Source organism: Erythrolamprus reginae, chromosome 5 (assembly GCF_031021105.1).
Source record: "Erythrolamprus reginae isolate rEryReg1 chromosome 5, rEryReg1.hap1, whole genome shotgun sequence".
Classification (NCBI taxonomy): Eukaryota; Metazoa; Chordata; class Lepidosauria; order Squamata; family Dipsadidae; genus Erythrolamprus; species Erythrolamprus reginae.
The window spans coordinates 109,803,759-109,917,230 of record NC_091954.1 but is presented as its reverse complement, the minus strand read 5'-3'; the positions used below and the strand labels follow the sequence as shown (position 1 = coordinate 109,917,230).

Sequence of the window (113,472 nt, the reverse complement as noted above, 5' to 3'; positions counted from 1 at the left end):
ACATCTGCTTAAAAAATTCTAGTGTTGAGGCATTCACAACTTCTGGGGCAAGGTGTTCCACTGATTAACTGCTCTGTCTGTCAGGAAATTTATCCTTAGTGCTAAGTTACTTCTCTCCTTGTTTAGTTTCCATCCATTGCTTCTTGTTCTACCCTCAGGTGCTTTGGAGAATAGGTTGACTCTTTCTTTGTGGCAATTCATGAGATACTGGAACACTGCAATCATGTCTCCCCTGGTCCTTCTTTTCATTAAACTAGACATTCATTAAAATAGACATAGGGGTAGGGATTTCTGACAGTCTCAAAATGGGTGAACGGGTGCAGTCAGGCAGTAGGGAAAGCAAGTAGGATGCTTGGCTGCATAGCTAGAGGTATAACAAGCAGGAAGAGGGAGATTATGATCCCGCTATATAGAGTGCTGGTGAGACCACATTTGGAATACTGTGTCCAGTTCTGGAGACCTCACCTACAGAAAGATATTGACAAGATTGAACGGGTCCAAAGACGGGCTACAAGAATGGTGGAAGGTCTTAAGCATAAAACGTATCAGGAAAGACTTCATGAACTCAATCTGTATAGTCTGGAGGACAGAAGGAAAAGGGGGGACATGATCGAAACATTTAAATATGTTAAAGGGTTAAATAAGGTCCAGGAGGGAAGTGTTTTTAATAGGAAAGTGAACCCAAGAACAAGGGGACACAATCTGAAGTTAGTTGGGGGAAAGATCAAAAGCAACATGAGAAAATATTATTTTACTAAAGAGTAGTAGATCCTTGGAACAAACTTCCAGCAGACGTGGTAGATAAATCCACAGTAACTGAATTTAAACATGCCTGGGATAAACATATATCCATCCTAAGATAAAATACAGAAAATAGTATAAGGGCAGACTAGATGGACCATGAGGTCTTTTTCTGCCGTCAGACTTCTATGTTTCTATGTTTCTATGCCCAGTTCCTGCAAGCGTTCTTCATATGTTTTAACCTCCAGTCCCCTAATCATCTTTGTTGCTCTTCTCTGTACTTTTTCTAGAGTCTCAATATCTTTTTTGCATCGTGGCGACCAAAACTGAATGCAGTATTCCATGTGTGGCCTTACCAAGGCCTTATAAAGTGGTATAGGTCTTCTAGTCCCACTCCCTGCTCAGGCAGGAAACCTTCTACTATTTGAAACAAATGGTTGTCTGTATAAACCAGCAGGATATGGTCAGAAGGCCAAAATCTATGGGACAGATGATATAAGGTAGCAATTGAAATCTACCATCTTCCAAACTTTGATCTTCCACAGAGGCCCTTATGGCAATAACCAAAGGTGGGTGGGCTCACACCACACACTAAAGCATGAAATATGGACTCAAAGTTCAACATATTAAGCTGGAGAGAATCAATATGGCTTACGTCAGAATGTGTACTCAATCATTCCTTGGTGGTCTCATGTGTGAACTCACTGATGTGCAAGTGTTTTGGGCCATTGAACTGAAAGAAATTTAATCTGGTCTCTGCCCGTTTGCAGCATGGATAAGAAGCCTTAAGACACGGATAAGTGTCCCTTTCTAGCTGTCATTATCATTACCCTTTGCAATGCTGGAGTTTTACTGTATTTTACCCCTTGATTCACAATCTCCTGTGGCCTAGAGGTTAAGGGGACTAGATGTCCCGCTTTCCGCGGGACCGTCCCGCTTTTGACCAATTTGTCCCACGCCCACAGTGTGGTAGTAAAAATTGTGGTAGCCCTTCACTGAGCAGGGGTCATGTAAAATTTCTACCGGTGGTTCCCCAGCAGCAGGATCCCAGCCCCTTCCCTGAGAGCAAGAGAGCAAGTGAGAGAGAGAGAAAATGAGAGAGAGCAAGAGAGAGAGAGAGAAAGAGAGAGAGAGCAAGAGAGAGAGATTGGAGGGTTGGAGAAGAGACTGCACACCTCTCCAGCATTCCAGAGATTTTTCAATTGTGCCGCCCCCCGCCCCCCCCCCCCCCATTGTCTCCCGCTTTACTGAAATTATAATCCAGTCACTTTACTAGAGGTGGAATTCTTGCCTTACAATCAGGAAGTTGTGAGTTTGATCCTAGGTAGAGGAAAATGTAGGGTCTCCTGCTTGGGCGGTGGGGTTGGAATATATGATCTGCAAGTTCGCTTCCAACTCTTTTAATTTGTTAAACTTAACAGCCAGATTCACTTAACAACCATGTTCCTACCTTAACAACTCCCATGATTCCAGCGGTGAAAGGCTCCCTGTTCCCTCGTGGCTATTGGTCATCAGAGAGCCGGTCATGAAGGGAGTGTGAGGCTCCACCCAACCACCTCAGGCACCGCCATTAGGGTTCTTTTATCCTCTGTGCATGCACAGAATGCTTTGCACATGTGCAGAGAGTAACAGAACCCAAGTGGTGGTATCCGGGCATGGGGGCGAAGCTTCAAACTCCCTTCATAACAATAACAATAACAACAATAATAATAATGACAACAACAACAACAACAACAATAACATAGAAGACTGATGGCAGAAAAAGACCTCACGGTCCATCTAGTCTGCCCTTATACTATTTCCTGTATTTTATCTTACAATGGATATATGTTTATCCCAGGCATGTTTAAATTCAGTTACTGTGGATTTGGCAACCATGTCTGCTGGAAGTTTGTTCCAAGGATCTACTACTCTTTCGGTAAAATAATATTTTCTCATGTTGCTTTTGATCTTTCCCCCAACTAACTTCAGATTGTGCCCCCTTATTCTTGTGTTCACTTTCCTATTAAAAACACTTCCCTCCTGAACCTTATTTAACCCTTTAACATATTTAAATGTTTCGATCATGTCCCCCCTTTTCCTTCTGTCCTCCAGACTATACAGATTGAGTTCATTAAGTCTTTCCTGATACGTTTTATGCTTAAGACCTTCCACCATTCTTGTAGCCCGTCTTTGGATCTGTTCAATTTTGTAAATATCTTTTTGTAGGTGAGGTCTCCAGAACTGAACACAGTATTCCAAATGTGGTCTCACCAGCGCTCTATATAAGGGGATCACAATCTCCCTCTTCCTGCTTGTTATACCAATAATAATAATAATAATAATAATAATAATAATAATAATAATAATAATAATAATATAATTTATTAGATTTGTATGCCGCCCCTCTCCGAATAACTGGCTCTCCCTTCACGACTCGCTCTACAACAACCGACAGGCACAAGCGAACAGGTAGCATTTCACCCAGTGAAGGGCTACCAAGAATTTTACTACCACACTGTGGCCGTGGTTTATGCAGGACGCCCTACATTTTCTTTCAACATCTTTTAGTGCAAATTGGGTAGAGCTCCATTTTCACTACCTCACTGCGTTCCCCCCGGTCTGGGCAGTAGCCCACCCCTGATTTTCCCCCTGCATGATTCACTTAACAAGTGTGGCAATAAAGGTCGTAAAATGAGGCAAAACTCACTTCACAAATGTTTCACTTAGCTTTTTAAAAAAATATTTGTATTGATTTTTTAAAAACATAAACACACAGACAACATAAAACACAGCAACAAAAAAGTTTATGTTCAATTGTGGTCATAGGTTTCTCTTTTTGGATCATCTTTCTCATCTAATTTCTCCATTAATCATTCATTTTCTATTTGCTTTTCTTTGCCAGGAATCATGGCAACTGGTTCCAAAATTCCAGACCTACCAAAACAAATATCCCTTTGAACTTCTGGAATTTACTTTTTCTATCAGAGAATTTGTAGTTGCACAAACCATGTCAACACTCTGTTTATTGTGTCATGCACAAGCCGAGGAACGATAGTTCTGGAAGATTGCAATAATGCAAGAAGAAAGAAGGATGAGCGGGGTGACACTGGATCTAATCAATAAACTTTGCAAAGGAGGCTATGTTTTGCCATGTTTCATGTTGCTGATTCTCATGTGCAACAGCTGTTTGTTTACTGACTGTTCAAAGTTACAAGAGCACTGGGGGGGAAAGGTAATTTATAATCGTTTTTCACAAGATTGTTGGAGCATCACCATTGTTGAGTTCGAGCACTGAAGATTCAGGATGCAACTTTATTTCAAGATAGTGTGACTCCAGCAAAAGCCCCAGTTGGCAGCTCCTGTTTCAATAGGAAGCTCCAGCTGAGCGAACCAATCAATGATGAGCAGCCTCTGATCAATAGAGCAGACCCTTTTTGACAATTTGTCAACTTATACGTAAATCCCAGGACACAACAACCATGGTCTCGTGAACAAAATTTTGATGCTTGTTCATATTCATAAGTAAGGAGTTGCTGATGCCGTTCTACAGAGGTATTATTGAGTCTGTCATCTGCACCTCTATAACTGTCTGGTTTGGTTCTGCAACCCAACCAGACCGACACAGACCTCCGAGTATAATCAGAACTGCAAAAATAAATACTGCCCACCTGCCTTCCATTCAGGACCTGTGTACTGCATGAGTCAAAAAAAGGCTGTGAATATATTTACTGACCCCTCGCATCCTGGTTATAAATTGTTTCAACTCCTACCCTTAAAATGACACTATAGAGCAGTGTTTCCCAACCTTGGCAACTTGAAGATATTTGGACTTCAACTCCCAGAATTCCCCAGCCAGTGAATGCTGGCTGGGGAATTCTGGGAGTTGAAGTCCAGATATCTTCTAGTTGCCAAGGTTGGGAAACACTGCTATAGAGCACTGCACATCAAGAAAACTAGATACAAGCATATTTTTTTTCTTAACGCCATCACTCTGATAAAGAAGTAATTCCCTCAGCACTGTCAAACTATTCACTAAGGCTGCATTACTATTACTACTAGTCTTCTCATCATTCCTATCACCAATCTCCTCTCACTTAGTACTGTAAATTGTTGCTTGTATCCTTCTGATGTATATTAATATTAATTGTTTCCTCATTGCTTATTTGACCTGATTGTACCCTATGTCAATCATTAAGTGTTGTACCTCATTTTTCTTGACAAATGTTTCTTTTCTTTTATGTACACTGAGAACAGATGTACCAAATATAGATTCCTTATATGTCCAATCACACTTGGCCAATAAAGAATTCTATTCCATTCCATTCCATTCCATTCTATTGCAGTGTCCTGAGGTCATGTGATCATATTTTGTGACCTTCTGATAAGCAAAGACAATGGAGAATCCAGATTTATTTAAACAACCAGCTGTCAACATATTACTTCCCATAGCCTGTTGCAGTATTTCTTTTAACCAGCAGATCGCTTCCCAAGACTTCTCTTTGCCTTTTTTCTCCCATCTTTTTTCTTCTTTAATACGAAACTCTCTATTTTAAATCCACTTGTAAATTATATAATGTTTTCTTCTAATTCTTATTCTTTTATTTTTCATTCACTTTAACTCCTATCAAATCCATTTATAAAAATCTGATGCGGTATCCCAGAGGGAAGTTGAACTTTCAAAATTACGACCAAGCCCCAAATCTACTGTACTTATTGTTCTGCTGGGCTCTATGGTAAGAGTCTCCCGAAAATTCAAGGGTATAAGTTTCAGACACACACACACTTGAAAGTTCAAAAACAATGTTCACAAAAATTCAAAAGAAACAAAGCACCCTTTTTGTATTGCAAAGAGCACTCGTCCCAAAACAACCTGGTAGTCTGTACAATCCCCTTAATCAGTCCTTAAGTACTTAGCTAGCAGCTGTGAAGGAACGTCACAGCCCTCCTTCTTCCACGAAGTGAAACACACACACTTTGCTCTGCTTTGGTTTCAAAGTCATGAAAAATCAACAAACAAAGTCCAGAAACCGCAAGGCACGGTCCTGAGGAACAACAATCAGATAATCTTCCACAATGGCCAAGCCAGCACACTGCTATTTATATCAGCAGCTGTAATTACTGGAGCCCCACCCAAACACAGGTGGCCTCTCTTATCTCCTGTAATATTTCTTCAATTGGTCTCTTCTATGCATAATTCTGCGCATGCGTGGGTCTAACACTTCCTCATCCGAATCGACCAAAGATAATGGAGATTGGCTTCCTGGGCTGTATGCCAAGCCCCCCTCTTTCAAGTCACTCCCACCTTCTTCTTCGTCTGAGGAAACTGCACTACCTGACTCTGTCGGCAATAAAACAGACCTATGACATGTTGATGTTTTCCCTGCATCCACCTCCACATTCCTTGGGGCAGGAGCTGGGCCAGAGCCAACCACAACACTTATTACCTGATTACGAGGTTTACATCATCCTACATTCATCTGACCACAATTTTTTAAACCATTTTTCTGCATTTCTGGCCAAAAAATCAAGGTGGGTGAAAACAATGCCTCCAAAGTTATCATGGTTAATCCTCAGCTTACAACTATAAAGTAATGGCTTAATGCCTAACCACAAAGAAGTCATAAAATCAGGTCTAGTCACATGGTGATTCACTTAATGACTCAACAATTTACAACCATAACTCCAGGCTCAATTGTGGTTCTAAGCTGAGGACTAACTGTGATAACTTTGGAGGCATACACTTTGATTTCACAATTGTATCCAACCCTTTCCCTCTGAAAACTCATGACTGTCCATTAAGGCACCCCATAATTTTAACCTAAATTTAAACAATACTGTAAATATAGATTGAATTGAGAAATCATGGCAAGACCACGGTCATCCATTGCCTCTCAATTCAGTACCACAAACTGGATTGTACTAATTCATGATAAGCTAGTCATCTGGAAAATACAGAACTTGGGTGTTTGGGAGCGGAGAGATAAAGACATATGTTTAGTTTGCCATTGATGGATGTCTTATAAGAACATAAGAAGAGCCATGCTGAATCAGGCCAAAGCCCAGAGAGTCCAGCATTCTGTGTCACACAGTGGCCCACCAATTGTACATGGGGATCTTGAGCAGAAAGAGAAGGCAAGACCCTCCCTTTCCCTTGACCCCCAACAAATGGTACCCAAGGGAACCCTGCCTGCCTCAACCAACATAGAGGCGGCATATGAACATCCGTTTCAATAACCACCGATACCCTTGGCATCCATGAATCTGTCTAATCCTGCCTTGAAGCTATCAAGGCTGACAGCTGTCACGACCTCTTCTGGAAGTGAATTCCATAAACCAATGACCCTCTGGGTGAATAAATATTTCCCTTTATTTGTCCTCACTTTCTTACCTATGAGCTTTAGGGAGTGCCCCCTCATCCTAGTATTGTGTGATAGAGAAAATATTTTTTCTCTATCCACCTTTTCTATCCCATGCATGATTTTATACACTTCGATCAAGTCACCCCTTAACCGCTGTCTTTCAAAGCTGAAGAGACCAAGGCATTGCATAATTGGCCACACTTACAGTCCCACATTTTGCACTGAACATATCAAGCATTTTCTGATCAGACCATGTCATTTTATTGCTAATAATATGCACAATATCATAAAATATGTTCTCGTCATACGGTTAAGTAAGCAATTTAAGTAAACTCCTTAAAATCCACCTCTGTCTTTTATACTTTTATACTTTTATAGGAGGAACGGCAAGACGAAGGGAGGTCTTATATAAATTGAAAAACATTAGATGAACATTCCCCTGCTATATATTATGCAATCATCACCTCAGAGGTTGAAGTTTAAAAGTGAGGCACACCATGCAATGGAAGAACAAACATTAGCTATTGATTTCAAAGTATATATAGAAAGACAAATCTCTGTCAGAGCCTTGCTCCCGAAGTGTAGCTGTAGTTGCTGTCTTCTCTGATTCTGCAAAAAATTTCCAAAATGGCCCTTTTCATTTCATTCTTTATTGGGATACAGCTGCTTCACTCCGTGGTTTCTGTTCCACTCACTACATTTCTTCCCGTAGCATGCAACTCTTCAGAGGTAAAGGCTGCTGCAGAAGCGGTCCTCAAAGCACACAATGAAATTCAGGAAGACAGTTACATTCTTGGTCTGCATCGCATTTTTGATGTCCAACAACTATCTGAGGTAAGATCTCCTCCTTCTATTGCCTGTTTTTTTTAATTTTGTCCAATACACAATGAGGGTTTTAGTGATACATACATTATGAAGGTTATAGAGGAGATACTCATAGTAAAATATATTTAAGAAAGAATAGAAAAGAAGATATAGTAATAGAACATATCAATGAAAGAATAGAGGAAGAGATATAGGAATAGAAGAAAGATATAGGAGAGCAATAGGACAGGGGACGGAAGGCACTCTAGTGCACTTGTACTCGCCCCTTACTGACCTCTTAGGAATCTGGATAGGTCAACCATAGATAATCTAAGGGTAAAGTGTTGGGGGTTTGGGGATGACACTATGGAGTCCAATAGTTCTATTGTCTGTTTTCTTTCCTTGTATTTAGCACCCGCCATTCTGGTGTCCAGTCATGGTAGCACTAATGTATTTGAGCAGGAAAAAATCTACGCAATCAATAGGACAATGTACTCTCTCTGTCCAAGACATTCTAAGATAATAATTTGAAATCAGTTTTGGGATAATAGATATTCACTCTTGCTAGGATTAAAATTAATGTTTTGCCACATGTAACAAACCATCAGGATTAAACAACCTCCTGTCTTTATTTAAAAGTTATTTTAACTTCTAATGTGCTGACAGTGAGTTTCTTTTGTCCCTGGCAGGATGATTATTCTATTTTCTTCCTCATTTTCGATGTGTTAGAAACCAAATGCCACGGCTGGAGTAAGAAATCGTGGAAAGAGTGCGAGTTTAGACGTCCATACGAGACTGTAAGAAATGGATCTCCTTATTTAAATAACTAGCAGCAGGATTTGGAAAGAAGTAAAATCTGAGTTTTTAAACTTGTTTGCAAAGGAGGCTGAGGGAGTCACTCTACCACTTGCTATGTGGTAACAACAAACCTCTCTTTTGAGAACATATATGTCTTCACAACAGTTCCCTGCACTTAGTTGCCATTTCAGTGGCATTGTACATGTGAATCATAACATTGGAAGGGAGGGGTGCGAACCTCAACTCGGAGAGGGGCGGCATACAAATCAACCAACCAACCAAACAAACAAACAAATAAATAAACTCACTGCAGGCGTTTATAGCTCATAGTTTCTCTTAGCAAGCCAGTCTCACTGTCCTACAGCTCTTACACCCAGGAAAGGTTCTCCGAATATTTTATTCTGTAAATTAAACTGATTCTTCCATGTTTACACCCTGAAAGGAAAAGACGCAGTTCTTGGACTGCTTCTTAATAACCCCCTTTTTGGAACCATGAGTGGCCGCCTCTCCCCCTACTCCCAGTCCAGTGGTGGGTTCCTCGCGGTGCAGTCCAGAGTGCCGCACAGGTAAGAAACCACTGATGGCACAATTTTTGGCGATTTTTTCCTGGCACCTCCTGAGAAGGAGCTTCTCAGCTGTGCTTCGGAGGAATAATAATTATTATTATTATTATTATTATTATTATTATTATTATTATTATTTATTATTCTGAAGCATAACACACCAGACATTGTGATCATGGAGAAAAAGAAAGTATGGATCATCGACATCACAATCCCAGGAGACAGCCGAATTGAGGAGAACCAGCTAGAGAAATTAGTGAAATACGAAGATCTAAAAATCGAGCTGCAACGACTCTGGTATAAGCCCGTGAAAGGGGTCCCAGTGGTACTTGGCACGCTGGGCGCAGTACCAAAGGATCTCAGCGGAAATTTGAAAACCATAGGAATTGACAAAATCTTCATCTGTCAATTGCAAAAGGCCGCTTTACTGGAATCGGCAAACATAATTCGCCGCTACATCACGCAGTCCTAGGTGCTTGGGAAGCACCCGACTGGTGATGAAATACGAAATCCAGCATAATGATCTCGTTTGCTGAGTTGTGCTGACATAATAATAATAATAATAATAATAATAATAATAATAATAATAACAACAACAACAACAACAATAATAATAATAATTTATTAGATTTGTATGCTGCCCCTCTCCGAGAACTCGGAGCGGCTCACAACAGTAATACAATATACAAATCCAATGTTAAAAGCAAAACAGTTTTTAAACCCTTAATTAAAAACAATCATATAACCCAAACAAACCATACATAAAACGGAGCAGCCGAGGGGAATCAATTTCTCCATGCCTGGCAACAAAGGTGGGTTTTCAAGAGTTTGCGAAAGGCAAGGAGGATGGAGGCAGTCCTGATCTCTGCGGGGGAGTTGATTCCAGAGGGTCGAGGCTGCCACAGAGAAGGCTCTTCCCCAGGTCCCGCCAAATGGCATTGTTTTGTCGACGGAACCCAGAGAAGGCCAACTCTGTGGGACCTAATTAGTCGCTGGGATTCATGCGGCCCCGCACGAATAAAGATTGGCATTAAGATGACAGTGGGCAGGAAGGCTTCTTCTGACACAGAGACGCCAGAAAAAAATCGCCAAAAAGTTTGTCATCATCCTACCGATGTGGTGCTCTGGACCAGTCCTTTGTCAAACAAAACATTCACCGGTCACCGCACCTTCATGGAAAAAATCCAGGGCTGTTCACAGGGGTTCAGGAAAATCACTAGCAAAGATTCTGCGCAGTTCGGAGAACCCCCAAATTCCACTCCTGCTTGGCCCCACCCATCCCACCCTGCCCCACCCAGGAGTCCCCATGCGGTCCATTTTGGATGCAGGTAAGTGCAGGGCATGCACGGAGGCTTGGGGATGCCAAAAATGGGCCTACCGGAAGTTAAGGAAAAGGGTCTTCGGAGCCTGGGGAAGCCATTTTCGCCTTCCTGGAGCCTCAAGGAAAGCCTCCAGAGCCCAAGGGGGGCAAAAATGAACACACATCCTCACTGTCATGGTTCAGGAGGCCAACTAGGCCAGCCCCACCGTGTCCATGTCCACCCAGCAACCAGGCAAGGAACCCCTTGCTAAAAACTGCCTCACCTACAAAAAGATATTGACAAAATTGAATGGGTCCAAAGACGGTCTACAAGAATGGTGGACGGTCTTAAGCATAAAACGTATCAGGAAAGATTTAATGAACTCAATCTGTATAGTCTGGAGGACAGAAGGAAAAGGGGGGACATGATCGAAACATTTAAATTTAAATATGTTAAAGGGTTAAATAAGGTCCAGGAGGGAAAAGTTTTTAATAGGAAAGTGAACACAAGAACAAGGGGACACAATCTGAAGTTAGTTGGGGGAAAGATCAAAAGCAACATGAGAAAATATTATTTTACTGAAAGAGTAGTAGATCCTTGGAACAAACTTCCAGCAGACGTGGTTGGTAAATCCACAGTAACTGGATTAAAACATGCCTGGGATAAACATATATCCATTGTAAGATAAAATACAGGAAATAGTATAAGGGCAGACTAGATGGACCATGAGGTCTTTTTCTGCCGTCGGTCTTCTATGTTTCTATGTTTCTAAAACTTGTTTAATATCAGGACTCCTAGGCTTTTTCCCCCTCCTTTATTGAATCTTCTCTGAATCCTCCTAATTTTTCTGAGAGAATACTTTTGGCCTTTGGTCTTTCAAGTTTGGTCTAAAACTGGAAGTAGATCAAGGGGGATTGAGATCACGTCTGCTGGATCGATCATCTCTGCTGCACGAATGAGCGCTCCCTAGTAATACCTAATGCATTCTGCAGTGCAATAAAAAGACAGTGAGTTTGTACAAAATCACAGGAAGAAATGTAGGTGCTGCAGAGGTGCTGCAAACATTATGGAAGGACAATGTAATTCTGAATCTAAGATGTGGGGAAAATGCACCTTTTGATTACCTTTCATGGAACCATTGGTAAAAGAAATGGATGACACTAATGCAAGCTACTTTCTCTTGTTTTAGGTTTCTGGCCGATGCCAGTCATTAATTAAGGTCTATAAAAATTCAAATGAGACACACATCTACGACAATAACTGCATCTTACATCCTTGTACGTATATCTTCATATGTATTTTCCATGTTTTCTGCATATAGATTTGCAGAAAAAATATCTACCTGAGCATATATAACTTGCAATTACAGTTTCACTGTGAATTTGCATTTTTTGTGTGTGTCCATTTGTACCACTTTGTCCAGGTTGAATAATAATCTGAGTCCTTTTGATGGTTTAACTCCATAATTAATCAGTCCATTTCTGCACATTCATATATGTTTTTGATTATCTCCTTATCGCTAGGTATCTGTGGGTTCTTTCCATTTTTGTGCGTAGGCAATTCTTGCCTAATAAAAAGAATTCCGGCATAAATTCAGTTACTTGCCCTTCTTGGGTAAGGTTGCAGAGAAGGTGGTGGTGCTCAAACTCCTGTGGTCCTTGGATGAAGCTTGACCCTTTTCAGTCTGGTTTCAGGATCAGTCACAGCACAGAAACTGCTTTGGTCACGCTGATGGATGTTCTACAGTGGGCCCAAGATAGGGCCCAAGATATCCTAGTGCTTCTGGACTTCTCAGCAGCCTTCAATACCATACTGGAGGGGTTGGGAGTGGGAGGCACTGTTTTACAGTGGTTCTCCTCCTACCTCTCTGGTCATTTGCAGCCGGTGTTGTGGCGGGGCAGAGGTCCACCCCTTGGCCTATACTTTTTGGGGTGCCACAGGAGTCTGTCCTATTTCCACTACTATTTAATATTTACATGAAACCACTGAGATCATCTGACAACATGGGGTGAGGTATCATCAGTACCTCCACCCATGCCAATTCAGTGAAGTGGTTGATGTGATGTGCCAGTGCCTGGAAGCTGTAAGGGTGGATGGGAACCAGACCCTTACAGCTCTAGCTCAACACCGACAAGGCCAAGTGGCTCTGGGCATTTCCTCCGAAGGACCATTCCCTCTGTCCATTCATTGTTCTGAGTGGGGGGACTTTAACCCCCTCAGAAAAAGTCCACAACTTGGGACTCCTGGATCCACAGCTGAGCCTTGAACACCATCTCTTGGCTGTGGCCAAGAAGACCTTTCCCAAAGTTCACCTGATTTACCAGTTGTGGCCCTATTTGGACCAGGAAACTCTGCACATGATCACTCAGGCCCTCCTTACCTCCTGTCTTGATTATTGCAACACACTCTACACGGGGCTACCCTTGAAGAGTGTTCGGAGACTTCAGATCAGCGGCGGGCTACCATTCCCGGTGCTACCAGAACAGGCCAGGAGCATGGGAGCGTGTGCGTGCCCAGAATGTGCATGCACCTGGCACAGGATTCGGCTTCTGCACTTGCACAGAAGCTGAATCTCACACGATGACATGCATGCACACAATTTCCAGGGTTTTATTTGCTTCTGCATATGCACAGAAGCAAAAAGGCCCAGAAACTGGCAAGTAAGAAAGCTGCTACTCATCCACTGCGCCGCTCGCGGCACCTCTGCAGCAAGCGGCTCATCCACTCACCTGCTTCTCCTAGCCACTCATGGCGGCTCTGTCACGAACGGCAGCACAGCTCTGCCTGCTTGCATGGTTTTCCTTGCCACCATTTGTTCCGCCGCTTGTCCTGCCACATGCCCCACCGCTAGTGCTGCCACTTGCCCCACTGCTTGCCCCAGTGCTCATCCTGTTTTTTTTAATTATTTTTTTTATTCATTCGATTTTTATGCCGCCCTTCTCCTTAAACTCAGGGCAGCTTACAACATGTTAGCAATAGCACTTTTGAACAGAGCCAGCCTATTGCCCCCCCAATTTGGGTCCTCATTTTACCCACCTTGGAAGGATGGAAGGCTGAATCAACCTTGAGCCGGTGATGAGATTTGAACTTCTGACCTGTTGCTCGCCACCGCATGCGGCCCTCCCCGCCGCTCCACTGTGCAGCTCGTGGTGGCTGTCTGGCTAGCCCTTACTCACTCAGGTGCTCACCTCCTGCAGGGGCACTGAGCGGATGGGCAGGGAGCAGGCTGGGTAGCCCCAAGTGCTGGCCACATGGCCTGCTGTGTGCTCTCCCACACCGCAGGCATCTCTCCTGCATCCTGGGAGATCAAGGAGGAGGCCACGTGGCCAGAGCTCAGGCAGGCCACTTATTCTGCTGGCCCAAGCTGCTGCTCTAGGTGTTCCCAGCATTTCAGTTAGATGTCCATCCCTGCTGCAGATAGTCCAGAATGTAGCCGTCCTAGCTGTCGTGTGTACCTGGATACAGTCATATAACACCTACACTCCGCGCACTGTACTGGCTGCCAATTAGACTCTGGTCAAAATTCAAGGTGTTGGTTATTACCTATAAAGACCTACACAGCTTAGAACCAGACTATCTTCAGGGCCATTTCCTACCACATACCTCCCAGAGACCAATTAGATCACACAGAGTTGGCTTCCTACAGGTCCCGTCAACTAAGCAATGCAGGTTGGTGGGCCCGTGGGGAAAAGTCTTATCTGTGGCTGCCCCGGCCCTATGGAACCAACTACTTCCCCATGTTCATACTGCTCCCACCCTACCAGCCTTCCAAAAGACCTTGAAGACCTAGCTTTGCCAGCAGGCCTGGAGGTGTGAACATTAACACTTAGGCACAGCCGAACGATGGTTGACTGGTGTACATGTGTGTTTGATTAGATTATTTTAAGGGTTTTTATTATAGGGATTTTACTGTTTTTATTATCTATATTTGACTTTTTTATTTTTGTATCATATTATTAATTATTGTAAGCTACCCTGAGTCCCACGGGATTGGATGGCATAGAAGTCAAATAAATTAAATTATTTCTCACTATAAATTATTTTACTTTCTTGTGTCATATTGTAACTTTCTAAAACCAACCTCCATTAAAAATTTAGGAGTAGAAATGTTTGGAAGAGGCACGAACGTTGAGAAATGAGCAGAAATTGCTAAATAGCTGTTATATATTCTAGTTTCTTAGTTAAATTTAAAAATGGTTACTTATGTCTCAGCCTATTTTACAAAACAGCCTGCTTTGATTCATTTGCAATTCAGTACATGAGAACCTTGCCTGGTTCAAGTTTTACCAACATGGCTTTGTCAGCGAGAAATTGAATTGTGTGATCTAGAAGTTGTTGCAAATGTATTCTGAACTTTTGATAAAGGAGCACCTCCTTCATCCAATCTTAATCTATCACAGAATAAAAGTTACCTTAGCATTGGCATATTCATTATCAAATGTTATTATGTTCTACCCCAACCATGCCAACTTTAAGCCTGGTAGACTTCAATTCCCAGAATTCCCCAGCCAGCAGAAGTTGAAGTCTCCCAGGTTTAAAGTTGCCATGGTTTGAGTCCCTATTCTAGAATGTCATTCTATCAGAAAAGAGAAAAGTATTCCAAATTGACAGCCAGTTTACTGTGGTGGTTATTGCATCCAGCTAGAAACTGGGAGAATGAAATATCTCTATGTAATCAGTAATAACATAAATATAATAATAACATAAAAATCCTAACTTTTCAATACTTTCTAACAATTATATAATTAAAATTAAAATTAATAAAATCAGTTAATAAAAGTGAGCTTATCTATCGAATATCATTATCAATATTTCATTGATAAGTTTATCTTTCTGTATAGATCTAAACTAGAATTAGTCTTTTTTTTCTGTATTAAGACTTCTATACTTAGCGGAGCAATTGTAGCTCCTTTACATGTTAAATGTTGTATGTCTTGTTTCGTCCTACATTTTAAAAAATCAATAAAAATATTTAAAAAGAAAAAAAGAAACTGGGAGAATGGGAATTCTAGTCCCACATCCCATAAAGCCAGCAGGGGCTTGAACCAGTCACTTTCTCTCAGCCTTAGGAAGATGATAATGGGAAGCCACTTCTGAAAAACCTTTGATAAGAAAATTTTAGGGGCTTATCCAGGAATAAGACTCAATTAAACAGAAGGGGGACAAAATCTGAACGGAGTTTGCTTTTGGAGTGTCTGTTCTGATGCTGATTGGCACAAGGAGGCAGAGATGGTCTTAGGTAACAACATTTACAAGCAAAGCCACCAACTGAGAAAGGACCAAGGACTCCACAGTCCAGCCCTAAGCTACAGATATTTTATTCTGTTGGTTCCTGCCTCTAGATTTGTACCTTTCTCCAGTGGTGGGATCCAGCCAGTTTAACAACCGTTTTGGTTGTTTGCAGGCTTGCATGCTTGATGCAATCAGTTACAGAGAGCAAAGAACAGTTAAGTATCATTTCAGCAGAGTTCAGAGTGGAAAAATACAGAGGAGAGATTGGAGCCCCACCCAGCCTTGAGCTTCTCAGTTTCGATTCTCTGCACAGACTCAGTAGTGTTGGCTGACTCACTATTGGCTGAGTTGCTATGCCTATTCATTGGCTGACTTTGTTACCACTGGCTCTCCCAGTTATGAATATTCTAACAAAACTTACTTTCCAACGTACTGCTGGGGAGAAACAAAGCTGAGGCGCGGCAATCTGCTCTGCCGCATGAATCAGCTGAGAAGAGATAGATCAGTAAAGTGCAGGGATGGGTGGGCCCAGGTGATCGTCAGAGCATGGCTCTGATGAGATACAGGTCAATTTTCAAGCTGATCAAAGTTTTTTTATTTTAATATACAAGCTCATATTCAAATGCCTTGCCTCACCTTTTCAAATGATCATTTCTTTCCTTAAAGATTCACCACCTGGTTGCCCTGGCTGTCCCATTCGCCAAAATCCATCTGAAGAAAGATTTCAAGAAATAGCAAGACAAAGCCTGGCCAAATTCAATGCCGAAAATGGCCATGGTCATTATTTTGCCATTTTGGAGGTCACCAAAGCAAGTTCACAGGTAAAGCTGAGGTGCAGTATTTTTCAGCAAGAAAGTTGATCCCTGATTTGTATAGAGACTGCTACAGAACCCAGGGTTTCTGCAAAAGGTAGAAATGAAAAATAATAGAAATAATTCCAGCAGAGGGGAGTTGATTTCTACATTATTGCCAAAGTAGTAGACAGATTCTCAAAATCTGCAGAAATCTGACTTAAAGAAAATGTTCGTCTGCCAGAGGGCTTCCCAGGCACTTCCAATTTACCAGATGGATGGGACTCTGGTCTTTCCACAATGTTTTATGTTTTATGCTTCAGACCTTCCACCATTCTTGTGGCCCGCCTGACTGCACTGTTCACCCATTTTGAGACTGTCAGAAATCACTACCCCTAAATCCTTTTCTTCTGTGTTAGCAAAAACTTCAGACGAAAAGGATTTAGGGGTAGTGATTTCTGACAGTCTCAAAATGGGTGAACAGTGCAGTCAGGCAGTAGGGAAAGCAAGTAGGATGCTTGGCTGCATAGCTAAAGGTATAACAAGCAGGAAGAGGGAGATTATGATCCCGCTATATAGAGTGCTGGTGAGACCACATTTGGAATACTGTGTTCAGTTCTGGAGACCTCACCTACAAAAAGATATTGACAAAATTGAACGGGTCCAAAGACGGGCTACAAGAATGGTGGAAGGTCTTAAACATAAAACGTATCAGGAAAGACTTAATGAACTCAATCTGTATAGTCTGGAGGACAGAAGGAAAAGGGGGGACATGATCGAAACATTTAAATATGTTAAAGGGTTAAATAAGGTCCAGGAGGGAAGTGTTTTTAATAGGAAAGTGAACACAAGAACAAGGGGACACAATTTGAAGTTAGTTGGGGGAAAGATGAAAAGCAACATAAGAAAATATTATTTTACTGAAAGAGTAGTAGATCCTTGGAACAAACTTCCAGCAGATGTGGTAGATAAATCCACAGTAACTGAATTTAAACATGCCTGGGATAAACATATATCCATCCTAAGATAAAATACAGAAAATAGTGTAAGGGCAGACTAGATGGACCATGAGGTCTTTTTCTGCCGTCAGTCTTCTATGTTTCTATGTTTTTGTGTTCTCTTCTTGATAACATCATTTGACATCCTATCAATTTTCCTAGTGCTAAGAATCATGGGGATTCTCTGTAAGACTTCAGGGTTACTAAAGATTGACAGGGCACCCAAGATAATTAGAAACATTTCCTGCAGACAATGTGACCTACTCTAAATGTTTATGACTTTCTATAGGTGGTTTATGGTATTTTGTACACTGTCGAATTCACCGTCCAGGAGACTTCCTGTCCTAAAAGTACACCTGTTTCTAACATCACTGAATGCCCTCTCCTCCCAAAAGAAACTGCAGTAAGTATGCACAACGTTGCATAAAACCTAATCTTACATCAAGGTTCAATGAATGTCTTCTAAAGGACCAAATTTTAAACTCCTTATATCAGAACAGAACAGAACAATTGAGTTGGAAGATGTCTGTAGCCTAAGTCACTGCTCAGGCACGAAACCCTATAGCAGTGATGGCAAACGTTTGCCGTGGGTGCCACAGTTGGCACGCAGAACCATATCCGCTGACATGTGAGCTGTTGCCGTAGCTCAGCTCCAACGTGTACCATAGTTCCCTCTAAGCTGAGCAGTGAGCAATCGCTCACTTAAAAATCATCATCAACTCAGAGTTTTCCAAATCTGCCCAGAAGCCGAGAGGGAAAGAGTGAGAGGGAAGGAGAGAGAGAGAGGAAGAGAGGAAACAGATAGAAAAAAGAGGGGAAGGAAAAGAGAAAGAAAAAGAATGGGAGTAAGGAAGAGAGAAAGAAAATCAAAATCTAGTTTGAAACTAGCTCAACTATTTAAATGGCATTTTGATATTGATAGAGTTGCCCTATTATGAGCTCACTGTTATAGACACACAGTACAGTATTTTATTTTGATATTCTCTGAGGCAAAACAGGGTGGGTTTTTTGTTTGTTTGTTTGTTTGTTTGTTTGTTTGTTTATTTATTATTTCTGTGCCGCCCAGTCCCGAAGGGACTGCCGCTCAGACACTATACTTTTCCGCCCCCCCCCCCAAAAAAAAAAATTAGAGGGAACACTGACGTGTACGTGTATGCTGGCCAGCTGATTTTTGGCTCTGGAAGGGCATTTTTGGCGCTTTTATCCTGCCCAGGCTCCAAAGGCGCCTGGAGCCTGGGGAGGATGGAACATGAGCTTACTGTGCCCACCAGAAGTTGGGAAACAGGCCATTTCTGGTCTCCAGAGGGCCTCTGGGGTGTAGAGGAAGCTGTTTCACCCTTCCCAGGCATTGAATTATGGGAGTTGGCATTCATGCATGCACAAATGCTCTTTTGGCAGCCAAGGGAAAAAAGGTTCGCCATTACTGCCCTATCCCATTTCAGACAAATGATTGTTCAATCTCTTCGTAAAAACCTCCTGTGGTGGAGCACCCATAATTTCTGGGAAAAGTAGTTCTACTGAGCAATTATTCTAATTGTTGTTCTGTCTGGGTTCCCCCAGATGTCAACACCAACTAAAAAGGGTAGCCAGACACGCTGGTAAAAAGCAAAGTCATTTTATATCTTTGAAAACAAACACAGATAACAAAAACTGTTCTTACAAACTGGAATGCTATGAAGCTTCACAGAAGAGTCACAATGGCCAGACAATACAACAAGCTTCTTGCTGGCACACACACCACTGTAGATAATAAAACCCACGCCTCCCCCAAGTTTTCAGCCTTCGAGGCCACAAGCCAGAATCAGAAACGCCAGGGATCGAAGCAAGGTCACAGGACTCCCAAAAGATAACTCTCCACAATACAGGAAGGGCGGGCCTGCCTTTTCAACCTTTCTGAGGAGAACCACACCCAAACCCAGCTGTTGCCTATTAGGGATGGAAATACCTGGCTAATTGTCCCCTTCGTTGTGCTGCCCTTCTCTGCCTCATATCTATGATGGCTTGTGCGTTCTCATCTAATGACTCCAGGCTGCTTGCTGGGGAGAGCTCCCCCCCCGGGGGTCTCAGACTGTTCCCCCTGCTCCTCGTCCTGACATTCCTGTTCCCCGTCTGCCTGGTTCTCCTCCTCCTCCTGTTCCTCGTCCTCCCCCTCTGAGCATGGAGCTGGCAGAGTTCCAGCCGTTCCCTGAGGAGCCTCAGACCGAATCACAACAATTGTCAGGAAATTTCTCCTTAGTTTTAGGTTGCTTCTCTCCTTGAGTAGGTTTCTTTAGTTCTTTTATTCATCAATGTGTTTAGCATGTTAGCAAAGGAAGAACAACTGGGAGGCAGACGCTCATATTAGCTACGATAAATCTATCTAAACGTAGAAAGAATAAATATGGGCGCATATAAATGTAATAAACAAATAAATAATGAACCACACTGAAGCCTCAGGCTAATATCTACATCTACCTTTAGACTATTGATTTTACCATTCAATCTAACATTCTATTTATTTATTTGTCAAACAAGTATAGTATTATAGCACATATTAACATAACATAAGTAGAACGTAGTAATAGAAAGGATAATAAGAAAGTAGGACATGGACATTAGGCACAAAAGTGCACTTATGCATGCCCCTATTGTACATGTTCCCTTTCTATAAATGGAGAGCAGATTGGAATGGCCATTGGTGGTGTTCTGGTCCAAACAAGCTCCATTCCTAGCTGGAATAATCTTATCATCCCCCAAAATTGGCTCTCCAACCTTTAATAAACCCTTAACAGTCTGTTTTAGCTAGTCCATAATTTGCAGGAGAATTCTACAACAATCAAAGAGTATATAATTATAATTATCATTATTAAAATAACAAAATTAATATCTGGAACACCAAAATGCATTTCCTATTCTGAAAAAGTGACTTCAAGAAATCCATAGAATGGTTTGAATACTATTTTAAAATTCTAAAAAGCATAGCAGAAGAATTCAGCTTTCCCATGGGGGCTCCATCTACTCTAATGGGACCACAGAAATTGCCATTCTGATGAGAAATGGGATGACAACCACAGGGAGAAATGGAAACGGACCTTTGATAGAGAACATCTGATCCACCATATCCAGTGCTATAACACAGCATATAAGAAATTGTGGCAGATTAAATTTCTTGAATTTTGTTGATGAAAATTTTCTCCTTTGTTCTAGGAGAGAGGCTTGTGCAAAGGCTCTGTGATAGGCAGAGCGGATGAAGATTCCAAAATTGTCACTGCAACTTGTGAATTATTTCCGGTAAGTTCTTCAGACAGCTATCATTTGCAAAAAATATTTATTCCTGGGATGTTAAGCATAGTTTATCTTTTAAAACACATTGACTGGACTTCACCCAGCAAACCAACAGATTTCTCAGTTAAATAATAACTCAATAAATCAATACTTAAGACCTGAATTGATTAAGCAGGCAGATGAAAATCTCTTTTAAGATTTTTGTGCGATGTCATTATTTTAATAATGATCTTTATTATATTTTGATCTTAAATTCTGCCTAAAGCCTCTGGAGTGAGAAAGGTTATAACACTTAAAATACAGTAATGCAATGAAACGATTAGCAATAATCGAATGACATCCATCTCACAATTAAATAAGTAGAGAAAGAAGTTTATAGTAATTGTAAATGTATGTGGGGGGAAAACTGTTGTGTTCTTTAAAAATATTGTGAGAAATTCAGTGATTGGTTAAGACGCGATGATAAGGAGGCGTTGGCAGCTGTGGCAGGAGTCAAACGATTCCATTATTATCTTTGTGGTCGTTCTTTTACTTTGGTTACAGACCACAAGCCTCTCCTTGGTATTTTGGCGGGAAACAAACAAACTCCCGCCTTCCTTTCCCCTCGCATGACCAGATGGGCTATTTTTTTAGCTGGTTATAATTATACCTTAATCCACAGGGGGGGGGGGGAGGACATAGGGAACGCCGATGCACTGAGCAGGTGCCCACTAACAGACCTAGTAATTGACCCTGGTCCAGCCTCTAATATTTTATTAATTGAGACAAATAAGCAAGCCCTATTGACAGCATCAGAGATAGCTGAACAAACACAGACAGATCCTATCTTAAAACACATTAAACAATGGATATTGAAAGGTTGGCCATCTGAACAGCAAACAGAACAATTTCAGCCATATAAAAATAGACAACTTGAACTTAATGTATTAAAGGATTGTATTTTATGGGGGGACAGAGTTGTAATTCCAAAAACATTGCAGAAGCAAGCCTTGCAACTATTGCATTTAGGACACCCAGGAATAGTCAAAATGAAAACAATAGCTAGGAATCACCTCTGGTGGCCTGGATTGGACAAGGACATAGAGTTGTGGGTGGGTGGTTGTGTACCCTGCCAAAAATCAAGACCCAATCCACCAAAAGCCACACCATCAGAGTGGCCAACACCAAGAGGGCCCTGGTCCAGGATACATATTGACTTTGCAGGACCAATCAGGGGCCAATCCTTTTTATTAGTTGTAGATGCATAATCTAAATGGTTGGAGATTGAACTTATGGCATCTACTACTACCAGTGCAACCATAAAAGCCTTAAGAAAAATGTTTGCCACACATGGCATTCCGGATATTGTGGTTTCTGACAATGGGCCTCAACTGACAGCCCGACAAATGGAGTTATTTTTTGCAGACCAAGGCATAAAGCATGTGCTCACCCCCCCTCACTTTCCTCAAGCCAATGGACAAGCAGAACGAATGGTCAGGTTCACAAAGGAAGCACTAAACAAAGCACCACTAGGAGATTGGCAACAACAAATTGACGAACTTTTAGCCATTCAACACATAACACTATCAGCTTCAACACACAAGAGCCTGGCAGAACTATTAATGGGCAGGAACCTTCGCTCTAAACTTGACCGAATTCATTCAAATTACCAAAATGAAGAAAAAGAACTTAAAATACAAACCGATAGACAATTTAATAGCGGGGACTTAATTTATGCTAAAGACTATGATTCAAATGATAAATGGAAAGAAGGAACAGTATTACAAAAAACAGGTTTAAAAACATATTTAATTGTGTTAACCGATGGGCCGTCATATTGACCAACTACGCAAACGCATTAAACCTAATACAGACATTTTACCCACTATAGAAAAATCAACAGAGGACTTACCAGAACCAGTTCAGGGCTCCAACGATGGCTACCTGTTACCCCTGGAAGCCGGCAGAGTTCCGATTGCTATATCGCAACCTGGCCCTTCAGAAACTAGCCTTAGCGGAGCAATACCAGCGCCGGCCATCCAGGCAGGCAGCTCCCAGGAGAATGAACTGCGCAGGTCCCAGAGAGTGGTGAAACCACCAATCCGCTTGCAGGACTACGTGACGTGGATTAACACGTAGCCGTTGTTTTTTCTAAAAAGGGAGGGGTGTTGTGTTCTTTAAAAATATTGTGAGAAATTCAGTGATTGGTTAAGATGCAGCTATTTGGAAAATAGCCGTGAAAGTTAAATAACTGTCTGTTGGAAAAAGCCCGCCGTTTTTAAGAGTATAAATAGGGCAACGGGCTAGCCGTTGCCCTCAATTTCGGAAAGTACTTGCTGGTGACTGTTCTTGTTGTACTTGTTCAATAAATGCTACTATTTCACCAACCACTGGAGTCGTGATTTAACAAAAACCTTGAGAGATAGCAATAGCATTTGGGCTTATATATCAACCCAAAGCACTCTTAACGGTTTATAATGTAAACATTATTTGCATATCGCGCCCAACAATCTGCATCCGCATGTTACCAACCTTTGAAAGATTGAAGGCTGAGCCCTGTCGGCATCAAACTCCAGGCTATGGGCAGAATTTGCCTGCAATTCTGCACTCCAACTTGTGCCACTAGGGCAGATAGCCAACAGCTCCATAATGGATGCAGAAATATACTCAGAAGGGACCCTGCCTAGTTTTTTGGGCTGTAAAGAAGAGGGGACATTTCTACCATCAGATTTGTGGGATCTTCTTGATGTATTTATTTATTTATTTATTTATCTATTTATTTATTTATTTATTTATTTATTTATTCAATTTGTATGCCGCCACTCTCCGTAGACTCGAGGCGGCTCACAGCAATAATAAACAATATATAACAAATCTAATAATTTAAAAGAAACACTAAAAACCCCTTTATTAAAAACAAACATACACACAAGCATACTATATATAACTGTGTAGGCCCGGGGGAGATATTTCAATTCCCCCATGCCTGACGGCAAAAGTGGGTTTTAAGGAGTTTACGAAAGGCGAGGAGGGTGGGGGCAGTTCTAATCTCTGGGGGGAGCTTGTTCCAGAGGGTCGGGGCTGCCACAGAGAAGGCTCTTCCCCTGGGTCCCGTCAAACAGCATTGTTTAGTTGACGGGACCCAGAGAAGGCCAACTCTGTGGGACCTAATCGGTCGCTGGGATTCATGCGGCAGAAGGCGGTCCCGGAGATATTCTGGCCCGATGCCATGAAGGGCTTTATAGGTCATAACCAACACTTTGAATTGTGACCGGAAACTGATCGGCAACCAATGCAGACTGCGGAGTGTTGCTGTAACATGGGCATACCTAGGGAAGCCCATGATTGCTCTCGCAGCTGCATTCTGCACGATCTGAAGTTTCCGAACACTTTTCAAAGGTAGCTCCATGTAGAGAGCGTTACAGTAGTCGAACCTCGAGGTGATGAGGTATCCATACAGAAAGGTAAAACTGGCTCATCTAAACATGTTTCCTGTCCATTCTCCTAGCAAGACTGAGAATAATTAAGGTCTACCTATGTGGAAGTACAGCTGGAAAGTTTTCCTCTGTGTTGCATCTAGAGAGCAGAAATAATGAACATTGGCTATCTTGAACATTTCACAAAATAAGTTAGCATAATGTATAATCTAAATATGGCCAGCTGCCTAAACCGCTTTTTGGTATCTTTTGTCTAATCACAGTCCAAGTCTGAACACCAAGAACACCATCCTCATGCTACAGAAACACCAGAAAAACAGAAGGAAACAGTGACACAAGTGATCAACAAGCATGCTGTGCGCGAAGTTCAGGAGCCAAATCCAACCTTTATCCCGACTCTTGCTCCTCATTTAGCCATTCCAAGCATTCCTGCCTTCCCCAAACAGTTTTCACCATCAGATTCATGCCCAGGTGAGGTTGAAATAGAGATCCCTGGTCTTCATCTTCAGTCGTCATAGGTTGAAAATTCCCAGACAAAGAGTGATGTACAACACTGAAAACTTTTATTTGGGAATCTATATCCCTTCCCTCTCTTCCTCCCTCCCTTCCTTCCTATCACAAGAACAGCAACTGTTTTCTGCGCAAGGAAGTATTAAAAACATTCAATAAAAGAAATCGTACAACACAACTTTGTAGTGATTATTTCAAGAATCAGATTTTTTCCCCTCTCATTTATTCTTTTGCAACAAATGACCCTGGGAGAATGTCAGGCATTTTTCCTGTTGTAAGGAGCAGAAAAATTAAGATCATTAGTAGTATTCAACATTCTCACAAATATATTTATAGTATTTTTTCTTTTTTATTTCCTGCCATGTTTTTAGAAGTGATTTCCTAATTAGATATTGATTAAAGCTTGTTTGCATTTTTAAATCATCTTTCCATAAGTATGCATGCCATCCTCTTTGCAGTTCATGACTTTCTAGGGTTAGTATTCTTTTATTGGATAAATTTATCCATACCTTAATCCAGTTTAAGGAGGCTGCATTCTAATAGCTTTTCCACTCTGGGAGCTCTAGGTCGCCTCTGCTTTTACTGTCCTGCAAGTATGAAATTTTGATCCTTGATTTCTTATTTTGCCAAATGAATTTTGTTATATTTCTATTCAATTCCTTGAAAAAAATTGCTATTAAACTGTTTGAAATAAATATAGAAATTTGGGTGAAATGCTCATTTTTATTACGACTATCTGACCCAGTATAGAAAGTTGTAATTTCCCCCATTTTCCGAGATCCTGTTTTGTTTGTTGCATTAGCTTGTTCATTATAATTAAACCCAGGCATTTGAAAATTATGTAAAAATACTAAGATGGCTATCAACCATGGAGGCTATAATCTATCCTAATCTGATTGATCCTATCAAAAGTTTGAAATGAGCCTCACATCTCTGGTCATTTTGCAGATAATGTTTGTTTGTTTGTTTGTTTGTTTGTTTGTTTTTTGTTTGTCCTTCTCAACCGACTAATATTGCTAATATCATATAATATATATAATATTGAAGGTCTCAGATTGGAAGTTTGTTAAAGGAATTGCTGAAGCAGAAAGTTGAAGCTGTGATGAGGGTAACGTGACCAGTAACCAATGGTGGGACACTATTGGCTAACAACAGGAAAGTGACAAGAAAGTAGAAAGTTAGAAGGATCCTAACCAAGGCATGCAGACATAGACTTTGGTAATGAAATTACAGAACATGGAGACTTCCAAGTAGGGGTGGTTAGCAGTTGTAAATACTGGTGGAGAGGGGGTTCTCATGGGGCCAACCAAGCTTTGACCCTTTCCAGAAAGCCAAAGGATCGGGGGCTGTCTTCACTTCTGAGGGCAAGATATTCCACAATGCAAGGGGAGGGGCAGAGAAGGCCCTCTCCCTTGACGAAGAAGAAAAAGAAAAAGAAGAAGAAGAAGAGGAGGAGGAGGAGGAAGAGGAGGAGGAGGAGGAGGAGGAAAGTTGGAAGGGACCTTGGAGGTCTTCTAGTCGAACCCCCTGCTTAGGCAGGAAACCCTACACTATTTCAGACAAATGGTTATCCAACATCTTCTTAAAAACTTCTAGTGTTATAGCATTCACAACTTCTCGAGTCAAGGTGTTCCACAAATTAATTGATCTAATGGTATAGAACCCTATGAAAATCTTGACGAATGTATCTTTTCTTTTATGTACAATGAGAGCATTGGCACCAAACACAGATTCCTTGTATGTCGGATCACACTTGGCCAATAAAGAATTCTATTCTATTCTATTCTATTCTATTCTATTCCATTCTGTTGCAGTGTCCCGGGGTCATGTGATCATATTTTTGTCACCTTCTGATAAGCAAAGACAATGGAGAACCCAAATTTACTTAACAACCAGCAGTCAACATATTACTTTCCATAGCCTGTTGCAGTATTTCTTTTAATCAGCAGATCGCTTACCAAGACTTCTTTGTCTTTTTTCTCCCATCTTTTTTCTTCTTTAATAAGAAACTCTTTATTTTAAATCCTTGTAAATAATATAATGTTTTCTTCTAATTGTTATTCTTTTATTTTTCATTCTCTTTGACTCCCATCAAATCCGTTTATACAACTCTGATGAGGTATCCCAGAAGGAAGTTGAACTTGGAATGGTTCAAAATTACGACCAAGCCTCAAATCTACGGTACTTATGGCCTGATTCCGAGGTTTACCTCATCCCACACTCATCTGACCACAATTTATTTTACCATTTTTCTGCATTTCAGACCCTAAAAAAGCATCTGGGGTATAATTGGTTCAGTTAATACTCACAGCATTTGCTTAATAGCTACCCACAAAAAGGTCATAAAATAAGGTCTAGTCACAAGGTGATTCACTTAATGACTCAACAATTTACAACCATAACTCCAGGCTTGTTTTTAATTTATACAAAATATTTACTATATTTAAGGTAAATATTTTGCAAAGACTAAAAAAGAGAACCTGGAGTTATGGTTGTAAATTATTCAATCATTAAGTGAATCACCATGTGACTAGACCTGATTTTATGAGCTTTTTGTGGTCAGCCATTAAGCCATTACCTTATGGTTGTAAGCTGAGGACTAACCATGATAACTTTGGAGGCATTGTTCTCACCCACCTTGATTTTGCAATTGTATCCAACCCTTTCCCTCTGAGAACTCATGGCTGTCCATAAGGCACCACAAAATTTTAACTTAAATCTAACCAATACTGTAAATAGGTAAAAAAAAAACTGGACACACATACAGCCTGGGAGAAACCCCTCTCAGCAGTAGCGACAACGAAAGAGATTTCGGAGTCTTGGTGGATAATCAACTAAACATGAGCCAACAATGTGCAGCAGCAGCCAAAAAAGCCAATACAATCCTAAGCTGCATCAACAGGGGAATACACTCCAAGACCAGGGAAGTCTACTACGCCCTGGTCAGACCACACCTGGAGTACTGTGTTCAGTTCTGGTCACCACACTTCAAAAAAGACATTGAAACTCTGGAGAAAGTGCAGAAAAGAGCAACCAAAATGATCAGGGGTCTAGAAACCAAGACTTGCGAAGAGAGACTGTGGGAACTGGGCATGGATAGCCTAGAGAAAAGGAGGGCCAGAGAGGACATGATAGCAGTCTACAGGTATACGAGGAGTTGCCACAGAGAGGAGGGGATCTCTTTATTCTCCAGGGCACCGGAGGGCCGGACAAGGAACAACAGCTGGAAGCTGACCAAGGAGAGATTCAACCTGGAAATAAGGAAGAACTTCCTGACGGTCAGAACGATCAACCAGTGGAACAACCTACCAGCGGACGTTGTGAACTCCAATACTCTGGACATTTTTAAGAGGAAATTGGACTGCCATTTGGCTAGGATGCTATAGGGTTCCTGCTTAGGCAGGGGGTTGGACTTGATGACCCGCATGGTCCCTTTCAACTCTAACAATAAATAAAAATAAATAGATAAATATAGATTGAATTGAGAAATTATGGCAAGACCACAGTCATCCATTGCCTCAAACTGCACTGTACCAGTTCATGATAAACTAGTCATCTAGAAAATACAGAACTTGGGTATTTGGGAGCAGAGAGATAAAGACATACGTTTAGTTTGCCTTCATATCTATGGATGTGTTATAATTGGCGGCTCTTTCAGTCTCAGACATTTTGCAAGGAACATATCAAGCATTTTCTGATCAGACCATGTCATTTTATTGCTAATAATATGCACAGTATCAAAAAATATCTTCTGTCCATATGGTCAATTGAGCATACTTCAACTCTTTCAATATTTTGCTAATATTTATGGTCAGCCTAGGAACATCATCCAGGGTCCACTTAAATAAGGCAGCCAATACATGTAACATGTAAGTGCATCCAGTTAGGTATAAATTTGATATAAATGTCCACTTTTATAAGAGGAACGGAGGGATGAAGAGAGGTCTTATATAAATTGAAAAACCTTAGATGAACCTTAGATGAACATTCTCCTGCCAAACTATATATTATGCAATCTTCACCTCAGAGGTTGAAGTTTAAAAGTGAGGCACACCATGCAATGGAAGAACAAACATTAGCTATTGATTTCAAAGTATATATAGAAAGGCAAATCTCTGTCAGAGCCTTGCTCCCTCAGTGTAGCTGTAGTTGCTGTCTTCTCTGATTCTGCAAAAATTTCCAAAATGGCCCTTTTCATTTCATTCTTTATTGGGATACAGCTGCTTCACTCTGTGGTTTCTATTCCATTCACTCAATTTCTTCACCCATCATGCAACTCTTTGGAGGTAAAGGCTGCTGCAGAAGTGGCCCTCAACAAACACAATGAATATAATGCAAACAGGTACATCTATGGCCTGCAGCGCATTTTTAATGCCTTCGAAATATCCGAGGTAAGGTCTGCTCTTTCTATTGCCTTTTTTCTCTCCTTGCATTTAGCACTCGCCATTCTGGTGTCCAGTCATGGTAGCACTAATGTATTTGGGCAGGGGGGAAAATCGACAGAATCAATGGGGCAATGTACTCTCTGTCCAAGACATTTTAAGATAATCATTTGAAATCAGTTTCGTGATGATACATATTCAGACTTGCTAGGATTAAAATTAATGTTTTGCCACATGTGCAGTCAGGTGGTAGGGAAAGCAAGCAGGATGCTTGGCTGCATAGCTAGAGGTATAACAAGCAGGAAGAGGGAGATTATGATCCCGCTATACAGAGTGCTGGTGAGACCCCATTTGGAATACTGTGTTCAGTTCTGGAGACCTCACCTACAAAAAGATATTGACAAAATTGAACGGGTCCAAAGACGGGCTACAAGAATCTATATACTGTATAATTTGGAGGGCAGAAGGAAAAGGGGAAACATGATCTGGAGGACAGAAGGGAAAGGGGGGACATGATTGAAACATTTAAATGTGTTAAAGGGTTAAATAAGGTCCAGGAGGGAAGTGTTTTTAATAGGAAAGTGAACACAAGAACAAGGGGACACAATCTGAAGTTAGTTGGGGGAAAGATCAAAAGCAACATGAGAAAATATTATTTCACTGAAAGAGTAGTAGATCCTTGGAACAAACTTCCAGCAGACGTGGTTGGTAAATCCACAGTAACTGAATTAAAACATGCCTGGGATAAACATAGATCCATCCTAAGAGAAAATACAGAAAATAGTGTGAGGGCAGACTAGATGGACCATGCAGTCTTTTTCTGCCGTCAGACTTCTATGTTTCTATGTTTCTATGTTTCTATGTAACAAACCATCAGGAGTAAACAACCTCCTGTCTTTATTGAAGGTTACTTCCTTTACATCTAATGTGCTAATGGTGATTAACTTTAAGCCTTGCGTTTTCAAGTGTTTCTTTTGTCCCTGGCAGGATGATTATTCTATTTTCTACCTCGTTTTGGATGTGGTAGAAACCAAATGCCACAGCTGGAGTAAGAAATCGTGGAAAGAGTGCGAGTTTAGAGAGCTACACGAGCTTGTAAGTAATGGATCTCCTTATTTAAAGAACTATTTGCAGGATTTGGAAAGAAGTAAAATCTGAGTTTTTAAACTTGTTTGCAAAGGAGGCTAAGGGAGTCACTCTACCACTTGCCATGTGGTAACAACAACCCTCTCTTTTGAGAACACTTTCATACTTCTCCTTTGGCTTTTCTGTGTTCCCTGACAGTTTCCTGCACTTAGTTGTCATTTCAAATCAATGGAATTCCACATGTGAATCACAGCATTTGAAGGGAGGGAAGCGAACCCCGACTCACTGCAGGAACTCAAAAAATAGCTCATAGTTTCTCTTAGCAGGCCAGTCCCACCCTCCTACAGCTCTTACACCTAGGAAGGGTTCTCCAAATATTTTACTCTACAACTTAAACTGATTCTTCTGTGTCTATACCCTGAAAGGAGAAGAAGCAGTTGTTGGACAGCTTCTTAAACCTGCCACCCGCCCAAAAAGGAAGCAAGCACGCCTGAACCCCTAGGTTCAACTTCAAAAGGACTCACATCCGACAATCTCAGGTGCAGGGATTCCTCGAGGGCTGAGCGTCTTTCAGACAATAATCTCCACTCCTCCAACCCTTCCCTGGTTATGGCTGATATAATACCTGAAACCAATCTGGGCACATCTCTGAAAGGGAACACACCTCTCATAGCCCAGCCAGGTCTCAGTTAGGCATGCCAGGCCTCCCCCTCCTCCAAGAGCATGTCTGGGACCAGAGGGGCCTTGTTGACAATTGACCTGGCATTCAACAACAGCAGCCCGAAACCAGGGCCCTGACTTTCCGTGTTGCCAGCTCTACCGGATGAGCCCGAGGAAGTAGAACAAGTAATCACTTTTAAACAGTGAGCCCTTGTTCCCCGTGAGTGGCCTACCCCCTGGCTCCTGCCATGCCTGCCTCTCCCAGTCATTACTGTAATGCTCCAGCTCCCCCACCCCCCCAAGAATTCCACCCCACCCCACCAGTCTCCCCCATCCCTGGCAGGCTCGGCATCACATTCATACCAACCTAATGCAAGCTACTTTCTCTTGTTTTAGATGTTTGGCCAATGCAAAGCAATAATTAAGATGTACAAGAATTCAAATGAGACATCCTGGTATGAAATTTCCTGCATCACACGACTTCGTATGTATATTTTTATATGTATTTTCTGCATAAAAATTTGCATATATATGTATGTATGTATGTATGTATGTTTGTTTGTTTGTTTTTATATGTCGGATCACCCTGGTATATTAAAGGAACGTCACAGCTCCTTTTTGCCTCTAGATCCAACCCAGCACCATTTCAAGGCAGTTAATTTATTTATAGCCGACAACTATATTCTGTATGTGTCAAATGTTTTTTTAGCTGGAATTTTAAAATTAAGGGAGACTAGGATGGTCCCATTTCGGCCTTGTTCTGGCCTCATCAGCTAGCCACACCCTTCCTTACTGGGATTTGATCCGGTGGACTCTGCCTTGTAAGGCAGAGAATTAGCAGTTTGAGCTATCAGATCAGATCTCTTCCAGCTCTGTACCAGGGAGGGGCTATATGTTTGTTTGTTTCTTTCTTTCTTTCTTTCTTTCTTTATTTGTTTGTTTGTTTTTATATATATATATATGTCGGATCACCCTGGTATATTGAAGGAACATCACAGCTCCTTTTTGCCTCTAGGCGATCCGACATATTAAAAAAAAAAAAAAAAAACATATAGCCCCTCCCTGGTACAGAGCTGGAAGGGATCTGATCTGATAGCTCAAACTGCTAATTCTCTGCCTTACAAGGCAGAGTCCACCGGATCAAATCCCAGTAAGGAAGGGTGTGGCTAGCTGATGAGGCCAGAACAAGGCCGAAATGGGACCATCCTAGTCCTTGTTCTGGCCTCATCAGCTAGCCACACCCTTCCTTACTGGGATTTGATCTGGCAGCCTCTGCCTTGTAAGGCAGAGAATTAGCAGTTGAGCCAACAGACCTGATCCCTCCAGCTCTGTACCAGGGAGGGGCTATATGTTTTTGTTTTTGTTTTATGTTTTTATGTTTTTTCCTTCAATATACCAGGGTGATCCGACATTAAAAAAAACATATAGCCCCTCCCTGGTACAGAGCTGGAGGGACCATTTCAAGCCAGATCGAATCCCAGTAAGGAAGGGTGTGGCTAGCTGATGAGACCAGAACAAGGCCAAAATGGTTCCATCCTAGTCTCCCTTAATTTTAAAATTTCAGCTAAAAACATTTAATACATACAGAATATAGTTGTCGGCTATGAATAAATTAACTGCCTTGAAATGGTCCTAGGTTGGGCCTAGAGGCAAAAAGGAGCTGTGACGTTCCTTCAATATACCAGGGTGATCCGACATAAAAAAACATACAGCCCCTCCCTGGTACAGAGCTGGAGGGATCAAGGTCTGGTGGCTCAACTGCTAACTCTCTGCCTTACAAGGCAGAGGCTGCCAGATCCAGAACAAGTCCGAAATGGTTCCATCCTAGTAACCCGGTGTTTAAGATTTTTTTGCCTCTTCTTCCGAACTATTTTCACCTTACGAACCCAAGCCGCTGCTGCTGGGATGAAGGGGTTTCTTTTTTCCCCCTTTTTTGAAGAAAGAAAGGGGAGGGGCGGCTTGGAGGGGGAAAGACTACATTTTAAAAAGTAGGAGAACAGCGTGCTTGCAGGCACTGAAAGAGTGTCTTTTGAAGAAAGAAAAGGGAGGGGCGGCTTGGAGGGGGAAAGACTTTGCAGAGAACAGCGTGCTTGCAGAGGCACTGAAAGAGTGTGTTTTGAAGAAAGAAAAGGGAGGGGCGCCCCCCTTGCCTTTCTTCCTTCCCACTCACCCTTTAGCCTAGCCTTGCTTCTTCCACCCGCCCCCTTTAGCTGCTCCTCCCTGCCCTCTGTTCGCCTCTCTTCTAAAGTTTGGGATTTTCCTGAAGGATTTGCATGCATTATTTGCTTTTACATTGATTCCCATGGGAAATATTGTTTCATCTTTCGAACTTTTCACCTTACGAACCTCCTCCTGGAATCAATTAAGTTCGTATCATGAGGTACCACATATATATATATATACAGTGGAACCCCGACATAAGAGCTGCTCTACTTAAGAGCAACTCGAGATAAGAGCTGGGAGGGGAGAGATATTTTTGTTCTACTTACAAGCCCAAATTCGAGATACAAGCGCCAAGGAGCTGTCTCCTGAAGCCAAACGCTAACTTCCGCGTTCGGCTTCAGGAGACAGCTGCGAAGCGGCGCGCGTGTTTTAAAAGGTTGCAGCCGGCCTGGGGGGCTCGGGGGGGGTGCTTGCAGCTTTCTTTCTTGCTCTTTTTCTTTCTCTCTTTTACCTTCCCTTCCTCTATTTCTTTTCTTTCTCCTTCCCACCTTCTTCCCTCCCTCCCTCCCTTCACTCATTCCTCTCTTACTCTCCCCTTTCATAAGTTTCCTTGCTTCCTTCCTCTGTTCCTGTCCCTTCCCCCTTTCTTTCTTTCTTTCTTTCTTTCTTTCTTGCTCTTTTTCTTTCTCTCTTTTACCTTCCCTTCCTCTATTTCTTCTTTTCTTTCTCCTTCCCACCTTCTTCCCTCCCTCCCTCCCTTCACTCATTCCTCTCTTACTCTCCCCTTTCATAAGTTTCCTTGCTTCCTTCCTCTGTTCCTGTCCCTTCCCTCTTTCCTTCCTTCCTTCCCACCCTCCGTCCATTCATTCACCCATTCCTCTCTTGATCGCTTAAAGCCGGTCCCTGGTGCAAAAAGGGTTGGGGACCTCTGTCCTACAGGATTGGGTGGCAGAGAAGTTGAACATATGTAAATTTAAAAGTTTAAGAAAGTTTACAAGTTAAGTGAAAGAAACTTCATTATTCATTTATATGTACATGTACATTTCTTCATTAAAAACATGTCTTTCTGCATAATTTAGACTAACTTTGTGAGTTTTTTGAGGGCTGGAACCAATTAAAATTATTTACATTAATTCCTATGGGGAAAAGTCGTTCGAGATAAGAGCTGCTCGACTTAAGAGCCCAGGTCCGGAACGAATTAAACTCGTATCTCGAGGTACCACTGTATATATATAATATATATATATATATATATATATATATATATATGTGTGTGTGTGTGTGTGTGTGTGTGTGTGTGTGTGTGTGTGTGTTTGTGTCGGATACATATATATATATATCACATGTTTTTTGCTGAAATTTTTAAAATTAAGGGAGACTAGGATGGCATATATGAGCATATATAACTTGTAATCCCATTTTACTCTGTTTCTCATCCACAGATACAGTTTGGCCCATACTTTTCTTTTCTTTTTTATTAATTTTTATTCATTATAAAAAAGGGAAAAAACAAACATAACACATAGGACATAACAAAACATTAAATGAGCATTTCCAAAATGTGAGCTGCAGGTAGTATACATCACAAAAGTAAAAACTTAATGCTGTGACTATAAAAAGTGGTTTTCATGAATATATCAAGTTAATATATAGTAATTTATCACTAAGCAGGGATAATATATATAAGTTGAGATTAACATAATTTACATTTTCATTCTTATTTTGGCCCATACTTTTCTACAGTGAAGAGCTACCAAAGTTTTTACTACTATACTGTGGGCATGGTTTATGCAGGACGCCCTGCATTTTCTTTCAACATCTTTCAGTGCAAATTGGGTGCTCTTGGGTAGAACTCAGTAGCTAACCCTTGCTTTTCTATATATTTTTGTTGCAAACTTCTGCATCTTTCATACACTTTTTTGTGTGTGCACTTTCTACTAATATTTTTTTCTTAATGTATTATTCTCTAAAACTTAACAAGGTACCGTACATTAACTTTGACAAGTTATTTCTTACTATAGATTATTTTACTTTCTTGTTTCATATTGTAACTTTCTAACACCAACCTTCCATTAAAAATTTAGGAGTAGAAATGTTTGGGAGAAGCACAAACATTGAGAAATGAGCAGAAATTGCTAAGCAACTACTACATACTCTAGTTTCTTAGTTAGGTTTATTTATTTATTTATTAGTTGGATTTGTATGTATGTTTAAAAATGGTTACTTATGTCTCAGTCTGTTTTGCAAAACAACCTGCTTTGATTCTTATGCAATTCAGTACATGAGATCCTTAGCAATTAATGCATCGTTCAGGTTTTACCAATATGGTTTTGTCAACAAGAAAGTGAATTGTGTGAACTAGAAGTTGTTGCAAATGTATTCTGAAATTTATATGAAGCAGCATCTCCTTTATCTGATCTTAATCTATCATGGAATAAAAGTTACCTTAGCATTGGTATATTCATTATCAAATATTATGTTCTAGAACAGGGGTCACTATTCCTGCTAAGGTGCACAGTCCCCCTTGGCACACTTAGCACCAGCCTTCAGCGCAGAGGTTTTTTAACCCTGCCCAGGAGCCAATCACCTACCTTTTGCAAAAACAACCTTCTACATGGACTCAGACAGCAGGGCGGTGGGAGAGGAGGCGCTGGATGTGAGGGGTTTGCAAGTGGCCACCCCGCACACACACCGTGGCAGAAGGCAAGCATGGCGGTCAGGAGGTTGCTGTCAGGGCAACAGGGGCCCGCTGGTAGTAAAAATTTTGGTAGCCATTCACTGTGGGACCCTGCCAGTTTAACAACCCCTTCGGTTGTCTGCACGCTTGCATGTTTGATGCAATCAGTTACAGAGAGTAGAGAACAGTTAAGTTTCATTTCAGCAGAGTTCAGAGTGGAAGAATACAGAAAAGAGACAGGAACCAGAGCCAGCCTTGAGCTTCTCAGTTTCGATTCTCTGCACAGACTCAGAAGTACTGTTGGCTGACTCACTATTGGCTGACTGAGTTGCTATGCCTATTCATTGACTGACTTTATTTACCATTGGCTCTCCCGATTATGAATATTCTAAAAAAAAACTTACCTTCCACATTACTGCTGGGGAGCAGCTTTAATATTTTATTTTTATTTTATTTATTACATTTGTATGCCGCCCCTCTCCGTAAACTCGGGGCGGCTCACAACAATAACAAGAACAATGTAAAAAACAAATCTAATATTTTAAAAAACACTAAAAACCCCATTATTAAAAGCAACCACACACACAAACATTCCATGTATAAACTGTATAGGCCCGGGGGAGATGTGTCAGTTCCCCCATGCCTGATGACAGAGATGGGTCTTAAGAACTTTACGAAAGGCAAGGAGGGTGGGGGCAATTCTGATATCTGGGGGGAGTTGGTTCCAAAGGGTCGGGGCCGCCACAGAGAAGGCTCTTCCCCTGGGTCCCGCCAAACAACATTGTTTAGTTGACGGGACCCGGAGAAGGCCAACTCTGTGGGACCTAACTGGTCGCTTTGCCACATGAATCAGCTGAGAAGATATAGATCAGTAACGTGCAGGGATGGGTGGGCCCAGGTGATGGTCAGAGCATGGCTCTGATGAGATACAGGTCAATTTTCAAGCTGATCAAAGCTTTTTGATTCTAATGTACAAGTTCCTATTCAAATGCCTTGTCTCACTTTTTCAAATGATAGGTTTTTTCTATAGAGAGCCGAGACCTGGTTGTGCTGGCTGTCCAATTGTCCAAGATCCTTCTGAAGAAAGATTTCAGAAAATAGCAAGACAAAGCCTGGCCAAATTCAATGCCGAGAATGGCCATCATCATTATTTTGCCCTTTATAAGGTCACCAAAGCAAATTCACAGGTAAAGTTGAGGTGGAGTATTTTTGAGCAAGAAAGTTAATGCTGTCTCCTTGATTTGTATAGAGACTGCTACAGAACCCAGGGTGTCTGTGAAAGGTAGAAATGAAAAATAACAAATATAATTTCAGCAGAGGGCAATTGATTTCTACATTACTGCCAAACAAATAGACAGATTCTCAAAATCTGTAGATATCTGATTTAAATAAAATGTTCATGCGCCAGAGGGCTTCCCCAGCACTTCCAATTTCCCAGATGGATGGGACTCTGATCATTCTTCAATGTTGCCTTCCATTTGATTATTGAATGTGTTTGTGTCCTCTTCTTGATAACATTTGACATCCTACCAGTTTTCCTAGTGCTAAGAATCATAGGGATTCCCTGTAAGACTTCAGGCACCCAAGATAATGAGGAATATTTCCTGCAGACAATGTGACCTACTCTAAATGCTTATGATTTTCTATAGGTGGTTCATGGTATTTTGTACAATGTCGAATTCACCGTCCAGGAGACTTCCTGTCCTAAAAGTACACCTGTCTCTGACATCACTCAATGCCCTTTCCTCCCAGGGCAAACTTCAGTAAGTATGCACAATGTTGCATAAAACCTAATCTTACATCATGGCTCAATGCATGTCTTCTAAAGAACCAAATTTTACATACTCATATCCATTGATGGGCAGCAGCCGGAATGCCTGCAACCGTCGTTCCACTGGGGAAAACAGAGCACGTAGGGTCCCTCCAGTTGCAACAGGGTGTGAATGCGCATACACGGGCAACCGGAGCGATTCCAATAGAAAATTACCGCTGTTCCCCCTACTCTTGTCCTGCTCGCCTCTCGCTCCAGCTACCCCCCACCGCTGGTACTGCCACCATTCACCTCCATTCACCCTTCGCTCACCCCTTGCTCGCTCCCCCACTGCGTGCGTTGCCGCCATTTGCTTCCATTTGCCCCTTGCTTGCTTCTCGCGCAGGCTCTCCCTCACCGCCCATTCGCCCCTTGCTCACTTTTCATTCCAGGACCTTAGATAAGCAGCATATAAATGTAATAAATTAACCCTTAACAATCTGTTACAGCTGGTTTGCATTTCAATTCAAGCATAGTAATTCATTATGTTCTAAGCCAACCCAGGAACCATAAAGTTAAATTCTAAAATTTTGCAGGAGTATTCTACAACAATCAAAGAGTATATAATTATAGAGTTATAATTATTAAAATAACAAAATTAACATCCGGAACAGCAAAATGCATTTCCTATTCTGGAAAATTGACTTCAAGAAATCCGTAGAATGGTTTTATTACTATTTTAAAATTCTAAAAAGTATAGAAGAAGAATTCAGCTTTGCCATGGCGGCTCCATCCACCCTAATGGGACAACAGAAATGGTCATTCTGATGAGAAATGATGAGTTAATGACAGGGAGAAATGGAGACGGCCCTTTGATATAGAACACCTGATCAACCATATCCAGTGCTATACCACGGCATATAAGAAATTGTGGCAGTTTAAATTTCTGGAATTTTGTTGATGAAAACTTCCTCCTTTGTTCTAGGACAAAGCTGTGTGCAAAGGCTCTATGATAATAGGCGGAGCGGATGGAGATTCTAAATCGGTCACTGCAAATTGTGAAATATTTCCGGTAAGTTCTTTAGACACCTAACATTTGCAGAAAATACTTATTCCTGAGTTAATAAGCATAGTTTATTTTTTAAAACACATTGACTGGACTTCACCCAGGAAACCAACAGATTTCTCAGTTAAATAATAACTCAGTACATGACTACTTAAGACCTGATTTAATTAAGCAGGCAGATGAAAATCTCTTATAAGATTTTTGTGTAATTTATTTATTTATTTTATTTATTTATTTATTGGATTTGTATGCCGCCCCTCTCCGTAGACTCGGGGCGGCTCACAACAATAACAAGAACAATGTAAGAACAAATCTAATAATTTAAAAAACACTAAAAAAAAACCTTATTAAAAGCAAACACACACACAAACATTCTATGTAATGTAATTGTAAATGTATGCGGGGGAAAATCTTGAGCGATAGCAATAGCGTTTGGGCTTATATATCAACCCATAGTTCTTTACAGCACTTTTAGCGGTTTATAATGTAAACATTATTTGCATATTGCGCCCAACAATCCTCATTTTACCAACCTTTCAAAGATTGAAGACTGAATGAAACTTCAGTCCTGTCAGCATCAAACTCCAGGCTGTGGGCAGAATTTGCCTGCAATTCTAGATTCCAACTTGCACCGCTAGGGCAGATAGCCAGTAGCTGCATAATGGATGGAGAAAGATACTCAGAAGGGATTCTGCCCAGTTAATTTGGCTGTAAAGAAGAGGGGACATTTGTACCTTCAGATTTGAGAGATTTTCTTGATGTATCCATACAACAAAGTAGAATTGGCTCATCTGGACATGTTTCGTGTCCATCCTCCTAGCAAGACTAAGGATAATTAGGGTCTACATATGAGGAAGTACAGCTGGAAAGGTTTTTTCTTTATTTATTTGATTTAGAATAGAATGGAATGGAATGGAATAGAATAGAAAAGAATATAATAGAGAATAGAACAGAATTGAATAGAATTTTATTAGCCAAGTGTGATTGGACACACAAGGAATTTGCATATGCTCTCAATGTACATAAAAGAAAAAGATACATTTGTCAAGAATCATGTGGTGCAACACTTAATTGATTGTCATAGGGGTCAAATAAGCAATGAAGAAGCAATCAATATTAATAAAAATCTTAGGATACAAGCAACAAGTTACAGTCATTCAGTCCTAAGTGGGAGGAAAAGGATGATAGGAATGATGAGAAAAACTAGTAGAAATAGAAGTGCAGATTTATTAAAAAGTCTGACAGTGTTGAGGGAATTATTTGTTTAGTAGAGTGATGGTGTTCTGGAAAAAACTGTTCTTGTGTCTAGTTCTCTTGGTGTACAGTGCTCTGTAGCGACGTTTTGACAGTTTGTGTCTAGGATGCGAGAGGTCAGTAAATATTTTTCCCACCCTCTTTTTGACTCGTGCAGTATACAGGTCCTCAATGGAAGGCAGGATGGCAGCAATTGTTTTTTCTGCAGTTTTTATTTAGTATTTTATTTAGTATTTATTTATAGTTTGTGTTGGAAGGGACTCTGTGAGTCTTCTAGTCCAACCTCTTGCTGGTGTAGGAGACCCTATACCATCCCAGACCTATGACAGTCCTGTCTCTTCTTGAAAGTCTCCAGTGTTGGAGCGTTCATGACCTCCGCAAGAAGACCATTCCACTAGTTGATCGCTCTCAAATTATGAACATCAACTGTCTTGAACATTTCACAAAAAGAGTTAACACAATGTATAATCTAAATATGCTAAACCGCCTGAACAACTTTTTGTTATCTTTTGTCTAGTCTGAACACCAAGAGCAGCACCATCCTCATGCCACAGAAACACCAGCAAAACAGAAGGAGACAGTGGTACAAGGGGTCAACAAGCGTGCTGTGCGCGAAGTTCAGGAGCCAAATCCAACCTTTATCCCCACTCTTGCTCCTCATTCATTCCATCGAAACATCCCTGCCTTCCCCGAAGGGTTTTCACGATCAGATTCATGCCCAGGTGAGGTCACAATAGAGATCCCTGGTCTAGGTCTAGAGTCACCACCACAGGCTGAAAATTCCTAAAGAAAGAGTGATGGACAACACTGAAAACTTTACTCAGGAATCTGTATCCCCTCCGTCCCTTCTTCCCTTCCTTCCTTCCTTCCTTCCTTCCTTCCTCTCTCCCTCCCTCCCTTCCTTCCTTCCTTCCTCCCTTCCTTCCTTCCTCCCTCCCTCCCTCCCTTCCTCCCTTCCTCCCTTCCTCCCTTCCATCCTTCCTATTACAAGAAAAGCAACTGCTTCTCTGCTTAAGGAAATATAAAAATCATTCAATATCAGAAACTGTGCAACATGACTTTGTAGTGGTTGTTCTAAAAATCAAGATTTTTTCCACCTCATTTATTCCTTTGAAACAAACACGCATCCCATGCAGAAGACCCTGAGAGAATGGAAGGCAGAAAAGTTAAGATCATTAGTAGCTTTCAACATTCTCACAAATATATTTACAGTTATTATGGACACCTGATTTTTCCATGGATGCTTCAGAACTTGGAGAAAATGATCTTTGAATTGGGTCGTAGAATTTATTTGGCATATAGAAATCCAAAACACTTCTTTACTTCTCATAAGCTGCCTAAAACTTCAGCAAAATAGACAATATTACAAAGTGCTAAGAAGCTATTTAGATGGGGGTTTGCATGTTGACTGGGGAATTCTGAGCATTGAAGTCCACACATCCAGCTAAGGTTGAAAAACGCTGATTGATACCATTGCTCCAACTCATGGCTTAGTGCAGGAATCCCATTTATGGCATGCCAGAAAAAAGTCCTCTACATTTTTCTTGAATATATGCAGTGAAGAAGACCCAAGATCTCTCTTGACCATTGGTCATCTAATATTGTCACAAGCGCCCTTCACAAAGGGTTAATTCTGGAAATTTGGAAGCTTCTGCACCATTCATTCATTCATTCATTCATTCATTCATTCATTCATTCATTATTTAATATATACCCCTCCATCATGGACAACCTCAGTGTTACATTCTCAGACTGAAGCACATAGGCTTCAGTCAGGTCCTCAATTCTGGAAGGAAAATACTGTGTGCTGATTGGCTACCCCTGTGATGGCGAACCTATGGCATGCATCCCGGAAGTGGCATGCAGAGCCATTTCTACAGGTACACGTAGTGTCGCCCCTTGCTCTTCTGGTTTCTGGTGTGCCAGCCAGCTGGTTTTCATGCGCACAGGCATGCCAAAAACTGGAAGAACAGCCACCCTTTGCGCATGTGTGTTCCAAGATGATGATCTTCCTGTTTCCAGAGTATGCATGTGGCCAGCTGGTCTGGTTTCTGGTACTCGTGCAGCTGGTCTGGCAGATCCTGAGATATGGGAAGGCTGCTATCGTGTATCCCCTCGTCCTTCTTTTCATTAAACTAGCCATGCCCAATTCCTGCAACCTTTGACTGGTGGTGTCTATAATATCCTTTCCCTTCCTGTATGAATGGGATAGGTTGATGTGATGGAGCAAAGGCCAGTTCCCTACGGCCTCATGGTCCTATGCCAGGTAGGTAATAAACAACAGCTTGAATTAACTCCAGAATAACAGGCTTGGAAGGGACCTTGGAGGTCTTTTAGTTCAACTCCTTGCTCAGGCAGGAAACCCTATACCGTTGAGACAAATGGTTGTCTGAATAAATGAGCAGGATCTGTGCAGAAGGCTGAAATCTACGGGACAGCTGATGTAAAGTAGCTATCAAAATCTACCATCCTGCAGACTTTGATCTTCCCCAGAAGCCCTCGTGGCAATAACCACAAGTGGGTGGGATCACACTGCATACTAAAGCATGAAATATGGACTCAAAATTCAACATATTAAGCCGGAGAGAAGCAAATCACAATATGGCTTAGGTCAATATGTGTACTCAGTCATTCCTTGGTGGTCTCATGTGTGAATTCACTGGTGTACAAGTGTTTTGAGCCATTGAACTGAAAGGAATTTAATCTGGTCTCTACCCATTTGCAGCAGAGATGAGAAGCCTTCATTTCTTTTTTAAACATCAGAATTCAATGTATGGATACCCACCTTTAAATTTATGCAAAATGTCCCTTTCTAGCCAACATTATCATTACCCTTTACGATGCTGGAGTTTCACCCTATTTTACCCCTTGATTCACAATCTCCTGGTTCTAAAATGCCAGACATACCAAAAAAACAAATATCCCTTTGAACTTCTGGAATTTACTTTTTCCATCAGAGGATCTGTAGTTGTACAAACCATGTCAGCATTTTGTTTATTGTGGAAATGCACCAAGCCGAGGAATGATAGTTCTGGAAGATTTCAACAGTGCAAGAAGAAAGAAGGATGGGGGGGGGGGGGTGTGACACTCAATCTAATCAATAAACTTTGCAAAGGAGGCTATGTTTTGCCATGTTTCGGGTTGCTAATTTTCATGTGCCACAGGTCTTCATTTAGTGACTGTTCAAAGTTACAACAGCACTGGGAGAAAAAAGTAATTTATAACTGTCTTTCACAAGATTGTTGGAGCATCACCATTGTTGAGTTCAGGCACTGAAGAGTCACGATGCAACTAGTGACAACAGCTCTTTTTATTTCAAGATAGTGTGACTCCAGCAAAAGCCCCAGTCGGCAGCTCCTGTTCCAATAGGAAGCTCCAGCTGAGAGAATCAATCAATGATGAGCAGCCTCTGCTCAATACAGAAGAACTTTTTGTCAACTTGTTAACTTATACGTAAATCCCAGGACACAAGAACCATGGTCACATTCAAAATTTGGATGCTTGTTCATATTCATAAGTAAGGAGTTGCTGATGCAGTTCTACAGAGGAATTATTGAGTCTGCCATCTGCATCTCTATAACTGCCTGGTTTGGTTCTGCAACCCAATAAGACCGCCACAGATTTCAAAGGATAATCAGAACTGAAAAAATAAAAATTCTGCCCACCTGCCTTCCATTCAGGACCTGGGTACTGCATGAGTCAAAAAGAGGGCCATGAAAATATCTACAGACCCCTCACATCCTGGTTATAAATTGTTTCAACTCCCACCCATGCTACAGATCACTGCACACCAAGACAACTAGAAACAAGGATAGTTTTTCCCTGAATGCCATCACTCTGATAAACAAATAATTCCCTCAGCACTGTCAAACTATTCACTAAGGCTGCATTACTATTACTATTAGTCTTCTCATTGTTCCTATCGTTAGTATTGGGTGAACCGAACTTGCATAGTTCGGGTCTGTGCTAAATTTGCGGGGTTCGGTATACCGAACCTGAACCCGGACTTTTCCAGAAGTCCATCTTCAGGTTCAGCGTTCGCTCGAACACCACGGTGGGTGGGAGGGGGAGGCAGGGAGGGCTCTGAGGCTCAAGCCACTGACTTGGCTTGAGAGGGCAGGAGGGGCAATTCCAGACGCGGACCCTGACCTTCCCCCCAGCGCTTCGCTTCCCGCTGGGCCAGAGGGGTGGGGAGGCAGTTTCTGCCAGGCGGTTATTCAGGATCCCGGCTGGCAGCTTCAAGCGGGCGGTGGGCCGGAGGGGTGTTGTGGTTAGCTCTGGCCTAGCTCCTGCCCCAAGGACTGTTCACAACACTGTTCAAAGTGTTGGTTATGACCTATAAAGCCCTTCATGGCACCGGACCAGATTACCTCAGGGACCGCCTTCTGCCGCACAAATCCCAGCGACCAGTTAGGTCCCACCGAGTGGGTCTTCTCCGGGTCCCGTCAACTAAACAATGTCGCTTGGCGGGACCCAGGGGAAGAGCCTTCTCTGTGGTGGCCCCAGCCCTCTGGAATCAACTCCCCCCAGAGATTAGAATTGCCCCCACCCTCCTTGCCTTTCGTAAGCTACTTAAAACCCACCTCTGCCGCCAGGCATGGGGGAATTAAGATTTCTTCTCCCCCTAGGCCGTTACAAGGGTATGCATGGTATGTTTGTATGTGTGTTTGGTTTTCTATATTTAGGGGTTTTAATTTGCTTTTAGTATTGGATTATTATTGTATATTGTCTATTATTGCTGTTAGCCGCCCCAAGTTTTCGGAGAGGGGCGGCATATAAATCCAATAAAACTTGAAACTTGAAACTGTGGATGTGGGGGAAACATCCACATGCTGCAGGCCTGTTTTGCCCCCAGTGGAATCTGCTGATGAAGGCTCCTCTGACCAAGAAGACATGAGTGACAGGGAGGAGGAGAGTGGGGCAGACAGCTCAGAAGGAGATCAATTATCTAGCTCCTCTTTGGATTCAGAACAAGAGTTAATGATACAGCCACGCATGCGGAGAGCGATGCATAGGCAGCAACAACTGAGAGATTATTATCAAAGAAAATGAGGCCACCTGTAGTTGGGTGGGGCTGTGGTTATTAGTGAGGCTGCTATAAATAGCAGCCTGTGGGTTTGGCCATTGTGGAGGATTATCTGATCGTTGTGTTTCGTGACTGCTTTACTGACTTTGACCTTTTGTGTGCTGATTTTTCCCCGCTTTGAAACTAAACCAGAGCAAAGTGTGTTTCACTTTGTGAAAAAAGAAGGACTGTGAATTACCTCACAACTGCAAGCTAAGTATCTCAGAACTGATAAGGGAATTGTACAAATTACCAGTTTGTTTGGAGATGAGTGCTCTTTGCTATACCAAAAGAGGGCTTAGTTTAACTGAGTTTTCATTATAAAGAACATTGTTTTCAATTTTCAAACATGTGTGTGTCTGAAATTTGTACCTGTGAATTTTTGGGAGGAATGTACCAGAGAGCCCGACAGAACAAGGGGGAGGCGGGGAGGGCTCTGACTCTGGGGGGAGGGTGTCAGGCTCTCGGTCATCACTCGCTTGATGGAGCTGACACCTCCCCCCCCCCCAGTGCTTCGCCTCACGCCGGGCAAGAGAGCTCAGGAGGCAGGTTCTGCCGGGCCAGCTTCTGAGGATCCTGACGGGCAGCTTCAAGCGGGGAATGGCCAGGAAGGGGAGGCAGGGAGGGCTCTGACTCAGAGCCCACCCTGCCTCCCCCTCCTGCCCACCGCCTGCTTGAAGCGCTGAGGGGGATGTCAGGCTCCCAGCCATTGCCCGCTTGATGGAGCCTGACACCTCCCCCCAGCTTTGCCTCCTGCTGGGCAAGAGGGCTCGGGAGGCAATCTATATCTACAGTATTGTTTAAATTTAGGTTAAAATTATGTGGTGCCTTATGGACAGTCATGAGTTCTCAGAGGGAAAGGGTTGGATACAATTGCAAAATCAAGGTGGGTGAGAACAATGCCTCCAAAGTTATCATGGTTAGTCCTCAGCTTACAACCATAAGGTAATGGCTTAATGGCTGACCACAAAAAGCTCATAAAATCAGGTCTAGTCACATGGTGATTCACTTAATGACTCAACAATTTACAACCATAACTCCAGTCTTTTTTATATATATATATATATATATATATATATATATATATATATATATATATATACACAAAATATTTACCTTAATATTTTGTATATAAATATTTACCTTAATTAAGGTAAATATTTTGTATACATATTTTTTAAGAGCCTGGAGTTATGGTTGTAAATTGTTCAATCATTAACTGAATCACCATGTGACTAGACCTTCCGGGTTCGGCGTTCGGGAGGCTGCTGGGAAGCCCCCCGGCTGTTTTAAAAGGTGACAGCCGGACTGGGGGGCTTCCCAGCAACCTCCCGAACCCCGAACTTTTGCCGAACTTCCGGGTTCGGGGTTCGGGAGGTTGCTGGGAAGCCCCCCCAGCCCAGCTGTCACCTTTTAAAACAGCCGGGCGGCTTCCAGCAGCCTCCCGAAGCCGAACGCCAAACCCGAACTTCCGCGTTTGGCATTCGGAGGCTGCTGGGAAGCCCACCGGCTGTTTTAAAAGGTGACAGCCGGACTGGGGGGCTTCCCAGCAGCCTCCCGAACCCCAAACCCGGAAGTTTGGCAAAAGTCACCTTTTATATCTATAGTACAGTCATACCTCGTCTTACGAACCTAATTGGTTCCAGGGGGAGGAAGTTCGGGTTTGGCGTTCGGCGTTCGGGAGGTCGCTGAGAAGCCCCCAGGCTGTTTTAAAAGGTGACAGCCGGGCGGCAGCGTTTTTTTGCGGGGTTTTTTTTTTTGTTGCACGGATTAATTGACTTTACATTGTTTCCTATGGGAAACAATGTTTCGTCTTACGAACCTTTCGTCTTACGAACCTCCCCCTGGAACCAATTAGGTTCGTAAGACGAGGTATGACTGTACTATAGATATAGATTGAATTGAGAAATCATGACAAGACCACAGTCATCCATTGCCTCTCAATTCAGTACCACAAAGCATTTTCTGATCAGACCATGTCATTTTATTGCTAATAATATGCACAGTATCAAAAAATATCTTCTGGTCATACGGTCAAGTGAGCATACTTCAGCTCTTTCAATATTTTAATAATATTTATGGTCAGCCTAGGAATATCATCCAGCGTCCACTTGAGTAAGGCAGCCAATACATTTACATTTTTTTTAAAATGAGTAAATCAAAGTGCATCCAGTTAGGTATAAATTTGATATAAATATCTCCTTTTATAGGAGGAATGGAGGGACGAAGGGAGGTCTTATATAAATCCAAAAACATTAAATAAACATTCTCCTGCCAAGCTCTATATTATGCAATCATCACCTCACAGGTTGAACTTTAAAAGTGAGGGACACCATGCAATGGAAGAACAAACATTAACTATTGATTTCAAAGTATATATAGGAAGGCAAATCTCTGTCAGAGCCTTGCTCCCTCAGTGTAGCTGTAGTTGCTGTCTTCTCTGATTCTGCAAAGATTTCCAAAATGGCCGTTTTAATTTCATTCTTTATTGCGATACAGCTGTTTCACTCAGTGGTTTCTATTCCATTCACTCAATTTCTTCACCCATCATGCAACTCTTTGGAGGTAAAGGCTGCTGCAGAAGCGGTCCTCAACAGACTCAATAAATATAATGCAGACAGGTACATTGATGGCCTGCTGCGCATTTTTAATGCCTTCGAAATATCCGAGGTAAGGTCTGCTCTTTCTATTGCCTTTTTTCTCTCCTTGCATTTAGCACTCGCCATTCTGGTGCCCAGTCATGGTAGCACTAATGTGTTTGGGCAGGGGGGAAAATCGACAGAATCAATGGGGCAGTGTACTCTCTGTCCAAGACATTTTAAGATAATCATTTGAAATCAGTTTCGTGATGATACATATTCAGACTTGCTAGGATTAAAATTAATGGGTTTTCTTTTTAAAAAAGTCTTTTTATTAATTTTCTTAAAATAAACAAACACACATACAGACATTAAACATAAAGTGGGGATACATTAATGTTTTGCCGCATGTAACAAACCATTTGGAGTAAACAATCTCCTGTCTTTATTTGAAGGTTACTTCCTTTACATCTAATGTGCTAATGGTGATTAACTTTAAGCCTTGCATTTTCAAGAATTTCTTTTGTCCCTGGCAGGATGATTATTCTATTTTCTACCTCATTTTGGATGTGGTAGAAACCAAATGCCACAGCTGGAGTAAGAAATCGTGGAAAGAGTGCGAGTTTAGAGAGCCACACGAGCTTGTAAGTAATGGATCTCCTTATTGAAAGAACTATTCGCAGGATTTGGAAAGTAAAATCTTAGTTTTTAAACTTGTTTGCAAAGGAGGCTAAGGGAGTCACTCTACCACTTGCCATGTGGTAACAACAACCCTCTCTTTTGAGAACACTTTCATACTTCTCCTTTGGCTTTTCTGTGTTCCCTGACAGTTCCCTGCATTTAGTTGTCATTTCAAATCAATGGAATTCCACATGTGAATGAATCACAGCATTTGAAGGGAGGGAAGCGAACCCCGACTCACTGCAGGAACTCAAAAAATAGCTCATAGTTTCTCTTAGCAGGCCGGTCTCACCCTCCTACAGTTCTTACACCTAGGAACGGTTCTCCAAATATTTTATTCTGCAATTTAAACTGATTCTTCCGTGTCTGTACCCTGAATGGAGAAGAAGCAGGTCTTGGACAGCTTCTTACACCCCCCCCCCAAAAAAGGAAGCAAGCCCACCTGAACCCCTAGGTCCAACTTTAAAAGGACTCACATCCGACAATCTCAGGTGCAGGGATTCCTCGAGGGCTGAGTGTCTTTCAGACAATAATCTCCACTCCTCCAATCCTTCCCTGGTTGTGGCTGATGTAATACCTGAAACCGATCTGGGCACATCTCCGAAAGAGTAACACACCTTTCATGGCCCAGCCAGGCCTCAGTTATGCATGCCAGGCCTCCCCCTCCTCCAAGAGCATGTCTGGGACCAGCGGGGGCTTCTTGACAATTGACCTGGCATTCAACAACAGCAGCCTGGGCCCTGACTTTCCGTGTTGCCAGCTCTACCGGATGAGCCCGAGGAAGCAGAACACGTAATCGCTTTTAAACAGTGAATCCTTGTTCCCCGTGAGTGGCCTACCCCTTGGCTCCTGCCATGCCTGCCTCTCTGTCAGTACTGTAATGCTCCAGCTCCCCCACCCCCCAATAATTCCACCCCACCCCACCAGTCTCCCCCATCCCTGGCAGGCTCAGCATCACATTCATACCAAGCTAATGCAAGCTACTTTCTCTTGTTTTAGAAATTTGGCCAATGCGAATCAATAATTAAGATCTACAAGAATTCAAATGATACATATTTGTATGACATTTCCTGCATCTTACTACCTGGTATGTATATTTTAATATGTATTTTCTGTATGTATGTATGTATGTATGTATGTATGTATGTGTATATATATATTGTCCTGTTCTTGATCTTGTTTTTTGGGGGGTGTCTCTTTTTGATCAAAAAAGAGACACCCCCCCAAAAAACAAGATCAAGAACAGGACAATGGTACCACCATCCTCCCTTACATCAAGGGCACCACAGACAAAATTAGTAAAATCCTGCACAAACATAACATCAAAACTTCATTTTGCACCAACCAAAAAATATCTAATATCCTAAGGAGCCCCAAAGATAAAATCCAATTGGAATACCAAGGAATCTATGAAATCCCTTGCAAAACATGTGCAGCCACATACATTGGACAAACCAACCGAAGAGTAAGTGCACGCCTTGCAGAACATGTGAATGCAGTTAAAAAAGAAGATAAGACTTCCTCCCTTGTCCAGCACATTAAAAAAACAGGGCACAAAATTGACTTTGAAAAAACTAAATTACTTCACAAAACAGAGAATTTATATAGAAGAATTTCTCTAGAAGCCATAGAAATTGAAAGGAGCCCCCTTTGCATGAATAAAAGAGATGACACGTCCCGCATACCAGAAATTTGGAAACCAGCCTTAAACAAAAAAAAACACTTCATAAAAATCACCATTCAATCCTTCTAAATATTATGAATTTGGACTTTTGAAATTTGGAAACCAGCCTTAAACAAAAAACACTTCATAAAATCACCATGTCAATCCTTCTAATAATTATGATTACACCAACCAATCAGATCACTGAAACATAATCACCCAATCTATTTGCTACATTCAAACCAAATCTCCACCCCCACACTATACACTAGGAAGAAATGACAGTTGCAGACATTCCATTTTACAACAGCACGAAGCTTGGAAACTTCAGCCTGATGATGGTGGATGTGATTTCACCGAAACGTCGCATAAACATGCAAAATATTACACAGGGCAAAACCCGAACTCAGAACAATCTACATACATATACCCGTGAAAATTTACGAAAACAAATATATATATGTATGGGCCAAATTGTATCTGTGGATGGGAAACAGAGTAAAATGGGATTACAAGTTATATATATATATATATCTGTGTGTGTGTGTGTGTGTATATATGTGTATATGTGTATATGTGTATATGTGTATATGTGTATATGTGTATATGTGTATATGTGTATATGTGTATATGTGTATATGTGTATATGTGTATATGTATATATGTGTATATGTATATATGTGTATATACATATATATACACATATATACATATATATATATATACATATATATACACATATACACATATACACATATACACATATACACATATACACATATACACATATACACATATACACATATACACATATACACATATATATATAACTTGTAATCCCATTTTACTCTGTTTCCCATCCACAGATACAATTTGGCCCATACTTTTCTTTTCTTTTTTATTAATTTTTATTCATTATAAAAAAGGGAAAAAACAAACATAACACATAGGACATAACAAAACATTAAATGAGCATTTCCAAAATGTAAACTGTAGGTGGTACACATCACAAAAGTAAAACTTAATGCTGTGACTATAAAAAGTGATTTTCATGAATATATGAAGTTAATATATAGTAATTTATCACTAAGCAGGGATAATATATTTAAGTTGAGATTAACATAATTTACATTTTCATTCTTATTTTGGCCCATACTTTTCTACAGTGAAGGGCTACCAAAATTTTTACTACCATACTGTGGGCATGGTTTATGCATTTTCTTTCAACATCTTTCAGTGCAAATTGGGTGCTCTTCGGTGGACTCAGTAGCTAACCCTTGCTTTTCTATATATTTTTTGTTCCAAAATTCTGCATCTTTCATACACTTATTGTGTGTGCATTTTCTACTAATATTTTTTTCTTAATGTATTATTCTCTAAAACTTAACAAGGGCTTTCTTAAAAGGCACCGTACATTATCTTTGACAAGTTATTTCTTACTATAGGTTATTTTACTTTCTTGTGTCACATTGTAACTTTCTAAAACCAACCTTCCATTAAAAATTTAGGAGTAGAATTTTTTGGAAGAAGTACAAACATTGAGAAATGAGCAGAAATTGCTAAGCAACTACTACATACTCTAGTTTCTTAGTTAGGTTTATTTATTTATTTGTTATTTGGATTTGTATGTATGTTTAAAAATGGTTACTTATGTTTCAGTCTGTTTTGCAAAACAACCTGCTTTGATTCATATGCAGTTCAGTACATGAGATCCTTGGCAATTAATACATGGTTCAGGTTTTACCAATATGGTTTTGTCAGCAAGAAAGTGAATTGTGTGGACTAGAAGTTGTTGCAAATGTATTCTGAAATTTAGATTAAGAAGCATCTCCTTTATCTGATCTTAATCTATCATGGAATAAAAGTTACCTTAGCATTGGCATATTCATTATCAAATATTATGTTCTAGAACAGGGGTCACTATTCCTGCTAAGGTGCGCAGTCCCCCTTGGCACACTTAGCACCAGCCTTCAGCGCAGAGGTTTTTTAACCCTGCCCAGGAGCCGATCACCTACCTTTTGCAAAAGCAACCTTCCACACGGGCTCAGACAGCGGGGCAGCGGGAGACGAGGCGGTGGAGGTGATGGGTTTGCAAGTGGTCGCCCCGCACACACACACAGTGGCACAAGGTGAGCATAGAAACATAGAAGACTGATGGCAGAAAAAGACCTCATGATCCATCTAGTCTGCCCTTATACTATTTCCTGTATTTTTATCTTAGCATGGATATATGTTTATCCCAGGAATGTTTAAATTCAGTTACTGTGGATTTACCAACCACGTCTGCTGGAAGTTTGTTCCAAGGATCTACTACTCTTACACTAAAATAATATTTTCTCACGTTGCTTTTGATCTTTCCCCCAACTAACTTCAGATTGTGTCCCCTTGTTCTTGTGTTCACTTTCCTATTAAAAACACTTCCCTCCTAAACCTTATTTAACCCTTTAACATATTTAAATGTTTCGATCATGTCCCCCCTTTTCCTTCTGTCCTCCAGACTATACAGATTGAGTCCATTAAGTCTTTTTATGATTAAGACCTTCCACCATTCTTGTAGCCCATCTTTGGACCCGTTCAATTTTGTCAATATCTTTTTGTAGGTGAGGTCTCCAGAACTGAACACAGTATTCCAAATGTGGTCTCACCAGCGCTCTATATAGCGGGATCACAATCTCCCTCTAGCTATGCAGCTAAGCATACTACTTGCTTTTCCTACCGCCCGACCACACTGCTCACCCATTTTGAGACTGTCAGAAATCACTACCCCTAAATCCTTCTCTTCTGAAGTTTTTGCTAACACAGAACTGCCAGTACAATACTCAGATTGAGGATTCCTTTTCCCCAAGTGCATTATTTTACATTTGGAAACATTAAACTGCAGTTTCCATTACTTTGACGATTTATCTAGTAAAGCTAAATTATTTACCACATTACAGATGCCTCCAGGAATATCAACCTTATTGCACACTTTAGAGTCATGGGCAAATAGGCAAATCTTCCCTACCAAACCTTCCCCTATGTCACTCACAAACACGTTAAAAAGAATAGGACCCAGAACAGACCCTTGTGGCACACCGGTTGTAACCTGTCTCTGCTCAGAATACTCACCATTCACAATAACTCTCTGTTGTCTACTCTTCAGCCAGCTGCAAATCCACTGAACTATCCAGGGATTAAGTCCAATCTTCATTAATTTATCTATCAGCTCTTTATGTGGAACCGTATCAAAGGCTTTGAACTCCAGGTAGGCAATATCCACGGCACCACCTTCATCCAACACCTTTATAACATAGTCAAAGAAATCAATGAGATTAGTCTGACATGATTTGCCTTCAGTAAAGCCATGCTGATTTGGGTCCAATAAGTTATCGTTTTTTAGGTGCTGATTTATCCTCTTTTTGAGTAGAGTCTTCATCATTTTAACTATAACTGATGTCAAGCTAACTGGCCTGTAGCATGGCAGTCAGGAGGATGCTGTCGGGGCAGAAGGGGCCCGCTGACGTCAAGCCCTGCGCCAATGTGTAGGACAGAGCATTTGCTGGTTGAGATTTGGAGTTGCCATGTGTTAGACCAATGGAGACAGAGTCTAGGTCTTTTTGGAAAGTAGTTGTGTTATCGGTGATGTTGAAGAGTTTTACATTGTCAGTGAAGAGAACACAGTTGCTTGTGATGTGATCACAAAGGTTATTGATGTAGAGAATAAAGAATGTTGGCCCCAGTAAGCTCCCTTGGGGAACACCGCTTTTAACAGAGGCGGGGTGGATATGGTGCTTCCTATTTTGACCACTTGCTGTCTATTTGACAGGAATGCTGTAATCCAGCTGTGGAGGGATCCTGAGATGCCATAGGATTTGAGTTTTAGGAGTACAGTAGTTTGTCGTGGATCACTGAATCAAAGGCTGTGCAGAAATCGATATAAATTGCATCTATGGATTTTCCTTGATCTAGATGAATTGCCCATATGTTTTTGCAGTGGAGGAGCTACAGGCTGCTGGATAGTTTTTTTCTGAATCCAAATTGTTTGTTAGAGAGCAGATTATTAGTTTCTAGGTGGAGACTAATTGACTGGTTTATAATTGATTCCATGACTTTGCATGGGGCACAGCATAGTGATATTGGTCTGTAGTTATCAACAAGACATTCTCTTCTATTGAAACATAGAAACATAGAAACATAGAAGTCTGACGGCAGAAAAAGACCTCATGGTCCATCTAGTCTGCCCTTATACTATTTTCTGTATTTTATCTTAGGATGGATATATGTTTATCCTAGGCATGTTTAAATTCAGTTACTGTGGATTTATCTACCACGTCTGCTGGAAGTTTGTTCCAAGGATCTACTACTCTTTCAGTAAAATAATATTTTCTCATGTTGCTTTTGATCTTTCCCCCAACTAACTTCAGATTGTGTCCCCTTGCTCTTGTGTTCACTTTCCTATTAAAAACACTTCCCTCCTGGACCTTATTTAACCCTTTAATATATTTAAATGTTTCGATCATGTCCCCCCTTTTCCTTCTGTCCTCCAGACTATACAGATTGGTTCCTGCCTTCAAATACGTACCCTTCTCCAGTGGTGGGATCCCAGGGGTAGGCTGCTTCCCGAACAGGGGAGAATGCAGTGGGGTAACAAAAATGGAGCTCCACCCAGAGCGCCCAATTTGCACTGAAAATTGAAAGAAAATGGAGGGTGCCCTGCATAAGCTGCACCCACAGTGTGGTAGTAAAAATTTTGGTAGTCATTCATTGTGGGATCCTGCCAGTTTAACAACCCCTTCGGTTGTCCGCACGCTTGCATGTTTGATGCAATCAGTTACAGAGAGTACAGAACAGTTAAGTTTCATTTCAGCAGAGTTCAGAGTGGAAGAATACAGAAAAGAGACAGGAACCAGAGCCAGCCTTGAGCTTCTCAGTTTCGATTCTCTGCACAGACTCAGAAGTAGTGTTGGCTGACTCACTATTGGCTGACTGAGTTGCTATGCCTATTCATTGGCTGACTTTATTTACCAGTGGCTCTCCCAATTATGAATATTCTAAAAAACCTTACCTTCCACATTACTGCTGGGGAGTAACACAGCTGAGGTGCAGAAATCCGCTTTGCCACATGAATCAGCTGAGAAGATATAGATCAGTAAAGTGCAGGGATGGGTGGGCCCGGGTGATCGTCAGAGCATGGCTCTGATGAGATACAGGTCAATTTTCAAGCTGATCAAAGCTTTTTGATTCTAATGTACAAGCACCTATTCAAATGCCTTGTCTCACCTTTTCAAATGATAGGTTTTTTCTTTGGAGAGCCAAGACTTGATTGCGCTGGCTGTCCAATTCTCCAAGATCCTTCTGAAGAAAGATTTCAGGAAATATCAAGACAAAGCCTGGCCAAATTCAATGCCAAGAATGGCCATCATCATTATTTTGCCCTTTATAAGGTCACCAAAGCAAGTTCACAGGTAAAGTTGAGGTGGAGTATTTTTGAGCAAGAAAGTTAATGCTGTCTCCTTGATTTGTATAGAGACGGCTACAGAACCCAGGGTTTCTGTGAAAGGTAGAAATGAAAAATAACAAATATAATTTCAGCAGAGGGCAGTTGATTTCTACATTATTGCCAAACGAATAGACAGATTGTCAATATCTGTAGATATCTGATTTAAATAAAATGTTCATGCGCCAGAGGGCTTCCCCAGCACTTCCAATTTCCCAGGTGGATGGGACTTTGATCTTTCCACAATGTTGCGTTCCATTTGATTATTGAATGTGTTTGTGTTCTCTTCTTGATAACATTTGACATCCTACCAGTTTTCCTAGTGCTAAGAATCATGGGGATTCTCTGTAAGACTTCAGGTTAATAAAGATTGACAGGGCACCCAAGATAATGAGGAATATTTCCTGCAGACAATGTGACCTACTCTAAATGCTTATGATTTTCTATAGGTGGTTGATGGTATTTTGTACAATGTCGAATTCACCGTCCAGGAGACTTCCTGTCCTAAAAGTACACCTGTCTCTAACATCACTGAATGCCCTCTCCTCCCAAAAGAAACTGCAGTAAGTATGCACAATGTTGCATAAAACCTAATCTTACATCATGGTTCAATGCATGTCTTCTAAAGCAGTGTTTCCCAACCTTTTTTGAGCCGTGGCACATTATTCACATGTACAAAATCCTGGGGAACATTGAGCGGGGGGGGGGGGTGAGGGCTAAAAAAATGTTTGGACAAAAAAATATCTCTCTTCCTCCCTTTCGCTCTATTTCTCTCTCTCTCTCCCTCTTTCTCTCTCTCCCTTCCTTCCTCTTTCTTTCCCCCTCTCTCTCCATCTCTCTTTGTTTCTCCCTTCCTTCCTCTCTTTTTTGCCCTCCTTCTCTCTCCCTCCTTCCCTCCCTCTATGTCTTTCCCTCCCCCTCCCCCCCCCCTTTTTTTGCAAAACCTGGGAGTCTTTCTTCTGCAAATGGGGAGCAGACTGAGGATCGGGCAGCAGCTATAAAACGTAAAAGCCATCGAAAACGTTTCCGAATAACTGAGTTCAGTCTTTTTTTAAAGCGCTGGCAAAAAGACGCAGCTTTCTCAAAGGACGGCTCCGTTGAACCGCGGCAGAACAAAAGGCTCTTCCCGTACCGAGGCTTAAAGCGGGAAGAAATTGGGGTGGAAAGACCCCCAAAAGTGTTAACTCCTGAACTATTCGCACCCAGGGCAAGTGTGGGAAGGAGGTGCTCGCTACAAAGGGGCCCAAATACCAACTCGCGAAAAGGGCTGCAGAGTTTTGCTTCCCCTCCACATCTCCATTTGAAGCTGTGGGTGGGGAGAAATGGGGTCTCGCATCCCGACCCCATTGCTGAGCTGCTTTTCGGAGGCAGTGGGACCTGCCTCCCCCCCCCCTGGCTCTTTTTCTTGGGTGAGATGAAAAGGGGGCGGCTGGCCGCACACTTGAGCGCTTCGGCGCTTCACTCGTGTCTCACCCATTTCAAAGTATAACCAACCACCCCGCGAACGGAGCTTGAAGGGAGTAGGTTCTCAGGCCAGTGGGCTCTGGCAGCTGCAGCACCCCGCCTGGCTGGAGCTACCCTGGCGGCGGCAGCAGGTGATCTTTGGGGCCTTGTGGGAGGGCGGCAGCAGCGGGAAGGCGGTACGCAGCAGGAGGGTGATGGCGGCGGCAGCGGGAAGTAGCCGTGGGGCGGCTTGTAAGCCGGAAAGAAAGAAGTTCAGCTTCTGGTCTCACAACTTTTTGCTCTTTGCAAAATGTTGCGAGACCAGAAGCTGAGCTTCTTTCTTTGCGGCACACCTGGCCATGTCTCGCGGCACACCGGTTGGGAAACACTGTTCTAAAGAACCAAATTTTACATACTCATATCCAGTGATGGGCAGCAGCCGTAATGCCTGGAACCGTTGTTCCACTTGGGAAAACAGAGCATGTAGGCTCGCTCCAGTTGCAACAGGGTGTGAATGCGCATACACAGGCAACCGGAATGATTCCAATAAAAAATTACAGCTGTTTCCCCTACTCGCGTCCTGCTCGCCTCTTGCTCCAGCTAGCCTCCACCGCTGGTACTGCCACCGTTCACCTCCATTCACCCCTCGCTCGCCCCTTGTTTGCTCCCCCACTGCCTGTGCTGCCGCTGTTTGCTTCCATTTGCCCCTTTGCTTGCTTCTCGCGCCGGCTCCCCCTCACCGCCCGTTCGCCCCTTGCTCACTTTTCATTCCAGCTCCCCCACACACACCGTCCATGCTGTGGCCCTTTGCTCCTCGCTCGCTTCTCTTGCTGGCTCTCCCCCACCGCCTGCCATGCTGCTGTTCACTTCCATTCACCCCTCACTCACTTTTCTTGCTGGCTTCCCCCCCACCACATGTGCTGCCGCCGTTCACTTCCGTTTGCTCTTCACTCATTTCTTGCACCAGCTCCCCGCAATGCCCATGCTGCCGCCATTTGCCCTAGGGCAAACGGATGCGAATGGTGGCAGTGTGGGTGGCCACTTACTTTATTTTTGCTGGTTTTCACTTTCCAGACACGAAAAACCCCAGACATCTCGCATGCACGAGATTCAGTTTTTGCGCATGCACTGAAGCTGATACGGGGATACGCACTCAGGGCGCGCACCACTCCCTGCCCATTCCGGTAGGGCTGGGAATGGTGACCCGGCCTGCTCATATCAGAACAGAACACAACAATAGAGTTGGAAGACTCACTGCTCAGGCGGGAAACCATATACCAGTGATGGCGAACCTATGGCAGGGTGCCACAGGTGGCAGGCAAAAACATATCTGCTCGCACATGAGCCGTTGCCCTAGCTCAGCTCCAACCTGTGTGTGTGTGTGTGCTGTCCAGCTAATATTTGGCTGCCACAGAGGCTCTGGGAGGGCATTTTTGGCTTCCAGAGAGGGATGGGAGAAAAGCCTTTGGAGCCTGGTGAGGGTGAAATACGAGCCTACCATGCACAACGGAAGTTGTGAAACAGGACATTTTTGGTCTTCCCAAGCACTGAATTATGGGAGTGGGCAATTTCTTATGCACGATAGCATGCACACATGCTCTTTTGGAACCTGAAGGAAAAAAGGTTCGCCATCACTGCCCTATATCCAGTGAAGGGCTACCAAAACTTTTACTACCACACTGTAGAACTACTACACTGTGGGCGTGGCTTATGTAGGACACACTGAATTTTCTTTCAACATCTTTCAGTGCAAATTGGGTGCTCTCCAGTGGAGCTCCATTTTTGTTGCCCCACTACGTTCCCCCATCCGTCCGGACAGCAGCCCACCCCTACTTACACTATTTCAGACAAATGATTGTTCAATCTCTTTGTAAAAGCCTCCTGTGGTGGAGCACCCATAATTTCTGGAAAAAGTAGTTCTACTGAGTAATTATTCTAACCGTCAGGAAATTTCTCCTTAGTTCTAGGTTGCTTCTCTCCTTGAGTAGGTTGCTTTAGTTCTTTTATTCATCAATGTGTTTAGCATGTTAGCAAATGAAGAACAACTGGGAGGCAGATGCTCACATTAGCTACAATAAATCTATATAAACATAGGAAGCATAAATATGGGGGCAGTGGAGGTCGATTGAATGAGAGACAGAAGTCCATCCCTTTGGTGCTCTTGGGTTTAACTCTTATTTCATTGTTGCTAATCTTGATATTAATGTCTTAATGTTAATGAAATGTAATAACATTTTAATGTAAACAAAAATAACATTTTATTAATGTTATTATTCTATTATAAGCCATCACAATCATTCAGGACCCTTAGATAAGCGGCATATAAATGTAATAAATTAACCCTTAACAGTCTGTTACAGCTGGTTTGCATCTGAATTCAGGCATAGTAATTCATTATGTTCCAAGCCAACCAGGGAACCATAAAGTTAATAATCATTTCTAAAATTTTGCAGGAGAATTCTAACAACAGTCAAAGAGTATATAATTATAGAGTTATAATTATTAAAATAATAAAATTAATATCAGGAAAGACTTAACGAACTCAATCTGTATAGTCGGGGGGACAGAAGGAAAAGGGGAGACATGATTGAAACATTTAAATATGTTAAAGGGTTAAATAAGTTTCAGGAGGGAAGTGTTTTTAATAGGAAAGTGAACACAAGAACGAGGGGACACAATCTGAAGTTAGTTGGGGGAAAGATCAAAAGCAACGTGAGAAAATGTTATTTCACTGAAAGAGTAGTAGATCCTTGGAACAAACTTCCAGCAGAAGTGGTTGGTAAATCCACAGTAACTGAATTTAAACATGCCTGGGATAAACATATATCCATTGTAAGATAAAATACAGGAAATAGTATAAGGGCAGACTAGATGGACCATGAGGTCTTTTTCTGCCGTCATTCTTCTATGTTTCTATGTTTCTAATATCTGGAACAGCAAAATGTATTTCCTATTCTGGAAAATTGACTTCAAGAAATCCATAGAATGGTTTTATTACTATTTTAAAATTCTAAAAAGTATAGAAGAAGAATTCACCTTTGCCATGGCGGCTCCATCCACCCTAATGGGACAACAGAAATGGTCATTCTGATGAGAAATGATGAGTTAATTACAGGGAGAAATGGAGACGGCCCTTTGATACAGAACACCTGATCAACCATATCCAGTGCTATACCACGGCATATAAGAAATTGTGGCAGGTTAAATTTCTGGAATTTTGTTGATGAAAACTTTCTCCTTTGTTGTAGGACAAAGGCCTATGCAAAGGCTCTGTGATAATAGGCGGAGCGGATGAAGATTCTAAATCGGTCACTGCAAATTGTGAAATATTTCCGGTGAGTTCTTCAGACAGCTAACATTTGCAGAAAATACTTATTCCTGGGTTGATAAGCATAGATTATTTTTAAAAACACATTGACTGGACTTCACCCAGGAAACCAACAGATTTCTCAGTTAAATAATAACTCAATACATGACTACTTAAAACCTGATTTAATTAAGCAGGTAGATTAAAATCTCTTATAAGATTTTTGTGTAATGTAATTGTAAATTTATGCGGGGGGAAATCTTATGAGATAGCAATAGCGTTTGGACTTATATATTAACCCATAGTTCTTTACAGCACTTTTAGCGGTTTATAATGTAAACATTATTTGCATATTGCGCCCAACAATCCTCATTTTACCAACCTTTCAAAGATTGAAGACTGAATGAACCTTGAGCCCTGTCAGCATCAAACTCCAGGCTGTGGACAGAATTTGCCTGCAATTCTACATTCCAACTAGGGCAGATTGACAACAGCTCCATAAGGGATGCAGAAAGATACTCAGAAGGGACCCTGCCTAGTTTCTTGGGCTGTAAAGAAGAGGGGACATTTGTAACATCAGATCTGCGAGATTTTCTTGATGTATCCATACAACAAAGTGGAATTGGCTCACCTGGACATGTTTCCTGTCCATCCTCCTAGCAAGACTGAGAATAATTAAGATCTACCTATGAGGAAGTACAGCTGGAAAGGTTTTTTCTTTATTTATTTCATTTAGAATGGAATGGAATGGAATAGAATAGAATAGAATTTTATTAGCCAAGTGTGATTGGCCACCCAAGGAATTTGCATATGCTCTCAATGTACATAAAAGAAAAAGAGACATTTGTCAAGAATCATGTGGTACAACACTTAATGATTGTCATAGGGATCAAATAAGCAATGAAGAAACAATCAATATTAATATAAAAAAATAGTATACAAGCAACAAGTTACAGTCATACAGTCCTAGGTGGGAGGGAAAGGATGGTAGGAATGATGAGAAAAACTAGTAGAAATAGAAGTGCAGATTTAGTAAACAGTCTGACAGTGTTGAGGGAATTATTTGTTTAGTAGAGTGATGCCGTTCGGGGAAGAACTGTTCTTGTGTCTAATTGTCTTGGTGTGTAGTGCTCTGTAGCGACGTTTTGACAGTTTGTGTCTAGGATGCGAGAGGTCAGTAAATATTTTTCCCACCCTCTTTTTGACTCGTGCAGTATACAGGTCCTCAATGGAAGGCAGGTTGGAAGCAATTGTTTTTTCTGCAGTTTTTATTTAGTATTTATTTATAGTTTGTGTTGGAAGGGACCCTGTGAGTCTTCTAGTCCAATCTGTTGCTGGTGCAGGAGACCCTATACCATCCCAGACATATGACAGTCCCGTCTCTTCTTGAAGGTCTCCAGTGTGGGAGCGTTCATGACCTCCGCAGGAAGACCGTTCCCCTGGTTGATCTCTCTCACCGTCACAAATTATGAACATCAACTGTCTTGAACATTTCACAAAAAGAGTTAACGCAATGTATAATCTAGATATGCTCAACCGCCTGAACAACTTTTTGTTATCTTTTGTCTAGTCTGAACACCAAGAACACCATCCTCATGCTACAGAAATACCAGCAAAACAGAAGGAGACAGTGGTACAAGGGGTCAACAAGCGTACTGTGCGGGAAGTTCAGGAGCCAAATCCAACCTTTATCCCCACTCTTGCTCCTCATTCATTCTATCAAAGCATCCCTGCCTTCCCCAAAGGGTTTTCACGATCAGGTTCATGCCCAGGTGAGGTTACAATAGAGATCCCTGGTCTACATCTAGAGTCACCACCACAGGCTGAAAATTCCTAAAGAAACAGTGATGGACAACACTGAAAACTTTACTCAGGAATCTGTATCCCCTCCATCCCTTCTTCCCTTCCTTCCTCTCTCCCTCCCTCCCTCCCTTCCTCCCTTCCTTCCTCCCTCCCTTCCTCCCTTCCTCCCTTCCTCCCTTCTTCCCTTCCTTCCTTCCTCTCTCCCTCCCTCCCTCCCTTCTTCCATTCCTTCCTTCCTTCCTTCCGTCCTTCCTTCCTTCCTTCCTTCCTTCCTTCCTTCCGTCCGTCCGTCTGTCCTTCCTTCCTTCCTTCTTTCCTTCCTTCCTTCCTTCCTTCCTTCTTTCCTTCCTTCCTTCCTTCCTTCCTTCCTTTCTTCCTGTTACAAGAACAGCAACTGCTTTTCTGCTCAAGGAAATATAAAAATCATTCAATAAAAGAAACTGTGCAACATGACTTTGTAGTGGTTATTTTAAAAAACAGATTTTTTTTCCCCACCTCATTTATTCCTTTGAAACAAACACGCATCCCATGCAGAAGACCCTGAAAAAATGTCAGGCAGAAAAATTAAGATCATTAGTAGCTTTCAACATTCTCACAAATATATTTACAGTTATTATGGACACCTGATTTTTCCATGGATGTTTCAGAACTTGGAGAAAATGATCTTTGAATTTGGGTAGTAGAATTTATTTGGCATATAGAAATCCAAAACACTTCTTTACTTCTCATAAGATGCCTAAGACTTCAGCAAAATAGACAATATTACAAAGTTCTAAGAAGCTATTTAGATGGGAGTTTGCATGTTGACTGGGGAATTCTGAGCATTGAAGTCCACACATCCAGCTAAGGTTGAAAAACACTGATTGAGACCATTGCTCCAACTCATGGCTTAGTGCAGGAATCCCATTTATGGCATGCCAGAAAAAAGTCCTCTACATTTTTCTTGAATATATGCAGTGAAGAAGACCCAAGATCTCTCTTGACCATTGGTCATCTAATATTGTCACAAGTGCCCTTCACAAAGGGTTAATTCTGGAAATTTGGAAGCTTCTGCACCAATCAATCATTCATTCATTCATTCATTCATTCATTCATTATTTAATATATACCCCTCCATCATGGACAACCTCAGTGTTACATTCTCAGACTGAAGCACATAGGCTTCAGTCAGGTCCTCCATTCTGGAGGGAAAATACTGTGTGCTGATTGGCTACCCCTGTGATGGCGAACCTATGGCATGCATCCCAGAAGTGGCATGCAGAGCCATTTCTACAGGCACACGTAGTGTCGCCCCTTGCTCTTCTGGGTTCTGGTATGCCAGCCAGCTGGTTTTCATGCGCACAGGCATGCCAAAAACTGGAAGAACAGCCACCCTTTACGCATGTGTGTTCCAAGATGATGATCTTCCTGTTTCCAGAGTATGCATGTGGCCAGCTGGTCTGGTTTCTGGTACTCGTGCAGCTGGTCTGGCAGATCCTGAGATATGGGAAGGCTTCTATCGTGTATCCCCTCGACCTTCTTTTCATTAAACTAGCGTTGCCCAATTCCTGCAACCTTTGACTGGTGGTGTCTATAATATCCTTTCCCTTCCTGTATGAATGGGATAGGTTGATGTGATGGAGCAAAGCCAGTTCCCTAGGGCCTCATGGTCCTATGCCAGGTAGGTAATAAATAACATATTGAATTAACTCCAGAATAACAGGCTTGGAAGGGACCTTGGAGGTCTTCTAATCCAACTCCCTGCTCAGGCAGGAAACCCTATACCGTTGAAACAAATGGTTGTCTGAATAAATGAGCAGGATCTGGGCAGAAGGCTGAAATCTACGGGACAGCTGATATAAAGTAGCTATCAAAATCTACCATCCTGCAGACTTTGATCTTCCCCAGAAGCCCTCGTGGCAATAACCACAAGTGGGTGGGATCACACTGCATACTAAAGCATGAAATATGGACTCAAAATTCAACATATTAAGCCGGAGAGAAGCAAATCACAACATGGCTTAGGTCAATATGTGTACTCAGTCATTCCTTGGTGGTCTCATGTGTGAATTCATTGGTGTACAAGTGTTTTGAGCCATTGAACAGAAAGGAATTTAATCTGGTCTCTACCCATTTGCAGCAGAGATGAGAAGCCTTCATTTCTTTTTTAAACATCAGAATTCAATGTATGGATACCCACCTTTAAATTTATGCAAAATGTCCCTTTCTAGCCAACATTATCATTACCCTTTACGATGCTGGAGTTTCACCCTATTTTACCCCTTGATTCACAATCTCCTGGTTCTAAAATGCCAGACATACCAAAAAAACAAATATCCCTTTGAACTTCTGGAATTTACTTTTTCTATCAGAGGATCTGTAGTTGTACAAACCATGTCAGCATTTTGTTTATTGTGGAAATGCACCAAGCCGAAGAATGATAGTTCTGGAAGATTTCAACAGTGCAAGAAGAAAGAAGGATAGGGGGGGGGGGTGACACTCAATCTAATCAATAAACTTTGCAAAGGAGGCTATGTTTTGCCATGTTTCGGGTTGCTAATTTTCATGTGCAACAGGTCTTCATTTAGTGACTGTTCAAAGTTACAACAGCACTGGGAGAAAAAAGTAATTTATAACTGTCTTTCACAAGATTGTTGGAGCATCACCATTGTTGAGTTCAGGCACTGAAGAGTCACGATGCAACTAGTGACAACAGCTCTTTTTATTTCAAGATAGTATGACTCCAGCAAAAGCCCCAGTCGGCAGCTCCTGTTCCAATAGGAAGCTCCAGCTGAGAGAATCAATCAATGATGAGCAGCCTCTGCTCAATAGAGAAGAACTTTTTGTCAACTTGTTAACTTATACGTAAATCCCAGGACACAAGAACCATGGTCACATTCAAAATTTGGATGCTTGTTCATATTCATAAGTAAGGAGTTGCTGATGCAGTTCTACAGAGGAATTATTGAGTCTACCATCTGCATCTCTATAACTGCCTGGTTTGGTTCTGCAACCCAATAAGACCGCCACAGATTTCAAAGGATAATCAGAACTGAAAAAATAAAAATTCTGCCCACCTGCCTTCCATTCAGGACCTGGGTACCGCATGAGTCAAAAAGAGGGCCATGGAAATATCTACAGACCCCTCACATCCTGGTTATAAATTGTTTCAACTCCCACCCATGCTACAAATCACTGCACACCAAGACAACTAGAAACAAGGAAAGTTTTTTCCTGAATGCCATCACTCTGATAAACAAATAATTCCCTCAGCACCGTCAAACTATTCACTAAGGCTGCATTACTATTACTATTAGTCTTCTCATTGTTCCTATCATTAGTGTTGGGCGAACCGAACTTGCATAGTTCGGGTCTGTGCTAAATTTGCAGGGTTTGGTATACCGAACCCGAACTTTTCCAGACGTCCGTGTTCAGGTTCAGCGTTCGTTCGAACACCACGGTGGGAGGGGGAGACAGGGAGGGCTCTGAGGCTCAAGCTGCTGACTCGGCTTAGGAGGGTAGGAGGGGCGACTCCAGACGTGGAGCCTGACCTCCCCCCCCCCCCAGCGCTTTGCTTCCTGCTGGGCCAGAGGGGTGGGTAGACAGGTTCTGCCAGCCGGTTATTCAGGATCCCGGCCGGCACCTTCAAGCAGGCGGTGGGCAGGAGGTGGAGGTGGGGAGGGCTCTGACTCTGGGGGGAGGGTGTCAGGCTCCCGGCCATCACCCGCTTGATGGAGCCTGACACCTCCCCCCTGCTTCACCTCCTGCTGGGCAAGAGGGCTCGGGAGGCAGGTTCTGCCGGGCCAGCTTTTGAGGATCTGAGGAGCCTGTCACCCCATCCCCAGCACTTCAGGATCCCGGCCGGCAGCTTCAAGCGGGCGGTGGGCAGGAGGGGGAGGCGGGGAGGGCTCTGACTCATAGCCCTCCCCGCCTCCCCCTCCCGGCTATTGCCCACTTGAAGCTGCCCACCAGTATCCTCAGAAGCCAGCCCAGCAGAACCTGCCTCCCGAGCTCTCTTGCCCGGTGGGAGGTGGAGCGCTGGGGGGGAGATGTCAGGCTCCATCAAGCGGGCGATGGCCGGGAGACTCTGAAATGAGAGAGAACTAGGGGCAGGGATTTTTGGCGGCTCCTGGCCATCGCCCATTTGATGGAGCCTGACAACAACACCCCTCCAGCACTTCACCTCACGCTGGGCCAGAGATGTTGGGGTTCGAACCTGCCGAACCCAAACTTCAATTTCGCCCAGCACTACCACTTATGATGGTAACTTGTTGCTTGTATCCTTACTACTATATTAATATTGTTTCCTGGTTGCTTATCAGACCTGATTGTACCCTATGACAATCATTAACTGTTGTAGCTCATGATTCTTGACATGTATCTTTTCTTTTATGTACACTGAGAACGGATTCACCAAACACAGATTCCTTACATGTCCCATCACACTTGGCCAATAAAGAATTCTATTCTATTTTATTTTATTCTGTCCTGTTCTGTTGCAGTGTCCTGGGATCATGTGATCATATTTTTTTGAAATTCTGATAAGCAAAAACAATGGAGAAGCCAGATTCACTTAACAACCAGCAGTCAACATATTACTTTTAACAGCCTGTTGCAGAATTTCTTTTAACCAGCTTTTTTATTTTTGTCTTTTTTCTGTCTTTTTTCTCCCTTCCTTTTTCTTCTTTAATAAGAAATTCTGTATTTTAAATCCACTTGTAAATTAGATAATGTTTTCTTCTAATTCTTATTCTTTTATTTTTCATCCTCTTAACCTGGGAGAAATCCCTCTTAGCAGTAGCGACTGCGAAAGAGACCTTGGAGTCTTGGTAGACAATCAACTAAACATGAGCCAACAATGTGCAGCAGCAGCTTAAAAAGCCAACACAATCCTAAGCTGCATCAACAGGGGAATACACTCCAAGACCAGGGAAGTCTTAATACCACTCTACTACGCCCTGGTCCGACCACACCTGGAGTACTGTATCCAGTTCTGGTCACCACACTTCAAAAGAGACATTGAAACTCTGGAGAAGGTGCAAAAAAGAGCAACCAGGATGATTAAGGGATTGGAAACCACGACTTACGAAGAGAGACTGAGGGAACTGGGCATGGATAGCCTAGAGAAAAGGAGGGCCAGAGCGGACATGATAGCAGTCTACAGGTATACGAGGGGATGTCACAGAGAGGAGGGGATCACTTTATTCTTCAGGGCACCAGAGGGCCGGATGAGGAACAATGGCTGGAAGCTGACCAAGGAGAGATTCAACATGGAGATAAGGAGGAACTTCCTGACGGTCAGAGCGATCAACCAATGGAACAACCCACCAGCTGACGTTGTGAACTCCAAAACTGGACATTTTTAAGAGAAGATTGAACTGCCACTTGACTGGTGTACTATAGGGTTCCTGCTTGGGCAGGGGGTTGAACTCGATGGCCTTCATGGTCCCTTTCAACTCTAACAATAAATAAATAAATTAAATAAATAAATAAAAACTCCCATCAAATCCATTTATACAAATCTGATGAGGTATCCCATAAGGAAGTTGATCTTAGAACAGTTCTAAACAAATGTACTGTACTTATGGCCTGATTCCGAGGTTTACATCATCCTACACTCATCTGACCACAATTTTTTAAACCATTTTTCTGCATTACTGGCCCCAAAAAAGCATCTGTGGTATAATGGATTCAGTTAATACTCACAGCATTTGCTTAATGGCTAACCACAAAAAGCTCATAAAATCAGGTCTAGTCACAAGGTGATTCACTTAATGACTCAACAATTTACAACCATAACTCCATTCTTTAAAAAAAAATTACCTTAATATTTTGTATATAATATTTTGTATATAAAGATTTACCATAAATAGGGTAAATATTTTGTACAGATTTTTTTTAAAGAGCCTGGAGTTATGTTTGTAAATTGTTCAATCATTAAGTGAATCACCATGTGACTAGACCTGATTTTATGAGCTTTTTGTGGTCAGCCATTAAGCCATTACCTTATGGTTGTAAGCTGAGGACTAACCATGATAACTTTGGAGGCATTGTTCTCACCCACCTTGATTTCGCAATTGTATCCAACCCTTTCCCTCTGAGAACTCATGGCTCTCTATAAGCAACATGAGAAAATATTATTTTACTGAAAGAGTAGTAGATCCTTGGAACAAACCTCCAGCAGACGTGGCAGATAAATCCACAGTAACTCAATTTAAACATGCTTGGGATAAACATATATCCATCCTAAGATAAAATACAGAAAATAGTATAAGGGCAGACTAGATGGATCATGAGGTCTTTTTCTGCCGTCAGACTTCTATGTTTCTATGTTTCTATAAGCCACCCCATAATTTTAATCTAAATTTAAACAATACTGTAGATATAGATTTAATTGAGAAATCATGGCAAGACCACAGTCATTCATTGCCTCTCAATTCAGTACCTCAAACTGCACTGTACTAATTCATGATAAACTAGTCACCTGGAAAATACAGAACTTGGGTGTTTGGGAGCAAAGAGATAAAGACATACGTTTAGTTTGCCTTCATATCTATGGATGTGTTATAATTGGCCACACTTACAGTCTCAGACATTTTGCACTGAACATATCAAGAATTTTCTGATCAGATCATGTCATTTTATTGCTAATAATATGCACAGTATCAAAAAATATCTTCTGTCCATATGGTCAATTTAGCATACTTCAGCTCATTCAATATTTTCTAATATTTATGGTCAGCCTAGGAACATCATCCAGGGTCCACTTGAATAACGTAGCCAATAAATGTAAGTGCATCCAGTTAGGTATAAATTTGATATAAATGTCCACTTTTATAAGAGAAACGGAGGGATGAAGAGAGGTCTTATATAAATTGAAAAACATTAGATGAACCTTAGATGAACATTCTCCTGCCAAGCTCTATATTATGCAATCATCACCTCAGAGGTTGAAGTTTAAAAGTGAGGCACACCATGTAATGGAAGAACAAACATTAGCTATTGATTTCAAAGTATATATAGAAAGACAAATCTCTGTCAGAACCTTACTCCCTAAGTGTAGCTGTAGTTGCTGTCTTCTCTGATTCTGCAAAAATTTCCAAAATGGCCCTTTTCATTTCATTCTTTATTGGGATACAGCTGCTTCACTCTGTGGTTTCTATTCCATTTGTTCAATTTCTTCACGCATCATGCAACTCTTCGGAGGTAAAGGCTGCTGCAGAAGCGGCCCTCAACGGACACAATAAAATTAAGGAATACAGTTACATTTATGGCCTGCAGCGCATTTTTAATGCCTTCGAAATATCTGAGGTAAGGTCTCCTCTTTCTATTGCCTTTTTTTTCTCCTTGCATTTAGCACTCGCCATTCTGGTGTCCAGTCATGGTAGCACTAATGTGTTTGAGCAGGAAAAAGTCTGAACAATCAATGGGACAGTGTACTCTCTGTCCAAGACATTTTAAGAGTATTTAAGAACTGCTGCCATGGAATGTCATGTATTGGGGTGGGGGAAAATAGGGTTCTTGCTGTTTCGAACATTTCTGCTCCACAGAACCCTAGAAAATATGCACGTTTCCTGTCGTCTGAGATTTCTGTGAACCCATTAGCAATAAGGAAACTGTCAAATCAGGCCACGTATGAATCCCATGTTTCACTCTTAGGGTTGAAAGGTGGAAAATTAAGTTGTGTAGACATCATTTCCTTTTATTTCACTTAATTTCTTGGATTGTATACTTGCGTGGAAATCCTCGTGGCCAATGAAGTGGCTGTGTACAGATTTGGACACATAATTGCGGCTTTGCTTGAACTGCTTTATTCCAACATAAACATAACTTTAATACAACAGTCAGTATTCAACTGTCAAACCTCCTCGGGTTTCCCCTATTTAACTGCCAGCTGGCTGAGGAACGAACCAATGGTAATCCCTTATTTTCCCCGGTCGCTAGGTTACCGCCCCTCTCCCGGTGCCCTTTCCTGTTCTCATAACACTTCCTGTATGGAGCCTCTCTAGGCATCTCCTGTCGTTGGTACTTCTATACATAACACTCCTCCCCCCTTACTCTGGAACATACATAATCCTTTAAGTAGGTCGGCTTCCGAACTATTCTACCCGAATGACGTAGTCCGTCTTCCCCTGCTACCTGACCTCGCGGAGGTTCGTGGAATTCTGGCTCTGCACTTAAAGGAATGGTAAACTGGGACGGAAGGTGAGTATCTACGTTACTGTCCAAGACCCCTGGATCTGCCATTTCCGAACGTACTTCATTATCCTTTTGCGGAATGGAACTATTATCTTCCATGAGTTTCTCTGCTTTGCGGAGACGGACCTGATCTAAGTGTCTACGCCATACCCTGCCATCCTCTAATTCAACTTCATAAGAACGAGGACCCGACACTTTCACTATGGTGGCCGGAACCCAGGTTGGACCTTCCCCATAAGCTCGGGCAAAAACCCGAGATCCTACTTCCAAGTTTCTAGGAGGAGCCTCCGGCCATGGAGAATTATTTCCGTACCATGGGTGTAACCTGTCTAAAATTATTCTTAATTTTCGACCCATAAGCAGCTCCGCTGGGGTTTTTTGAGTGGCCACACATGGAGTGGAATGCTGGGCCAATAACATTTCTGATAATTTCTTTGAGCAAGACCCTTGTGGAAGTTTCTTAAGTGCATCTTTCGCTGACCGTACCATTCGCTCTGCCTGCCCATTACTAGCCGGGTGCCACGGTGACATAAGGGCATGACAGATTCCCGCAGCCGCTAAGTAATTTTCAAATAGGACCGATGTGAACTGTGGTCCGTTATCCGACACCACAATATCTGGGTATCCGTGGGTTGCAAACAATGCATTCAACGCATTGATAACTGCAAATGATTGGGTAGAATGTAAATGCACCACTTCCAACCATTTTGAATGGGCGTCCACAACTATTAAAAAATTTTGACCCAGGAAAGGCCCAGCTAGATCAATATGGAGGCAAGCCCATGGGCCTGCAGGGGGTTCCCATACTAGTGGTGGTGCTCTAGGAGGTGAGGGCCTGTTTTCTTGACACTTTAGACATGTCTCTACACACTCTTCTATCTCGTGATCTATTCCCGGCCACCACACGTAGTCTCGGGCCAGGCCTTTCATCCTTACAATTCTGGGGTGCCCCTTGTGGAGAAGACTTAGAACTTGGCGCCTAAGAGAGAGTGGAATAATTACTCTGGACCCCCTTAATAAAGAGCCCTTTTCCACTGATAATTCCGAACGGCACCTCCAATAACAGGAATATTCAGGTGCTTGCTCCTTTTTAGGCTACCCCCGGAGCACCCACTGTCTTACTATAGCCAACGTTGGGTCACGGCTTGTCTGTTTCGCTGCCTCCGATGCGACTAAAACTAATGGACTCTCTTCAATGGCTAACACAAAGGACACTGGCGCCGGGTCTTCCAAGATATCCGGAAGAGGACATCTACTTAATGCATCGGCATGGGCAATGTGCTTTCCCGGCCGGTACACCAACCTGTATGTATAGTTCGCTAAGAATATAATCCATCTCGCCATGCGGGGTGACAGAACTACAGGACTTTGGCGATTTCCTGCTAAAATTGCTAGTAAGGGTTGGTGATCAGTTACAAGTTCAAATTTTCTTCCGTACAAATAATCGTGAAATCTTCGCACCCCTGCCACTAAGGCCAATGCTTCTTTGTCTATTTGCCCGAAGTTTCGCTCAGCCTTAGCAAGAGTTCTAGAAAAATACGCTAATGGGGCCTCCGACCCATTTGGAAGTCTATGACTTAACACAGCTCCTACTCCAAACTGGGAGGCATCACAAGTCAAAACTAATGGTAATGTTGGGGAATATTGAATCAATATAGTATTGGAGGTCAGAACATCTTTTACAGCCACAAAAGCGGCCTCTTCTCTGGGTCCCCAGTGCCAATGTGTCTTACTATCTAATAAACAATGTAATGGTTCCGCTATTGATGCTTTGTGTGGAATGAACACAGCGTATAAATTTAGCAATCCTAAAAAAGCTTGTAATTCCACTTTAGACTGAGGAGTAGGGGCTTCCCTGATGGCTCTGGTTTTCTCAGGGGTAGGATGGATACCTTGTCCATCCACTATAAACCCTAAGAATTCTACTTTAGTAACTCCCAACACGCACTTACTCAATTTTAACTTCAACCCCTTCTCTTGAAATTTTGTTAAGACCGATTTAACTCTTGCTAATAATTCCGTCTCCGAGCAGGTGGATACTAGGACATCGTCGAAGTATGGCACGACCCCTTCCAATCCATAAAGAAGCCTCTCCATGAATCCCTGGAAAATTCCCGGGGCTATTGATACCCCAAACTGTAACCTTCGGCAACGAAACACCCCTCTATGTGTGACTATAGCTTGTGCTTCTGCAGTTTCACGGTCCACCGTAAGCTGTTGGTAGGCCTGCGATAGGTCTAACTTCGCATACAAATTACCCTTCCCCAGTGAGTGCAGAAGATGCTGTACTACTGGAAGGGGATAAGAATGGTGAGCTAATGCCTTGTTTATGGTACATTTATAATCCCCACATATACTAATTCCTCTGTCCACCTTTACTACAGTTACGACAGGAGTTTCCCATACAGCTTGATCTGTTGGCTCTAAAACTCCCTGGGCTATTAGCTTATCTAATTCCTCATCTACCTTTGGTCTGAGTGCCAAAGGTACTCGGCGGGGCTTTAAGCGTAGTGCAGGCACTTTCGGATCCAAGCTGAAAGAAATAGGTGAACCGTTATAGCAGCCTAGTTTCCCATCAAACACATCTGGAAATTCTTGGGCCAAGGTCATGAACGAAGAAGCCCCCCTTACCATATTTATTCCTGTTACTTCTAGGCCCAATGCTTGGAACCAATCCAACCCCAATAGATTAGAAAATGGCCCATCCACCACTATTAATGGTAATTGTCCCTTAAATTTTTTGAACTGAACAGCAAAACGTCCTTCTCCTATCACTGGAATAGCGCGGCCTTGATAATCTCGTAGATTCAATCGGCATGGTAACAACCCGTTTTTTTGATAATTTCGGAAAACACCGCTTAGCTGTAGACCACGACACCAGTGAGCAAGCCGAACCCGTGTCAACCTGCATGTTGCACGGCATGTGGCCCAGGCGAACAACCACTGTAATCTTTTCAGATGATGAGGAAGTTTCACTGACAACCATAGACCTCTGCGATGGACGCGTGTATATTACGTTGCAATCTTGACGTCGGTAATTCGGGTCCTTGTAGTTCCCTCGTCCTCCGCTAAAGCTATTATACTTCTGGCTTGAGGCTGTTGAAGGTTGCTGTCGGCGGAATTGACAGGCTCTGGCTATATAGCCCCGTCCTCCGCATCTATGACAATTAAAATCTTTAAAGGGGCAATTTGATCTAAAGTGATCTCCTCCGCACCCTCTGCATGGAGATGGTGGTCGTCTAGCTCGCCCAACTGGCTGGACTTTGTTTCTTGCAACAGCTAATTTGCAGACCTCTTCTTCTTCTAGCCCCAAAGACCTTTCAATGTCTTGTGGAATTTGTTTTGTATTAACATCAGAAAGTAATGTGGTGGCATTTACAGTGCTTTCCATCTCTGCTAATGACTGCATTGAGAGCTCGAAAGCCCTAGCCTCCGCTAATGCTGTCTTGAACGTTAAGTCTCTGATTGACAATAAACGGCGTTTTAAATGGCCATCTCTTACACCAAAAACAAGTCGGTCTAGTAAATAATCTTATAGGTTGTCAAACTCACAGTATAATGCTGCGCATCGGAGAGCCGCTACAAAATCATTTATTGATTCTCCTTCTGTTTGATTACGATGGTAGAATTTATATCTCCTGGCACAACGGGAAGGTGCTGGGGCATAATGTTCCTGGAGGGTATTTAAGAACTGCTGCCATGGAATGTCATGTATTGGGGTGGGGGCAAATAGGGTTCTTGCTGTTTCGAACATTTCTGCTCCACAGAACCCTAGAAAATATGCACGTTTCCTGTCGTCTGAGATTTCTGTGAACCCATTAGCAATAAGGAAACTGTCAAATCAGGCCACGTATGAATCCCATGTTTCACTCTTAGGGTTGAAAGGTGGAAAATTAAGTTGTGTAGACATCATTTCCTTTTATTTCACTTAATTTCTTGGATTGTATACTTGCGTGGAAATCCTCGTGGCCAATGAAGTGGCTGTGTACAGATTCGGACACGTAATTGCGGCTTTGCTTGAACTGCTTTATTCCAACATAAACATAATTGTCTTTCCTTATCTCATTTATCATATATATTCTCTCCTTATCTATATCTATATCTCTATATATATTATATATATATATATATATATATATATATATATCATATATATTCTCTCCTTATCTCTTATATCATATACAGTGATCCCCCGGGTATTGCGATCCCGATCATTGCGAAATGGCTATATGGCGATTTTGCAACCCGGAAGTAAAAACACCATCTGCGCATGCGCGCCCTTTTTTCTATGGGCATGCATGCGTAGATGGCGCCGGGCAGATCAGCTGCTGGGCGGCTTCCCTAGGTCTTCCCCCTCTTGCTGGCGGGAGGGCGAGCGGCGGGCATCAGCGAGGAGTTTCCCCACCGCCCACGCAAACTCCTCGCTGCCGCCCGCCCTTCGACCGCCCACGCCGTTCATTCTCGCCGCTTCCCAGCTGAGTCCTGAAGCGAATTGGCTTCAGGACTCAGCTCGGAAGCGGCGCGAGCGAGCGGCGCGAGCGAATGGCTTGTCCGCCGCCTGCCTGCCCGCGCACCCGTGCGCCCTTCACCCGCCCACGCCGTTCATTCTCGCCGCTTCCCAGCTGAGTCCTGAAGCGAATTGGCTTCAGGACTCAGCTGGGAAGTGGCGCGAGCGAACGGCGTGGGCGGGCGAAGGGCGGGTGAGCGGCAGCGAGGAGTTTGCGTGGGCGGTGGGGAAACTCCAATCTTCAGCTCCTCGCTGCTGCGGAAGTAAAAACACCATCTGCGCATGCGCAGATGGTGTTTTTACTTCCGCAGCGCTACTTCACAAAAAACCGGTCATTGCGAGGGGTCCTGGAACGGAACCCTCGCAATACCCAGGGGATCACTGTATATTCTCTCCCTCCCATCTACTTCTCTTCTTTTTACTTTCTATCGTTATATATATTACTTAATGTCTATTCTCTTCCATATGTATTGTATATTAGACAAAGAATAAAAAAAAATTAAAAAAAATAAATAACGTTAATACAACAGTGAGTATTCAACTGTCAAACCTCCTCGGGTTTCCCCTATTTAACTGCCAGCTGGCTGAGGAACGAACCAATGGTAATCCCTTATTTTCCCCGGTCGCTAGGTTACCGCCCCTCTCCCGGTGCCCTTTCCTGTTCTCATAACACTTCCTGTATGGAGCCTCTCTAGGCATCTCCTGTCATTGGTACTTCCATACATAACAATAATCATTTGAAATCAGTTTCGTGATAATACATATTAAGACTTGCTACAATTAAAATTAATGTTTTGCCACATGTAACAAACCATTTGGAGTAAACAATCTCCTGTCTTTATTTGAAGGTTACTTCCTTTACATCTAATGTGCTAATGGTGATTAACTTTAAGCCTTGCATTTTCAAGAGTTTCTTTTGTCCCTGGCAGGATGATTATTCTATTTTCTACCTCGTTTTGGATGTGTTAGAAACCAAATGTATTGGCTGGAGTAAGAAATCGTGGAAAGAGTGCGAGTTTAGACCTCCACACGAACTTGTAAGTAATGGATCTACTTATTTAAAGAACTATCAGCAGGATATGGAAAGAAGTAAAATCTGAGTTTTTACACTTGTTTGCAAAGGGAGTCACTCTACCACTTGCCATGTGGTAACAACAAACCTCTTTTTTAGAACACTTTTATACTTCTCTTTTTGCTTTCCTGTATTCCCTGACAGTTCCCTGCACTTAGTTGCCATTTCAAATCAATGGCATTGTACATGTGTATCACAGCATTGGAAGGGAGGTATGTGAACTCCAACTCACTGCAGGTACTCAAAAAATAGCTCATAGTTTCTCTTAGCAGTCCAGTCCCACTGCCGTACAGCTCTTAAACCTAGGAAAGGTTCTCTGAACATTTTATTCTGCAACTTAAGCTGATTCTTCCATGTCTGTACCCTAAAAGGAGAAGAAGCAGTTCTTGGACAGCTTCTTAACCCCCCCCCCCCAAAAAAGCAAGCACACCTGAATCCCTAGGTCCATCTTTAAAAGGAGAGACTCACATTCGACAATCTCAGGTGCAGGGATTCCGCATGGGCTGAGTATCTTTTAGACAATAATCTCCACTCCTCCACCCCTTCCCTGGTGTCGTGGCTGATGTAATACCTGAAACCCATCTGGGCACAACTCCGAAAGGGGAACACACCTCTCATGGCCCAGCCAGGTCTCAGTTATGCATGCCTCATCCAAGAGCAAGTCTCAGACCAGGGGCACATTGTTGACAATTGACAATCCCCTGTCGCCAGCTCAACCCGATGAGCCCGAGGAAGCAGAACAAGTAATCGCTCTTAAACAGGGAGTCCTTGTTCCCCCTGAGTGGCCTACCCCTTGGCTCCCACCATGTCTGCCTCTCCCAGTCATTACTGTAATGTTCCAGCTCCCCCACTCCCCAAGAATTCCACCCTACCCCACCAGTCTCCCCCATCCCTGGCAGTCTCGGCATCACATTCATACCATGTCGGGGGTTATTGTTGGGCCCCACCTGCTTCTGTTTACACACTCAGCAGGGGGGGGCTCCAACTCCTACCCCCAGCTCACTTTTTCTTCCCTCCCATGCATTCTAACACTCCCCGCAAGTTAAAATAACAATAACTATATAGCAGAACTGCAGCAAAAATATTACACAGCACATCACAATCGCCCAACCAAAATTGCACTGCCATCTGGCTAGGGTGGTGTAAGGTTTCCTGCTTGGGCATGGGGTTGGACAATGTCCTGCAAGGTCCCTTTCAATTCCAATAATAAATAAACTAAATAAACTAAACAAAGCTAGTAAGATTTTTTTCTATTCCTTTTAGTAGTAGTAGTAGGGGATTGATGATATAAACTCCCTTTAAAGAAAAGTCCTATAAATACAGTATTAGGTGGGGCAGAATTGTTCACAAGCCTGAATCCAAATTCAAAGAGTCCTTTACTAGGAGCAAAAAAACAGGTAAAGTTAGTAAAAGCCCCAAATAAATGGGAATAGGAGGTGGCCAAAAGGATGTAGGCCAACTTCAGCTGTTATCCACATTATATTTTGAACTTCCACCATCTTTACTGACCTCAGAACTCTTTCCACCCCCCTCCTGCTATTGGAAGAAAGAACCTGAAAACCGGTTTATGACACTTTGCCATCTCTCTGAATCCTCCTAAAAGTATACTAATTTTCTGAGAGAATACTCTTGGCCTTTGGTCTTTCTAGTTTGGTCTGAAGCAGGAAGTAGATCAGGTGGGATTGAAATCACGTCTGCTGGATCGATCATCTGTGCTGCATGAATAAGTGCTTCCTAGTAACACCTAATGCGTTCTGTGTGCAATAAAAACACAATGAGTTTATACAAAATCACAGGAAAAAATGTAGGTGCTATAGATGTGTTGAAAACATTATGGAAGGATAATGTAATTTTGAATCTAAGATGTGGAAAAGATGCACCTTTTGATTGCGTGTCATAGAATCATTGGTAAAAGAAATGGGTGACACTAATGCAAGCTACTTTCTCTTGTTTTAGCATTTTGGCCAATGCACATCAGTAATTAAGATCTACAAGAATTCAAATGATACGTTATTGCGCGACCAATACTGCATCTTAGAAGCTTGTATGTATATCTTCGTATGTATTTTCTGCGTATAGATTTGCAATATATATATTGCGATAGATAGATAGATAGATAGATAGATAGATAGATAGATAGATAGATAGATAGATAGATAGATAGATAGATAGATGATAGATATACACACACATGCACCCAGTGATACAGGATGAGGTTTGTAAGGTGAAAAGTTTGTAAGACGAAACAATGTTTCCCATAGGAATCAATGGAAAAGCGATTAATGCGTACAAAATTCACCCCTTTTGACAGCCGATGCACCTGTTTTCATGCTGGTGGGATTCCCCTGAGGCTCCCCTCCATGGGAAACCCCACCTCCGGACTTCTGCGTTTTTGCGATGCTGCAGGGGAATCCCAGCAGGGGAATCCCAGCATCGCAAAAATCGGTGTTTCGCTGGCAAAGGATGCTGCGATTTCGCTGAGGCTTCCCTCTCTGGGAAACACCATCTCTGGACTTCAGTTGCCAGCCGAAGCGCCCATTTTCACGCTGGTGGGATTCCTCTGCTGATGATTCCCCTGCAGCATCGCAAAATCCGGAGGTGGGGTTTCCCATGGAGGGGAGCCTCAGGGGAATCCCACCAGTGTGAAAACAGACGTTTTGCCTGGCAACGGAAGTCCAGAGGCGGGGCATCCCAGCGGCAATGGTGGGTTCGTAAGGTGAAAACATTTTGGAAGAAGAGGCAAAAAAATCTTAAACCTCTTTTCGTATCTCAAAAAGTTCATATGACAAGGGGTTGGTAAGATGAGGTATCACTGTATATATATATCTGAGCATATGTAACTTGCAATTGCAGTTTTACTGATATCCCCACCGAAGTTTAAAAGTGGATAGAAAAGCTCCAAAATTAAATTTTAAAGCCTTGTTTCATTATTTCAGATATTTTAGGCTACATCTGCAATTTCATTTTACTCTGTTTCTCAAGCACACATACAGTTTGGTCCAATTTCCTTTTCTATATATTTTTGTTGCAAAATTCTGCCTCTTTCATACACTTTTTTCTGTGTGCACTTTCTACTAACATTTTTTTCTTTCTCTAAAACTGAACAAGGGCTGTTGTTAAAAGGTACATTAACTTTGACAAGTTATTTCTCACTATAGATTATTTTACTTTCTTGTGTCATATTGTAACTTTCTAAAACCAACTTCCATTAAAAATTTAGGAGTAGAAATGTTTGGAAGAAGCATGAACATTGAGAAATCAGCAGAAATTGCTAAGAAACTACAACATACTTATTTCTTTCTTTCTTTCTTTCTTTCTTTCTTTCCTTATTTATTTATTTATTTATTTATTTATTTATTTATTTATTTATTTATTTATTTATTTTGTCCAATACACAATGAGGGTTTTAGTGGGTATATACCAATATACACATAGTAAAATACATGATGAAGGTTATAGAGGAGATACTCATAGTAAAATATATCTAAGAAATAATAGAAAAGAAGATATAGGAATAGAATATATCAATGAAAGAATAGAAGAAGAGATATAGGAATAGAGGAAAGGTATAGGAGATAGAGAAGAGCAATAGGACAGGGGACGGAAGGCACTCTAGTGCACTTGTACTCGCCCCTTACTGACCTCTTAGGAATCTGGATAGGTCAACCGTAGATAATCTAAGGGTAAAGTGTTGGGGGTTTGGGGATGACACTATGGAGTCTGGTAATGAGTTCCACGCTTCGACAACTCAGTTACTGAAGTCATATTTTTTACAGTCAGGTTTGGAGCGGTTAATATTAAGTTTAAATCTGTTGTGTGTTCTTGTACTCTAGTTTCTTAGTTAGGTGTATTTATTTATTTATTTATTATTTGGATTTGTATGTATGTTTAAAAATGGTTACTTATGTCTCACTCTGTTTTGCAAAACAACCTGCTTTGATTCATATGCAATTCAGGACATAGGAACCTTGGCAATTAACACCAAGTTTTACCAATATGGCTTTGTCACCAAGAAAGTGAATTGTGTGAACTAGAAGTTGTGCAAATGTATTCTGAATTTTAGATGAAGAAGCATCCCCTTCATCTGGTCTTAATCAATCATGGAATAAAAGTTACCTTAGCATTGGCATATTTATTATCAAATGTTATTATATTCTAGAACAGGGGTCCCCAACCATGGCGACTGGAAGCTTAGTGGACTTCAATTCCCAGAATTCCCCAGCCAGCGGAAGTTGAAGTCTGCCAGGCTTAAAGTTGTCATGGTTGGAGACCCCTGTTCTAGAATGTCATTCTATCGTAAGAGAAAAAAGTATTCCAGATTGACATCCAGTTTACTGTGGAGGTTATTGCATCCAGCTAGTAACTGGGAGAATGGGAATTCTACTCCCACCATGCCCATGAATCCAACAGTGGCCTTGAACCAGTCAGGGGCTTATCCAGGCAAGCTCTAGGAATCAGACTCAGTTAGACAGAAGGGGGACAAAATCTGAACTGAGTTTCCTTTTGGAGATTCTCTTCTGATGCTGATTGGCACAAAGGGGCAGAGACGGTCTTAGGTAACAAACCATTAGCAAACAAAGCCACCAAGCTGAAAGAGTACCAAGGACTTAGTCCAACCCATAGAGCTACAAATATTCTCTTCTATTGGTTCCTGCCTTCAGATTTGTACACTTCTCCAGCGGTGGGATCCTGCCAGTTTAACAACCTGTTCGGTTGTTTGCACGCTTGCATGCTTGACGTAATCAGTTACAAACAGTAGAGAACAGTTATGTTTCATTTCAGCAGAGTTCAGAGTGGAAGAGTACAGAGAAGAGACGGAAACCACAGCCAGCGCTTTGCTTCTCAGTTTCGATTCTCTGCACAGACTCAGAAGTAGTGTTAGCTGACTCACTATTGGCTGACTGAGTTGCTATGCCTATTCATTGGCTGACTTTGTTACCATTGGCTCTCCCAGTTATAAATATTCTAATAAAATGTACCTTCCACATCCAAGCTGGGGAGAAACACAGCTGAGGCATGGCAATGCACTCTGCCACATTAATCAGCTAAGAAAATGTAGGTCAGTAAAGTTCAGGGATGGGTGGGCCCAGGTGATCGCCAGAGCATGACCCTGATGGGATACAGGTCAATTTTCATGCTGATCAAAGCTTTTTGATTCTAATGTACAAGCTCCTATTCAAATGCCTTGTCTCACCTTTTCAAATGTTACTTTTTTTTTCCTTAAAGATTTGCAACCCGTTTGCCCTGGCTGTCCAATTCACCGAGATCCTTCTGAAGAAAGATTTCAGGAAATAGCAAGACAAAGCCTGGCCAAATTCAATGCCGAAAATGGCCATGATCATTATTTTGCCATTTGGGACGTCACCAAAGCAAGTTCACAGGTAAAGTTGAGGTGGAGTATTTTTGAGCAAGAAAGCCAATGCTGTCTCCTTGATTTGTATAGAGACGGCTACAGAACCCAGGGTTTCTGTGAAAGGTAAAAATGAAAAATAATAGAAATAATTCCAGCAGAGGGCAGTTGATTTCTACATTATTGCCAAAGTAGAAGACAGATTCTCAAAATCTGCAGAAATCTGACTTAAAGAAAATGTTCGTCTGCCAGAGGGCTTCCCAAGCACTTCCCATTTCCCAGATGGATGGGACTCTGGTCTTTCCACAATGTTTTATGTTTTATGCTTCAGACCTTCCACCATTCTTGTGGCCCGCCTGACTCCACTGTTCACCCATTTTGAGACTGTCAGAAATCACTACCCCTAAATCCTTTTCTTCTGTGTTAGCAAAAACTTCAGACGAAAAGGATTTAGGGGTAGTGATTTCTGACAGTCTCAAAATGGGTGAACAGTGCAGTCAGGCAGTAGGGAAAGCAAGTAGGATGCTTGGCTGCATAGCTAAAGGTATAACAAGCAGGAAGAGGAGATTATGATCCTGCTATATAGAGTGCTGGTGAGACCACATTTGGAATACTGTCTTCAGTTCTGGAGACCTCACCTACAAAAAGATATTGACAAAACTGAACGGGTCCAAAGACGGGCCACAAGAATGGTGGAAGGTCTTCAGCATAAAACGTATCAGGAAAGACTTCATGAACTCCATCTGTATAGTCTGGAGGACAGAAGGAAATGGGGGGGACATGATCAAAACATTTAAATATGTTAAAGGGTTAAATAAGGTCCAGGAGGGAAGTGTTTTTAATAGGAAAGTGAACACAAGAACAAAGGGACACAATCTGAAGTTAGTTGGGGGAAAGATCAAAAGCAACATGAGAAAATATTATTTTACTGAAAGAGTAGTAGATCCTTGGAACAAACTTCCAGCAGACGTGGTAGATAAATCCACAGCAACTGAATTTAAACATGCCTGGGATAAACATATATCCATCCTAAGATAAAATACAGAAAATAGTATAAGGGCAGACTAGATGAACCATGAGGTCTTTTTCTGCCATCAGACTTCTATGTTTCTATGTTGCATTCCATTTGATTACTGAATGTTTTTGTGTTCTCTTCTTGATAACATCATTTGACATCCTACCAGTTCTCCTAGTGCTAAGAATCATAGGGATTCTCTATAAGACTTCAGGTTAATAAAGATTGATAGGGCACCCAAGATTATGAGGAACATTTCCTGCAGATAATGTGACCTACTCTAAATGCTTATGGCTTTCTATAGGTGGTTCATGGTATTTTGTACACTGTCGAATTCATCGTCCAGGAGACTTCCTGTCCTAAAAGTACACCTGTCTCTAACATCACTGAATGCCCTCTCCTCCCAAAAGAAACTGCAGTAAGTATGCACAACATTGCATAAAACCTAATCTTACATCATGGCTCAATGAATGTCTTCTAAAGAACCAAATTTTACATGCTCATATCAGAACAGAACAGAACAAAAGAGTTGGGAGTCTTCTTCTAGTCTAACTCACTGCTGTGGCAGGAAACCCTATACCAGTGATGGCAAACCTGTGGCATGGGTGCCACAGGTGGCACAAGAATCATATCTGCTGGCACACGAGCCATTGCCCTAGCTCAGCTCCAGCATGTGTGCTGGCCAGCTGATTTTTGGCTCCCACAGAGACTCTGGGGAGGCATTTTTATTTTTTTTTTATTTTTTTATTTTTTTATTTTGTCCAATACACAATGAGGGTTTTAGTGGGTATACACATAGTAAAATACATGATGAAGGTTATAGAGGAGATACTCATAGTAAAATATATCTAAGAAATAATAGAAAAGAAGTTATAGGAATAGAACATATCAATGAAAGAACAGAAGAAGAGATATAGGAATAGAAGAAAGGTATAGGAGATATAGGAGAGCAATAGGACAGGGGACGGAAGGCACTCTAGTGCACTTGTACTTGCCCCTTACTGACCTCTTAGGAATCTGGATAGGTCAACCGTAGCTAATCTAAGGGTAAAGTGTTGGGGGATTTGGGGATGACATTATGGAGTCCGGTAATGAGTCCCACGCTTCGACAACTCGGTTACTGAAGTCATATTTTTTACAGTCAAGTTTGGAGCGGTTAATCTTAAGTTTAAATCTGTTGTGTGCTCTTGTGTTGTTGTGGTTGAAGCTGAAGTAGTCGCTGACAGGCATGACGTTGCAGCATATGATCTTGTGGGCGATAATTAGATCTTGTTTAAGGCGTCTTAGTTCTAAACTTTCTAGGCCCAGGATTGAAAGTCTAGTCTCATAGGGTATTCTGTTTCTAGTGGAGGAGTGAAGGGCTCTTCTGGTGAAGTATCTTTGGACATTTTCAAGGGTGTTAATGTCTGAGATGCGATATGAGTTCCAAACGGATGAGCTGTTTTTGGTTTCCAGAGAGGCTCCAGGAGGATGGGGGAGGGCGTTTTTATCCTCCCCCAGCCCCAGAGAAGCCTTTGGAGCCTGGGGGGGGACACAAGCCTACCATGCCCACCAGACGTTGGGAAACAGGACATTTCTTATCTCCAGAGGGCCTCGGGGAGGGGACTGTTTTCACCCTTCCCAGCCATTGAATTATGGGACTGGGCATTCACGCATGCTCTTTTGGCACCTGAGGGAAAAAAGGTTCGCCATTACTGCCCTATACCATTTCAGACAAATGATTGTTCAATCTCTTTGTAAAAACCACCTGTGGTGGAGCACCCATAATTTCTGGAAAAAGTAGTTCTACTGAGCAATTATTCTAATTTTCAGGAATTTCTCTTTATTTCTAGGCTGCTTCTCTCCTTGAGTAGGTTTCTTTAGTTCTTTTATTCAATAATAATAATAATAATAATAATAATAATAATAATAATAATAATAATAATCATCATCATCATAATAATTTATTAGACTTGTATACCGCCCCTCTCCAAAGACTCGGGGCAGCTCACAACAGTAAAAGAACAATACAATACAAATCTAATAATCTAATAATTAAAAATCTAATAATTAAAAACTATGACTAAAAATCCGCTATCATTAAAAAACAATCAATATAATACAGTCACAACCACATATTTATTTATTTATTTGTTTGTTTGTTTGTTTGTTTGTTCGTTCGTTCGTTCATTCATTCATTCATTCATTCATTCATTCATTCATTTATTTATTTATTTATTGGGTTTGTATGCCGCCCCTCTCCGTGGACTCGGGGCGGCTAACAACAGTGACAAAACCAGAATGTAAAAATCCAATACTAAAACAGCTAAAAACCCTTGTTATAAAACCAATCATACATACAAACATACCATGCATAAATTGTAGAACCCTAGGGGGAAAGATTATCTTAGTTCCCCCGTGCCTGATGGCAGAAGTGGGTTTTGAGGAGCTTACGAAAGGCAAGGAGGGTGGGGGCAATTCTGATCTCTGGGGGGAGTTGGTTCCAGAGGGTCGGGACCGCCACAGAGAAGGCTCTTCCCCTGGGCCCTGCCAACCGACAGTGTACAATAGTAATTTGGTATTGATGATTAAAAATCAATTAATATAAAAACCAAACATACATACATACATACCATGCATAGAATTGTAAAGGCCTAGGGGGAAAGAGGATCTCAATTCCCCCATGCCTGGCGGCAGAGGTGGGTTTTAAGTTGTTTACGAAAGGCAAGGAGGGTGGGGGCAGTTCTAATCTCCGGGGGGAGTTGGTTCCAGAGGGTCGGGACCGCCACAGAGAAGGCTCTTCCCCTGGGCCCTGCCAACCGACATTGTTTAGTTGACGGGACCCGGAGAAGGCCCAGTCTGTGGGACCTAACTGGTCCCTGGGATTCATGTGGCAGAAGGCGGTCCCTAACTCTTAATGGTCAGAAAAGTGGGATACATTAATTGCTCCATGCCTGGCGACATAGATAGGTCTTCAGGGTCTTGCCGAAGGCAAGGAAGGTTGGGGCAGTTCGAATCTCCAGGGGGAGTTGATTCCAGAGGGCTGGGGCCATCACAGAGAAGGCTCTTCCCCTAGGCCCCGCCAGACAACATTGTTTACTCAACAGGACCAAGAGAAGACCAACTCTATGGGACCTAATCAGCTGCTGGGATTCATGTGGCAGAAGGCGGTCCCGTAGGTATTCTGGTCTGATGCCATGTAGGGCCTTATAGGTCATCACAACACTTTGAATTGTGTCCGGAAACTAATCGGCAACCAGTGCAGGCCATGGAGTGTTGACAAAACATGAGCATATCTGGGACGACCCTTGACTACTCATGCGGCCGCATTCTGCACAATCTGAAGTTTCTGAACACTCTTCAAAGGCAGCCCCATGTAGAGAGTGTTGCAGTAGTTGAACCTCAAGGTGATAAGGGTGTGAGTGACTGTGAGCAGGGACTCCCTGTCCAAATAGGGCCGCAACTGGTGTACCAGGCGAACCTGGGCAAACATGTTTAGCATGTTAGAAAATGAAGAACAACTGGGAGGCAGATGCTCATATTAGCTACAACAAATCTATCTAAACATAGAAAGAATAAATATGGGGGTAATGGAGGTCGATTGAATGAGAGACAGAAGTCCATCCCTGTATTATTGGTGCTCTTGAGTTTAACTCTTATTTCATTGTTGCTGACCTTGATATTAATGTTTTAATGTTAATAAAATGTAATAAAATTTTAATGCTAATAAAAATACAATTTTATTAATATTATTATTCTATTATAAGCCATCACAGTCACTCAGGACACTGAGATGGGCAGCATAGAAACGTAATAAACAAATAAATAGTGAACCACATTGAAGCCTCAAAAGAGGCTAATATCGAAACCAATTTTCAGACTATTGCTTTTACCATTCAATCTAAGGACATATTCTACATGTTCCCTTTCTAGGAATGGAAATTGGTGATGTTCTGGTCCAAACAAACTCCATTCTTAGCTGGAATAATCTTATCATCCCAAAAAATTGGCTCTCCAACCATAAATAAACCCTTAACAGTCTGCTACAACTGGTTTGCATCTGAATTCAGACCTAGTAATTCATTATGTTCCAAGCCAACCCAGTAACTATAAAGTTAATAATCATTTCTAAATGTTTGCAGGAGAATTCTACAACAATCAAAAAGTATATAATTATAGAGTTATAATTATTAAAATAACAAAAATAATATCTGGAACATCAAAATGCATTTCCTATTCTGAAAAATTGACTTCAAGAAATTCATAGAATGGTTTGATTACTATGCGAAGAAAGATTTTAAAATTCTAAAAAAGCATAGCAGAAGAATTCAGCTTTGCCATGGCAGCTCCATCTACCCTAATGGGACAACAGAAATTGTCATTCTGATGAGAAATTGGATGTTAATGACAGGGAGAAATGGAGACGGCCCTTTGATACAGAACACCTGATCAACCATATCCAGTGCTATACCACTGCATATAAGAAATCGTGGAAGCTTAAATTTCTGGAGTTTTGTTGATGAAAACTTTCTCCTTTCTTCTAGGACAAAGGCCTATGCAAAGGCTCTGTGATAATAGATGGGATCGACGGGATAATAGGGAATGAAGATTACAAATCGGTCACTGCAAATTGTGAAATATTTCCGGTAAGTTCCTCAGACAGCTAACATTTGCAGAAAATACTTATTCCTAGGTTGATTACCATAGTTTATTTTTTAAAACACATTGACTCGACTTCACCCAGTAAACCAACAGATTTCTCAGTTAAGTAATAACTCAATAAATCAATACTTAAGACTTGACTTGATAAAGCAGGCAGATGGAAATGTTTTATAAGATTTTTGTGTGATGTAATTGTAAATGTATGTTGGGGGGAAAACTTGAGAGATAGCATTTCTTTACAGCACTTTTAGTGGTTTATAATGTAAATATTATTTACATATTGCGCCCAACAATCTGCGTCCTCATGTTACCAACCTTTGAAAGATTGAAGGCTGAATCAACCCTGAGCCCTGTCGGCATCAAACTCCAGGCTGTGGGCAGAATTTGCCTGCAATTCTGCACTCCAACTTGCGCCACTAGGGCAGATAGCCAGTAGTTGCATAATGGATGGAGAAAGATACTCAGAAGGGACCCTGCCTAATTTCTTGGGACTTAAAGGAGAGGGGACATTTGTACCTTCAGATTTCCAAGATTTTCTTGATGTATCCATATAACAAAGTAGAATTTGCTCATCTGGACATGTTTCCTTTCCATTCTCCTACTAAGCAAGTCTACCTATGAGGAAGTACAGTGTTCCCTCAATTTTCACGGGTTCGAACTTCGCGAAAAGTCTATACCACGGTTTTTCAAAAATATTAATTAAAAAATACTTTGCGGTTTTTCCCCTATACCACGGTTTTTCCCACCTGATGACATCATAATTCACTGCCAAACATTTGTCCACCTTTAATAAAAAAAATTTTAATAAACTTTAATAAATAAACATGGTGGCTAATAATCTAAGTGGTTACTAAGGGAATGGGAAATCACAATTTAGGGGTTTAAAATGTTACGGGAAGGCTTGTGATACTGTTCATAGCCAAAAATAGTGTATTTACTTCCGCATCTCTACTTTGCGGAAATTCGAGTTTCACAGGCGGCCTCGGAACACATCCCCCGTGAAAAGTGAGGGAACACTGTATAGCTGGAAAGGTTTTTTATTTATTTATTTTATTTATGTATAGTTTGTGTTGGAAGGGACCCTGTGAGTCTTCTAGTCCAACCTCCTGCTGGTGGACCCTATACCAGTGATGGCAAACCTTTTTTTCCTCGGGTGCCAAAAGACCATGGGCATGCACTATCATGCATGCACGAGTGCACATACCTATAATTCAATGCCTGGAGAGGGCAAAAACAGCTTCCCCCGCCCCCCAGAGGCCCTCTGGAGACCAGAAACAGCCTGTTTCCCAACGTCTGGTGGGCCCAGTAGGCTCGTATTTCACCCTCCCCAGACTCCAAAGACTTCCCTCCCTTATCCCTCCAGAGGCTCTCTAAAGTCAGAAATGCCCTCCAAGAGCCTCTGTGCAAGCCAAAAATCATGGAGCTGAGCTAGGGCAATGGCTCATGTGCCAACAGATATGGCTCTGCGTGCCATCTGTGGCACCCATGCCATAGGTTCACCATCACTGCTCTAGGCTATCCAGTCTCTTCTTAAGGTCTCCAGTATTGGAACATCCACAACCTCTTCAGGCAGACCATTCCACAGGTTGATCACTCTTACCGTCACAAATTATGAACATCAACTGTCTTGAACATTTCACAAAAAGCGTTAACACAATGTATAATCTAGATATGGTCAACCGCCTGAACCCCTTTTTGGTATCTTTTGTCTAATCACAGTCCCAGTCTGAACACCAAGAGCAGCACCATCCTCATGCTACAGAAACACCAGCAAAACAGAAGGAGACAGTGACACAAGTGATCAACCAGCGGGCTGTGCGGGAATTAAGGGTGCCAAATCTAAAACCTTTCCCAAATCTGTCCCCAGTCTATCCAAACATTCTTGTCCTCCCCGAAGGATTTTCACAATCAGGCTCATGCCCAGGTGAGGTTTTAGTAGAGATTCCTGGTGTTCAACTAGACTCAGCACCACAGGCTGAAAATTCCCAAACAAAGAGTGATGTACAACACTGAAAACTTTTCTCAGGAATCTGTATCCCCTCCGAACCTCCCTTCCTCTCTCCCTCCCTTTTTCCCTTCCTTCCTTCCTTCCTATCACAAGAACAACAACTGCTTTTCTGCTCAAGGAAATATTAAAATCATTCAATAAAAGAAACTGTCCAACACGACTTTGTAGTGATTATTTCAAAAATCAGATTTTCCCCCATTTATTCCTTTGAAACAAGCACGCATCCCATGCAGAAGACCCTGCAAGAATGGAAGGCAGAAAAATTAAGGTCATTAGTAGCTTCCAACATTCTCACAAATATATTTACAGTTATTATGGACACCTGATTTTTTCCATGGATGCTTCAGAACTTGGATAAAATGATCTTTGAATTTGGGTAGTAGAATTTATTTGGCATATGGAAATCCAAAACACTTCTTTACTTCTCATAAGATGCCTAAAACTTCAGCAAAATAGACAATATTACAAAGTGCTAAGAAGCTATTTAGATGGGGGTTTGCATGTTGACTGGGGAATTCTGAGCATTGAAGTCCACACATCCAGCTAAGGTTGAAAAACGCTGATTGAGACCATTGCTCCAACTCATGGCTTAGTGCAGGAATCCCATTTACGGCATCCCAGAAAAAAGTCCTCTACGTTTTTCTTGAATATATGCAGTGAAGAAGACCCAAGATCTCTCTTGACCATTGGTCGTCTAATATTGTCACAAGCGCCCTTCACAAAGGGTTAATTCTGGAAATTTAGAAGTTTCTGCACCATTCATTCATTCATTATTCAATATATATCCCTCCATCACAGACATCCTCAGTGTTACATTCTTAGACTGAAGCACATAGGCTTCAGTCAGGTCCTCCATTCTGGAGGGAATGTAGCTCCCTTCTGGAGGGAATGGAGCTGATTGGCTCCCCCTGTGATGGCAAACCTATAGTGTTGGTTTGTCTCGGTATAGCTAGGCTATGAAACCTTCGACATCACCGAGCAGAGAATTTTAACAGAGAGTGGATGTGTGATAAAGCCAAGACACAGACTTAGTTAAATAAGTATTATTTACATATAAACAAAATATAAAAACAATCAAGAATAAGAACGAAGCTAATACAAAAGAATAAGCACTGAGCAATTACAAGATTAGAAGCACAAAGCAAACTACAATATAGATAATAAGCACGAAGCTAATACAAAAAGATACGCATGAAGCATAAACACAACTCCCCCTCTCTCAGGCAAAGTGAAAAAGGAAATGACTGAGCAGAATAATAAGCTTTTATAGCTTCAATGAGGAAGTGATGAAACAGCCTTGAATATTAACTCTTCAAGTACAAGTTAACTCTTTAAGTGCACATTAACTCTTTAAATACAAGTTTGGTACAAGTGTACAATATGCAGTTTACAATGGCAATCCCTAACAACCATGTACCCATGTATCATATAGCATGCATGCCAGAAGTAGGGGAAAATAAAATAGGGTAAAAGTAAAAGTAAAAGTAAAAGTAAAAGTAAAAGTAAAAGTAAAAGTAAAAGTAAAAGTAAAAGTAAAAGTAAAAGTAAAAGTAAAAGTAAAAGTAAAAGTAAAAGTAAAAGTAAAAGTAAAAGTAAAAGTAAAAGTAAAAGTAAAAGTAAAAGTAAAAGTAAAAGTAAAAGTAAAAGTAAAAGTAAAAGTAAAAGTAAAAGTAAAAGTAAAAGTAAAAGTAAAAGTAAAAGTAAAAGTAAAAGTAAAAGTAAAAGTAAAAGTAAAAGTAAAAGTAAAAGTAAAAGTAAAAGTAAAAGTAAAAGTAAAAGTAAAAGTAAAAGTAAAAGTAAAAGTAAAAGTAAAAGTAAAAGTAAAAGTAAAAGTAAAAGTAAAAGTAAAAGTAAAAGTAAAAGTAAAAGTAAAAGTAAAAGTAAAAGTAAAAGTAAAAGTAAAAGTAAAAGTAAAAGTAAAAGTAAAAGTAAAAGTAAAAGTAAATAAAATAAAATAAAATAAAATAAAATAAAATAAAATAAAATAAAATAAAATAAAATAAAATAAAATAAAATAAAATAAAATAAAATAAAATAAAATAAAATAAAATAAAATAAAATAAAATAAAATAAAATAAAATAAAATAAAATAAAATAAAATAAAATAAAATAAAATAAAATAAAATAAAATAAAATAAAATAAAATAAAATAAAATAAAATAAAATAAAATAAAATAAATTACCTCAGAAATGTTTGAGTGAATTACCTGTTACTTATCAATAAACAAACTTCAGTTACGGCTTCTGAGCAGTCTTCTTTGAACCTAGCAAAGTAGCAACAGTAGGTTTCTTTTCCTTTCCCTACCAAAATCAGGAGTAGATTTTCCTTCCCACATTTAAAAGAAACCATCCTGATAGAGACAGTGGGAAGCTTATCCTCTCAGACTTGCAAGATTCTATCAATGTAGTCTTACAATAAAGTAGAATTAGTTCATCTTGTCCTGTTTCCTGTCTGGTTTATTCAGAAGGGTTAATATTTTCCCTATTGTCTTTTCATCTTTCATTCATTTTGCTTAGCAAACAGCTCCAGCTCCAGTGGTGGCCATTTTGTAGCAACTGCACTCATAGAATCGGCCATTTTCTGACTAATGAGCCTGACATCCCTGGCCATTTTTCAGATATTTATTTGTTGGTTGGTTTGTTCGTTTATTTATTTGACTTCTATGCCACCCTTCTCGACCGACTAATATCACTTACGTCATATAATATATAATACTGAAGGGTTCAAGTTAGAATTAAGGAAGTTTGTTAAAGGAATTGCTGAGACAGAAAGTTGAAGCTGTGATGAGGGTAACGTGACCAGTAACCAATGGTGGGACACTGTTGCCTAGCAACAGGAAAGTGACAAGAAAGTAGAAAGTTAGAAGGGCGCCCTTAGAAGGATCCTAGCCAAGGCATGCAGACATAGACTTTGGTAATGAAATTACAGAAAATGGAGACTTCCAAGTAGGGGTGGTTAGCAGTTGTTAATAGTGGTGGAGAGGGGGTCCTTATGGGGCCAACCAGCCCCATGGTTGCATGGAACCTGGTGTCCCTCACGCAAGACTTCAGTTACGTCACCCCGGGTCTCCGGAGAGTGGCAGGATACAAGTCTAATTAATAATAATAATAATAATAATAATAATAATAATAATAATAATAATAATAATAATAATATTTATTAGATTTGTATGCCACCCCTCTCCGCAGATAATAATAAACTAATAATAATAAACAAAACAACAACAACCAACAGCAATAATAATAATGATGATGATGATGATGATGATGATGATGATGATGATAATAATAATAATAATAATAATAATAATAATAATAATAATAATAATAATAATAATGATTACACAGCCAATCTTTGACCTTTTCCAGAAAGCCAGAGGATTGGGGGCTTTTTTCTGAGGGGCAACATGGTTCACAATGCAGGGGCAGGTGCAGAGAAGACCCTCTTCCTTGACCCATAATAATAATAATAATAATAATAATAATAATAATAATAATAATAACAACAACAACAACAACAATAAAAACAACAACAACAGAGGTGGAAGGGACCTTGGAGGTCTTCTACTCTAAACCCCTGCTTACTGCCAGACGGGGGGGGAGGGAATGCAGTGGGGTAGTAAAAATGGAGCTCCACCCCAGAGCACCCAATTTGCACTGAAAGATGTTGAAAGAAAATGTAGGGCGTCCTGCATAAGCCACACACACAGTGTGGTAGTAAAAGTTTTGGTAGCCCTTCCCTGCTTAGGTCGGTATGTAAACTCAGTCATTCCTTGGTGATCTTATGTGTGAATTCACTGGTGTGGAAATGTCTTGGGCCATAGAACTGAAAGTAATTTAATTTGGTCTCTGGCCATTTGCCGCAGGGATGAGAAGCCTAAACAGAACAGAACAAAACAGAATAGAACAGAACAGAATTCTTTATTGGCCAAGTGTGATTGGACACACAAGGAATTTGTCTTGGTGCATAGGCTCTCAGTATACATAAAGGGAAATATACATTTGTCAAGAATCATGTTTTACAACACTTAATGATTGTCATTGGGGTCAAATAAGCAATGAAGAAACAATCAATATTAATAAAAATAGAGGAAAATGTAGGGTCTCCTGCTTTGGCAGGGGGTTGCAATAGATGACCTGAAAGGTCCCTTCCAACACTGTTAATATGTTAAACTTAACAGCCAGATTCACTTAACAGCCATGTTCCTAATTTAACAACTGCCATGATTCCAGGGGTGACATTCAGCCGGTTCACCATTCATCTGGGTTAACTCCAGATGCTGCCATTTGGGTTCTTTTACCCTCTGTGCATGCGCAGAATGCTTTGCACATGTGCAGAGGGTAAAAGAACTCAAATGGTGGCATCTAGACATGTGGAAAAAGCCTCACACTCCTTTTGTGACCGGCTCTCCAACGACCGACAGGCAAAAGCGAACTGGGAGCATTTCACCCCTACATGATTGGCTTAACAAGTATGGTGAAAAATGTCATAAAATGAGTCAAAACTCACTTTACAAATGTCTCACTTAGCAACAAAAAAGTTTAGGCTCAATCATGGTCATAGGTTTCTCTTTTTGGATCATCTTTCTCATCTAATTTCTCCATTAATCATTCATTTTCTATTTGTTTTTCTTTGCCAGGAATCAAGGCAACTGGTTCCAAAACGCCAGACCTACGAGAAAAAACAAATATCCCTTTGAACTTCTGGAATTTACTTTTTATATCAGAGGATCTGTAGTTGCACAAACCATGTCAGCACTCTGTTTACCGTGGCATGCACCAAGCCGAGAAATGAAAATATAATGCACTGTATATAATATTTATTAGATTTGTATGCCGCCCTTCTGTTAGGACTCGGAGTGGTTCACAGCACATAATAAAACAATACAGAGGGCGGTAGGGATGTCTTATATAAATCCAAAAACTAACTTTCTTTCTTTCTTTTTTTCTTTCTTTCTTCCTTCCTTCCTTCCTTCCTTCCTTCATTTATTTATTTATTGTTAGAGTTGAAAGGGACCATGCAGGTCATCAGGTCCAACCCCCCGACTGAGCAGGAAATCCTATAGCATCCCAGCCAAATGGCAGTCCAATCTCCTCTTGAAACTGTCCAGAGTTGGGGAGTTCACAACCTCCACAGGCAGGCTGTTCCACTGGTTGATTGCTCTGACCGTCAGGAAATTTCCAGGTTGAATCTCTCCTTGGTCAGCTTCCAGCCATTGTTCCTTGTCCAGCCCTCCGGTGCCCTGGAGAATAGAGTGACCCCCTCCTCTCTGTGGCAACCCCTCATATACCTGTAGACTGCTATCATGTCCCCTCTGGCCCTCCTTTTCTCCAGGCTATCCATGCCCAGTTCCCGCAATCTCTCTTCGTAAGTCTTTGTTTCTAGACCCCTGATCATTTTGGTTGCATTATTATATCATTATGTTCATCTAATCATTAGATAGAACATTCCCCTGCCAAGCTATATATTATGCAATCATCACCTCACAGGTTGAAGTTTAAAAGTGAGGGACACCATGCAATGGAAGAACAAACATTAGCTATTGATTTTTAAGTATATATAGCAAGACAAATCTCTGTCAGAGCCTTGCTCCCGAAGTGTAGCTGTAGTTGCTGTCTTCTCTGATTCTGCAAAAATTTCCAAAATGGCCCTTTTAATTTCATTCCTTATTGGGATACAGCTGCTTCACTCCGTGGTTTCTGTTCCATTTGTTCAACTTCTTCACCCATCATGCAACTCTTTGGAGGTAAAGGCTGCTGCAGACGCGGCCCTCAACAAATACAATAAAATTCAGGCAGACAGTTATATTATTGGCCTGCGACGTATTTTTGATGCCTCCCAAATATCTGAGGTAAGATTTATTTTATTATTTATTTATTTATTTAATTCATTAAATTTGTATACCGCCCCTCTCCGTAGACTCGGGGCGGCTCACAGCAGTGATAGAAACAACGTACAATACAAATCTAATAATACGAAGTTAAAAACCCATAATTATAATAGATCTCCTTCTACTGTTTTTTTTCTTCTTTCCTTGAATTTAGCACCAGCCATTTTGGTGTCCAGTAATGGTAGCACTAATGTATTTGAGCAGGAAAATATCTACAAAATCACTTGATGGCACCCAAGAGATATAGCCTAGATTTGGTAGACCTAATAAAAGACATACTCAAAACAGAGGCAGCTTTACCATTAGACCGAGTATAAATAATATATTTATTTATTATTTTATTTATTCATTTATTATTTAGATTTGTATGCCGCCCCTCTCCGCAAACTCCGCAGTATTTTATGGCAGTTCTTGTTATCCACCCTCTTTTTTAAAACGGGAAATTGTACTATCTGTCCAAGACATTCTAAGATAAACATCAGACCAGAATATCTCTGGGACTGTCTTCTGCCGCACGAATCCCAGCGGCTGATAAGATCCCAAAGAGTTGGCCTTCTCCAGGTCCCGTCGACCAAACAATGTCGTCTGGTGGGCCCCAGGGGAAGAGCCTTCTCTGTGGCGGCCCCGGCCCTCAAGAATCAACTCCCCCCAGAGATCAGAACTGCCCCCACCCTCCTTGCCTTTCGTAAATTGCTTAAGACCCACCTATATCGCCAGGCAGGGGGGAATTGAGACATCTCCCCCAGGCTTATAGATTTTATTTATTTATTTATTTATTAGATTTGTATGCCGCCCCTCTCCGAAGACTCGGGGCGGCTAACAACAATAAAGAAAACAATGTAACAAATCTAATATTAAAAAGTAATCTAAAAAAAAACCAATTTAAGAGACCAATCATACAAACAAGCATACCATGTATAAATTCTATAACCCTAGGGGGAAGGGGAAAAAATTCAATTCCCCCATGCCTGATGACAGGGGTGGGTTTTAAGGAGCTTGCAAAAGGCAAGGAGGATTTTATGCATGGTATGCTTGTGTTGTATGTTTTTTAAATGATGAGGTTTTTTAAATACTTTCTTTTAATATTAGATTTGTTACATTGTATATTGTTATTATTATTGTTGTGAGCCGCCCCGAGTCTGCGGAGAGGGGCGGCATACAAATCTAATTATAATTATAATTATTATGTCAGTACAACACAGCAAACGAGTTCACTATGCTGGATTTCGTATTTCATCACCAGTCGGGCGCTTCCCAAGCACCTAGGACTGCTTGATGTAGCGGCCAATTATGTTTGCCGATCCCAGTAAAGCGGCCTTTTGCAATTGACAGATGGAGATTTTGTCAATTCCGATGGTTTTCAAATGTCCGCTGAGATCCTTTGGTACTGCGCCCAGCGTGCCAAGTACCACTGGGACCACTTTCACGGGCTTATGCCAGAATCGTTGCAGCTCGATTTTTAGATCTTCGTAATCCACTAATTTCTCTAGCTGCTTCTCCTCAATTCTGATTATTATTATTATTATTATTATTATTATTATTATTATTATTAATCAGTTTTGTGATTTCTTGTTTGGATTAGAATTGTTTTGCCGCATGTAACAAACCATGTTGAGTAAAGAACTTCCTGTCTTTATTTGAAGGTTACTTTATTTATATCTAATGTGCTAATGGTGATTAACTTTAAGCCTTGCCTTTTCAAGAGTTTCTTTTGTCCCTGGCAGGATGGTTATTCTATTTTCTACCTCGTTTTGGATGTGTTAGAAACCAAATGCCACGGCTGGAGTAAGAAATCGTGGAAAGAGTGCGAGTTTAGACGTCCATACGAGACTGTAAGTAATGGATCTCCTTATTCAAAGAACTATCCACAGGATTTGGAAAGAAATAAAATCTGAGTTTTTAAATTTGTTTGCAAAGGAGGCTGGGGGACTCACTCAATCACTTGCCATGTGGTAACAAACCTCAAATGCCTGCAAAAGATTTGGCTTGTGATTTGGATAATGTGATTCTGAATCTAAGATGTGGAAAAGATGCACCTTTTTTTTCCAGACTTTTTTTTTTTTTGGCTCCAGAAAGGCAGGGGCATCTTGTCAAGTGAAGGGACAGTGGCAAGTACTAGGAAAGATTAGCAGGATAGTCAATTGTGGGAGCCTCCCAAACGGCAGAAGCAGAGCATGAGATATCTCAGGGGGTGGGAGAGACTTGGGAGTCCCTAGGCAAGTGGACTTCTGTACTAGGTCACCCAGGATCTGCCTCACCCCTGAGGCACCCCTTGCTCCACTTATGATCCACATACTTAATTAATGAAACCTTGGGTAGAGCAGGAATGGTAGGTCGTTACTTGAGGTAGGTCATTTAATATTTATTCCAACCTCCGACCCTAATGGACAAGCTCCATTACGGTCATAACTTGAGACAACCTGTACATCAGTGTTTCCCAACCTTTTTTGAGCCGCGGCACATTATTCATATTTTCAAAATCCTGGGGAACATTGAACGGGGGGGGGGCAGCTAAAGAAAAGTTTGGACAAAAAAATCTCTCTCTTCCTCCCTTTCGCTCTATTTCTCCCTCCCTCATTCTCTTCCTTCCCTTCTTTCTCTCTCTCCATCCCTCTTTCTTTCTTTCTTTCTTCCTCTCTTTTTTGCTCTCTCTCCCTCCTTCCCTCCCTCTATATCTTTCTCTCTCCCTTGCTCTCTCTCTCTCTCTGTCTCTCTTGCTATCTCTCTCTTGCTTTTTTCTCTCTCTCTCACTCGCTTCCTTCCTCACTCATCTTTCTTTCTCTTTCTCTCTCTCTTGCTTTCTTCCTCTCTCTCACTCTCTTCCTTCCTCTCTCATCTCTCTTTCCTTCTCTCTCTTTATCTCTCCCCCTCTTGCTCGCTCTCTCTTTTTCTCACTTTCCCTCTCTTGTTTTCTTTCTCTCTCTCTTGCTTTCTCTTTCTCTCTTGTTTTCTTTCTCTCGTTCTCTCTCTTGCTATCTCTTTCTCACCCCCCTTTCTCTCTCTCTCTCTTTCTCTTGTTTTCTCTCTCACACTCTTTCTCTCTCTCATTCTCTCTCTCTTGCTATCTCTTTCTCTACCCCCTCTTTGTCTCTCTCTCTCTCTTTCTCACTTCCTATCTTGCTCTGTCGCTCTCACACTATCATTCTCCGAAGGCTGGCGAAAGTGATTTTCAATGTTGGGCGCGCGGGCCGGTGCGCGTTCTCTCCCCATCCCCCTGCCAGCCTGCCCGGAACATTCAAAGTAAGAAAAACCTTTGCCGGCTTACTTTGAATGTGGCAGGGGGAGGGGGAGAGCGCACGCCAGCCCGCGCGCCCAACATTTAAAATCACTTTCGCCAGCATCCGGAGAACGAGAGAGATTGCCTTCACCGCCTCTCCTGCAGCCCCCTCGCTGAGAGCCCAGGACAAAAGCGCTTTTGGCGAAGGCAGCGGCAAGTAGCCAGGGGCGCGAGGGGACTAGAGGCGCGGGGGGGTGGCCGCGGCTTCAGGTGCGCCCTTGGAAAAGGGTGCGTGGGGGGGCGTTTTGGGGGGCGCTGGCGCAGGCGTGCGCAGCCCGGCACCCTCCTGCTCCCACCGCCAGTGCCCTCCCTCCGGTCCCCAAAGGAGATTGGTTGCCGCCCCCGCAAGGGAAGCTTCAGATGGGCGGAGCGCTGCTGGTGCCTCCGCCCTGGAGCTCTTGCCACCGCCATCCCCCGGCTACTACCTGGTGCCAGCGCTAACGGCACCCTCCTCTTCTTGCTGCCGGTGTGAAGAATGAAGCTCTCCTTTTTTCCCCACCTTCCTTCTTTGGGGCCCAGCGGAGCGCCGGCAACAGCAGCATCGGGCAGTAGCCGGGGGGGCAGCTGTGAGTGGGAGCTCCAGGTTGGAGGCACCGGCAGCGCCCCGCCCAGCTGGAGCTTCCTTAGAAGTTTCGCGGCACACCTGACCATGTCTCGTGGCACACTAGTGTGCCGCGGCACACTGGTTGGGAAACGCTGCTGTACATCATTAATAATTTTGTCATTGAAGATGCTAAGGTTTTTTTATGAATAAATTCTACAATTGTATTGAAAACTATTTAAGCTCACACAAAATTGGACATTCAGTCTGCTATTTTTCCATCTTTTATGGCCTATTGTAGTCTTATTTATTATATACCTGTACTATTTTGGATTCTACTAACAAACAAAAGCATGTGGTAGACACATCCTACAATAGGTAGGTAAACTTTTTACCTTATAAACATCTTTTTAAACCTGTAGTCATTTCCCCTACCCCCTCTCTCTGTCTCTTTCTCTCCCCCCCCCTCTTTCTTGTTGATTTATTTGACTTATATCCTGCCTTCCCATCAAAGCAATTTACTTGGAGATCTCTTTTGATTACATGTCATGGGATTATAGGTAAAAGAAATGGGTGACACTAATGCAAGCTACTTTCCCTTGTTTTAGGTTTTTGGCCAATGCAAATTAACAATTAAAATCTATAAGAATTCAAATGATACGTTCTTGTATGACAGTTGCTGCATCTTACGCCCTTGTACGTATATCTTTTTATGTATTTTCCATGTTTGCTGCATATAGATTTGCAAAAAAAAAAAAGAAATCATCTATCTGAGCATATGTAACTTGGAATTGTAGTTTTACTGATATCAATACCAATATTTAAAAAAGGGATTGAAAAGCTCCAAAATTAAATTTTAAAGCCTTGTTTCATTGTTACAGGTATCTTAGTTTGCATCTATTACGTGCTCTTGTGTTGTTGTTATTGAAGGTGAAGTATTTATTAACAGGAAGAACGTTATGGTGTATGATCTTATGAACAACAGTTAAATCAGTTCAGAGGCGACGTAGTTGTAGATTGTCTAGCCATAGTATTTAAAGTCTGGAGGATTACGGTAATTTGTTTCGAAAGGAGGAGTGAAGGACTCTTCTTGTTAAGTATTTCTTGACTCTTTCAATTGTGTCAATGTCAGTTATGCAATGTGGGTTCCATACAGGCAAGCTGTATTCGAGTATTGGTCTGACAAATGTTTTGTAAGCTCTGATTAGTAGATCAGCTGATCATCGGAGCATGACCCTGATGAGATACCAGTCAGTTTTCAAGCTGATCGAAGCTTTTTGGGGGGTTTTATATAATCTTTATTGAGCATTTACATTCAAGATAAACAACACATACAAACCATAAAAAACATACACATATAAAAAGTAAAATATATACATATCTCTATCTTAGCATAAGTATAATGATTAACAAAAAGAGGTCAACTATTCCAGTGTTTCACAACCTTGGCAACTTGAAGATATCTGGACTTCAACTCCCAGAATTCCCCAGCCAGCTTTTTCTGGCTGGGGAATTCTGGGAGTTGAAGTCCAAATATCTTCAAGTTGCCAAAGTTGGGAAACACTGAACTATCCTGTTGACTTGTTTTGGAACAGCCTATATATTATGTCATATTTCTATTCAATACTCTTTGGTCCTTTATTGTAAAGGTTTTGTTGATTAAAGATTTATCCTTTACCTTTTGAGTTAATATGGTTTGGATTTAACAACAATTTGTCTTCTCTTTTGTAATTTGTTCTTTTTAGGATTGTAAGATTATGTGTCTATATTTCCATTCATAATTTCTTCTGAATCGTGTGGAATAAAAATCTGTTTTATGTTTTTAAGTATCCTTTTTGCTTCAATCAATCGTACCACCTGTTCCATGTTTTATAAAATTCTGTTTCGTTTTTGTCCTGAAGCTCTAGTGTCACCTTATTCATTTTGGTAGCTTCATGTACATTAAAAATGTACATTAAAATCAAAAAGCTTCATGAAGCCCATATTCAAATGCCTTGTCTCACCTTCTCAAATGAAACTTTTTTCTCCTAAAGATTTGACACCTAGTTGTCCTGGCTGTCCAATTCGCCAAAATCCTTCTGAAGAAACATTTCAGAAAATAGCAAGACAAAGCCTGGCTAAATTCAATGCCGAAGTTAACCATATTCATTATTTTGCCATTTTGGAGGTCACCAAAGCAAGTTCACAGGTAAAGTTGAGGTGGAGTATTTTTGAGCAAGAACGTTGATGCTGCATCCTGGTTTGTATAGAGACTGCTAAGGGTAGAAATGAGAGTTAACAGAAATAATTTATTTATTTTATTTATTTATTTTTATTTATTTATTTATTTATTTTGTCCAATACACAATAATACACAATGAATGTTATAGAGGATATAGTAGAGAAGAAATACGAGATATAGGAGAGACTATAGGACAGGGGACGGAAGGCAGTCTGGTGTGCTTATGTACGCCCCTTACTGACCTCTTAGGAATCTGGAGAGGTCAACCGTGGATAGTCAAAGGGTAAAATGTTGGGGGCTAGGGGATGATACTACGGAGTCCAGTAATGAGTTCCACACTTCAACAACTCGATTAATAAAGTCATATTTTTTACAGTCAAGTTTGGAGCGGTTAATATTAAGCTTGAATCTGTTGTGTGCTCTTGTGTTGTTGTGGTTGAAGCTGAAGTAGTCTTTGATAGGCAGGACATTGCAGCATATGATTTTGTGGGCAATACTTAGAGCATGTTTAAGACGTCGTAGTTCTAAGCTTTCAAGACCCAGGATTGTAAGTCTAGTTTCGTAGGGAATTCTGTTTCGGGTAGAGGAGCGAAGGGCTCTTCTGGTGAAGTATCTTTGGACATTTTTGAGGGTGTTAATGTCAGAAATGCTGTATGGGTTCCAAACAGATGAGCTGTATTCTAGGATGGGTCTGGCGAAAGTTTTGTAAGCTTCCGTCCCCTGTCCAATTGTCTCTCCTTATCTCATTTATCTTTTCTTCCTTTCAAATATGTTCACCTATACTTTTATATCTTTTCTTCTATTCTTTTCTTTACTTATATTATTACATATCTTTCTCTTCAATGTGTATTATGTATTGGACAAAATAAATAAATAAAATAAGTAAATGAAAAAGTAGTGTGAGATTTCCAGAGCAGAAGCTACGTAGGATTAGATTAATTCCAGCAGAGGGCACTTGATTTCTACATTATTGCCAAAGGAATAGACAGATTCTCAAAATCTGCAGAAATCTGATTTAAAGAAAATGATCATCCACCAGAGGGCTTCCTGAGAACCTCCAATTTCACAGACGGATGGGACTCTGATGTTTCTACAATGTTGTATTCCATTTAATTACTGAATGTGTTTGTGTTCTCTTCTTGACAACAACATATGACATCCTACCCGTTCTCCTAGTGCTAAGAATCATGGGGATTCTCTGTAAGACTTCAAGTTAATAAAGATTCATAGGGCACCCAAGATTATGAGGAATATTTCCTGCAGATAATGTGACCTACTCTAAATGCTTATGACTTTCTATAGGTGGTGAATGGCATTTTGTACGCTGTGGAATTCACTGTCCAGGAGACCTCCTGTCATAAACATAGACCTGTGTCTAACATCACCGAATGCCCTTTCCTCCCAAAAGGAACTGCAGTAAGTATGCACAACATTGCATAAAACCTAATCTTACATCATGGCTCAATGCATGTCTCCTAAAGCAGTGTTTCCTAACCTTGGCAACTTCAAGAGATCTGGACTTCAACTCCCAGAATTCCCCAGCCAGCGAAAGGTTGGGAAACACTGTCCTAAAGAACCACATTTTATACTGCTCATTTCAGAACAGAACAATGGAGTTGGAAGACATTGTCTATTCTAACTTAGTTCTCATGCAGGAAACCTTATACAATTTCAATGATTGGTCAACCTCTCTGTAAAAACCTCCTGTGGTGGAGCATCCGTAATTTCTGGAAAAAGTAGTTCTATTAATTATTCTAATTATCAGAAGATTTCTCCTTTGCTTCTCTCTTTGAGTAAAGTTTCTTTAGTTCTTTTATTCATCAATGTGTTTAGCAGGTTAGCAAATGACGAACAACTGGGAGACAGATGCTCATGTCAGCTACAATAAATCTATCTAAACATAGAAAGAATAAATATGGGGGCACCCTAGGCCACTGTTCTTGACTGTTGAGTCAGATAGTGAGAATGAGGGAGAGTTGGAACCTGAGGAACCTCCAGAGACTGTAGAAACCCCAATGATGGTAATGTCTGAGTAAGAGGAGGTGGGGGACATGAGAAAAGAGCTCCTATTAGATGCTCGGGTCAGAAGGTCATGAAGCAGACAGTAATATATTCATCGGGAAAAGTTCAGAAAGTGAGTCTATGAAAGAAAGTCTAAACAGTTATATATCTAGGAAACAGTTGACCACACCCAGACAGGATATAAAGGAGGATTTCTGGGTAACGGGGTCTAATGAGTCTACGGAGAGGGGCAGCATACAAATCTAATAAATAAATAGTATGGTGTTGCAATGTTCATAATGGTGGTAGTCCTAGATTTGGGGTTCCAGAAATGCCACGCTGGCAACCTGCTATTATGCTTCTAACTTCATCGGGCTGTGTGAGCAAAACCTGGAGAATTGTGAGTGCATGTATGTGTGACCGAAGAAAAAACATAATCTCCCTGAGGAATGTAGTAATTAGATTTGACTTTCAGCGGCTGCCCAGACTTTTATCAATTTGATATGGAAAGCTGCCAAGATGGATTGAAGTGCATGAGTTTGCTTGGAGAAATCCTGCTTGTTTATTTATTATTATTTATTTATTTATTAGATTTGTATGCCGCCCCTCTCCAAGGACTCACAACAAAAACAACACAAATCCAATACTAAAACAATTTAAAACCCTTAATATAAAAACAACCATACATCTCATACAGACCAGCGGAAGCAGCCCAGGGGAATCAATTACTCCATGCCTGGCGAGATATTGTTATATAAAAGGGTATTACTTGAAATCTCAGTGAGTGGTTTCTCCAGATCTGGATAGGCTAGAATAGAACATAATGAAAGCTAATTATTAAATTATTATTATTAAATAATTATTATGATTGTTATAGTTATTATTATTAAAATAACAAAATTAATATCTGGAACACCAACATGCATTTCCTATTCTGGAAAATTGACTTCAAGAAATCCCTAGAATGGTTTGATTACTATGCTAAGAAAGATTTTAAAATTCTTTTTTTTTTCATTTTTTAAAAATTAAATATATACATTAAAAACATATAACAAAAAACGACAAGATGACAATACACTATATACACATAAGAAAGAAAAGAAGAAGAAGAAGAAGAAGAAGAAGAAGAAGAAGAAGAAGAAGAAGAAGAAGAAGAAGAAAAGAGAAGAAGAAAAAGGAAAAAGGAATAAAGCATCTTGCTTTATATATAACATATTTGGTATCATTATTTAAGATTTGCACCACCTAAAGGGTAGTGTAATTGGCATGCAGCTTATATCTACTATACAAAGGAAAATCTTCCTTTTAATAATTGTTACATATTTAATACATAACTACAACCTTTTGATTTTCTTATTATTATATTCTAAAAAGCATAGCAGAAGAATTCAGCTGTCCCATGGCAGCTCCATCTACTCTAATGGGACCACAGAAATGGTCATTCTGATGAGAAATGGGACGTCAAGGGAGAAATGAAAACGGCCCTTTGATACAGAACACCTGACCGACCATATCCAGTGCTATACCACGGCATATAAGAAATTGTGGCAGGGTAAATTTCTTGGATTCTGTTGATGAAAGCGTTCTCCTTTCTTCTAGGAGACAGGACTGTGCAAAAACTCTGTGATACTAGGTGGAGCACATGAAGATCCCGAAATTTCCAGAGCAGATTGTGAATTATTTCTGGTAAGTTCCTCAGACAGCTATCATTTACAAAAAATATTTATTCCTGGGTTGTTAAGCATAGTTTTATTATTTATTTATTTATTATTTTATTATTTAGATTTGTATGCCGCCCCTCTCCGCAGACTCGGGGCGGCTCACAGCATAACACGACAATTTATAACAAATCTAAATATTATTTAAAATATTTAAAAGAACCCCATTTTGCTAACAAACACACACTCAAACATACCATACATAAATTGTACATGCCTGGGGGAGGTGTTTCAGTTCCCCCATGCCTGACAACAAAGGTGGGTTTTAAGGAGTTTACGGAAGGCAGGGAGAGTAGAGGCAGTTCTAATCTCTGGGGGGAGTTGGTTCCAGAGGGTCGGGGCTGCCACAGAGAAGGCTCTTCCCCTGGGGCCCGCCAACCGACATTGTTTAGTTGATGGGACCCGGAGAAGGCCCACTCTGTGGGACCTAATCGGTCGCTGGGATTCGTGCGGCAGAAGGCGGTCTCGGAGATATTCTGGTCCAGTGCCATGAAGGGCTTTAAAGGTCATAACCAACACTTTGAATTGTGACCGGAAATTGATCGGCAGCCAATGCAGGCTGCGGAGTGATGGTGAAACATGGGCATATTTGGGAAAGCCCATGACTGCTCTCGCAGCTGCATTCTGCACGATCTGGAGTTTCCGAACACTTTTCAAAGGTAGCCCCATGTAGAGAGCGTTACAGTAGTCGAACCTCGAGGTGATGAGGGCATGAGTTTATTTTTTAAAACACATTGGCTGGACTTCAACCAACAAACCAACAGATTTGATTAAGACCTGACTTAAGCAAAATCTGCTTCTAAGAATTTTGTGTGATGTCATTATTTTAATAATGATCTTTATTAGATTTTGATCTTAAATTCTGCCTAAAGCCTCTGGAGTGGGGAAGTTTATAACACTTAGAGTAATGCAATGAAACGATTAACAATAATTGAATGACGTCCATCTCACAATTAAATAAGTAGAGAAAGAAGTTCATAGGTAATTGTAAATGTATGTGGGGGGGAACCTCGAGAGATAGCAATAGCATTTGGGCTTATATATCAACCTGTAGTTCTTTACAACACTCTTAGCAGTTTATAATGTAAACATTATTTGGATATTGCACCCAACAATCTGTGTCCTCATGTTACCAAACTTTGAAAGATTGAAGGTTGAATCAACCCTGTCAGCATCAAACTCCAGGTTGTGGGCAGAATTTGCCTGCAATTCTGCACTCCAACTTGCACCACTAAGGTAATAGCCAGCAGCTGCATAAGGGATGCAGAAAGATACTCAGAAGGACTCTGCCAAGTTTCTTGGGCCGTAAAGGAGAGGGGACATTTGTACATTCAGATTTGTGAGATTTTCTTTGTTGCATCCATGAGAATAATTAAGGTCTACCTATGATTTGATTATAATTTGATTTTATTGGATTTGTATGCTGCCCCTCTCCGTAGACTCGGGGCGGCTAACAACAGTAGTAAACAGCATATGACAATCCAATATAAACAGTTAAAAGCCCCTATTGTAAAGCCAACATGCATACAGACATACCATGCATAAAATTGTAAAGGCCTAGGGGGAAAGAGTATCTCAATTCCCCCATGCCTGTCGTCAGAGATGGGTTTTAAGAAGCTTACGAAAGGAAAGGAAAGGAGGGTGGGGGCAATTCTAATCTGTGGGGGGAGTTGGTTCCAGAAGGCTCTTCCCCTGGGTCCCGCCAAGCAACATTGTTTAGTTGACGGGACCTGGAGAAGACCCACTCTGTGGGACCTAACTGGGATTCGTGCCGCAGAAGGCGGTCCCTGAGATAGTCTGGTCCGGTGCCATGAAGGGCTTTATAGGTCATAACCAACACTTTGAATTGTGACCGGAAACTGATCGGCAACCAATGCAGACTGCGGAGTGTTGGTGTAACATGGGCATATTTGGGGAAGCCCATGATTGCTCTCGCAGCTGCATTCTGCACGACCTGAAGTTTCCGAACACTTTTCAAAGGTAGAGAGCATTACAGTAGTCGAGCCTCGAGGTGATGAGGGTATGAGTGACTGTGAGCAGTGACTCCCAGTCCAGGTAGGGACGCAACTGGTGCACCAGGCGAACCTGGGCAAACGCCCCCCTCGCCACAGCCGAAATGTGTTTCTCTAATGTGAGCTGTGGATCGAGGAGGACGTCCAAGTTGCGGACCCTGTGTGAGAGGGTCAGTAGTTCCCCCCCCCCCAGGGTGATGGATGGGCAGATGGAATTGTCCTTGGGAGGCAAAACTCACAGCCACTCCGTCTTATCAGGGTTGAGTTTGAGTCTGTTGACACCCATCCAGACCCCAACAGCCTCCAGACACCGGCACATCACTTCCACTGCTTCGTTGACTGGACATGAGGAAGTACAGCTGGAAAGGTTTCCTCTCTATCGCATCTAGAGAGCAGAAATTATGAACATTGACTGTCTTGAACATCAACACAATATATAATCTAGATATGGTCAACTGTCTGAACCTCCTTTTGGTATCTTTTGTCTAGCCTGAGCACCAACAGCAGCACCATCCTCATGCTACAGAAATACCAGCAAAACAGAAGGAGACAGTGGTACAAGGGGTCAACAAGCGTGCTGTGCGGGATGTTCAGGAGCCAAATCCAACCTTTATCCCCACTCTTGCTCCTCATTCACTCCATCAAAGTATCCCTGCCTTCCCCAAAGGGTTTTCACAATCAAGTTCATGCCCAGGTGAGGTTTTAGTAAAGATCCCTGGTCTTCATCTAGACTCACCACCACAGGCTGAAAATTCCCAAACAAAGAGTGATGTACAACACTGAAAACTTTACTCAGGAATCTGTATCTCCTCCCTCCCTTTCTTTCTTTCTTCCTTCCTTCCTCCCTCCCTCCCTCCCTTCCTTCCTTCCTGTCACAAGAACAGCAACTGCTTTTCTGCTCAAGGAAATATTAAAATCATTCAATAAAAGAAACTATGCAAAACATGACTTTGTAGTGATTATTTCAAAAATCAGATTTTCCCCCATTTATTCCTTTGAAACAAACACACATCCTATGCAGAAGACATTTTTCCTGTTGTAATGAGCAAAAAAATTAAGATCATTAGTAGTTTTCAACATTTTCACAAATATATTTATAGTAGTTATGGGCACCTGATGTTTCCATGGATGTTTCAGAGCTTGGAGAAAATGCTCTTTGAATTTGGGTAATAGAAGTTATTTGAGGTATGGAAATCCAAAACATTTATTTACTTCCCATAAGATGCTTAAAAATTCATCAAAACAGACAATATTACAAAGTGCTGAGAAGCTATTTTGACTAGGGTTTGCATGTTGACTGAGGAATTCTGACCATTGAAGTCCACACATCCAACTAAGATTGAAAAACACTGGGTGTTAAAAGCGTCTGCTATCCTATTCCCTTATTTTCCCCAGGCTTTCCTCATAAAAGCCTCTGCTATCCTATCCCATTATTTCCCTCAAGCTTTCCCTATAGAAGCTTCTGCTGTCCTATCCCATTATTTCCCTCAAGCTTTCCCTATAGAAGCTTCTGCTATCCTATCCCATTATTTCCCTCAGGCTTTCCATATAGAAGCCTCTCCTATCCTATCCCCTATTTCCCTCAGGCTTTTCCCATAGAAACTTCTGCTATCCTATCCCTTATTTCCCTCAAGCTTTCCCTATAGAAGCCTCTGCTATCCTATCCCATTATTTCCCTCAAGCTTTCCCTATATAAGCCTCTGCTATCCTATCCCATTATTTCCCTCAGACTTTCCCTATAGAAGCCTCTGCTATCCTATCCCGTTATTTCCCTCAAGCTTTCCGTATAGAAGCCTCTGCTATCCTATCCCCTATTTCCCTCAGGCTTTCCCTATAGAAGCCTCTGCTATCCTATCCCATTATTTCCCTCAAGCTTTCCCTATAGAAGCCTCTGCTATCCTATCTCGTTATTTCCCTCAAGCTTTCCGTATAGAAGCCTCTGCTATCCTATCCCTTATTTCCCTCAAGCTTTCCCTATAGAAGCCTCTGCTATCCTATCCCATTATTTCCCTCAAGCTTTCCCTATAGAAGCCTCTGCTATCCTATCCCATTATTTCCCTCAGGCTTTCCCTATAGAAGCCTCTGCTATCCTATCCCATTATTTCCCTCAGGCTTTCCCTATAGAAGCCTCTGCTATCCTATCCCATTATTTCCCTCAGGCTTTCCGTATAGAAGCCTCTGCTATCCTATCCCATTATTTCTCTAAGGGTTTCCCTATAGAAGCCTCTGCTATCCTATCCCGTTATTTCCCTCAGGCTTTCCCTATAGAAGCCTCTGCTATCCTATCCCATTATTTCCCTCAAGCTTTCCCTATAGACGCCTCTGCTATCCTATCCCATTATTTCCCTCAAGCTTTCCGTATAGAAGCCTCTGCTATCCTATCCCGTTATTTCCCTCAAGCTTTCCGTATAGAAGCCTCTGCTATCCTATCCCCTATTTCCCTCAGGCTTTCCCTATAGAAGCCTCTGCTATCCTATCCCATTATTTCCCTCAAGCTTTCCCTATAGAAGCCTCTGCTATCCTATCCCATTATTTCCCTCAAGCTTTCCCTATAGAAGCCTCTGCTATCCTATCCCGTTATTTCCCTCAAGCTTTCCGTATAGAAGCCTCTGCTATCCTATCCCCTATTTCCCTCAGGTTTTCCCTATAGAAGCCTCTGCTATCCTATCCCGTTATTTCCCTCAAGCTTTCCGTATAGAAGCCTCTGCTATCCTATCCCGTTATTTCCCTCAAGCTTTCCCTATAGAAGCCTCTGCTATCCTATCCCGTTATTTCCCTCAAGCTTTCCCAATAGAAGCCTCTGCTATCCTATCCCGTTATTTCCCTCAAGCTTTCCCTAAAGAAGCCTCTGCTATCCTATCCCATTATTTCCCTCAAGCTTTCCCTATAGAAGCCTCTGCTATCCTATCCCGTTATTTCCCTCAGGCTTTTCCCATAGAAGCTTCTGCTATCCTATCCCATTATTTCCCTCAAGCTTTCCGTATAGAAGCCTCTGCTATCCTATCCCGTTATTTCCCTCAAGCTTTCCGTATAGAAGCCTCTGCTATCCTATCCCATTATTTCCCTCAAGCTTTCCCTATAGAAGCCTCTGCTATCCTATCCCATTATTTCCCTCAGGCTTTCCCTATAGAAGCCTCTGCTATCCTATCCCATTATTTCCCTCAAGCTTTCCCTATAGAAGCCTCTGCTATCCTATCCCGTTATTTCCCTCAAGCTTTCTGTATAGAAGCTTCTGCTATCCTATCCCATTATTTCCCTCAAGCTTTCCCTATAGAAGCCTCTGCTATCCTATCCCATTATTTCCCTCAGGCTTTCCCCATAGAGGCTTCTGCTATCCTATCCCATTATTTCCCTCAAGCTTTCCCTATAGAAGCCTCTGCTATCCTATCCCATTATTTCCCTCAAGCTTTCCCCACAGAAGCCTCTGCTATCCTATTTCCCTCAGCTTGGCTCACAAACCTCCCTTCTTCTCTCCTGCTTTTTTTCTTCTCAAGCCCTCCCGCTTCCTTCCCTTGCACTCCCTCTGTCTTCCTCCTGAAATTCCTCCCAAACCCTCCTTTTATTTCCTCCTCCCCCTGCAACACAAACATAAAATTAAATTAAATTAAATTATGATACCAGAAAGACTACAGGTAGTCCTCAACTTTCAACAGCTCATGTAGTAATCATTCGAAATTACACCAGCACTAAAAACAGTGACTTATGACCAGGGCGGCCATCAGGAATTTTGGGGCCCCATACAGCCTAAGTGTCTGCCCCCCCCCCCCCGGTGCCATTTTAAAACTACTTTTTTTAAGTTTTTAAGAAGATGTTAGATAATCATCTGAAAATAGCTGTAAATAAAACCCGATGTTCCCAGAATTAACTTTATTCATAAGATTATGATAGCAACAACTTGACCTTAGTTTTACTGGAACTATAGAATAATCATATAATAACCGCTGATGTTACAGGCCGTATAACTATATAAAGAAGGAACTGTGAGGATAACAGTTCAAAAGGGACGGGGGTGGTGTTTGTTATGTTGTGTTGTTTTGTTGCTTATCTTATAAAATGCAAATACAAAATTTAAACAAACAAATAAGTATATTGTAAAATGATAGATTATGTACTATCTTATTTTTTTAATGTTTACATAATAACTACTTTTTTAAAAAAAATCATCTGTCTGAAGTAGTGTAGGATTCCTGTCTAAGAAGGGGGTTGGACTAGAAGACCTCCAAGGTGCCTTCCCACTGTTATTCTATTCTAATTATCCAGGGGGTTGTGTAGTTATCAGTGGTATTAAAATAGGAGCCGTTAAAAAAACAAAACAAATACAATTTCATATTGCTTCACATCTCAATATCCTTTTCGATCTAGTTTTTACGCCCATCGGTGAACGCAGGTCTGAACGAGCCCGTGGTATCCAAGTTAATTTCAAAGTACACTGCTCAAAAAAAAGTGAAGGGAACACTTAAACAACACAATATAAACTCCAAGTTGTCAATCAGTGTTGCTTCCTAAGTGGACAGTTTGATTTCACAGAAGTTTGATTTACTTGGGAGTTATATTGTGTTAAGTGTTTCCTTTATTTTTTTTGAACAGTGTAGATCAGGGGTCCCCAAACGTTTTACACAGGGGGCCAGTTCACTGTCCCTCAGACTGTTGGAGGGCCGGACTATTAAAAAAACGTGTGAACAAATCTCTATGCACACTGCACATACCTTATTTAAAGTAAAAAACAAAATGGGAACAAATACAATATTTAATATTTATTCTTCCTCTTTCTCTCTCTCTCCCTTTCTCTCTGTCCTTCTGTCTTTCTAATTCTCTCTCTCTCTCTTTCTCTGTCCTCTCTTTCTCTTTCTTTCTCTCTTTCTTTCTCTCTCTTCTCTCTTTCTATCACTCACTCTCTTTGTATCTCTCCCTCTTTCTTTCTCCCTCTCTGTCTCCTGCTTTCTCTCTCTCTCCCTTTCTATCTCTCTTCTTACTTTCTCTCTCCCTCTCTATCTTTCCCTTTCTCTCCCCCCTCTCTCTTTCTTTCTCTCTGTCCCTCTTTCTTTCACTCTGTCCCTCTCTTTCTTTCTCTCTGTCCCTCTCTTTCTTTCTCTCTGTCCCTCTTTCTCTCTGTCCCTCTCTTTCTTTCTCTGTCCCTCTTTCTTTCTCTCTGTACCTCTCTTTCTTTCTCTCTGTCCCTCTCTTTCTTTCTCTCTGTCCCTCTCTTTCTCTCTGTCCCTCTTTCTTTCTCTCTGTCCCTCTCTTTCTTTCTCTCTGTCCCTCTCTTTCTTTCTTTCTCTCTGTCCCTCTTTCTTTCACTCTGTCCCTCTTTCTTTCTCTCTGTCCCTCTCTTTCTCTCTGTCCCTCTTTCTTTCTCTCTGTCCCTCTCTTTCTTTCTCTCTGTCCCTCTCTTTCTTTCTCTCTGTCCCTCTTTCTCTCTGTCCCTCTTTCTTTCTCTGTCCCTCTTTCTTTCTCTCCCCCCTCTCTCTTTCTTTCTCTCTCTCTTCTCTTTCTCTCACTCTCTTTCTATCTCTCCCTCTTTCTCTCTACCTTTCTTTCTTTCTCTCTCTCCCTTTCTCTGACCCTCTCTTTCTTTCTCTCTGTTCTTCTCTTTCTTTCTCTCTGTCCCTCTTTCTTTCTCTCTGTCCCTCTCTTTCTTTCTTTCTCTCTATCCCCCTCTTTCTTTCTCTCTGTCCCTCTTTCTTTCACTCTGTCCCTCTCTTTCTTTCTCTCTGTCCCTCTCTTTCTTTCTCTCTGTCCCTCTCTTTCTCTCTGTCCCTCTTTCTTTCTCTCTGTCCCTCTCTTTCTTTCTCTCTGTCCCTCTCTTTCTTTCTCTCTGCCCCTCTCTTTCTCTCTGTCTTTCTGTGGGTGGGTGTATGTGTGAGTGTGCGCGCACGCGCTCCCCGCTGGGCGGTCGCGGGGGTTGTTCCCGTTACTTTGTTGTTGTTATTGCCTTTTTTTTTAAAGCCAGAAAGAGTCGTGGAGACCTCAGGTGGAAGGAAAGCCGTCTCACCACCTTTAAATGGCAATTGCGTGTCATCTGAGCATGCTCCTGAGTGGGCCGGCGAGGGATATAGAAAAGGCTGGGACGCAGCGCGGAGCTCTCAAGCGAAAGAGCCGCCACGGTAGGAGAGTCAGTGGGAGCGTTCAAGGCGCCAGGTTCCCCTTTCTCCCTCGCCCGCATCCTTGCCGCGGTGACTCACCAGAAGACCCACGCGGCTCCTCTGGGGGCCTCGCGGAAGGCGGCGGAAGCCCCCATGGCCGGCGCTGGGTGTGAGGGAGGATGCTTTCTGCGTGGGCAGAGGCCCACACTCGCCGGAAGAGCTGCCCATCTAGCAGTCCCGCTGCCCCATTGGCCGGCAGGGGATGATGGGCAAGGGACGCCTCGGGGAAGGAGGGCAGGGCGGGAAGGGAAGGAGGGGGCTGGCGGGGGTTTAGGGAAGGGGAGCCGAGGCCAGCCTTGCAGCTCCTCGGCAGGAGGAGTCGAAAGCCACCGGGAGAAGACTGGGCTCAGCAGCAGAAGCGCCGGGCCCGCCCCCCCCCCATTATTCAGGCTCTCTTCGGGGTTGGGGAGTTTTTGGCGGGCGCCGGGGCCCGGGCCCCCCCAATTTTCCAATTTGCCCGGGGCCCGGAACAGCAGTCCCAGTAATACCCATCTATCGGCGGCCCTGCTTATGACCAGTGAAGTGCTACCAAAATTTTTACTACCACACTGTGGGCGTGGCTTATGCAGGACGCCCTGCATTTTCTTTCAACATCTTTCAGTGCAAATTGGGTGCTCTGGGGTGGAGCTCCATTTTCGCTACCCCACTGTGTTACCACCCACCCCGTCCAGGCAGTAGCCCACCCCTGCTTATGACTAGATTCAGATGCTTGGCCACTGATTCATATTTATGACGGTCGAAGTGTCCCGGGGTCATGTGATCACCTTTTGCGACCTTCTGACAAGCAAAGTCAATGGGGAATCCAGATTCATTTAACAACTATGTTACTAACTTAACAACTACAGTGATTCACTTAACAACCATGACAAGAAAAGCCGTAAAATGGGGCAAAACTCACTTAACCACTGTCTCACTGAGTAACAGAAATTTTAGGCTCAATTGTAGACATATGTTGATGACATATGTTGTTAGCCGCCCCGAGTCTTCGGAGAGGGGTGGCATACAAATCTAATAAATAAATAAAATAAATAAATAGACTACCCGTATTTTAGTTCTAGTGGTGAGTCAACTCTACTGGGTCCT

The 113,472-nt window shown here is 41.7% G+C and overlaps 5 protein-coding genes across 8 annotated transcripts; all 5 read left to right on the top strand.

Moving 5' to 3' along the window:
* Nucleotides 1–7,586: 7,586 nt before the first annotated feature.
* On the top strand, nucleotides 7,587–24,937 carry LOC139168209 (fetuin-B-like). Of its 4 annotated transcripts, none has more exons than XM_070753720.1 (7): nucleotides 7,587–7,916; nucleotides 8,576–8,683; nucleotides 11,738–11,825; nucleotides 16,447–16,601; nucleotides 17,859–17,972; nucleotides 20,756–20,839; nucleotides 22,704–23,199. In XM_070753720.1, exons 1-7 carry the CDS (start codon nucleotides 7,710–7,712, stop codon nucleotides 22,902–22,904), a joined length of 957 nt encoding a protein of 318 aa, XP_070609821.1. In that variant the 5' UTR covers nucleotides 7,587–7,709; the 3' UTR covers nucleotides 22,905–23,199. The 4 variants fall into 4 exon arrangements, with proteins under 4 accessions (XP_070609821.1, XP_070609820.1, XP_070609819.1 ...); XM_070753719.1 differs by lacking the exon at nucleotides 22,704–23,199 and adding an exon at nucleotides 24,513–24,937 and having other exon boundaries at nucleotides 7,591–7,916; nucleotides 16,447–16,580; XM_070753718.1 differs by lacking the exon at nucleotides 22,704–23,199 and adding an exon at nucleotides 24,513–24,937 and having other exon boundaries at nucleotides 7,609–7,916.
* Nucleotides 24,938–28,878: 3,941 nt separating this feature from the next.
* LOC139168211 (fetuin-B-like) lies at nucleotides 28,879–40,855 on the top strand. The gene is made up of 7 exons (XM_070753722.1): nucleotides 28,879–29,150; nucleotides 30,129–30,236; nucleotides 31,284–31,371; nucleotides 36,745–36,914; nucleotides 37,377–37,490; nucleotides 38,463–38,549; nucleotides 40,315–40,855. The coding sequence occupies exons 1-7, from the start codon at nucleotides 28,944–28,946 to the stop codon at nucleotides 40,582–40,584; spliced, it is 1,044 nt and encodes a 347-aa protein (XP_070609823.1). The 5' UTR covers nucleotides 28,879–28,943; the 3' UTR covers nucleotides 40,585–40,855.
* A 6,408-nt stretch (nucleotides 40,856–47,263) lies between these two features.
* On the top strand, nucleotides 47,264–62,267 carry LOC139168207 (fetuin-B-like). Its single transcript, XM_070753716.1, has 7 exons — nucleotides 47,264–47,532; nucleotides 47,978–48,085; nucleotides 49,122–49,209; nucleotides 55,060–55,229; nucleotides 55,711–55,824; nucleotides 59,953–60,039; nucleotides 61,582–62,267. The coding sequence occupies exons 1-7, from the start codon at nucleotides 47,326–47,328 to the stop codon at nucleotides 61,846–61,848; spliced, it is 1,041 nt and encodes a 346-aa protein (XP_070609817.1). The 5' UTR covers nucleotides 47,264–47,325; the 3' UTR covers nucleotides 61,849–62,267.
* Nucleotides 62,268–68,797: 6,530 nt separating this feature from the next.
* LOC139168206 (fetuin-B-like) lies at nucleotides 68,798–88,742 on the top strand. The gene is made up of 7 exons (XM_070753715.1): nucleotides 68,798–69,104; nucleotides 75,429–75,536; nucleotides 77,528–77,615; nucleotides 80,798–80,952; nucleotides 82,241–82,354; nucleotides 86,460–86,561; nucleotides 88,297–88,742. Exons 1-7 carry the CDS (start codon nucleotides 68,898–68,900, stop codon nucleotides 88,588–88,590), a joined length of 1,068 nt encoding a protein of 355 aa, XP_070609816.1. The 5' UTR covers nucleotides 68,798–68,897; the 3' UTR covers nucleotides 88,591–88,742.
* A 5,160-nt stretch (nucleotides 88,743–93,902) lies between these two features.
* LOC139168205 (fetuin-B-like) lies at nucleotides 93,903–107,189 on the top strand. Its single transcript, XM_070753714.1, has 7 exons — nucleotides 93,903–94,437; nucleotides 96,201–96,308; nucleotides 98,903–98,990; nucleotides 100,328–100,482; nucleotides 101,818–101,931; nucleotides 104,116–104,202; nucleotides 106,736–107,189. The coding sequence occupies exons 1-7, from the start codon at nucleotides 94,231–94,233 to the stop codon at nucleotides 107,027–107,029; spliced, it is 1,053 nt and encodes a 350-aa protein (XP_070609815.1). The 5' UTR covers nucleotides 93,903–94,230; the 3' UTR covers nucleotides 107,030–107,189.
* The last annotated feature ends 6,283 nt before the right edge of the window (nucleotides 107,190–113,472 follow it).

Bases quoted from the DNA above. Each gene is read 5' to 3' on its own strand.
- LOC139168207 (XM_070753716.1), top strand. From the start codon at position 47,326: ATGGCCGTTTTAATTTCATTCTTTATTGCGATACAGCTGTTTCACTCA. The intron at 47,533-47,977 runs GTAAGGTCTGCT...TGTCCCTGGCAG, and splicing joins ATGCCTTCGAAATATCCGAG to GATGATTATTCTATTTTCTA. The intron at 48,086-49,121 runs GTAAGTAATGGA...CTCTTGTTTTAG, and splicing joins TTAGAGAGCCACACGAGCTT to AAATTTGGCCAATGCGAATC.
- LOC139168211 (XM_070753722.1), top strand. From the start codon at position 28,944: ATGGCCCTTTTCATTTCATTCTTTATTGGGATACAGCTGCTTCACTCT. The intron at 29,151-30,128 runs GTAAGGTCTGCT...TGTCCCTGGCAG, and splicing joins ATGCCTTCGAAATATCCGAG to GATGATTATTCTATTTTCTA. The intron at 30,237-31,283 runs GTAAGTAATGGA...CTCTTGTTTTAG, and splicing joins TTAGAGAGCTACACGAGCTT to ATGTTTGGCCAATGCAAAGC.
- LOC139168205 (XM_070753714.1), top strand. From the start codon at position 94,231: ATGGCCCTTTTAATTTCATTCCTTATTGGGATACAGCTGCTTCACTCC. The intron at 96,309-98,902 runs GTAAGTAATGGA...CCCTTGTTTTAG, and splicing joins TTAGACGTCCATACGAGACT to GTTTTTGGCCAATGCAAATT. The intron at 98,991-100,327 runs GTACGTATATCT...TTTCTCCTAAAG, and splicing joins TTGCTGCATCTTACGCCCTT to ATTTGACACCTAGTTGTCCT.
- LOC139168206 (XM_070753715.1), top strand. From the start codon at position 68,898: ATGGCCCTTTTCATTTCATTCTTTATTGGGATACAGCTGCTTCACTCT. The intron at 77,616-80,797 runs GTATGTATATCT...TTTTCCTTAAAG, and splicing joins ATACTGCATCTTAGAAGCTT to ATTTGCAACCCGTTTGCCCT. The intron at 80,953-82,240 runs GTAAAGTTGAGG...GGCTTTCTATAG, and splicing joins TCACCAAAGCAAGTTCACAG to GTGGTTCATGGTATTTTGTA.
- LOC139168209 (XM_070753718.1), top strand. From the start codon at position 7,710: ATGGCCCTTTTCATTTCATTCTTTATTGGGATACAGCTGCTTCACTCC. The intron at 11,826-16,446 runs GTACGTATATCT...CTTTCCTTAAAG, and splicing joins TAACTGCATCTTACATCCTT to ATTCACCACCTGGTTGCCCT. The intron at 16,602-17,858 runs GTAAAGCTGAGG...GACTTTCTATAG, and splicing joins TCACCAAAGCAAGTTCACAG to GTGGTTTATGGTATTTTGTA.